General features: G+C 48.0%; 4 protein-coding genes across 8 annotated transcripts in view; 1 reads left to right on the top strand and 3 right to left on the bottom strand.

Annotated features, from left to right (window-relative positions):
* The first annotated feature begins 28,875 nt into the window (after positions 1 to 28,875).
* Positions 28,876 to 55,150, top strand: VPS37B (VPS37B subunit of ESCRT-I). The gene is made up of 4 exons (XM_082852911.1): positions 28,876 to 28,999; positions 49,894 to 50,065; positions 52,159 to 52,241; positions 52,894 to 55,150. The coding sequence occupies exons 1-4, from the start codon at positions 28,889 to 28,891 to the stop codon at positions 53,395 to 53,397; spliced, it is 870 nt and encodes a 289-aa protein (XP_082709037.1). The 5' UTR covers positions 28,876 to 28,888; the 3' UTR covers positions 53,398 to 55,150.
* A 1,771-nt stretch (positions 55,151 to 56,921) lies between these two features.
* HIP1R (huntingtin interacting protein 1 related) lies at positions 56,922 to 84,912 on the bottom strand. 5 transcript variants are annotated; one of them, XM_082853040.1, is made up of 32 exons: positions 84,583 to 84,912; positions 69,934 to 69,997; positions 69,362 to 69,504; positions 69,048 to 69,104; positions 67,891 to 67,971; positions 67,454 to 67,530; positions 67,107 to 67,168; positions 65,134 to 65,274; positions 64,370 to 64,427; positions 64,195 to 64,270; positions 63,871 to 64,011; positions 63,710 to 63,771; positions 63,396 to 63,468; positions 63,133 to 63,316; positions 62,958 to 63,046; positions 62,750 to 62,866; positions 62,558 to 62,659; positions 62,126 to 62,320; positions 61,762 to 61,909; positions 61,540 to 61,626; positions 61,090 to 61,197; positions 60,810 to 60,946; positions 60,430 to 60,540; positions 60,123 to 60,181; positions 59,857 to 59,927; positions 59,714 to 59,776; positions 59,231 to 59,345; positions 59,015 to 59,120; positions 58,779 to 58,902; positions 58,639 to 58,700; positions 58,286 to 58,492; positions 56,922 to 58,002 (listed from the first exon to the last, which is right to left on the bottom strand). In XM_082853040.1, the coding sequence occupies exons 1-32, from the start codon at positions 84,673 to 84,675 to the stop codon at positions 57,955 to 57,957; spliced, it is 3,261 nt and encodes a 1,086-aa protein (XP_082709166.1). In that variant the 5' UTR covers positions 84,676 to 84,912; the 3' UTR covers positions 56,922 to 57,954. The 5 variants fall into 5 exon arrangements, with proteins under 5 accessions (XP_082709166.1, XP_082709162.1, XP_082709163.1 ...); XM_082853036.1 differs by having other exon boundaries at positions 59,245 to 59,345; positions 59,857 to 59,887; XM_082853037.1 differs by having other exon boundaries at positions 58,779 to 58,860; positions 59,245 to 59,345; positions 59,857 to 59,887.
* A 4,811-nt stretch (positions 84,913 to 89,723) lies between these two features.
* On the bottom strand, positions 89,724 to 129,395 carry CCDC62 (coiled-coil domain containing 62; the record flags this gene model as incomplete). Its single annotated transcript, XM_082852822.1, has 13 exons — positions 89,724 to 89,836; positions 90,534 to 90,621; positions 102,721 to 102,890; positions 106,159 to 106,319; positions 108,845 to 109,570; positions 111,787 to 111,902; positions 112,252 to 112,340; positions 117,267 to 117,368; positions 119,340 to 119,511; positions 121,867 to 121,968; positions 124,299 to 124,465; positions 127,254 to 127,446; positions 129,360 to 129,395. The coding sequence occupies 12 exons, from the start codon at positions 129,393 to 129,395 to the stop codon at positions 90,568 to 90,570; spliced, it is 2,088 nt and encodes a 695-aa protein (XP_082708948.1). The 3' UTR covers positions 89,724 to 89,836; positions 90,534 to 90,567.
* Positions 129,396 to 133,173: 3,778 nt separating this feature from the next.
* DENR (density regulated re-initiation and release factor) overlaps positions 133,174 to 141,931 on the bottom strand; it is a 12,541-nt gene continuing 3,783 nt past the window's right edge. Inside the window, exons 3-8 of the mRNA XM_082852490.1 lie at positions 140,858 to 140,877; positions 140,053 to 140,137; positions 137,678 to 137,761; positions 134,941 to 135,057; positions 133,909 to 134,048; positions 133,174 to 133,800 (exon numbers count right to left, since the gene is read on the bottom strand). Coding sequence (XP_082708616.1) covers positions 133,756 to 133,800; positions 133,909 to 134,048; positions 134,941 to 135,057; positions 137,678 to 137,761; positions 140,053 to 140,137; positions 140,858 to 140,877 — 491 coding nt within the window. The 3' untranslated portion in view covers positions 133,174 to 133,755. The remainder of the gene's footprint in view (positions 133,801 to 133,908; positions 134,049 to 134,940; positions 135,058 to 137,677; positions 137,762 to 140,052; positions 140,138 to 140,857; positions 140,878 to 141,931) is intronic.

Here is a 141,931-nt window from a genome sequence, read left to right as displayed (position 1 = left end):
AATTGGGAGCAATGATGGGCAAGTTCTAGAGACTTCGGAGCCGGGAGTGAATGGCCCTTCCTAGGAGCCTGGGGGATGTCAGGGAGAACTAGGCCTCTACCCTCTGCCCCTGGAGAGAAGGGGCTTCCCTGTCCCGGGGCGCGGGGGAGGGAACACGGGGAGGGGACTTCCTGTCTCTCCCTCTTCCCAGCTCTGTGAGTCAGGCCAAGGGTGGGTGGGGAGTGGAGGGCACCTGCCTGCCCTCACCCCTTCCGCCCTCCCAAATCTAAGCCAGTCTCACTGTGAACCACTACGGACCTTAAGTGGGAGAGTGAGGGGCTGGCCAGGCCTGGTGGAGCCTCGGGGTGTCCCTGGCCCAGCGCCCAGCGCTAGCCCCTCCCCCTGCCCCTCCCATGGCTGGCGGCCCCTTCCCCATCCACCCTGCCGCTCTGCTCTTCTGAGGCCCTTTGGACGTTTGGGAGTCGCGTTCTCTTCCCTGTCCAGTGGACGGGACACTGGCAAAGCCCAGGTCTGGCTTTGTAGCGGGGTTGCAAGATGTTGGGAGAACCCGGTTAATAAAGTATACTACCTCTGACCCCTGACTTCTGACCTCTTCCTGGGCCGTCTGCCTCATCACCTGGTTAGGTTTCTCCATGCACTAACTCTCCCCCGGCCCTGCCTGGTGTAGTTGTGGGGAGACTTTGAGTGGTCTAGGGCCTCTGCCCAGTGTCCAGGAGCCCCTTCACGTCCCCAGGACCCCAGCGCAGACATCCATGTCTGTCTGTCTGCCTCCATGGGGCTTGTGCGGGATAACAGAGACCTGACTCCTCTCAATCCCTGGGGCTTCTGTACTTCCCGGGAAAGCCGAGACCCAGCAAACGCCACCTGTTTTTTTCCATCAGGGACAGGGCGCCCCACGCCCACCAGCCCATGGCGCCAAGAAATATTACGCAGCAGAACAGCTCAATCAGAAGAGAGGCTTAGGACGGGACACAGGAAGACCTCCTGGTGGTGCTTCTTACTTGCTGGATTGTGTGGGAGTCTGGGGTCCCGGGAGGGGGGCTGGGCAGTGGCTTTTACCAAGTGGTAGAGAAGTATTTCAATATTTTAACCACTGGTACAGTCACACTGCATATACCAGCTCCACGTCTGCCGTGTACCCGTTTTCCTGCCAGTTAAACCAAGGCCTGAGACCCAGACTGTTGCCAGCTGGGTCCCCTGCTTGCCCTCAGGGGCTTGGGCCTGCCTGGAGCATCTCATTTACCCAGGACCCTCTGGCTCCCCGCCTGAAGAAGCCATCATGAAACTGAGAACTGGGTCCCACAGCAAGAACCTGCTCGGGCCCAGGCTGGGGTTTCAGGTGGAATCGGAGAGACACCAGGTGCTTACCATCCATTCTCATTTAATCCTCACAACAACCAGTTCTCTCCCCCTTTGAAAATTTTTATTTATTTATTTATTTAGGCTGTGTCGTGTGGCATGCAGGACCTTTGTTCCCCGACCGGGCATCGAACCCGTACCCCCTGCAGTGGAAGCACGGAGTCCTAACCACTGGACCACCAGGGAAGTCCCTCTCCCCCATTTTAAAGTTGAGGAATCCGAAGCTCAGAGAGGTTAATTATCCCTGTGCCACACCGCCAAGACCCCATAGCTAAGCCCCCAAGAGTAGGGAACGAAAAAGTTGCGGGGCGTTGTTATCTGGACTCTCTGTGCTTACCATTCCGTAATAAAAATAAATACAAATTTTAAAATGCTGTGAAAAACCCAACAAGATACATAGGTGAGTTCAATTCAGGCAGGAGGAAAGTTGAGACAGCTGTAAGGGGCTTCCCCGTTTATCGTCCCCTCTCTGGGCCTCAGTGTTTTCACCTGGAAAGGGGGATGTGCTTACAAGGATGGAAGGAGAGATTGAACCTCCTGCCTGGGGCGGGGGCTTGGAGGAGGAGTATTGGTTTCCTGCGGCTGCTAGAACAAATGACCACAAACTGGGTGCCTTAAAACAACAGAAACGCATCCTCTCCCAATTCCGGAGGCAGGAAGTCTGACATCGAGGTGTCGGCAGGGCCGCGCTCCCTCCGAAGGCTCTAGGGGAGGTTCCTTCCTGGCCTCTTCCAGCTTCTGGTGGCTCCAGGTATTTCTTGCTTGTGGCCGCATCCCTCCTGTCTCTGCCTCCGTCTTCACATGGGCTTCTTCCCTGTGCGTCTTAAATCTCCCTCTGCCTTTCTCTTATAAGGACACTTGTCATTGGATTTTGAGCCCATGTGGCTAATCCAGAATGATCTCATCTTGAGATTCTGAATCGTATCTGCAAAGACCCTTTTTCCAAGTAAGGTCACACTCACAGGTTCCAGGGATCTGACGTGGATCTCTCTTGCGGGGGGACCCTGCAGCCTTTCATCCGAGTGGCTTTGCATCCCTTGCTCTGCCACTACCCGGGGGCCACTGACCTGGCCCAGGGCCGCCTCAATACTTCCTGTTTGCTTTGGGGGTGGGGAGATTCGATGCTCGGAGGGCAAGGACAGCCAGGCTTGGGTCAGGCTGGTTGCGATGGGGATCGTGGAACTGGAAGTAGAGGCTCCGGGCTGGACCGGCCTGCGGCTGCCAGGTTCACTCGGCCCTTCGTCGTCAGATTCTGGCCTCTGGCTGCTGAGAACCCTCCCCCGGTGTCCCGTGGCTGCAAGGCCTCTGCCTGCCTTTCAGCCTTAAATTTGACCCTCAGTTGCTCTGCTCCAGCCACACTGCCCTTCTTCCTTCTGGTCCTTGAGCAGGCCAAGCTCATTCTTGCCTCTGAAACTTTACACCGACTGTTCCTTCTGCCTGACACACTGTTCCTTCCCCTCGGTTTCCAGCTGGTTCCTTCTCATTCCTCTTTTAGCTCACATGTCCCCTCCTCTGCAACAAGTACTGAATGTGGGGTTTCCCCTAGTCACCCTGATCTGTTAATCACAGCACTTGTCACCCCCTGAAATTTTCTCTGACTCTTTTGTTCTGTTCCAGGCACAGGTCTACACGCTTTGCATGGGCTACATCACCTAATCCTCATAAAACCCCTGAAAGGTAGGTACAATGTCATGCCCACTTTACAGCTGGAGAAACTGAGGCACAGAGCAGTTAAGTGACTTGGCCAAGACCACCCAGCTAGTAAGGGGTAGAACCAGGATTCACACCCAAGAATTAGTGTGTGTGTTTGACCCCAACCACAGAACACCCGTGAGAGTGAAGATTTAAGGGCATGGGTTGGGGAAGGTATGTTGACGTGGCAGCAAAGGCTGCAGGTCAAACATTAGACTTGAGTTCTCGAACATAAGTGCCTCTAGGGTGATCACCTAGAGGGGTGGGATAGGGAGGGTGGGAGGGAGGGAGACGCAGAGGGAAGAGAGATGGGAACATATGTATGTGTATAACTGATTCACTTTGTTATAAAGCAGAAACTAACACACCATGGTAAAGCAATTATACTCCAATAAAGATGTAAAACGAAAAAAAGTGCCTCTAGGAACCAGGTAGATATCATAGGCAAGTGAAGCCAACCAGGTATAAGAAAAGTCAGACAATATCTTGGTTTCTCTTTTCCACTTTTGACGTGGTGCAGAGAAAATCTGTTCCGTTAGAAGTAGAAGATGGTGCAAACTTGAGGATAAATGGTAACCGAGGCTCGGCGTCAGTAGCTGGTGACAACAGGGGCTGGTGGGGACCGTGGCAAATGGGAGAGCTCACGCCCGCTTCAAGGGGTCGCCTGGGACTCGGCTCCAGCCCTTTGGGGTCATGCAGGAAGGTGGCCTTGAGTTAGCAGATCTTCAGATGTTTCCAGAGAGGTTGGAAATTTCCGATTTTAATGTGAGATTGACTGCTTTTTATAGATGGGCTCAATTATTTTCACAAAAGTAAGGGTAAATGTAACACATCTCTAGTCTTCCGCCTGTGGAACATCCATCTGCAGCCTCTGTGTTGGACGTTCCTGTTCTCCAAAGTCCTTGGAGTTTCCCCAGCAAAGCGGTTCCACTCGCCATGGGGGAACCCCCAGCCCAACCCCATTCCAGCCCAGGTGCCTCCCTCACCCCTCCCACCTGCCCTTCTCTTTGCCTCATCCCTCCCCTCCCAGCTGGGAGCTCCAGACTCTTCTCCCTCTCCCATGCCCAAGAGTCAGCTCCAGCTCCCTAAATTGCAAAGTGGGCCCTAGGCAGACACAGTGGGCCCTAGGCAGACAAAAGAACCTTCTGGAGACCAAGCAAGACCCTTTTTAGAAGGCATATATGATTTTTGAAAATACATGTTTCATTTTGGAATCATTTTACATTTACAGAAAAGTTGCGATGATGGTAGAGGGCGTTGCTATATACCCTCACCCAGCTTCTCTTATGTTAGCATCTCACGTGTTCGTGATACATTTGTCACGACTAAGAAACCTACACTGGCACAGCACTGGCAATGAAATGCCAAGCTTTTTTTGGATTTCACCAGTTTTCCCACTATGTCCTTTTTCTGTTCCAAGATCCAATTCAGGGTACCACATTGCATTTAAAGCCAGGGTTTTTAAAATTGTTTTTACTGTGATAAAATATACGTAACATTTACCACTAACGACATTTAGTACATTCACAGTGTGGTACAACTGTCACCATTATCTCGTTCCAGGACATTTTATCACCCCCTCCCAAAACCCTGTCCCCATTAACAGTCACCCTCCACTCCCCCCTCCCCCAGCCCCTGGCAACCACCAGTCTACTTTCTGTCTCTATAAATTTGCCTGTTGTGGACATTTCATATAAATGGAATCATAGACTATGTGGCCTTTTGAGTCTGGCTTCTTTCATTCAGCATCATGTTTTCAGGGTTCATCCACATTGTAGCCTGTGTCAGTGCTTCATTCCCTTTTATGTCTGGGTACTAGTCCATTGTATGGATGGACCCCATTCTGTTCATTCATTCACCCATTGATGGACACTTGGGTTGTTGACAGATTTTGGCTATTGCGGATAATGCTGCTATGAATATTCATGCTTTTGTGTGGACATGTTTTCGATTCTCTGGGGTTTATACCTAGGAGCAGAATTGCTGGGTCATATGATCACTCTGTATTTAACACTTTGAGGAACTATCAAACTATCTTCCACAGCAACTGCACCATCTTACGTTCCCACCAGCAAAGTATGAGGGTTCTTATTTCTCCACATCCTCACCCACACTTGTTATTTTCTGTTTTTATTTATTTTTGATTATAGCCATCCTAGTGGGTATAAAATGGAGAGCCATCATTGTTGAAGTGGACTTTTTCTCTGTTACAATTAATTTAGCAAATATAGCTGCCTTCCTCTGTCCCAGGCGCTGTGCTAGGCAATCGGGGGGAAAGCATGGCAGTTGGGCCCTTGGGAAAAGCATATTCTGGGGGGTGGAAAACAGGCAAGGAAACAAGCAAGAATGAGACACAGCAGAGACAGCATGGGCGCCGCGGGGATCCCAAACAGGCTTAATCCTGGCATGAGGATCTGGGGGCGGTGAGAGGGTTAGAGGCGGTGCTGGCTTCACGGCGGTGCAACCCAGACAGTCCCACGGGGGCTCCAGGCACAGTAGGGCACAGTAGGGTCCCGTGCTTGGTTTAAAGCTCTGTGGCCGCCGTCTGGAAATTCTTAATTTTTGAACAAGGGGTCCCGCATTTTCACTTTGCTCCGGACCCTGCAAATTATGGAGCTGATCCTAAGTAGTTGTCGTGCTGGAGGCAGGGTCTAGGGAAACTTCTCTCCACAGCTGCATCTTCGGCATCTGGGGGAAGGGGCTTTTTTTTTTTTTTTTTTTAATATTTTTTAAAAACACGGAGAATTCTATAACCAGCACCCGCCACCGCAGATCTTCACCCTGGGCATTTCTCACCACCAGAGCCACCTGCTGCAGGTCACCCCCTCCCCTCCCACTGCTCCCTCCCTCTTCCAAGCTGGCCCCTGAAGCAGAATCGAGTGCGTTAGGCAGCAGATGGGTTCTTCCAAGCGGCTGGTCTCCGCAGACTCTGACCCAGAGCCTGTGTGTGTTGGGAGGAGGCTGTTAATCTGATTTGGGGTCACGGTCAGAGCTGACGGCTCCAAGGACAGAAACGCAGGGACTCGAGAGGTTGCTCATTGGAGGCAGAGCTGGAGAGGATGCTGAAGGCGGGCTCTCTGAGGCCAAGAATCCTCAAGTGGACGCTGGAATGATGGCCCCTCCACGGCCTGTTCCCCTATCCCCTGCATGGTGGCTGTCCCAGGGCTCTGACCCCACCTTCCCTTCAAGCTCCCAAGTTTGCTTTTCTCCCCATGTCTGGCTGAGACCTCGCCTATCTCAGGAAACATCCACAGGTGATGGGCTTGGAAATCGTCTCTCCTCCTTCTCTTCATCAGGGCTGTCCTGGTACAGTTTTGCAGGTTGTGGCCTGCACAAGCTGTGAGGGTGAGCCCCCAGATGGAGCTCAAAGCTTTACACCAGGCTGCGTGCATTCAAAGGAGTACATGGGCCAGAGGGGAAACATAATCAGTAAATGGGACCAGCTGTAAGACTTTGGGGAGCGGCGGGGACTGTGGTGAAATGAAGACCTCATTCCTCTTTTAAGGAGGGCACGTGGGGCTCACCTCTGCCGCTGTCACCACAAGGAAATGTGTATGAAATGGGGCCAGGCCTTCCAATGTTGCAAAGGAAGCGGGCAAACCACATTTTGTGGTCTGCCCACTTTAACTGTAGGTATCTAATGCAAACTTGAAAAAATACAAACAAGCCAAACAAAACAAGTCCTTGGGCCTCTAGACTGTGACCTGTGGTTTATACCCACAATTCAACTCTGAGTTATTCTCTCTCTTACTCTTCTCTTGGGCATGAGGTGTTGGTGTGGATGTGAAGAGACAGAAGCGCTCATTCACTGTGGTAAGGGTGCAAATTGCGGCAACGGCTTTGGAGAGCAGTTTGCCACGTCTAGTAAAAAAGTTGGAAAGAGCAAACTCTACGTCCCACAGTTCTGCTCTTAGCATGCCTTGCAGGAGTGGCTTTCCTTTTTTAAAAACATTGAAGTAAAATTCACATAACAAAAAATTCATCATTTAAACCATTTTAAAGCATAGGATTCGGTGGCTTTTAGTAAATTTGCAATGTTGTGAAACTATCATCACTATCTGATCCCAGACCATTTTCATCACCCCGAAAGGAAATCCGTACCTATTGAGCCGTCACTCTGCATTCCAACCCCCAGCCCTTGGCAACCACTAATCTGCCTCCATCTCTGTGGATTTGTCTCTTCTGGACATTTCATATTAATGGAATCAGACAGTATGTGGCCTTTTGTGTCTGGCCTCTTTCATTTAGCATCATGTTTTCAAGCTTCATCTATGTTGGAACATGTGTCAGTACTTTATTCTTGATTATGGTGGAATAATATTCTATTTTATGGCTAGATCCCATTTTGTTTTTCCATTCATCTGTTGATGGACATTTGGGTTGTTTCCACCTTTCGGCCGTTGTGAATAGAGCTTCTGTGAACATCTGTGTGCAGGTTTTTGTGTGGCTATACATTGCATTTCTCTTGGGTAGGATCGCTGGGAGAGGAATGTTTTTTAAACTTTGCTTTCACTGCAATCCTTAGTACGAAAAGCACTTTTACCTCCCTACCAAGTGCACGTGCACACAAAACACAAGCTTCACCAAGGAATAGTATTCATTACAAATTATTCTATCCTCTATTATTTAAGAAAAATTTGATTTCATGACCTAGTCATGCCTCAGGCAATTTGAAAAACACTGTTCTGGAGCAATTAGCCCAAGGAAGTTTGTAGCCACCTGGTTCGCATTTGCAAACACTGGAAACAACTGATACGTCTTTAATTTGGTTGTAAAAATTATGGTACAGGACATATGGTGGAATATTATGTGGGAGGAAAAGGCATAAATTGAATCCATACATGTTAACTTGGAAAGATCTCAAAAAGATAAAAACAAGCAAAAAAAAAAGCACGCTGCAGAAAGATATCAATAGATATTATGATTGAGTTGTTTCTGCTAATTAATACACACAAAACAGTATGAAATCTATTTCTTGGATCTATAAATATGTGTGCAAAGTTTATTAGTAGACTGGGAGGCTACAGGCTCCATTCATGCTGGAGTTTGTCTCTGGTGATTGGAGACAGAGGGACACAAACATGCAATGCTTTACTCTTTTGTTAAACATAAAAGCAGATTCAAAGCACATAGAAGAAAAGGTTAATGATGGTCTGTTCTGAGCGGTGGGCACACGTGTGTTTGTTTTATGATTGCGTGTACGTTTTCCCCGGGGGTGGGGGGATGTAACACTCAGAACAAACTAACCCGACCCTCCAGTGACAAGCGCCAAAGGGGCCCCGGAAGACTTCCTGGGACAAGATGGAAAGCAGCTGTTCTGACTTCTATTTACTGAAAACAGAAGTTGAAAAGCCCGACAGCCAGCCGGTGCGTCCAGCCGAGAAGCTCTCCCAGACCTGAGCGTCTACTGACGGCAGCTCCATCCACTCTGTAATCCTGCCCTCCTCCAGGGCCTGAAATTCTAGAAAATTCCACAGATCAGGGACTCTGGAATGCAGCACCCAAACAGCCATTTCTGCTGAGGTTGTTATTTCTGGCCCCAGGTAGGAGAACTATTATAATTTCAAATAATAATACGGAGAAATTCCTTACCTTTTTTTTTTTTTGGCAGGTGGCTCAGAAAGAGGTTGTTTACATTTACTTTTTTAAATTGTGGTACAATACACATAACATAAAATTGGTCATTTTAACTATTTAAAATTTTACTGCCCAGAGGCATTAAGTATACTCATAATTTTCCTTTAACATTTTTTTTTTTTTTTTTTTTTTGCCACGCTGTGTGTTATGCAGGATCTTAGTTCCCCAATCAGGGATTGAACCCATGCCCCCTGCCCTGGAAGCGCTGAGTCCTAACCACTGGACTCCCAGGGAAGTCCCCCTTTAACTTTTTTTTTTAAGAGGATAAGAATAGGTTTATTTTATTTTATTAATATTTATTTATTTATTTGGTTGCACCGGGTCTTAGTTGTGGCAGGCAGCCTCCTTAGTTGCGGCATGCAAACTCTTAGTTGCGGCATGTGGGATCTAGTTCCCTGACCAGGGATCGAACCCGGGCCCCCTGCATTGGGAGCGTGGAGTCTTAGCCACTGTGCCAGCAGGGAAGTCCCCCCCTTTAACTTTTTAAAAGCCCATTTATTATCTCCTTTCATCTGAATGCCCAGCTGCAGATATCAGTACTGAGTTGGATGATAGTGATGATGACTATTCTGGTATAAAGCATTTTCAACACAACAAGCGCTTTCTAAGCACTTTATATAATATTAACTCTTTTAATCCTTACAACAAGCCTATGAGGCAGCTACTACTATTAACCCTATTTTTCAAATAAAGAAAAGTGAGATTAAATAACCTGCAGAAATTTACAAAGCTGGGATTTGAACCCTGGCAGCCTGAACCCCCAGCTGGAGCCCTTAACCATTTCACCAGGCTGACTACAAGCTTATAGATATGACCAATTTCCCACCCATATTCTTTTCCACCTTTGTCTTTTTTTTCCCTTTGCAATTAGTCACCGAGGGTTACTTATTCCAGCCCAAGGGGCTGCGGCTTGCTGAAGACACGTCTGTGTCGAGTCCCCAACAAGGAGGGATGGAGAAACAGAACATCAGCAGTGGCTTCCTTCCACTGCTTTTAGGTTTCCCTCAGGGCAGGAGGAAGTAGTCCACTAAAAGAGCTGAGTCACCCTGGGTGGTTCCCACAGACTTAAAATGACAATGACATGCCTCACCTCGTTGCAGCTCCTCACCTTGGACAGCCTGAGATCAGTCATTCAGCAATGACTGATTATTATTTTTGTTTTAGAAAACATGCCTTTTAAATCTATACACGGTGACTGATTATACACAGATCAAAGAATAGAGCCATGAGGTCTATCACCTCAATAGAGTGTCAAACCTCCATGGATCGGTATTCATTATGTAGCAGAGGATTTCCCTAACTTTACCTTTACCTGACCTACATTCTCTGTCTTGTCCACCTTACAAGACTGTTGGTCAAATGCCTTGTTGAGCAACAACTGATTATTATTTATTGAGTGCCGGGCACTGTGTGGGGGCTGCGGGTCACCACGGAAAATAAGAGGTACGGGATCGCCTACATTCTAATGGATCATGAACCCCCAATGGTGAAAAGAGAAGAGTGATTTGGGAGAGGGGCACTATTTGAGCTGGGGTGATCTGAGGAGGTCACGTCTGAGCTGAGGGCTGAGTGAGGAGGAAGGGCCAGCCCCGGATGTCTGGGGCAAAGAATGAGTCTGGTGGTTCCTCAGAAAGTTGACCATGGGGTTACCATGTGACCCAGCAATCCCACTCCTAGGTACAGACCCCAAAGAAATGAAAATGGGTGTCCACACAGAAACTTGTCCATGAATGTTTATAACAGCTCTATTTACAATCGCCAAAATGTGGAAACAACCCAAGCGTCCATCTACTAACAGAAGAATGAACCACCTGTGGTGTATGCAGACAGTGGACTATTATTCAGCCATAAAAAGGAATGAAACACTGACACAGGCCACAATGTGGATGAATGTTGAAAACATTACCCTAATGAAAGGAGACAGTCCCAGAAGTATAAAAGTATGATTACTTTTATAAGATACACTCAGAATAAGCAAATCGCTAGAGAGAAAGCAGGTTAGAAGTTACCAGAGCACAGGAGCGGGAAGAATGGGCAGTGACTGCGTCACTGGGTGAGAGGGGATTTTATGGGATGATGAGAAAGTTTTGAAACTCCCGAGACCGAGACCGGGTGATGATTACATTGTGAATACGGTAATACCAATGAATGTGCATGCTTTATAATGGTTAATTGTGGGGAATTCCGTGGTGGTCCAGTGGTTAGGACTCCTCGCTTCCACTGCAGAGGGCACGAGTTCAATCCCTGGCTGGGGAACTAAGATCCTGCATGCCTTAGTGTGGACCCGCGCCCCGCCCCCCCAGAAAAAGGTTAATTGCATGTTATGTGAATTTCACCTCTTTAAAAGACAAAAAAAATAGCGGGTGGAAAAGACTGACCCAGGCAAAGGAGTAGCGGGTATCAAGACCACGAAGCAGGCAGAAGCCTGGACGTTGGCCAAGCAGGAAATGGGCAGTGGGATAGAACGCGGAGAAGGTGAAGGAGAAGGAGGACAGGGACGGATTGTGTGGCTTCTCGGGAGGTGTGTGACTGACTCTGCAAAGGGTGGAGAGCACGGGAGGGTTTTGATGGGGGCGTGACATGACTGACCCTCTGGCTCCGTGTGGACCGGGCCAAGGGAGGCGGCAGGTGCCCCCCAACTTCCCGAGGCAGCCAGGCCTGGGCTCACCCAACTCTGTAGCCTTGGACAGGGGGTGCAGCAATTGTTTCATCTTTGGGCCTTCCTGTAGGCCTTGTTCAGCATGTCCTGCTGGTATTCATAACTGAAGGGGTTGTGGGCCTTCAAGAAACTCTTCAAGGAGTTTTCTGCTCTGCCGGGTCAGCAAGGGCCCTGGGGGAGACAGCAGTAGAGGCCCTTCACCTTTCCTGGCCCGGATCCATCAATCCAGCACAAGCCCAGAGGCAATTAGAGACTCCACGACTTCAAGGACTGACTCAGGGCAGTTACATGAGCCCTGAGGCCTGGTCACCTGCCAGGTGTGAGCTCCCTCACCTCTGACCCTCAATTATCCAGCTTCTTTGGATATTAGCCTAGGGAAAGAGTAGACTATTTCCAAATGGGAGCCTGGCTGGAAGTCTGGACTGATGTGGATGGGCTCTGGTCAAGATCAGGCTTTTCCAGAACCAGAATACGGCTGCTTCGGGGGCATCCTTTGTGCCCCCTGCTGCCTCCAGGCAGTCTTCCAGGATTTCTTAATACTACTCATCCTCATTTATTTGACTTGTCAAGCTTCCCTGGCAGGTTGCTTGTTCTTCGAACATCCTAGAAACTTCTTAAAGGCAGGACCTCTGCCTTCTCGTACCTGGGTCCCCACAGAGTAGGTGCGCTCCTTGCTCACAGTAGGTGCTCTAACCCTAACCACCAGAGGAATTGGTACATCTCCCGGCCTACTCGATACTTCCTTTCTGATGTCCCAGAGCCACCTCAGACTCATCATGGTGGAAATGCAGCCTCTGGAGATTTTCCTCCCAGACCTGTTTTTGTTTTTTTTTTCACATATACTCCACCTTAGTTAACAACACCGTCTGCCAGTCACTCGAGTCCAAATATCTGTGTGTCATAACTGACTCCTCCCTTTCTTTTTTTTTTTTTTTTTTTTTTGCGGTATGCGGGCCTCTCACTGTCTTGGCCTCTCCCGTTGCGGAGCACAGGCTCTGGACGCGCAGGCCCAGCGGCCATGGCTCACGGGCCCAGCCACTCCGCAGCAAGTGGGATCTTCCCAGACCGGGGCACGAACCCGTGTCCCCTGCATCGGCAGGCGGACTCTCAACCACTGCGCCACCAGGGAAGCCCAACTCCTCCCTTTGTTTATCCCTACCTGTCAGGCTCTCAGTTCGACCTGCCCAGTCGGATTCTATTTCTCCATCTGCTTTGCCCCACGGAGACCCAAGCCACATCTTACCTGCAGGGCTGTGATAATAATCTCTCAGCTCCCAGGCTTCCCTGGTGGTGCAGTGGTTAAGAATCCGCCTGCCAATGCAGGGGACACGGGTTCGAGCCCTGGTCCGGGAAGATCCCACATGCCGCGGAGCAACTAGGCCCGTGCACCACAACTACTGAGCCTGCGCTCTAGAGCCCATGTGCCGCAACTACTGAGCCCACGTGCCACAACTACTGAGCCTGCGCTCTAGAGCCAAACCACAACTACTGAAGCCCACGTGCCTAGAGCCTGTGCTCTGCAACAAGAGAAGCCATTGCAATGAGAAGCCCGCGCACCGCAACGAAGAGTAGCCCCCGCTTGCCACAACTAGAGAAAGCCTGTGCACAGCAATGAAGACCCAACGCAGCCAAAAATAAAATAAATTAATTTAAAAAAACCATAAAAAGTAATCTCTCAGCTCCCATCTTGCCCTGCCCTTATGATCCATTCTCCATGCAATAGACAGTAAGATCTTCCTTTTTTTTTTTAACTAGACTTTATTTTTCACAAGTTGTTTTTTTTTTTTTGGCTGCATCACACGTCTTGCAGGATCTTAGTTTCCTGACCAGGGATTGAACCCGGGCCCACAGCAGTGAAAGCAGAGTCCTAACCACTGGACCGCCAGGGAATTCCCAGAACAGTTTTAGATTTACAGAAAAATTGGAACCATAGTACAGAAATTGGGAATGTAATACAGATAGCCAGTCTCCCCTATTACTAACATCTGACATTAGTGTGGCATGTTACAGTGAATGAACTAATATTGATACAGCATTAACTCAAGTTTATGCTTTATTTCGATTTCCTCCGTTTTCCCCTAATATCCTGTTTCTGCTCCAGGACTCCCTCCAGGAGACCACGTTACACGTAGCCGTCATATCTCTTTAGGCTCCTCTTGGCTGTGACAGTTTCTGACTTTCCTTGTTTTTCATGATCTTGACAGTTTTGAGAACTGGGCAGGTATTTTGTAGAATGTTCCTTAGGATTTGTCTGCTGTTTTTCTCACGATCAGACTGTGGTTGGGGGGAACCACAGAGACCAAGTGCCACTGTCGTCACCTCATGTCAAAGGTACGTACTATCAACGTGACATCACCACGATGTTGACCTTGGTCACCTGCTGAGGGGGTCATGTTCATTCAGGCGTCTCCACTGTGAAGTTACTCTTTACCCCCCCCTTCCACACTGTTCTCTCTGGAAGGAAGCCTCTATACACAGCCCACTCCTAAGGAGTCATGGAGGTCAGTGGTTAAGACTCCGCGCTTCCACTGCAGGGGACATGGGTTTGATCCCTGGTCGGGGAGCTAAGATCCCACAAGCCGCGTGGTGCGACCAAAGAAAAAACAAGAAAAAAAAACCCCTCTAAATCAGATCCTCTCACTCCTCTGGTTCAAACCCTGCCGTGACCTCTCCTGCCCTTGGAATAAAGCTGGTCACCCTGGTCTGGGTGGCCTGGCCCTCCCCCCTCCCCCAGCTCACCACGCCAGCCACACTGGCCTCTGGCTTTCCCTCAAGCATGCCAATTTTGTCTCCACCTCTGGGCCCATGCAAGGCTCTTACCTCTGCCTGCACCCCTTCCCCTCACCCGTCCTCTCCTGGCCGCCCCCTTCTCATTCAGGACTGTCTCAGCTCAAATTCACTTCCTCTGGGGGAAACCCTGAACCCACAGAAGTTCACCAAAGCCTTTTTCATCCCAAGGGCATTTGGTGTCCCGCGCACGCAGCCTGCAGTGCAGTGGCCTTGCGGAGAACAGCTAAGAACAAAGCGTGATGAGCTGGAGCTGACCGTTCAGACTTGTGAGGGTCGGGGCTCACTGTGTCTTCCAAATGCCACTCCCGTGACTTCATGCTGGCAACTTGGAACCAACCACGCTGAGGGTATTTAGACCACAGAGAGCAGCAGGTGCCACAAATCAGGGCTATTTTCCTCCCTGATAGCTGACTGCTCACCATGGACCTGGACAGCCCTGGGGGACATGACCGACCCCAACCCCAGGGAATGGTCTGTCTTGATGATGAGCAAGCCGGAAAAAGAAAAAGGAGCAGAGAGAGAAAATAATTCCTCCGAAGTCGCTGCTCCAGGCCCACCTGCCCATGGATACACATCAGGGCCCAGGGAGTTTGGTCTGCTGTGGCTCCAGCTGCTGGTGCCTTGGGAGCCCAGCAGAAGCAGCGCAAATCTTCTTCAGAGGACAGCTCATCACTCTAGGCAGCAGAGAATCCCCACAAGTAATTTTCCGAGGGCAATGACCAACATGCAGTCGAAGAAAACCTAGCTCACAAGGGAACAGAGCAGTGTAGCAAGAACCAGCAGAAACAAGAGGCAGCAGAAACAGACCCACAGAGACCTCAGAGAGTGAAGTTATCCAGACTCTAAAACACTTACTTATCCTGGTTAAAGCAATCAGCCCAAGCTTGACAATGTTTACAAGGAATAGAAAAGCTCTAAAAAGCAACATAGCAGATCTGATGAAGAGCTAAACAGAACTGATCAAAAAAATATATAATAATAATAAACTCAGTTGTGTTGGACAGAAGATTGGACACAGCAGAAAGATTAGTGAGATATCAGAAGAAATGATCCAGAACTGCAACAGAGAGAGACAAAAATATAGAAAACACCAAAGAGAGAAAAATGAGAATGTGAGGATTCCGGGGGTCTTGTTATACATTTGTTTGGAGTTTCAGACAGAGAGGCAGTGACCTCTGTCTGGGCGCTGACTTGTCAAGGAGGCAACAGCTGCCCCATGCAGGTAGGAAACCATTTTAGGAGAGAATGGCTGGAAATTATCCAGAACTGATCAAAAGATGTCAACAGACTTGAGGAGGCCAAATATTTGTTGAATGAGTGAACAAGTGAATGAAAGGTTCCTTGATAAGTGTGCCCTGCCCCCTCCCTCCCCTCACATATGAGCTGCGTGGCTGGGAGGGGAAGGGAGGGAGGGATGAGGGGGTTCCCCCTGCACCTCCCAGGCCCCCCCCACGCTCCTCTCCCAGGTTCACACACACGCAGCAGGAGCCGGGCCACGTCACTGAAAGCCCGTCAGCCTGCTGCCAGCTCCTGGTGGCAGATGTCCTTCACCCACTGTTCAGCCTTTGTCGTCTTGCCTCGCCTCCCTGGTTATCTGTGTGGTTTAAAATAGACAGGCTGGGGGAGGAATGCTGCCCAGCTACTGAGCTGTGACAGGTCCAGCTTGCAACCCCAGAGATTCTCCAAAACTGTCCCCTCAGGGAAGAGGAATAGCTCAAGCTGCTTAGCCGTCTTTCTCTCCTGGAACAAAGACAAATATCTCAAGCCCAGGAAAACCATCCAAGTGCCCCTCCCGCTGAGAGGGAAAGAGGAAAGAAGGTTAGAAAGGGTTTGTGTAGTTTTTATTCCCTCAGTCGAGCCCCTGCCGGGCATTAGAGGAACCGCGGGCCACCCAGACCAGACTGCCGGGGGCGCTGACTTGTCAAGGAGGCAAAAACTGCCCCATGCAGGCTTTTCTATAGAGATGATGCCCTATTTTGCAGCGAAGGAGCTGAGACAGGAATTAGCCCCATTTTCCAGATGGGAAAAGTGAGGTCTAAGAAGCGAAGTCATTTGTTCCTCCTTGCAATTGCCAGAACCCAGGTGCCTCGGTTACCCAGACCGGGCGGTTCTCATTCAAACAGTACATCATCGCCCAAGTCCCTGTTGTGGACATTGTGCCAGCAGATTCTGGAGGGGACGGTCATCTGGTTTTTCTGATCCTAGTTTACAGTTCATTGGCAGGGACAGATCAAACCCAGGTGGAGAAGGTTGCAGACGGCTTGCAAAAGAGAATGCAAACAGGTGCAGGTTGATTGAGAGCAAACTGAAGGCGTGGAATGCCAGATGAAGTGCTGATAATGTGCTAGGACGTGAAGGAAGCTTGAAAAAAATCCTGCAAAGTGAAACAAAGTCAGACACAAGAGCACCAATACTGTGTGCATGCCTCTTCTATGAAGTATCTGGAAGAGGCAAATTCACAGAGATAGAAAGTAGAAGGCAGGTCGCCAGGGTGGAGGGATGGGGAAACGGGGAGTTGTTTAAAGGGGGACAGAGTTTCAGTTTGTGATGATGAAAATCGTCTAGAGTTGCATGGGGGTGATGTTTGCACAACAAAGTGAATGTACTTAATGCGACTGAACTGCAGATTTAAAAGTGGTAAACTTTATGCAGATTTAAAATGGTAAACTTTATGTATATTTTACTACGATATGCAAATAGTTTGAAATGGTGGCAGCTGAACTAGCTCTATATATATATATATATATTTTTTTTTTTTTTTTTTTGCGGTACGCGGGCCTCTCACCGCTGTGGCCTCTCCCATCGTGGAGCACAGGCTCCGGACGCGCAGGCTCAGCGGCCATGGCTCGCGGGCCCAGCCGCTCCACGGCATGTGGGATCTTCCCAGACCGGGGCACGAACCCGCGTCCCCTGCATCGGCAGGCGGACTCTCAACCACTGCACCACCAGGGAAGCCCAGCTCTATATATATTAATAGAGCTGGGTCTTAAAACAGAGAAACAAGCTTGTTGAATAATATGATGCCACTTGGGTTTTTTTAATTAAAAAAAATCCACCAACAACAATACTAAATAAATACGCTATGTGAATATATGGACATACGTTAAAGAATAAAAATGGTCTTGAAAAAGACACCCCAAGTAGAATTAATAGTGGTCTCTCCTGGGTGGTCCAGAGAGTTAGGTGGTCAAAGGAGCCTTTAGGTTCTGATTTATTTATGTTTAAAGGAGGATGGTGTGGCGTGCTGAATAATAATTCCCCAAGTAAACCCACATCCTAATGCTCAGCACCTGTCGTGTTGCCTTATGAGGCCAAAGGGGCTTGGCAGGTGTGTTTGGTTCAGGCCCTTGAGATGGGGAGCCTCCTGGGTCATCCAGGTGAGGCCAATGTCATCACAGGGTCCTTATGAGAGGGAGGCAGGAGGGTCAGAGTCAGGGAGGAGACGTGATAGCAGGATCAGAGCTCTGAGTGATCCGCTTTGAAAAGGAAGGTGCCCCCCCCAGCCAAGGAAAGCGGGCGGCTTCTAGAAGCTGCAAGAAAGGCAAGGAGGCGGATTCTCCCCTCCCAGCCTGCAGAAGGGGGCAGTTCTGCCAACACCTTCACCTTAGGACTTCCTGACTTCAGACTCTTGACGTCCAGAACGGTAAGAGAGTGGATTTGTGTTAAAGTTGGTGGTGGTTCGTTAAAGTGGCCAAAGGAAACGAATACAGAAGGACTCACACATGACTCGTGCAGTTCAACATTCCGAAAATTGTATATGTAAAAGGAGAGAGACTTGGGAGGAGAGGGCAGACTTGGGGTGCATCAGCTAAGGCAGACCCTCTTGAAAGAAGAGAGGGAACCTAGGTGGGCTTCTGGAAATACCAAAGCTAGGTCGGGAAGTGGGAGGCATCTGAAGTGTGGGAGGATGTAAGGCGATTAACTTGCGCAGAGCCGCCTTGGGAGCTGTATGGGGTAAGGAATAAGCTCTCATCCTCACACATTTTCTGCCAAAAATGAGACGTGCAAAACTTCACAGGATTAGAATGTGCCGGATTTAGTGCCTGAGTTAACACCTTCTGCCGGAGAAGAATCTTTTTTAAACATGCATGGAATTAAAAGAAAAAAAGAGCCACTCAAACCATTTTCAGTGCTGATAGAGGGAATGGAAACGGAGGCAGTGTCAGCTGAGGGAGCTTCAAGTGCTTCTGGAAGGATCCGCGGATCAGATAATGTTATTAAAGAGTCATGTTGATTTATCTTCTTTAGCGATGTGATTTCAAAATGACAGATTCCGTGTAAGTCGAATATGAGCCCCCTTTTTAAAAAAAGGGAGGGGGGAGTGGATGGGAGGGTGGACATGAAAATAAGTTGCTTGAATATGCCTTGAAAAAATTCCAGGAAGGAAACACAAGGCTGTTAACAATGGTTTTTTGTTTTGCCTCCTTGTCAACTGTTTAAATTTGATTTTTATACCATTTTATGACTTTAAAAATTAAAAAGGGGAGCATAATATCTTAGGTGTGGGCTGTGGCTGGTGACTTTCTTCCAAAGAGGACAGTGTGGAAAGGAGGCAAGTAGAGTAACTCCACAGGGGAGCCACTTGACAACCACTGGCTACACAGGTGATCAAGGTTAGCATCAACAGTGATAAATCATGTCTGGTCATCTATACTCTTGATGTGATGTGATGAGAGTGGCTTTCTTCCCCAAAACCTAGAACCCCAGTCTAATCATAAGAAAAACACTAGACAAATTCTAACAGAAGATAACCTAAAATATCTGTACTCCTCAAATCCATCAAGGTCATCAAAACCAAAGAAAGTCTGAGAAATTGCCACAGTCAAGAGGGGCCTAAGGAGATATGATGATTAAATCTAGCATGGTTTCCTGGATGGGATCCTGGGACAGAAAAAGGACATTAGATAAAAACAAAGGACATCTAAATAATGACCTTTAGTTACAAACAAGGTATCAATATTGGTTCATTAATTGTGGCAAATGTACCATACTAATATAAGTTGTTAATAACAGGGAAAACTGGATGAGGGAAAATATGGGAACTTTTTGAACTATCGTCTCATTTTTTCTGTAAATCTAAAACCGTTCTTTAAAAATCTATTAAAAAATTAAAAAGTGGTTCCATTTCAATTTAGAGGAAATTCTCCTCCATATACACTCACAGAAGTATGCTAAGATGTGTATATGAGAGAGTTCATTGCATCATACTGTGTGGACAGCTAGAAACCTAGAGTCCCACAACAGGCCCTCTGGATACTATATAGCCATTAAAAAGAATGTGGTGTAGCTAAAAGTACTAAACTTCCAGTTGCAGAGTATGTAGTAAGCTCTTGTTCGTGCTCAATGAAATGTTACGTGTGTGTGTTTATCTAGATTTAGAGAAATTCTAGAAAGCAAAACACAAAACTGCTCATTGTGGTTACCTCTGGGATGTGAGATTGACGGGATTTCTTTTTTTCTTAATTTATTTTATTTTTATTTATTATTTTTGTCTGTATTGGGTCTTCACTGCTGTGTGTGGGCTTTCTCTAGTTGCGGCGAGCGGGGTCTCCTATTCGTTGCGGTGCGCCGGCTTCTCAATGTGGTGGCTTCTCTTGTTGCAGAGCCAGGCTCTAGGTGCGTGGGCTTCAGTAGATGCAGCGCATGGGCTCAGTAGTTGTGGCTCACGGGCTCTAGAGCGTAGGCTCAGTAGTTGTGGTGCACTGGCTTAGTTGCTCCACGGCATGTGGGATCTTCCCGGACCAGGGCTTGAACCTGTGTCCCCTGCATCGGCAGGCGGATTCTCAACTACTGCGCCACCGGGGAAGCCCCATGGGATTTCTTTTTAACATTACAGTTTACATCTATTTAGAAAGTTTTCACAGTACACAAATAGTATTTTTAAGTATCTGAATGTTAATTTGTGTATATTGTTATGAAGAACTTCGAATTTGCCAAAAGAGAGAATAATATAATAAACCCATCACCCAGTTAAGAAATGAAAGATGCAAAATTACTTTTTTTTTTTTTTGCGGTCCGTGGGCCTGTCACTGCTGTGGCCTCTCTCGTTGCGGAGCACAGGCTCCGAACGCGCAGGCTCAGCGGCCATGGCTCACGGGCCCAGCCGCTCCGCGGCATGTGGGATCTTCGCGGACCGGGGCACGAACCCGCGTCCCCTGCATCGGCAGGCGGACTCTCAACCACTGCGCCACTAGGGAAGCCCCGCAAATTACTTTTATAACTTTAAAAAAAAAAAACCAAACCCAAACCTGAAAAGGTTCTTTTGAAAATACCACCTTGAGAAAGTTTCAGTTTCTTCCTAGAGAATTTGCAAGCACATTGCCTGGAAATCATGTCTAAGTTTACCTACATGTAAATCAACTTAAATGTCATAACCACTGCTCATATGCTAGGTTTTTCAAACCTTGTCAGGGCTGGAAGTGAAATTTAGAGCTGAATTAATTTCATGAACTTAATGTTTTTGAAGTTGTCAAGCTTATTGCAGTATATACATGCACAGAACAGACTGTTCATTGCCTCTGTGGTTTAGCTTCAGTGTCAAGGAAAAAACAGGGCAAAACATCGACCACTTTCTGAAGGCCATTTTTTTTTAAAAGATTGTGTTTTTATTTATTTATTCATTTACTTATTTTGGGCTGCATTGGGTCTTCGTTGCTGCACACGGGCTTTCTCTAGTTGCGGTGAGCGGGGGCTACTCTTCGTTGCAGTGTGCAGGTTTCTCATTGCAGTGGCTTCTCTTGTTGCGGAGCACGGGCTCTAGGCACATGGGCTTCAGTAGTTGTGGTGCATGGGCTAAGTTGCTGTGCGGCATGTGGGATCTTCCTGGACCAGGGCTCGAACCCATGTCCCCTGGTGGATTCTTAAGCACTGTGCCACCAGGGGAGTCCCTCTGAAGGCCATTTTGGTGAGGAAAACAAAGTTCTGGAATTTGAAAACATTTAGAGTCCTCTCCAAGGACAATCTGTGAAATTGTTCTTGAGGGAAGCAAAAGTTAAGTAATCTTACTAGGCGATCCTCCCTGTGAAATAGATTGATCAGAAAGGGAAGGTTGAACAGAAGAGTAAATAGCTTTGGGGCTTCCCGGGGGCTTCCCGGGGGCTTCCCCGGGGCTTCCCCGGTGGCGCAGTGATTAGGAATCCGCCTGCCAATGCAGGGGATTCGGGTTCGATCCTTGGTCAGGCAGGATCCCACATGCCACGGAACAGCTGGGCCCGTGCGTGCGCCACAACTGCTGAGCCTGCACTCTAGAGCCCGCGCTCCGCAACAAGAGAAGCCGCTGCAATGAGAGGCCCACGCACCGCAACAGGAGTGGTCACCGCCCGCCGCAACTAGAGAGAGCCTGCCCGTAGCAACGGAGACCCAATGCAGCCAAAAATAAATAAAATGGATGAACTTATTAAAAAAAAAAAAAAGTAAATAGCTTTATTACTTCCTGTTTTAATTTGAAATAATGGTGCAGAACAGTTTTTGGTGAGAGGTACAAAAAGCAAAGACAACGTTTAAAAAAAAACCTCTTAAATAATTAGTGAGAAGAGTAATATTTCAGCAACGCTAAAGTAGAGAGTTTAAAGGAAATCAGACTAAAAACTGGTTTATGAGCCAACACACTTTTACTTCTTGTGGGTTTGCTCAGCATAATAAGTCTGGGGTTTGAGGAATTTATTAGGTTTTTGGTGATTATTTTGGTCTTTGTACCGTTGTTCAATAAAACTTTGAGGTCGTCGGTAGCTGCTAAAATGAACCTACATCAGTTTTCTCCCTTTTATTTATTTTTAAAATAAATTTATTTTATTTTTGGCTGTGTTGGGTCTTCGTTGCTGTACGCGGGCTTTTCTCTAGTTGTGGTGAGTGGGGGCTACTCTTTGTTGCAGTGCGCGGGCTTCTCACTGTGGTGGCTTCTCTTGTTGCAGAGCACGGGCTCTAGGCGCGTGGGCTTCAGTAGTTGTGGCTCACGGGCTCTAGAGTGCAGGCTCAGTAGTTGTGGCGCACGGGCTTAGCTGCTCCGCGGCATGTGGGATCCTCCCAGACCAGGGCTCAAACCCCTGTCCCCTGCATTGGCAGGAGGATTCTTAACCACCGCGCCACCAGGGAAGCCCACTCCCTTTTATTTTAGTTAAGGTGACAACTTGCTAGTAGTTTTTTGTTTAACATAACTCTCATCAACTAAAAGGACCTTGCTCCAAAGAAAATTCCTAGAGCCTGCCCATGTTTCAGCCTTTGTCAGACATGCAGGAAACAGTGTGAGATTTGGGGCCAGGCAGACCTGGGTGTGCATGCCAGCTTCTTAAAAAATAAAACGAGGAGGCTCACACTTCTCCCTTCAGCAGGGTGTTGCTGTAGGTTTGGGATAAGCAGCCTTTCCAGAGTCAAGGAAGTCTCTTCCATTCCTGGTTTCCTATGAAATTTATTATACTGATGATTATTGTTATAAATGTGTGTTGAACGTCATCTTTTTTATTGGTATTATCCTTGTAAAAAAAGGTACTAAACTTTATCAAATGCAAAAAAAAACCCCAACTCTCATATAAGAAAATATTTTAATCTACTGTCCTGTCCACCAACAATTTTAAAAAAAGATTTTCTAGTCTTTGTTTATATACAAACATGACTTGTTCATAGTTATAATCACAGTATGTGATTATATGTTGTCTTTGTAGCTTAATATTAACTCCTATTGGTTTTTCTGTGTTGCTTCATAGTCTTTCTGCTTCTTATTTGAATGGCTGTTAAATATACCATTGGTCAGATTTACCACCCAGACTTATCCATTCTCTTAGTGTTGGTCATTTAAGTTATCATAATAATGGTCCCTTATTCATCCTCTCTTATGACCACTCTGTGTGTGCTGCATTAGTTATCTCTTGCTGCAGAACAAATTACACCCAAACGTAGCAGCTTAACAACAAACATTTGTTTTTTTAAATTAATTAATTTTGTGCTGAGTCAGGTCTTTGCTGCACGCAGGCTTTCTCTAGTTGCGGCGAGCGGGGGCTACTCTTTGTTGCGGTGCGCAGGCTTCTCACTGCGGCGGCTTCTCTTGTTGTGGAGCACGGGCTCTAGGCGCGCGGGTTCAGTAGTTGTGGCACGTGGGCTCAGTAGTTGTGGCGCGCAGGCTCAGTAGTCGTGGCACACGGACTTAGTTGCTCCGTGGCATGTGGGATCTTTCCAGACCAGGGCTCGAGCCCGTGTCCCCTGCATTGGCAGGTGGATTCTTAACCACTGCGCCACCAGGGAAGCCCCCACCAACAAACATTTGTTATCTCACAAATAGTTTCTGAGGGTCAGGAACCTGCGAGCAGCTTAGCTGGGTGATTCTGGCTCAGGGTCTCTCATGAGGCTGCTGTCCTCTGAGGCTCGACTGGGGATGGTTGCTGGTAGCGCTCAGTTTATCATGTGTACTTCTTGCATGTCCTCCTGATATGACAGCTGGCTTTCCCTAGAGTTTGTCAGGTGAGAGAGGAAGAGTATGAAATAGAAACCTAATCTTGGAAGTGATGTGCATCACTGCCATATTCTACTGATGACACAGCCCAACGCCGGTACAAGACCACAGAGGGCTACTCGAGGGCGTGAATATCAGGATGCTGGCTACCCCAGGTGCCTTTCTGGTCTCTAACAGCCATCTGTTTCCCACTTCTTTCATTGTCTCTGTATGTAAAGGATGTGGCTAATTTTACGACCGAGAATTTGAAAACATTCATTTCTCTACTCATCCAGAACCTCTTTACATCTTACCTCCTGGCTTGTAGGGATAAAGAAAAGTGATCTTTATAGACAATAATTGGTTTCTGGAACTTTTCAGACATCCTACATCTGACCTGCACTGAATGAAAGATGATGTGATGCACGTAAGCTCACTTTTTTGGCACAAAATTTTTTTTTTTTTTTTTTTTTTTTTTGCGGTACGTGGGCCTCTCACTGTTGTGGCCTCTCTCGTTGCGGAGCACAGGCTCCGGAGGCGCAGGCTCAGCGGCCATGGCTCACGGGCCCAGTCGCTCTGCGGCATGTGGGATCCTCCCGGACCGGGGCACGAACCCGTGTCCCCTGTATCGGCAGGCGGACTCTCAACCACTGCGCCACCAGGGGAGCCCTGTTATATATATATTTTTAAACTCCAGAAAACAATTTTGATGTGGATGAGGAGAAACTGGAACCCTTGTGCGTGGCTGGTGGGAATGTAAGATGGTGCAATCATTATGTAAAACATTATGGTGGTTCCTCAAAAAGTTAAATACCATATAATCCTGTAATTCTACTTCTGGGTATATACACAAAAGGACTGAAATCAGGGACTTGAACAGATAATTGTATACCAATGTTCATAGCGGCATTATTCACACACAGAAAAGGTGGAAACAGCCCAAATGTTCATTGACAGATGAACAGATGAACAAATGTGGTCTATACATACCTGGGAATATTATTCATCCTTTAAAAGGAATGAAATGCTGACACATGCTACAACATGGATGAACCTTGAAGTCATTATGTGAAATAAGTTAGTCACCAAAGGACAAGTATTGTGTGACTCCACTTATGTGATGTCCCTAGAGTCGTCAAACTCATAGAGACAGAAAAGAGAATGATGGTTACGAGAGGCTGGAGGAAGGCGGAAACAGGAATTACTGCTGAATGGGTACAGAGTTTCAGTTCTGGACATGGATGGTGGTGATGGCTGCACAGCAACGTGAATATATTTAATGCCACTGAACTGTACACTTAGAATATTTAAAATGGCAAATGTTATGTATATTTGGTCACAATAAAACAAACACTACTGGCACAACCATTTTGGAAAGCAATTTGGCAACATCCGGTAAACCTGAAGATGTGAATACCCTATGACCCTCAACAACAGAAGAAAGAAGTTCAAAAATTGTCATACATGTATACAGTGGCACACTATACAGTTGTGAAAAAAGAATGTTTCAAACTATATGAATCAGCAGGGATACATTTCAGAAACTCATTGTTGGGAATTCCCTGGCCCAGTGGTTAGGACTCAGTGCTTTCACTTCCGTGGGCTCGGGTTCAATCCCTCATTGGGGAACTAAGATGCCGCAAGCCGTGAGGTGTGGCTGAAAAAAAACAACAACCCCAAAACAAACTCATTGTTGATCCAAAAAAGCACAGAGTCTTAACCACTGGATCACCAGGGAAGTCCCGTGGGCCCTTTTTTGAACTCGATAAAAACTTTTATATACAGATAGTATGAAAAGCTTCCTCTAATTTTGCTCATTTTCTACAAATGTGTGTGTATATATATGTGCATGTGTGTAAATATATACACATATATTATGTGTATATTGTAAAATTAAGGTTATGGCTATATAGATGTAAGGTAAAATAATAAGATAGTAGCTACCCTCTGGAAAGGGAGAAAGGATACTAGGGGCTTCAATTTTGCCTGTGATGTTTAGTCTTTAATCAGGTGAGTCACATGAGTGTTTGTTATATTTTTCTCTCTCCTTCTTTTTTTTTTTTTTGTGACTGAAATAGTTGATTAAATAAACCCCATATGGGAGCAAAAAATAAGAGAAAAATCCAAAAACAAAAAGAAGGCAAACTTCAAATTAAAATAACCAAACTTCCTGCATCCTCCACCTTTACAACACACCAAAATAACATCAACTTTAAATATCATTTAAAAGGTACTGCTCTAGGGCTTCCCTGGTAGGACAGTGGTTAAGAATCTGCCTGCTAAGGCAGGGGACAGGGGTTCGAGCCCTGATCTGGGAGGATCCCACATGCCACGTAGCAACTAAGCCCGTGCGCCACAACTACTGAGCCCTCGTGCCACAACTACTGAAGCCCGCATGCCTAGAGCCCATGCTCCGCAAAAAGAAAAGCCACTGCAAGGAGAAGCCCTCGCTCACTGCAACTAGAGAAAGCCCGTGCACAGTATTGAAGACCCAATGCAGCCAAAAATAAAAATAAAATAAATTTTAAAAAAAGGTACTGCTCTATATTTTTATATCTTCCCTCACTGTCCAAAGTAGGGACTCTGTCTAAAATGATTTTTTTTCTTCTTGATGAGTAGTGCTTAGGTCATGTTGGTCATTTAGGTGTCAGTAGATGACAGTGACAATGGTGGTGTCATCAGGCTGTGTGTCCTAAGAGGGGCACGGCTGTGCCACCTGCGTCCTCAGGAAATCATTCCTCTCCTGCCCACACAGAGCTGCATAGCATATGCTATGGATACGTTGTCATCAGGTCAGCATATTTTCTCCCAGCTCCTCAAACTGGAAAACATTTATGAATGATTCTACTAACTTCCATCAGAGAGAGAAAATTCTAATCTCAAGGCTAGAAGATCTTAAGTTTCAACTGTGTGAAGTCTATGTATTTTTTTTTGGAGTATGCTTTCCAAACAATTTCCCCATGTTGTACAACAGGAGACTTGTTGCTAGGTGGTAACAATGCTCCCGTTGAGACAGAAGCCTTGGCACATACATACATTGCCCTTGATTTGCCAGTGCAAAATCTTAGTTAACCCACAAATACTACAGGCAGACATAGGTTTGCAGAGAAATCCCACCATCAGTTAACAAAAGAAAAAAGGGGGGAGGGTGATGTACAAGCTCACCATGCATTTAAATCAATGGGTTTGACAGCAATGCAATGATTTTCTTATGTTTCTTCTCTCAACCACTTTTAAGTGCCACGAGAAATTTTTTAGAGTGGGAGAAAACAAGATTTTTCTGTGGTTTGCTCTATTTGACAAAGGAAGTGGTGTGTGACTCGAATAGGTCGGTGGCAGAAAGCAGGTTTGAGAAGGTTTATAAAAGGACCGGGCAAGGCTGAGCTGTGAACCTGGTCTGGACTGAGCGTTCTAGGGGCCCTTGTATACAGGTGTACCATCCAGAGCCGGGCTTATTCTTGGTGTGTGTCCTTGGATGAGTTACTTCATCCCTCTATGTTCTGGAGTGCTCTGCCCTCCAACCTTATTCTTACCTTCTGTGGGGAATTTGAGAAATTTCTGGACAAGGTCTTAAGCCTCATGGATGAGAATTTCCTGGAAATATAGCTACTATTCATAGTTTGGCAGGTTTATACTTTTCCTGAAGCGAAAAGAAAAAACCGAAACAAAACTGAGTGACTACCCTGGCCACAAACTTGAGTTTCTACATTCCCTTCCTCTTTATTGTGGTCTTTCTTCCTCAAAGCCACCTTTTTGGACCACGTGTCAGGAGCTCAAAGGAAGAAAACAACTGAGTGCAGTTTATTATTTTTTTTTTTTGGCCATGCGACACAGCATGCGGGATCTTAGTTCCCCGACCAGGGGTAGAACCCATGCCCCCTGCATTGAAAGTGCAGAGCCTTAACCACTGGACCGCCAGGGAAGTCCCGTGTGCCCTTTTTTGAACTCGATAAAAAAACTTTTGTTTACGGACAGTATGAAATGCTTCCTCTAATTTTGCTCATTTTCTACAAATGTGTGCCCTCAGTCACAGGGGCTAGGACAGAAAGAACAGGTCAGTGCAGCCCCGTCTAATGTATGGGCAGGAAACTCAGACCTTATGCTCTCTGGATGGCGGAGCAGAAATATCTTCATACACAAAGCTCATTAGTCAGCCAACAAGCGTTTACTGAATGCCGGGACTGTGCTCAGTGCTGAGTTATGTGTCAAGGTCAGTGTCGTAAGTTGCCAGCGTGGCTGGATGCCAGTCTGGGAGCCAGGAGAGCTGCCAATTACTCGATTCTGGAAAAAAACAAAAACTTCCTCCTCCCAGGGCCTCAGTTTCCTTATGTGTAAAATTAGGAGGCTGTCATGGTTAACCTCAGATTTTGCTTTCTTCCAACTAGAACTGTGGCAGATTCCAAAGCAGGTTAACAGTTCCCAGAACTCCTGGATCTCGAGAGGCTTCTAGATAGATGGGGAGATTGAGCAATGGCACCCGAAATCATGTTGTTTCTGAAAGAGCACAGCTTGGCCCACCTGGACGTCTAGGCACCTTCCTCTGAGTTGATGCAAAGGGGCCACTCACGTGGGTCCTTGCTCACCATGCTTCAGCCATACTGGTTTTCTGCCCTTCCTTGAATGTACCAAGCTAGTCCTGACTCAGGGCCTTTGCACATGCTGGTCTTGCTGCCTTGGGCTTCATACAGGAATGGTGGCTTGTTCTGCCCTTCTCATCCTTCAGGTCTCCTCAGATATCTTCTCTGAGAGGGCCATCTTCTACTATTCTCTCTAAAGTTATTCCTATTATTCTCTTATTTCAGCATTCGTTTCCTTCTTTGTACACTCCTAATTTGTAACCATTTTACTTTTTTGTTTGCTTCCCCGTCTGTTAGCTCCATGTAAGCAGGGGTCCTTTTTATTTTATTCAGAACTGTATACCCAATTCCTAGTCCACACAGTAGGTCTCAACAAATATTTGTCAAATGAATCTAGGCATTTCTTTTCCTTGAGGAAAAGGCTCTTATGATATCATGGCGCGCACTCCTGTGCCGCAGTGATATCATTACCGCTGCTCACTGGGTCACAAGCCCGTCCCCAGGTTCCTTTCCCTTCCCTTAGAAGCCCCCTACCTTTCCTCAGACAACCCCCGCCCCTAACACGCTTCCCGCCAGGTGCCCAGACTGCTACGTCACGTCTGCCCGCCCGCGCGGTGATGACGTCACGGCCCAAGGGCTGGCGTCACGTGCCCCCCCGCTGGGGGCGGGCCTTCAGGTCGGTGCTTCCGGTCCGCGGAGCCTGGCGGCCAGAGCGGCGGCGGCGGCGGCGGCGGCGGCAGCCGAAACGCGGGGATGGCGGGTGCCGGGAGCGAAGCTCGGTTCGCCGGGTTGTCGCTGGTGCAGCTCAACGAGCTGCTGGAGGACGAGGGGCAGCTGACAGAGATGGTGCAGAAGATGGAGGAGGTGAGCCGAGCGGGGGCTCACGACGGCGGCGGCAGCGGCAGCGGCGGCAGCGGGGCCTCGAGGGGGACGCGCGGAGCCGGGGGCTGGCGGCGGGCTGGCGGCGGGCTGGAGGTGGCCCAAGGCGGAGGCGGTCGCGGTGCCTCAAGTTGGGTTGAGGGGACTGGGAGGAGAAATGGGGGGGTGCTCTTGAGACGGGGTCGGGGGTGAGGGGACCGAGGCTGGGGCGGAGCTGGGAAAAACGTCCTGGGACGGGGCTTGCGGGGGCTAATGGGGTCCTGAGGCGGGGAGTGGAGCAGGGATTAGAGAGCCTAGAATGGGCATTTGGAGACGTGGATGACTGTGGCTGAGTCCGGTGGGGCGAGGAGGGAATTGGGGGTTCGAGACTGGGTTGGAGAGGGTAGAGGGGACGGTAGTTGAGAATTACGGGTGCCTGAGACTGGACTGAGGGGGGCGGGGGGTGGGGGCTTGAGAGGTACAGGGGGACTGAGGCAGTTATTGGCATCTGAGAATAGGTTTTGAGGTGCTGAGTGGACTAGCTAGATAGAATCTTAGGAAAGGATTGGGGGTTCCAAGATGAGTTTGGGGGCCGAGGGTCTGTACCTAAGTCTGAGAGGTAGTTCTGAGATGGGGTTTTAGGGTTGGGCAGAGGTCTCCAGGGTTGGGAGACACGAGGCCACGGACTTAACCCAGTTAAGATTTGAGGTGTCCATGTATCTGAGGGATCCTGAGTGTCAGAGGGACCCTCCAGGGTCTGACTTCATTTGGAAGTGGCCTTAACAGCGTTATCCCAGGGGGCTCTTCTCCAGGGTTTTGTGGGAGGGGTCTGAGGGTGGCAGCAGGATGCCCTTTCTGGTAAGAGTTGCCCCGTCCGTGGAAGAAGGGAATGTGGTAATTCTAGTAGGGTAGCTTTGCCCCACAGTGTCTTTCCTTGCTGGGGCCAAGGAGGATTCAATCAGAGCTGTTCTGGGGGAGGAGATAAACTGAAGGTCGGGGGCTGACAGCCAAGCCCCACCTCTTTGATAGTGGAAGGGCTGCCCAGTCTCTGGAAGGCATGCCACCGCTGTTTCTGGGTATCTCACTGCATCCCTTGCGGCGTGGTTTGTCCTCAGGGGTAACTGACTTCACTCTTGCGTTTGCAATGTGCGCTTTCTTTTCTCCTTTTCTCCCAGCCCTTTTGAACCCTTTCCCTGAAAGTCCAGTCCTGTGAGTCTGGGTCCTCTCCAGGCAGGTGGACCCAGGCCGATCCAGCTCTCCCCAGCCCATCTACCATTCCTACTCCTTTGTCTCTGAAGTCTGAGCCTTCCCACGCCTACAGGGCTGAGCTTCTCACCCAGAAGCCTGTGGGGGGGCTTTTGGCTTTCTTTCCGAAGAGGGAGTGATTGTTCAGCACTGAGCCAGCCCCTTTAAAAGGGGGCTTGTATGGAGGTTGCACATTCAAAATCACTGGAAAACCCTCAACAGATCATTGTCCTGAGCTACAGAGAGGCCACTGTAGTAAGATGGTATCAGTCTTTCCATTAATCCACCACTTGTATTCCCGGGCTTTGTAACAACTTGGCACATATAACTTGCTCTGAGATGCAGTTTACCCTATTTATGGTCTCCATGTGGCGCTTTCCTTTTTAGAGAAGAATAAGTGACAAAATCCATCTTTCTTGACTGAGAGTTTCATGTCTCCAAAGAAAGAAAATCTTTGCTTAGTTTCTCTGCTTTTCAGTTGCCAGGAGACCTTTTTGTTGATTGTCAGCAGGCATCTTTCTAGTTTAATAATATAAATAATAGGTATGTTTCTCTACTGGGTAACACTGCCTACAAGTTATTTTATTATATGTGACTATGCAGTTTCAGAACAGAGTACTGTAGTTACATTAGTAGAACATTAATAGAAGTAAACTGCTTTTTAGTGGAGGGAAGATTGTGGAGTCAGGTCATTCTGCTGACTCCGGCTTCACCTGTTTCCACTACAGGAGAAACTGGAGGTTACTATTTAAAGGGAAAGGCAAATTAATCTAGCAGGATTTTTTTTGGGGGGGGGTTAAAGGTGACCTTCATACCAGAGTATCCTATAGAAATACTGAGGACCAACTCCTCTAGATTAGACCACACCGTTAAGTTCAGTTACTCAGCAGAAGTTTGTTCTTCAGGGTGTACTGCTTTTAGAACAAGGAAGCTGAACGTGAAGACCGAAATACCTTAGCCAGGCAGCTCACCTAGCCACGGTCACCCTTTGCAAGTCCTGTTACCCTGATCGTGTGTGGTGCGTTTCTGAAGGAACTGGTGTGATGTGAACAAACAAAATTCTGACCATGGTAGTTTCACTCAGCTACTAATCTTGTGTGTTGGTTTATTTGGGGATGGCTGTGAGACACAGTAGAAGAAAATACTTTGTGAAGTGTCCACTCTTGACCAAATGGCACATTTATGATCTGGTGTTAAAGAACATTCGGGCTCTGGAACCATACACTCCAGGCCAGACCTGGCCACTGCCCGGCTGTGTGCCTGCAGGCAGGTCACCTCACCTCTGTGAGCCTCTGCTGGGGAAGGATATATGAAAATATTTATTTCTTGGAGTTGATGGGGGGATTATGTGAAAGAGTGCACGTCAAGTCCTTAACACGGCATATAGTTAGTGTTCAATAAAGAGTAATTGCAATTAGTAATTTGTAGTTCTCTTTCTAGAACGATTACTGACAGTCATGCGTACAGCTCATCCTGACCAGTTATAGGGTCTTATCTCAAGAATCTATAAAGTAAATTTTTATTTGGTGTTAGCCTAAGAAACATTTACCTTTCTGTGGTCAAAAGGATTATGTGTCTCAGTAGGACTAGAATGAGACAGTAAATGGAGCAGCGCTTGCACAGCGAAGAATCTCTTAACCCTGAACCAAAGGCTTTTTTTTTTTTTTTTGGCCGAAGGAAGTGTTTTAAATTGTAGAGTAAGGCTTCTTCAAGCCTGAGGGGCTATTTTGTGGCGGCTGGGAAGTGTGGCTGGGTTTTGAAGGCGTTCACTGTTAGGTTTAAGTACAGCTGTGCATTATGCTTCACTTACATTGTTTTAATTGTGGCATCTGAGCTTTAGTCCAGCTCGAGACTAAATTCAAATCATGCCGGAGCTGCAGACATTCTCATTTTCCCTGCCCGTGGGTTTCTCTTTTCCTGTTCCTCCTGTCTGTACGCAGTTCTCTAAATGTAGTACATCCCTAGTGGTTGTAGGTTCTTCCCTTGTGCTCTGGGCTGATGTTTGTTATGTACACGTTTTTATTTTTATTTAAAGTTATTTTTACATGGCAGTGGAATGTGCCTTTCTCTCTCTGTCCACATTAACCCCATTGGACTTGCAGGGCACTCCCTTAAAAGGAACGGTCGCTTAGGGGATTAGGCAGCTAAACCGGACCTCCTGGGTCATTGCTCCCCGTGTGCTTTCTGAGGAAATGCTGATTGGTTGGTGTTAACTAATGATTCACTAAGGATTCAAATTCAGGATCTTTGTTCCTGGGGCAAGTGAAACTGCCCACAGGCAAAAACTCTGAGGGTCTGAAAAATAGATTGTTTTGTGGAAAGTAAAGAGTCTGGTCTGGAAGAAGCTGTTTCCCTAAGGCGTGTTCTGGTGTGATTTGTGTGGGGCTGCGAAGCTACTGCGGAATCACAATGGCTTATTGAAATGTACCGACCAGGGACTGCTTCCTCAAACAAGCTCTGAACACTGGTGGGACTGGTTTTTAGAAGCTAAGATTTAAAACCCTTGAGTGTCTGCTACTGGAGTTTGTTTCTGTTCCTGTTGTACAATCATTATTGTATATATAAAGGCTTCAACTTTTATGTTTAAAACTTCTCTTCCGTGGACCTATGACTTTAACGCTTGTGTAAAAAATTACTAATGCCCCAGAATATTTTCTGAAATCCAGTATTATCTGACTTTTTAAAGAACCTGAGAGTTTTGTGACTTATTTTAAACTCTGCTTCCACTGTAAAGTGAGGATGGTAACCATGCCTGCCTTGTAAGGTTCTTGTGAGGCGAAGTGGAAGAGCAGGTGAAGTCAGTAGAGGCCAGCGCCCTTTCTTTAAAGAGATTTTCTGAATTGTTAGACAGTCTTAGGTGAAATCCGATCCCTTATTTCATGTAGTTGTTGTCTCCTTCTTTTGTATTGATCAGAAGTGCAGTGGGGGGGTGGTACAGTACAGAACTGGCTTTTGATACCAGCAATGTGACCTTTGGCAAGTATTCAGTCTTTCCAATTGCAGTTTCCTCATTGAAAATAAAGGGGATAATAGCAGTAGGCTACTCTGTAGGGTTGAGGGTTGTTGGGTGGACTAAGTGAGATAAGCCTTTAACATGCTTATCATAGGAACTTCCCTGGTGGCGCAGTGGATAAGACTCCCCCTGCTCCCAATGCTGGGGGCCTGGGTTCCATCCCTGGTCAGGGAACTAGATCCCACATGCATGCCGCAACTAAGGAGCCCACGTGCCGCAACTAAGACCCAGTGCAACCAACCAGTGAAACAAATAAATAAATAAATCTTTTTTTTAAAAAAAGATGTTTATCATGGTACCTGGCACAGAGTGAACACTCATTAAATTGTTATTATTCGGTAGTATTGCCAAAAATAGAAGGCATAGTGTCCTTTCTGCCATTTCAAGAGATTCCATTTCGTTTAAATGCTGTGGAGCACTACTGTGTGCGAGGCATTATAAAGGATAGACGCATGAATAGCGTATAATCCCTATATTATAATTTAGGAAAGAAACCAAGTACACAGACATCAATACAAGAGAGAATAAGAGGTAGGGAGCTTCCGTTTGGGGAGACGAAAAAGATTATGGTGGCGATGATAGCGCAGCAATATGAGTGTATGTAACGCTGCAGGAAACGTGCACTTAAAAATGGCTAAAGGGGTCAATTTCATGTTTTGTATATTTTACCACAGTTTTTTTGGTTTTGTTTTTTTAGAGAGAGAGAGAATAAGGAAAAGGCCACATGTGAATTGTAAATGACATTGAAGGTCAGATGAGAGGCTTCCTGGCTAGATTAGGTTCCTACTGCAAGAGATGGACTTTGATAGGCAAGTAAGATTTAAGAAAATAAATGATCAAATACAGTAATTCCTATACGAGGGTGTAGAATGATACAAGAAACATCTGTGCACCTGCAAGCGGCTTTGGAAGAAAACACGACCAAGCCAGAGAAGAGCCCTCTGTGCTCCATCCGGAACATGATTCCCCACCCGCCAGGGAGCCACTGTCTTGAATTAGGTATTTATTTCTCTGAGTAGTATTTTGACAAAAGTGGGGGCCCACGAAGGAGTGACAGCCTGAGCACGGCACTGAGCAGGAAAGCACGGGACAGGTTTTAGGACTCGTTGAGTTACCAGATCAGATTTGCTAGTGCGAAGGGAAGTGATAGGAAATAAGGCTGGCGAGGCGGAGAGCCAGGTGAGAGCTCAATGGCGGTTCCTGTGGCAGCACTGAGTTTCTGTGACTCTTTGGAGCAGAGCAGCAGTGCGATCAGAAGAGCACTTTAGGAAGAATATTTTGGCAGCAGGGGCTGGATTGGCATGGCGAGGTTCAGGAAGACCAGGTCAGAGGTGGAAACGGAAGGGCAGGTGAGAAGAGGTTAGGATTTGAGCTAGAGTTCTGGGAGGGGAGATGCAGACCAGCTGGTTGGACCCCTTCACACCATGGTGCCCTTGTGGAGCTGTCTCTCCCCATCCCCTGCCCACCCAGGGACCCCATCAGCTTTGCCTTCCAAATGTTCTCCCCCCCTCAGTCCCAGACACACGGTCCCTTAGCCTCTTGGTATGCCTCCTCGGTGGAATTTGAGACACATTTTGTAAGTCCCTTGCTTCCCTGTGTCCCCGACTGGCCTGGGGGTTCCATTTTATCACGTTTATCTTTGTGTCTTTGGCACCTAGCACATGCCTGGCGCACAGGATGTGCCCAGTTAGTGCTCCTGAGTGAGTGGAGGTAGCTGGGCTTTGAGTGGAAGTGAGAGGGTGGGCCAGAGCGAGGCTGGAGGAGGGAAGGGGGGGGGTCCTTGAGACCGTGGTAGCCTGGGTGTGAGGGACAAGCAGGGCAGTTATGTGACATCGTCCGACAGGCAGCTGAGTGCAGTTCTGGAGCTCAGGGGGATGCTTTGCTTAGACATACAAATTCGGGGGCTGACTTCGTCCAAGCACTTGTTGGAAGTCAAGGAGAATATAGAAGTTTGAAAGGCCATGAGGAGTAATTGGGTTGGGAGAAGGAAAGAGGTGCCATGGAAGGACACGGGTCCGATGACTCGACTTTACAGGCAAGTTGACATCCTGTTGCAGTGCCTGTACCGTACAGATTAGTCAGGAGGAACCCAGAGACAGGCTGCACTGGTTGAGCCTCATTGTCATGTGCAGAATTGAGGTGCTCTTGAGCTAAGCCAGCCTCATTGTAGATTTGGCTTTTATCACAGTATTTGTAGCGGAATGTTGCTGTGGGGATCATGCCAGGTAGCAGTGCAGGGGTGTCTCTAACGACCTGTGCGTCAGCCGCGGCTCACAGATGTGATCGCTGAGGCTCAGAACATGCCGGGGCAAGAGTTCTAGCTGGTTTATTTCCTTCCTCAGCTGTGTGGGGTTTTCACATCCCATCATTATTCAGGAAAACCATCTTACCCAGTGGTACAAAGACAGAGGAAAGTTCTTTGTAGAGTTGCTTCATAGGGAAGAGTGAAAATAGAGCAGTAGATGTGGTTTTGTTGTCAGTAGGTTGCCTTGCAGTATGTCAGGGGAAAGCTTTTCAACGCATTTCTCATGGAGTTGTGAGCAACGTTGTTCATTGTACCAAAGAGTGCATGTGAAGAGCAGACGTTTGAATAGTTCTTCTATTACAAGCAGTGTCATAGTTAATAAAAGACTTGATTTGAAAGAAACATTATCTCCAAGGTTAGCTAATGGCACCTTGAGGTTATATTCATACCCATAGCCCAGGGCTGAGGTTGGCAGAGGGACAGTAAGTGCTAATTGGTGTTTGCCATCAGACAGCGGCTTTCATTAATGTGAGCACAGCTGAGGTAGGGTAAGTTTATTCATTTACTCAGCCTTGATGGAACACCTTGCGTGTGGGGCGCGGGGTGTGGGGCGCGGGGTGTGAAACCGCTCAGCCACAGAGTTTTCATCTTTTAGGATCTCGCAGGCATGCAAAAGCCAGTTTCAGTGTATGCGTGAGGACACGCCCTAGCGGGAGGGAGACGTGGTGAACCTTTGCAGGGCTCAGGGAGATCCTTGGGAATGTTTCCTGGAGGAGATGACTCATGAGCTATGATTGGAAGGGTGAGTTAACCAGGTAATGAGGGAGAAGGGCTTCCAGGCATGGGGCTGGGCTGCATGAACAGAGGCACAGAGGAAAGAAGCAGAGATTGTGTGCACAGGAGTACTGCAGGCCTTGCTGGAGGGGCAGGGCAGGGTGTGGGGGGAACGAGGCCGGAGAGGTGGGCAGAAACCAGACAGCCCCATGTTTCCTGAGAAAGCCTGGGCTTCACTCTCCAGTCAGAGGGAGCCACGGGGGGATTTTAAACCAGGGAGTGGTGTAGTCATACTTGGCGATTTATGTAGATGATTCAGGCAGCCAGGAGAGGATGGATTTGAGGGGGTAAGACCAGAAAGCGGGGAGATCAGTTAGAAGCTGAAAGAGGATTGAGAAAAAAGATTTTCAGGCAGCCAGACCCTTTGACTCGGAGGCTTACACCGGACTCATTGCACAGCCTGCTGAGTCTTGCTTTGCACGCAATTCAGATAACAACATGCTTGGTCCAATGGCTAATCTGTCAGTGGCAGATTTTTTAAAGGGTGTAGGGAAAAACTAATAGAGCCAATTACACCATCCAGAAATAAATGAAGCTGCACAAAAAATGTTAAGCATAGGATTTGGGTTGTTAGAAGACTTTGGACACGGATTAACCTTTCTAAATATTAGTTTCCTCATCTTTAAAAGGGGAGAATTAAAATACCGTCCTTATGAGACTTTGGAGGATTAAATAAGATAATGTTTGTAAACTGTGGAACACAGTGCGTGACCATGATAAATGCCAGTAAGTGACGCTGTGGCGGCTGTGAATGAAGTGGCTGAGGCTGGTTTAGGGTAGTGCTTCCCTAATTCTGGGATTGTTAATGGCGATTACAGAAAGAGGGCTCTGTGGGCAAGAAATCTGGGGAATCTGCCGAAATAAGAGGGGTTTTGTTTTGCTTTGCTTTGTTTGGTTTGGTTCTTACAGCTCGTGTGTGTTGTAGTATTTCCCACACTTACTCCATCGCAGAACTCAGTCTGGTGGGGCTAGGTTCCCTGGGGCACACTTGGGCAAATGCTTATTTAAGGACATAAATGTATCCATCTGCTTCCATGGCCCAGCGATATTGGTTTATCATAGACCCACTGTAGTTGCTTGATATTGATGATTCTGTCTCATCAGAGGCTGTCCTTTGTGCTTTCATGTACTCTGTTTAAGAAGACAAGGAAGGAGACTTCCCTGGTGATGGGGTGGTTAAGAATCCGCCTGCCAATGCAGGGGACGCGGGTTTGAGCCCTGGTCTGGGAAGATCCCACATGCCTGCACACCTAGAGCCTATGCTCCGCAACAAGAGAAGCCACAGCAATTAGAAGCCCAGGCACCGCAACTAGAGAAAGCCTGTGCACAGCAATGAACACTCAGTGCAGCCAAAAATAAATAAATTAATTAGTTTAAAAAAAAGCAAGGAAGTATATTTAAGATTTCTTAAAAAAAAAAAAGATTTAAGATTTCTGATCCCAATTGATCAAACCTTTAAAAAATGACATTTTTAACATGTTTATTATAGAAAATTTTAAAAATACAACTGTAAAGAAGAAAAATATAATCACATGTAATACCACCGCTCAGATAAACACTGTTGAACATTTTATACATTTTCTTTACGTGTTTTCTACCACTAGGATCATTCTGCATGTAGAGTTTTTGACTTGTTTTTAATCTGAATTTATGCTCTGGGCATTTTCTTATTTTTTGTCAGAAGATCCTTACATGACATGATTTTTAGTGGCTTATGGTATTTTATCATGTGGGTATGCCACAATTTATGTGACTAGTCCTTTATTACTGGATATTTAGGTACTGGGTTTTTTGGCTTTCATAAATTATATTGCGGTTAACATCTTTGAGCATAAATCTGTTAAAATATCAACACTTAATTTTTTTGAAAATGAGTCAGTCTTAAGTATCTAGGCAATTATTTTAGTTAGAACATCTTATTCCCTACATCACTTATAATTGCAGTTTTTTTGTTGTGAAATTTAAGTAGAATAATTTAGAGTAACTCATTCTCCTTTGACTAATCCCTTTCTCTACCCACAGACTAAAAAAAAAAATCTCGTTATTAGAATAGCATTTTCTCATACTGAATAGAAGATGAATAATTTCAGTCATGTGAGAGTAAACTTTTATCAAACTGAATTCTTGAGTCAGGTGTTGGAAAGTTCATGTCGTGATGTATTTTAAATGTAAAAGCAAAATTGTCAAAAGATGTTGTCTTGATATACGTCTGGGATCTACCTGGATAGGCACTTTCTTATCTGCACCTGTGTAAAGACTCTCCCAGAAAATTCTCATACATGCTTTTCTTGTAGTTTGTGGTGAAGAGGGGAAAACCCCAAAGCTCTCACTAAACAAGTGAACGCTTTGGTTGGTTGTCTTGGCAAGAAACTACTAATAAGAAAAGCAAAGTTTAGAAATTCTGTCTTCTGTAGGCTGCTTTCTTTTGGGGAGGGGGGAGGGATCTGGATTTTTAAATTATGGTGGAAGCTATTAATTGACCTCCCTCTACTTAACTAAAGTGTTCCAGTAATTGGCATTCTCCATGCCCTTCATCAAATATAACGATTGATGCTCCCCCCCACCGCCCGCCAATCATGATTAGATGCCCAGGCATTTCTGCTCCCACGCCACAGTTGCGTGATTACCGAGAGTCAAGTGTGTTTTCTCTCAGACCTGTTCATTCTGATATATATTTTTTTAATTTTTGAAATTTAATTTATTTATGGCTGCGTTGGGTCTTCGTTGCTGCGTGCAAGCTTTCTCTAGTTGCAGTGGGTGCGGGCTACTCTTCGTCGTGGTGTGCAGGCTTCTCGTTGCGATGGCTTCTCTTGTGTGGAGCACCGGCTCTAGGCGTGCGGGCTTTAGTAGTTGTGGCGCACGGGCTCAGTAGTTGTGGCTGACGGGCTCTAGAGCACAGGCTCAGTAGTTGTGGCGAACAGGCTAAGGTGCTCTGCGGCATGTGGGATCTTCCCAGACCGGGGCTCAAACCCATGTCCCCTGCATTGGCAGGCAGATTCTTAACCACTGCGCCACCAGGGAAGTCCCTCATTCTGATTTTGTTACAGTAATTACATGATTTCATTAAGTACTATGGCAACCGAGGAACCGTGTGTGAAAAGAGAGAGTGAAAACTGTAAGCTGAGTGCTTTGGAAAGAGTTACTATAAGGTGATTCACTAGAAAAAAAAAGCTTGCTAGTATTCCAGAAGGATTCTGCTCTCATCTTGCTTGTCCAGTGTCTTCAGGTTCCCCACATGAGAGGGTGTGGTCTAGGCAAAGAACTTCTGGAAATCGAGCTAGTGGACCCTTTCTCTAAGAAAGGACCTTTGCTTTAAATGAAAAAAATGGATAGGTCTTTAAAATTCTATGTGTTTAGTGAGTTACTGCTTTAACCAAACTGCTCAGTTAACCAGCAGCTGACTGGTTCTGATTATATGAAGTGAGGGCTTCTCTGTGTCCTGGCTCACCTGCTGTGAGATTCTGATTCTGTAGGACTAGGCTGGGGCCAGGTGTGACAAGCCCCTTGCTTTTAGGAGATGAGGGACAGAGGCAGGTGACATCGTGTTCAGTTTGGGCCCCATCCTGCCTTCTGCTCCTCATCCCTTCTTCCACGCAGAGTCCCCAGGAGTTACAAGGCCAGTGATACTAGGAAGGTAACATTTATTATCCACACCACTATCCACACAAGTCCAGGAAGTGGGACAGATCTTGTTTTTTTCTACCCCCCCACCGCCCCCGTCCCCGCACTGAATATTAGGAAATACGTCTTCTAGGAAAAAAAAAAAAAATACAACGGAACACCCTGGTATGTTGTGCCTGCCAGAAGTAGAAAACAATCAAATCCTGTGTAGCTGAGACCACTTCTTCCCTGGGGCGAGTCCGTTTATTTTCAAGCCTAGCTTTTTGCATTTCCTGTGGTCAGTTGCACTTACCGTGAATAACGTACTAATTTTTAAGATGGAGTCAGCTCCATATGGAAGGGATTGGTCGAGTGTCTGCTACTTTCTGAGGACAGCAAGTTTCTCTCAACGAGAAGGATTTTGATATCTGCGATTAGAAGTAGCAGTCTTTATTAATCTAATATGTTCTGTTGAGTGGTTGTTTCAGTGGAACGTTTGATAAGCAGCTGGCAAATTTACTTTCCCGAGTAGGCTGTAGCCTTGGAGATGGTTTCGCACAGCCCACGAGATTGTCGTATTTTAGAACAGTTTCATAATGTTCTACAGTTCTTTCACTGGATTTTTTGTATTTTCCTATCCTTAATTTTTTTAACATGTTAAACAGTCCAACTCAGCAACTGTTAAGTTTTCTCATAGAAACTCAGGGAACATTTGGATTGAATCAAGCCACACTGGGTTGTGTTTACAGGTCACCTCTGGGATATTATAGGCTTGGATTACAGGCTCCACCTGGAAGCCCGCCTTCAAATGGAAGACTCTGGTGAAATGAGTGCATCACTGGGAAGGTCTTTTCACTGAATGGAAGATGAATTTGGGTTTTCTGATAACCTAACCTTTAGTATTAAAGCCCAAACTCAAATTGCATGTGACTTTGGTGAAATCTACTGTAAAATTAATTGGTGAACTAGATCAGGTGTAGCACAACAAAAGGAAACGAGGTTAACCTGGCTGAATGCGTGCCAACCTTTTTATCACCTAATCCATAAGCCTGCTATGTTTAAAGTCTGAATGCAACCTGAACTTTTCTAGTGGAAAGTAAAAGGCTAAGATTTCTTTCATTCTGTATCTTTGTATTATATATAACTTTCTATTTAATTTTATTTGGAGAGGAAAGTATCAAAATCAAAATGAATTTCCCACCAAAAGGAACCAGTGTTTCTTTGAGAAGGACCCACCTGAGTTAGGGGCAGCAAATGTACAGATTGGTCTGGGACATCTTGTTTTACCAGAGAGCAGGGCAGCTGTCAAACCTCTGGGGTATGTCAGCCTAAGAGCCAGCTCAAAGTGTCTCCCACTGGCCACGGACAATTTGAGCATTAGGAAGATTAATGACTACAGCTGATTAAAAATCTGTTACTTAATAATGACACCTCCAGAAAAAGCTTATTGGTCGTTTTTGGAGGTTGCTTGAGCACTAACTCAATCTTCTAAAAGTTGGCTTTAGAAGTGGAGGGGTGGCGAAATCAAACATTCATCCTGCTTTTCCTGTGTAAATTATTTCCGATACTCAAACAGGTGAGGCAGAATGCTCAGAGGAATTCAAGCCAATACATACAAAGGATGAAATTAAAGAATTTTTAGTAAGTGTAGTTACAGCATTGTAGTTAAAGTTATGAAGTTCTTGCCCATTAAAGATACATATTAAAGTTTTTACGGGTGAAATGATAATATGCCGAGATTTGCTTTAAAATACTTCCCCCCCAAAAGTGGGGCGTACAGAAGAAACAAGACTGGCAAATGTCGCTAATGGCTGAACCTGGGAGAAGGGCGCACGGGGGTTCATTATACTTACCTCTGCTTTTGCTTTGTGTTTGAAATATCCTAATAAAAGGGTAAATGAGAGGCATAAATAGAAATGAAATTTAGGTGATTACTGGAACTTGAAAATAGAGAAGTGGTGGTAGACTGGGTAGGTTCTGTGGCATAATTCGTGGTGTAATCCTGTAGAAAACACACCTGGAGACAGAATGCCCTAACTCTTAATGTCATACCTCTGGAGTTACCTCCTGGCACTTGTGACTTTGGTGATCTCTTAAACCTCCCTAAGATTGCATTTCCTTTTTCCTGAGTAAAATGGGGACAAATCTGTCTCACCCTCGCTGAGAGGATTAAGGAGATATAATGCGTGAAGGGACGGTGGCACAGTGCCAAGCACGCGGTGAGAACTCAAGAAATGTTCACAGATATTGTTGAACTGTGTCAGGTGCTGGCGAGAGTGAAGTTGTCACATCACCACCAGTAAGTTGTCTTACTTAAATCTTTAAGTTCGTGTCTGTTTGATTTTTTTTTTCCCCTGAACCTTTCTTTTTAAACTTTTTATTTTATATTGGGTATAGCTGATTAACAATGTTGATAATTTCAGGTGTACAGCAGAGGGACTCAGCCGTACATATACATGTGTCCTCCTCCCCTGAGCCTTTTCTTGGAATAGCAGATGCAGTCAGGGCTACAGGCTGCAGTACAGGGTGAATGGCGCCCTCTGGAGTTAGGCCCTGTGAGCTGAACACCGCCCGTCTCCGTGGCGGTCTTGACGCGGAGACTTACGCTCAGGGGGACAGACTGTGTTCTGGTTGTTGTTCCCCCAGAGCCTGGCACGTAATGGTGCTTCTGAAGTATTTCTTGAATGAATGAATGAAATGCGCAAGCCGCTGTGTTGGAGCACGTTGCGGTGGCTGTTATGAGCCATACATAGTCTAGGTGCTGGAGTTCATGAGTGACTTAAAAAAAAAAGATGTGTAAAGTATTGTGGCTTCCAGGCTATCACAATCGTAAACATTACTCCCACATTCTACCCGCCTCTAATAAGTCTGCACATGTGTGTTGCACGTCTGATGTCTACGCAGTAATGGGTACTTTCGCTTTAGAGCAGCCACTGTCATAATCTTAATTTTTTCCCTTTATGCTTTTTTTCCAAACTGTGATCACTCCTGTGGTAAAGTAGGGGTGCAGACAGTTTCACCTGGTTGGTTGTAATAACGAGCATTCATCTGTGATGTTACTGTTTAAAAATTTATTATAAACATTCAAAGAAGCTAATCTTCAGAGGAGCTTAGCAAGGTTTTAACAACTGGCAGGTGTGGCCTGAGGCCCAACAATCAGGAGTCCTCTGGATTGAGGTGGACACAGACTTAGCAGCATGGGTACTGTGCTGGGTTCTGGGTATCGGGGAGTGAACAGGGCTCAGTTTTCCTCTTAAGGGGCCTGATGTTCTCATCAGAAGGGTGAGCGTGAACTCAGACGTCGTTGTATTTCCTGGGAAAAGCCATTCCAGTTCTGTCAGTCAGGCCTTTGGCGAGAAAGGGCACTCAGACCCCCCCAGGGCTGGTGCAGAACGGGCCACAGGTGTGCACTTCTCAGCCTCAGGCCTGAGGGATGGAGCTGGGTGTGGAGAACGAGCGAGGGGGCTGCTTTTGATTGGGGTGGGGGGTTTGGTCACCTACAGCGACCCCAGAGGAAGGGGACCCAGAGAACCCCCTCCTCATTTCACTCTCGTCCCACCCTCAGTCCCCATCGCTGAATCCAGCTAGAACCAGAAGGCAAGGGGCCTAAGTGGTGGATGTGGTTCAGCCAGTTGGCCCCTGGGGCACAGAGCAGGATGGAGAGTGGATCTCAAGGAGAGGTGGAAGATTCCAGCCCTGGATCAAGTCCTCTGGATGTCATAACACATTACACAACTTGGTGGCTTAAAACAAGACAGATTTATTCTCTCACAATCCGGGAGACCAGAAGTCCTAAATCAGGGGTGTCCATGCTCCCTCCAGAGACTCTAGGAGAGAATCCGTTGCTTGCCTCTTCCAGCTTCTGGTGCTGCTGGCCTCCTTGGCTTGTGACCGTATCACTCCATTCCCTGCCTCTGTCTTCACATGACTTTCTCCTCTATGTGTTCTCCTCTGTGTGTCTTGTATAAACCCACTTGCCATTGGATTTAGGACGACCCAGGTGATCTAGGATGACCTTTGTCTTCTTTAACTTAATTACATCTGCAAAGAGTCTTTCCCCAGATGAGGTCACATTCCCAGGTTCCAGGGATTAGAATGTGGACATTTCTTTTGGGGAGCCACTATTCAGCCCACTACAAGCACCCGTCACTCTCGCAGGAGAGTTAAAACGCCATTGTGATACAGTGATAGCTGTTGGTGTGACTTTGTTTAGTTTGTCTTCAGTCGAGGGGCACTCCGCGAGGGCAGGGTCCGGCCTGCCTCGTTCGCCCCTGTGTCCATCGCCAGCCCTGCCCAGGGTCAGCGCGTAACAGTGCCTCAGAAAATCCTTTTTTGGATGAATGAATAAACTGATGAACGGACAAGCACCGTGAACTACAATACGGAGTAAAACCAGGGGTGTGCTCTGTGAGGCCACAAAAAAGAGCTCAGATGTCACTGTGTGCTGAAGGAAAGCCAGTTCAGTTATATCAGTTGGGTCTCTGGCGCAACAGGGGGCGCTCAGCTTGGGGGAGTCGAGGGGCGTTTAGTAAAGGTGTTCTTTACAAGGAGATGGTGGGTGTTGACCCCTCAGGGCTGGTGCAGTTCAGCTTCGAGCCGAACACTTACAGGGATGGATGGAGCAGTGAATTGTGCCTCAGAGAGCACCCGGCGATCAGGGAGTGAGAGCGTGTGTAGCTTTTCGTGCGGCTCGGAGTCGAAAAAGGCCCAGAGCCACAGCCAGGGCAGGGCCTTGAGGAGGGGCTTTCTACGCAGGGGCTCGAGCAAAGTTGTTGGTGAGGAGTGTTTTATCTACCAGACGGAATGTTTACTTGTTAAATAAAATGGGATCCTTTACTTTGTACAAATACTAGGCCTCTTAGCATCGCAGTAGGTGAGAGCGCAAACCTGTGTTTTTTGGTTTGTTTTGTTTTTGGGCTGCACCTCGTGGCATGCGGGGATCTAGTTCCCTGAGCTGGGATCGAACCTGTGCCCCCTGCAATGGAAGCGCAGAGTCTTAACCACTGGACTGCCAGGGACACCCTCCAAACCTGTGTTTTTACCTTAGCTCCCGTGTCCTTACTGGGTTTTGAGCATTTAAAGAACTTTAGTACGATCAAGAATTTCCATCTATTTTGTTGAAGTTTGCTCACATAATCCAATAATGTCATTTACTTTGTTATGATAAGGATTATATCATAGTGTAAAGGGGGAGTAAGGGACTACTCTGAGTATTTTTCCATAAAAGATTTAGCTTGGAAACATAGGCAGATTTGCCCATTGTAGTGTTTATAGGAAGGCACAGTTATAATTATAGCTGAAGGGGCAGACAGGCCAGCTTAAATCAGAACTTCACATTGTGGAAGCATCTAGTTTGGAAAACATCCACTGCAGACCCAAACCTTGACCCAGCTCTGGACAGTGGGGAGCAGGCAGGCCCCCGTCCTGGCCCCGAGTGCCTCTCAGTTGTAACCACTGCGTGTGTCATGCAGAGGGGAGTTTATGTCTGTTTTCCTCCTCACCAACTTTATTTTCTTCCACACTCCCCCAACCCAAATAAATAATGACCTGTGCATCTGAGGTAGAATGTACCCACTCTGCCTGGACAAGTATATGTAAAAGACCTCGGGTTTTTGTTTGTTGTAAACGAAGGCAGCTTATCCCCCTCGAGCCTCTGCCCTTCTGGTTCTACTAAGACCTAACAGGTTTTTTTCTAATTAAAACATAATTACTTTCTATAAATTTATACATCCTTATTATAAATGATTCAAACACTATACACAAGTAGAAAGAGGAAAGGAAAAAAAAAAAGTCGCACCACTGAGAGGTTGCTGTTAGCTTTGGGTGACCATCCATTGAGACAGCCCTGCTCACGGATGGACAGATGGGCAGAAGTCACTGTATAAATGGATCTTACTGTAAATGCTATCACACATCTCAGTTTTCTTTGATTTTGAACAGAAAAGGAAACTGAAGTGAAACTGAGTACATTTATAAAAATGTTTCATTACCACAGTTTATTTCCTGAAAAGATTTCTCTGTGGTTAAGAAAAAGAATCATGAGAAACCATCAAGAGGCTGGGACCCAGTTTTCAATTTCAGGGTGCATGGCTCCGCACGCGGCCTCCTCTCGCACGGGTCCTCGGATCAGGAGGACAGGGGCTGGAGAGTCAGACTGCACGTCATCCAGGGTGGCTGCCACTTCGGCCTTGCTGAGTGTGGTGTGCAGGGTCCCCCCGAGTCCTTTGCAAACGATAGAACAAGTCTGGCTGCTTCCTCCCAGTTTTCCTCAACTGGGATGATGAAAAGGAATGTTGGGGAGGAAGGTCTTTCTGTAATGCAGCATCAAAGGCGTGTTTGGGCACCGATGCTTGTGCTGGAAGAGCTTTATCAGAGGCTTTTCCCCACTTCAGCCTACGCCCTGGCCACCGCTCCCGCCACCACTGTCTCCACTGTCCACCTGGAGAGGGTGCAGGTGTGCCCTGGGTGGCCACTGAGAATTTCCTGATAGTCTTGTAAAAACATCTGAGCACCCGGGGATAGAAAGAGCACAGCCAGCGTGACGGTCGTCTGCATTGGTTGGAATTTTATTTTGCCTCTGCATTCGGTGCATGACATGTTGTAGGAGAAGTGATTCTGACCTGACCTGGACCCCAGGAGAATAAACTTTATTCGTAGATATATTTTAGGGTGGAACTGTGAGGCAAGGATCACCTGGGGGCTTTGAAGACACTCTCTAGGCCTGGGTCCCCTCCTAGAGAATTGGGCTCATCTGGGGCTGGTCTGGGCCTGGAGAACTTGTCAGCGCCCCCTTGCCTTCAGGTAGTTCAGCTGATGCTGAGAACCCCCGCGGTAGGCTGGCACTTGGCGGTGCTAGGATGGTGTACTTCCCTCACGCGATGCCTTTCCAGTGGCCCCTCGGGACCCCTGTGCTTGTGGTCTGCCTGCGCTGAAGACTTGGGGAAACTCCTGGTCGGATGGCCCTTAGATCCAGGATGAGTGAGACCCTCCACCACAGTCCCTCAGGGTTCCTCTATTACGGGAGCTCGTCTGTTGCATAAAGGATTTGGGGCATTTGTTGCTTGGCAAGCACAGCTCATGGTTTTTTTCTTTTTGACTCTGCGTTTTGTTACCCACCTAGCTTGCCAGATCCAGCCTCAAGTGACTGGCTTCTTAGGGGATGGGGGGGCCTCTCTGATTGATTCCGCAGATCCTTGCTGAGTGGCTGCTGTGTGCTGGCTGTTTGGCACACCACAGATGACAGGATACCCAAAGGGGGTAACAGTGAGCGGGCGCACAAACGTAGTGCTCACTGGTTGCCATTGGTGGCAGGAAGGAAACAGGTGCTGTGACAGAGGGCGGCTGCTGGCTTAGCGAGGACGGCCAGGGAGGCCTCTGCGGACAGGGCGCTCAGCTGGGACCGGGCAGTGAGGCGGAGCCGGGGGCCTGCTCAGGGAGAGCTTGGCTGGTTCTCAACTGCCGGGACGGGGCGAGTGAGGATCAGGTCACCCCAGGGCTCAGAGGTCAGGGCCTGACGAGTTCGGCTCCATTTTCGCTGATTCTCAGATTGAGAATAGGAGGGTGCCTGTTCCTCTCAGTTCTCTGGGCCTCACTCAGGGCCTGACAAATCACAGTTGCTCGGTAAGTGTTTATTGAACACAGAACTGATTGAGTCAGAATGATGGCATGCACGGGGCAGTGGGTCCTGACGGTGGCCTTGAATACCTGCCCCTTCCCGTCCATCAGATGAGACCAGTCGGAGCAAAAGATCTCATCAATAGTCTGTTTTATTTATTTATAATTAAAGTTTAAATTTTGAGATAATTGTAGATTCACATGCAGCTGTAAGAAATAACACAGAGATCCTGTGTAGCCTTCACCCGGGTTCCCCCACTGACAACATCTTGCAAAATTCTAGTCCACTCCCAAGCCAGAATTTTGACACAGATATGGTCAGAGCAGGGCGCCGTGGCCACGAGGAGCCTTCCTGTCGCCTCTTACAGTCACTTCCCTACCCCCAACCACGAATCCATCTCCATTTCTGTAGTTTTGTCCTTTCAAGAATGTTGTATACACAGAATCTTGGAGGCTGTGACCCTCTGGGCGGGTTTGTTTCTTTCGCGTAGCCTGTCCCCTGGATCTCCGTCCAAGTTGCACGTGTCTCAGTAGCCCATTCTTTCTTAGGTCTGTGCTCTGCTCACGGTGTGGCTGTAGTACTGCATTTAGCCGTTCACCTGCTGAAGGACACCTGGGTGGCTTCAAGCTTTTGATTACACAGAAGGCCGTTCTGAACATTCATGTGCAGGCTTTTGTGTGAACATAAACTTTCATTTCTCTGGAATAAGTGCCCAGGTGTACAACTTCTGGATGGTAAGGTAGTTACCTGTTTTGTTTTAAAAGAAATTGCCGCGCTGTTTTCCAGGGTGGCTGTGCACTGGTTGGCTTGCATGTTCCCTTAAATGGCTTCATCAAAGGAAAGGCTCTTCTGCAGGACCTCTGGATGCAGTGTACCTGGAGGCCGAGCTGCTGTGGGTAGGGCTTGGGGCGGTGCTGGGAGCCCCCCAGGACCCCTCCACAGTCTGCAGGACCAGGAACCCAGTTAAACCAGGTCCTTCCAGCCCTCACAGCCCTTGCTGGCTGAAAGCAGCAGTGAGAGAGGGGAGAGTGTTTCCGCCGTGCTAGGTTTACAGTATTGAGCTAGAGGCTTCATTTTCTATTTGAACTTAAATTTTGCTTTACCCTGAGCCTAATCTTGAGGGCCCTGCCCTGTGGGCCGTGCGAGAGATGCAGACTGTGTGTCTGCTGAGGAGAGGAGCCCCCCACTCGGTGGTCAGGGCCTCCTGCTAGAGACCTGCATCCAAGGCTCTTTCTTTGTTCTCACACGTGTGTGTGTGTGTGTGTGCGCGCGTGTGCGTGCACGCGTGCTGGGAATTGTGCGCTAGCGCCAAAGGGTATGGCTGGAGGGGGAGGGGTTGAAGCGGAGGCAGCAAGGCCAGGAACCTACAGTCAGACGAGCAAGAGGAAGGAAGTAGCAGCGAAAATAGCCTGGGTGGGGCGGGGTGTAGAAAATATCAAGGGGAGGGCAGGATGGCTGGTGTGGGGCTGACGGAGACCTTTGGAGAGAAACGGGGGCAAATAAGACTTCAAGTCCAGAAAGCGAGGTGGCTGCAGGCCGTGGAGGAGCCCCTCAGCAGCAAGTGGAAAGGGGGCTGAACTAGAAGTAAGACACGTTGGTATTTTTGCTTTTTTATTCAATGTACTTCTGGTTACGTTTCATTAGGACTTCCTCACCTTTTCTCAGACCTCCCATTAACCCCTCTCACCCCTGAGGTCCAGGCGGGCTTCTCCACCCACACGTGACCTGTCACCCCCGGAAGCACAGGACCCCTGTCGGGCAGATAAGTCCCCGCCCCCAGCTTTGGATCAGCGGTGCTGATGGACCAGCGGTCAGGAGCTGGGGAGGCTCAGGCCTCTGCTCAGACGTGAAGAGCTGGCGTTGGGCGTAGGGACAGAGTAGAACAGGGCCCCTGAGTGGATTCCTTCCCAGGGTCTCGGGCTTTCGCGTTTGATCTCAAAGCCTGATGACTAAGCCTGAATTGACACCATGCCAATTGGCCCTCCTCTGATAAAAAGTGATTCTTTCACTTCTCTGGAACAGCAGCAACTCGTTTTGGAAAACTCTAGCTCTAAATCTTTAGAGCCGTTCGCTCCTAAGAGCACAATGGCAGTGGTAAGGAATTCCGGTCACAGCACAGCTCCTGGGGTAAAAGCTTCAGCAGGTCCTGGGACAAAGCCCGTCCTGCAGGCCTGAAGGAGAGGAAGTGGTCTCGCTCTTTAAGAACGGGAGCAGCGTCCAAACTAGAAATCGGGGCTGGCGTTGGGATGGGGGCAGCTGCCCAGCCAAACAGAAGCTGCTGCGGTGGCCCCGGGGGTGGGGCTTGGGGCTCACACGCTGGTTCTCATCACCCTGTATGGTCTTCGCAGACGCAGAATGTGCAGCTTAACAAAGAAATGACGCTGGCCAGCAACCGGAGCCTGGCAGAAGGAAACCTTCTCTACCAGCCCCAGCTGGACTCTCTGAAAGCACGTTTGACCCAAAAATACCAGGAACTCCAGGTGCTCTTTGAAGCCTATCAGATAAAAAAGACCAAATTAGGTAACTCTTTTAGGGTGATCTTTCAAGAATAAAGAGCTGAGGGAAGGTTGCATTTCCAAGCTGTTGCACTAACCAGGAAAGAAGTGTTACTGTGGGACAATTCCAGACTAAGAGTCATTACTGCTGTGAAAAAATAGTTTATATATAGGATTGTGTCAGTAATTTAGAAGAAGAGACTTGACTACTTTCTTTTTTTTTTTTTTTTTTTTTTTTGCGGTACGCGGGCCTCTCACTCTTGTGGCCTCTCCTGTTGCGGAGCACAGGCTCCGGACGCGCAGGCTCAGCCAGCCATGGCTCACGGGCCCAGCCGCTCCGCGGCACGTGGGATCTTCCCAGACTGGGGCACGAACCCGTGTCCCCTGCATCGGCAGGCAGACGCTCAACCACTGCGCCACCAGGGAAGCCCTTGACTACTTTTTAAACAAGACTCTACCTTTACCAAACAGTATAGAAAAAAGGCAATTTTCTGAATGATGATATACAACTAATGCTTTATCCTTGAAGTTAGGCCCTCACAGTTAATGTTGAAAAATATTCATCACTGGAATACTTTATTTTAATGTCACACTTTACTTTGCAGCCATTATGAAGTGACGCAGGCATTGACTATTGTTGAAGCCTGAGTGCATTGGGGGTAGCTTTCAAGGAAACTGAGATTAAGAGAAGGTTAAAAGGGGAGTTCCCTGGTGGTCCAGTGGTTAGGACTCAGTGCTTTCACTGCCATGGCCCTGGGTTCAATCCCTGATCAGAGAACTAAGATCTCACAAGCCGAGGGGCACAGCCCAAAAAAAAAAAAAGGAGAGAGAAGGTTAAAAAATCACCCCCTTCAGTGAAGTGTACAGTGACGTCCGATACCATGATTCCTGTATCTGTGTAACTGCAGTAAAAATGCACTGTAACACACCCGACCAGAATGAGTAAAGGTGAAAAGACTGGCGACACCAGTGCTGGTGGGGATGCGCGGTTCTTCCATTGCTGGGAGGAGTGAGAATTGGAGAAGCTGTTTGTTAGCACCTGCTACAGTGAAAAGTAGGCATGCTCTATGATTCAGCAGTTCCACTGCTGGGTGTCTCCCCAACAGAAGCGAACGTTCACTCATGGCTATCAAAAGATGCACACAACGGGCTTCCCTGGTGGCGCAGTGGTTGAAAGTCCGCCTGCCGATGCTGCCGATGCAGGGGACACGGGTTCGTGCCCCGGTCCGGGAGGATCCCACATGCCGCGGAGCGGCTGGGCCCGTGAGCCATGGCCGCTGAGCCTGCATGTCACACACACACACACACACACACACACACACACACACACACACACACACACACGATGCACACAAGAATGTTCGTTATAGCTTGCCTTGTGAGAGCCAGATTTGGAAACAGTCTAAGTGTCCATGTACAGAATGGTGGGTAGGTTGTGACACTTACACAACTTTCAGTGCCACAAAGCGCGGAAAGAAATGAACTGCCGGTTCATGCAGCAACACGGATGGTCTCGGAGACGTGGTATTGAGCGGAAGAGGCCAGCACAGAGCACGTACTGTGTGGTTCCACTTGTGTGAAGTTCAGAAGCAGGCAGGACTCTTGGGTAGTGGAGGGCACTCTGGGAGTGGCCTGGGGAGCCTTTGCAAACACTCTGTATCCCAGGCTGGGTCATGGAGGTTGGGTTTGTCTATGTATATGTAAATACATATATACATATGTACATATGTATATGTAAAAATTCAGGTGGTGCACCTAAGATGTGTATACTTTATGTATTTATGTAAATTATCACTCAGAACTCCAAAGGAAATAAATTATAGGGTGAATTGCAGGGTTAGGTTGCAAGGTTGGGTCACACGTTCAGTAATCGCCCCTGTATTGTGAGGCGGGAGGGTGACGCCGGCTGCCGTTAAGGCCTTTCCTCTCAGCTTCCCGGAAAGTCAGCTCAGTAGGTGTGACCCTCCTGTCGCCTGTCCAGCGAAAGTACACTCTTTCTTCGAAAGGGAAGTGGGGAGGAGACTGGGGGAGCGTGTCGTCCTGAGGGGCCGGGGGTCATGGTGGTTTCTGAGGGTGTGCCCGTGCCCCTCACGCTCTCGTGCCTCCTGCTTCTTCCAGATAAACAGTCCAGCAGCGCTTCCTTGGAGACCCTGTTAGCACTTCTGCAGGCGGAAGGGGCCAAGATCGAGGAGGACACCGAGGTAAATCCAGCCAGCCCAGCGGGACGCCCCAGGGCAGTTACCTGGGCCTGGGCCCAGTTCCCCCAGGGCCAGGCGTGCCGGGAGTGGGCAGCCCAGCCAGTGGGTTGGGGAGAGCGCCAGCCTGGGGGCCAGGGAGGCAGCGGGGGCGGTCTGGTCCTCAGGTGAGGGGTGCACGCTACACTGTGAATCGGCGCCCGTCCCGTCTGCGTCAGCTGGCCGGGCAGAGCCTGTGGGCACGACCAGCTGAGCACCCAAGGCTTAAGCCTCGCTGAGCCGTAAGGAAATGAGTCAGGGTCCAAAGTTGTGTGGTTGTAGCCTCGCCGGACTAGGCCGAGTGCTCTGAGGAACCGTCGGGCGGGGTGGCCCTCATTGGTGCGAACGAGTTTCTGTCCTGCTGACCGTGTGGGGCTGGCAGGGCGCAGCCAGTGGAGGGAGGGAAACGCTGGTCTCGGCCGGGGGCTTAGCAGCTCGGGCCCCTCACCTTAAGTCGGGCTCTCCCCAGGGCCCGCTGCCTGTCCGGCAGGTGGGACCAGCACCTCTCTTCCCGCTCGCTCGGCCCGGGTGGGGCACCAGGAGCGGCCGGGGACAGGGAAGGGATGGGTGTCCTCACGGCTGACCTGCCCCGTGAACCGGGTTTCTCCTGCTCCTCCAGAACATGGCAGAGAAGTTTCTCGATGGAGAGCTTCCCCTGGACTCCTTCATCGATGTCTATCAGAGCAAGCGGAAACTGGCCCACATGCGAAGGGTTAAAATCGAGAAGCTCCAGGAGATGGTGCTGAAGGGGCAGAGACTTCCACAGGGCCTGCCGCCGGCCCCGCTGCCCCCCAGGGTGCCCGAGCCAGCGCCCACTGCCCCCCTGCCCTACCCCTCCCCGGAGGCCAGCGGGCCCCCCTCCGCGGTGCCTCGGCGCATCCCTCCCCCACCGCCCCTGGTGCCTGCGGGACGCTTAGCCACGCCGTTCGCCGCCGCCCTGAGCTCAGGACAGGGCCCCCCGCACCCAGTGGCGCAGTGCCCACCGCTGCCCCCGCGCGGGGGCCTCCCCGCACAGCAGGGCTTCTCCCTGCAGCAGTTTGTGTTGCCACCGTACCCGCCGGCGCTGCCCCAGAGACCCCCGCCCCGGCTGCCTCCGCACCAGCCAGGCTTCATCCTCCAGTGAGCGGCCCTCATCCTCCCCGTGAGACTCCCTCGCCGGCGCCTGCTGGCCGGGTCCGCGCACGCAGATGGAGGCCGTGAGCACCGGCTGCTCTGCCAGGGGCTCTGGTGCTCGGGCCAGGGCGTCCATCTGGTTGTAGAGCCGTAGGTCAGTGGTAAGCACACGTAGAACCCTGGTTGTGGACACCTAGGCGGTTGTGCGCTGGGCCTCAGCCGGGCATCCCGTGGTCGCGCTGGTTTGTGTTCTCGGTATGATTCCTCAGTCTGGCGTTGAATTTGTGAGTTTGGGGAAAGTCGTCGTCTCCCCCCCTCCCCCCACCGCCTCCGTTCTCACGTAGGATCGTGGTCCTCCCGTTGCAGCTTTATTTAATAAGCATGGTTCATCATTTCTGCTTTATTTTCAAGACAGTTCTGTGGGTCCCAGCCCACTGCCCACCGCGGCCTCTGGTGGGGGCCGGTCGGATGGGCCAGCCCGGAAGGTGCTTCCTGAACCCGTGTGGGGTGGGCAGTCCTCAGAGTCCCTCCCTCCCCCGAGCCTGGATGCTTCAAAGCCACCCTCGGAGTTTGCACTCGGCCCCCTGCCACGTCCAGGGGCCGGGCGAGCTGCGGCGGGTGAGGAGGTGGCCGGGAGCTGAACTTGGCACAGCAGATGACGGCCCCAGCTCCTCCTCTGCCTCCGCCTCGAGCCAGCCTGAGGCTCCCTATGAAGTACTCCTCCAACATTTTTACTATGTGTGTGATTTTCCTGTTTTATATTGGGAAAGAAAACTTTTTTGACACTCATAAGACCATTCAGGGAAACTTTATGAAAAATGCACATACTGTTCTGAGCAGGTTGAGAGTGCAGATGAAGTGAACGCAGTTTCCTTTCTTGCAAGCAGTGCACGGTCGCCCCCGCGGGGCCCGTGCTGTGCCTTAGCTTACCTGGTGCCAGGAGTGGCCGGACAGGCGCTGGGGCGGCGTCACCGGCCGCTGCTGCCCCGGCGGCTCTGCGTTCCGGGAGGGGCTTGTCTGCGTTCCTTGTTGTGTTGCAGGTGGAAGAAAAGCCCACCCACCTTGAACCAGAATGCCCTTAGCCAATATTCTCTGCCTCTGGCTGGGCCTTGGGGCAGGGGTGTGACAGAGGGATGCCAGCAGCATCTCAGCTCAGTCTGGAGAAAGCCTGCCCCTCAGTGTTAGGGAGGTACCAACAATCTCCGATGCTCTGGCAACACCCCGGGCTGTGCCTGCCCCCTGGGTTCTCATCCGCACGTGCCACGTGTGCCGGATTCCCAGGGCCCCAGGCGGGGCTGGGGGTAGCGTTGCCGCCCACCTGTTGACCAAAAAAGGCCCGTGTGCTCAGTTGTGGAACTCCTGACTCTGGCCTGTGACTCCCCAACTGGCTGCTGCCCAGGTGACAGAATCCAGGCAGAGCTCAAATGGGGTCTGTCCCGGCAGGCCCTGGGCGAGGCCGCCAACCTTTGTCCTCAGTTACTGTACATTTCTACTCCTGGACTTGAACTCCTGCTGTATTGTAATTGTTTTTAATGAGAACAGCTGTATAGGACGATTTACTGCCCTGCCAATCAGGTGGGCCTGTTAACGCCTGTGTCTCTCGAGAGTGGTGCCACCCAGCCCTTACCTCTGCCGCCTGCAAGGGGCGCAGCCAAACGTGTGCACTCGGTGTTGATGTGGGGGAGGGGCCGCCAGGCTGGCCTTGCCTCTCCAGGGCCACATCTGAACTGTGCTTGTAAAGCTGTTAAGACCCCTTTTAATAAATAGAGAATTGTTAATAACGGCCCTGTCCTTTATTTGCCTGGGGACCCTCATGACGTGTTTGGTTCTAGAGTATCAGCAGTCAGCGTTCCAGCAGCGAGGCTGACTGGTGTGGCTCTGAAGTTACAAAAACTAAAGGCCACTGAGGTGGTTGGTCTTGATCCGAGAATCTCAAATGTGCACCAAAAGAGGCAGAAGGAAGCGCGCTCCTCCTGTGTCGGGGTGTCTTTGGGGTCTTAGCCGCCCTGCCAGGGCCTCAGCAGGGGACTCAGGGTGCCCCCTGGGCTCAGTCCCCCCCCCCCCCCGGCTTCTGTCCACAGGCCAGCTGCACAGCTGATGGAAACTCTACTTAGAACATTCTCTGCTGATTTCAAGTAAATGATACAATCCTGTGGCCGGCATTCTGCTCTGAGACTCGCCCACAGGTGTTTAAAGGGGACCCGTGGCCGAGTCATGCGCTGCTGGCGGCTGGGAGGAGGGACCTCACTGCCCGCTGGGGCCTTTGTGGAACACGAGCACGAAGCAGCCCCGTGAAAGCTTCCCTATCGCTGTGTCCTCTAAACAGATGCCATTGCCTTCGTGTCACAGTGCCGGGAGGGTGTCTAGGAGACACTGCTATGGCTTTCCTGTAAGAGGGAAGCGTTTCCTGAGAAATCGCCTTGCTTTTGTTCATGAGAATGTGACTGACAGTTTTGTCTTTTCCCAGTGGCTGCTGGGAAGCTTACAGCCAAATCTGCAGTCCACCCCCCCCTGGGGGCGCTGGGCTGGACAGAGCCACGTGTGATTCTCTCCTCCCTCGTCGGGGCTGCTTTGCTCACGGGACATCCAGGGAGGACCAGTGCCTGACCTCAGCCGGACTGGTAGGTGCTGCGCGCACTGCGGGGCTCCACCGCAACGTGTGCTCACTGAGGACCTAGGTGCAGTCAGCTCACACCAGCCTTCACTGGTTTGGATTTGGTGAGAGAACCATCTGCTTTAGTCTGTTTGCCTTGCAAGTAAGGACCAGACACCGCTCCCTCTCACTGCCCTTCCAGTTCACGGAGGCTAGTTTTCAAAGCCCTTTCTCACCTGACCACACCCGCCCCCTCACAGCCCCACTTCATCCTCCGGGAAACCGAGGCGGGGGGAGTGGCGTGCTTGCCACACGGCAGGAGCCACACGAGGTGCCCTTTTCCTCCCCGACCCGCGCCGTCCTTTGGATCCACAAATGCTGGTGACCTTGGGGGAGGGGTGCGGTTGCTGAGGGCAGCCGGCCACGGGGTGCTTCCAGGGAACGGAACGTGGGTGTGGGCACAGCCAGCTGCGCCCTCAGGAACCTAGACGCCTGGTAAGTTCTCCAGTGTAAAGGCTGGTTTGGCCACTGCAGTCAAGTCCAGCCAGGGGTCAGGGTCACCACCAAGCTCAGGCGTGAAATTCAGGTGAAATCCTTCAGGTAAGATTTGTAACTGAGGAATCGGCCTCACCCCTCCCTCCCTGAAAGAGGCGGAGCTTCCAACAGCGCTGGGGGAGGGGGATCAAGACCCGAGGGGGCCTCTGGCTGGGAACAGAGGCCTCTCAGAGAAAAGCCCTTAGACTCCCCAAACAAGCGTCCCAGAGTCACAAACCTCCCGGGAAACGAGCCGGACACTTCTTGGCAGGACCGGAAGCGGGAAGGTTTTCTGTGGCTCCCATGTTCCACTGTTTCCTGCAGAAACTAAGGGGGTCCCTCCCCTCCCCAGCGTACTGGCCCTGGAGAAATGAAGAAGCAGGCGCAGCCCCTCACTGTGGGGTGACAACAGTCAAAGTGCGGTTTATTGCTGATCTGACTGACAGACACTTCAACACGAGGAAATACGACACGCAAAGCGAATCGAGCTGCCGCCTTGTGCTCCTCTCCAGGCCGAGATTCTTCCTTCCAGCCAGGCCTCCCTCTTCCCAGGAGGAGGCGGGGGGCTCGGGGAGAGCGTGTTCAGCCCTCCCGGAGGGCAGCCCCCTGCCCCGGGAGCACCAGGTGCCTTTGATCTGATCCGAAGAGGGCGCAGGCAGCTCCTAGTTTCTGGGCTTTTTCTGGCTAAGTTGGAGAGGCCTGCGGGAGGGCTGGAAACCTCCCAGGGATGGGGAGGCAAAGGGAGGAATGAGGTGGCTGGGCATGGGGAGGGGCAGCCAGACCAGGGGAAAGAAAAACAGGAAGCAGGAGGGTCACCGCAGGTTCCAGCAGGAACAGACTCTAGGAGGATGGCAGCACCCGGCCTGCCCCCCTTCCCAGGCAAGGGTCTCGTCCTCAGCGCTCACCGTCACTGACGCCCTAGAGCGAGGCCCAAGGAGAAAGGGGCACTACCCCCAGCCCACCTAAGAGCATCCTGCTTTGCCTGAGGCCACACCAGGTCCCAAGAAGGCCACGAACAGGTGATGTCTTCCCCATGTCCCCAACAGCCAGCACAGACTGTGTTCTAGTCACCTCTAACCTCAGACCGCGAGTCCCAGGGGCAGGGGAGGCCCGGCCCAAACAAACACCCCCTCCAGTGGCCCTGCTTTCTGGTGTGTTGCACACAAACTCACAAAAGATCTAACTCAGAATATTAGAAATGCTCCGTGTATTTCCTGAAGAGCTGTGGCTCAGGCCTGCTGGGTCCTGGCTGCTCTGAGAAGTTCCTGTTGCAGGTAACTAGGCTCTCGTCCGGGAAGAACTGCTCCGGTCAGCCCCGGTCAGCCCTGAGCCCTTGCGCTCAGCGAGGGCTGGGCCTTCTCAGAGGCTCCTCAGCCACGAGGCCCAGGCCTGGCCGTCAGCCTCCCCGCTGGACCCCTCGGGTGGCGGGGGTGGGGGTGGCTAGTAGTTGACGAGTGGAGCCGCGTAGCTGCCATCCTTTTTGTCAAGCTGCAGGAGTCAAAGGTGAGGGGGCTCGGTGGCCATGGCCAGGAGTGCCCGACATACCTTGCGCCGGGCCCCAGGCACCCCGCTGCTCCTTGGCCCCTGGCACGAGCCCTTGGCACCTGCCGTGCTCCCTGCGTTGCTGGGACCGCGTGTCTGTCCCCACTGGTCAGTGGCTTCTGACCGTCCCCAAGGCCCGCTGCCCCACAGGCCAGTGAGCAGAGGCCGGGACAGCACTCCTGGGGCCCCTCTGCTGTCACCCCCCAACACCCGCACTGACTCCCCGCACCTGCTGGTCCTGCCTGGGGGCCACGCTGGGCTTCTGGGCCAGGGGTGGCTTCTTGGAGGTCCCACCGCGGGGGGCAGCGCTGGGCCGGCCGGGCTCATCCGCACCGGGCGTCCCCACAGCCCCAGCCAGCATGTAGTGCTGCTTCCGCAGCTCGCCCAGCCGCACGCGCTCCACCTCCAGCGTCTTCTCCAGCTCCAGGACCCGCACCTGCAGCCCGGTGCGTGGCCGCTCAGCAGGCCCACGGCCTTGCCCCAGGGGCCCTCCCGCCTTGCCGGAGCTCAGCCCCGGGAGAGGGACCAGAGAGGGACGGGGGTAGGAGGGGGGACTGGAGAGGGACAGCCGAGGGCGCCCACCTGGGTCTCCATCTCCTGCTTCTTCAGCTTGATGAGGGAGAGGCCGGAGAAGTCCATGGTGTCTGCGGCCAGAGGGGAGTGGGTAAGCATCTGGGCACCCGCCCCCAGCCCGGCCGCTGCACCGGGGCCCCAGCACTCACCTCTGTCCTCGATCTGCTCCTGGCCCGACCTGGTGGAGGCCACCACGCTGGCGGCCATCTCATTGACGGTGCGTGAGCATTCCTGCAGGCGACTCAGGTGTGGGCTGTGCTTGTCGGCCTTCACCTGGGGGGGCAGGACGGCCTGCTGGCTGCACCACCCCCACGCCCATGGTCTCCCCACCACACGTGGTGCCGCCGCCACGGTCGGGAGCCCAGGAGCCCGAGGGGAGGCTCACCTTGGAGGCCGCCACCAGCTGGGCTGTGCTGGCCGCGATCTCGTGGGAGCAGACGATGAGCTCCTCGTACTTGCCCGTGTGAAGCACCACCCTGTCAGCTGACTCCCTGGGGGCAGAGCCGGGCAGGGCCTGGGTCTCCGACCCCCTGGATGGCAGGCCGCCTCAACACCCCTCCCCAGACCCTGAGCACCACACACCCTGCTGCCCCCCCCCGACCTGAGGCGACATACACCAGCTGCGTGGCTCCCCAGCCCACGGCCTTGGAGGCGGAGATGAGGCCTTCCGTCCACCTCGAATTCTTGGCGTAAAATTCCTGCTGCGTGGCTGCCCCCTAGTGGCGACAGGAGGGCGGGGTGGACCAGTCAAGGACGTCCCGGGTGGCAACAGATCCCCACGGGTGGGCCCTCCTCCCCTCACCCCGGCCACTAGGGCGCATCCCTGGGCCGTGGAGGATTGGTCTGGGATTCCCAGGTGCGCTGCGTGCACTGGGAGGGCCCGTCAGCACTCTGCACACTCGGGCGTCTTACGCCCAACAGGAGTCCCGTGGTCGGCTTAAGCCACAGGGCGGGTGATCCGCGACGGAGAGGGCTCTGGAGTCAGGCCCCTTTCAGGAACCTGTCCCTCGCTGGCCTAGCTGTGCGGCCTGCCCGCTAGGGAGGGGGTCCCACCTGGCCCCGTGAGACCAGCGGCCCAGCTCACCCTGCCGCTCTCCACGATCTCCTTCTGCAGGCTCGTGGATGTTGTCACCAGGAGCCGGATGGCCTGCCAAGACCAAGACGTGTGTCATTCTTGGGGGCCCGGCCAGGCACAGGGCCCGCCCTGGGTCCCAGCCAGCCACTCACCTTCATCAGGTCTGTGCAGGAGTTGAGGATCCTGAGAGGAGCAGAAGGGTGAGGAAAAGAGAGAAAAGGAGCTGCAGTGCGGCCCCAGAAGCCACGGGGGCGTCAGGGTGCTCGGCAGGTGGGCCCACAGGGTCGGGCGTGCTCTGCGGTTCCCAGGCCGCCTTTCTGGAGAGCTAAGCAGTCAGGAGGGCAGAAGCCCCTCCCCCCCATCTGGAAAAACTGGGGAACCCGCCCTGGGGCGACTAGCGGGCAGAAGTAGGTCTCACCTCTCATTCACCTCCAGCTTCACCCCAGAGCTGGCATGGCGGGCCTGGTTCATCACGTCCTACACCCGATGGCAGAGCTTTGAGTGGGTGGGGAAGAGGACAGCGTGCGAGGAAAGGGGACACCCGCAGTGGACCAGCCCCGGAGCCAGGGAGGTGAGGCCCAGGGCCCGAACACCAGGGCCCCCGCCCACCCTCCCACCTCTGACCTGCAGAGGCCGTCTGGCCGCCGCACGGAGGCTGAGTGCGGAGGGGGGTGCAGCCTGCACTCAGCCCAGCGCCCCCGGGGCTCCTGCACCCTGGTCCTCACCTCGATTCTCCGCACCGCATCTTCGATGGCCGCAGACGTGGCCGCCATCTCCTTGTCCACCACAGCCCCGAGTTCCTCCTGACGCACGTCCAGGATCTTGGGCTTCAGCTCCTGGGGGATGCGGGAATCCAGGAGTCAGAGGAGGTGGATTCCACCTCCCGCCACCCCACAGAGCCTGGGAGCGAGACTGGGGCCGCCGGGCCCTAGAGAGTAGTGCTCTGTACCCACCCACCCCGTGTCCTACAGCTACAGGTTCTGCACGTGAGCACCTATTCAGCCCAAACTGGAAGGAGGTGCAGAGAAGCTAGGGACCCCAGCCCAGCACCACCGCCCCCCTCCAGACCCTGACCCACACTCGGCATCCCGGCTGCACACCTCACCTGGCCCAGCTGAAGGATGCCCTGCAGGGGGGTCTGCACCAGGCTGGGCTGGGCCTGCAGCAGAGCCTGCTGATCCTGCAGCTGCCTCACGAGCTCCAGAGCCCGCACTCCACACTCCCTGCAGGTGTCGATCAGGCCTGGGGGGAGAGGGCTGAGGGGAGCTGGCGCCGAGAACCCCGGGAGACCCTAGCCGGGTCTGACGCCAGGACCTATCAGCAGCCGCCCCCCTTTCCCGGGTCCACGGGGAGGAGCTCGTGTGACAAGCCCAGGGCGCACTTACGGTCAGCAGGGTCAGTGGGGGCCAGGTGGGAGGTGGCACTGCCGTGGACGATGGTGTCTGCGGCCAGGTGGGAGAACCGGGTCAGGGCTGCCACAAGGGCAGAGGCATCTGCGCGGGAAGAACAACAACCCTCAACGCTGCTGCTCTGGAACAGGCCCCAGTGGTGCCTCTCCTGCCTGGCAAGCCCACACAGGCTCCAGTACCCCAGCTCTCGGTGGGAAGGGACCGGGCCAAGGTCACGCAGCTGGAAAGCAGCATCGCAGGAACCACCCCCGGGTCTCTGTGACCCCTGGCCCGAAGGGCTGATCTCTGGAACCAGGCTGGGGCTTCCTGGAGAGGCGCCTGTGGTGGGAAACCGCCCCGAAAGCAGGAGGCGGCAATGGCCCGTGGGCCCGGGTCACCACCGCTGGCGGCCTCTGCCCTGCCCAGGCCGGCCCCAGCTGCACTCACCTGCCCTGGAGATCAGGTATTGGGCGTGGCCCTTCTCCAGGGCGCTCACGGCATCCAGGGCAGCCTGGGCCCTGCTCACCAGGTAGTCTGCCAGCACAGGGAGAACCGGTGAGGGGCAGAGCCTGGCCTGAGGCCCCAGCACCCTCCTGCCCGCCTCCCTCAGGGTGGGTGGGTGAGAAGGAGGGAAGAGCAACGCCCGAGCGCCTGCCACCGCGGCCCTACCCGGAGAGCTGGTGCAGCGCAGGTGCAGGGGGTCGTCTAGCTTGCCCACGGCGTCCTGCAGGATGCGCTCGGCCTCGGCAGCGGTGCCCCGCAGCATGGCGAACTGCTCATCCAGCAGCCTGCGCTGCAGCCCCTGCTCCTGAGACTCCTGGTGGGAGAAGGTGAGGCGGCGGTGAGCCAGCCAGGCCCCAGCGGAGACCCTCGCTGGGGAGGGGGCTTTAGCGAGAGGCCCTGCTGCACCCCCTGTGCCTGGGCTGCTCCCTCAGGAGCGGGGCGCGCAGCTCATGATAAAAGGGAATTCTGCCCCGATTCAGCTGTTACGCAGGGTGAGAGTGCGCGGCAGGGTGGCGGGGCGGGCCCGCACCTTGTCTGCCAGCCGCCCCTGCAGCTCGCCCCTCTCCCTGGAGCTGCGCTGCTGCTCCTGGTCCAGCGCCGCCTCCTTCTCCCGCACCAGGCTCTGGGCCGCCACCAGCTCAGCCTGCCGCTGCCGCACTTCGCTGCTCAGTGTGTCCTTCTCCGCACTCAGCGTATCCAGCCTCGAGCTCAGCTCCAACCCGCTCTGTGAACACCTGGCCGGTGAGCAGGGCTTCCAGAGGCCCCACCCGCCCCCATCCCCACCCAAATCTACAGACCCTCCCTAGGGCCCCAGGAGACTGAAGGCTGGCTGAGGCCCCAGGAACGGGTCCTGTGCCCTGTGTACCCCCTGGGGCTGGGTCAGAGCCACACCCCAAGACCAGGGCAAGCCGCTCTGAACCACGCCCCGCTCCGTGGCAGCCCGGCCTGGGAGGGCCCACACCTGCTCCGCGTGGCTCAGGGCCGCCTGCGCCCGCACCAGCTCTCCCGCCTTGGCCTCCAGCTCCCTCTTGAGCTTCTCCAGCTGGTCACTCTGCTCCTCCAGCTACGACGGGAGGGGACAGGACGTCACGGGGGCAATGGAGCTGGGGGTCACGGGGGTCTACGGGGCAGGGCCTGTGATCATGGGACGCACCTTCATCTCTGACTCCCGTTTCACCTGCTCCACCTGAAAGGCCAGCTGCTCCTTCACCCGCGCCACCTCCTCCTGGCTCTGCTGTGTCACCGTCAGCTGCTTGGCCGTGTCTGCGTTCTGCACCGGCGGGGACCAGGGACAGGCTCGGCTGGGCTGCGCTCCGGGCCCCCTCTTCCCACCGGCCCCCGTCTGCGCCCCCCGGGCCTACCTTCCGGAGCAGCTCGGCGTGTGTGGCGATGAGCTCACTGTGCTTTTCCTTCAGCTTGTTGTAGCGCGCCTCGGTGGCGCTGGCCTTCTCTGCGGGGGAGGCGGAGGCTACGGCCGTGACCCCCAGCCCGGCGGCGGCGTACCCCCCGCCCCACCCTGCCGCCCCGCCCACGCACTCTCCGCCTCTTCTCGCAGCCCCTGGTGGCGCTCGCCCTCCAGGTGGGCGGCGCGCAGCCGGGCCACCTCGTGGCGCAGCTGCTCGTTGTCCACCAGGGCCTTCTGCTTCTGCTTGCGCTGCTCCTCCAGCTCGGCCTCCAGCGCGTTCACCTGGCCCTTCAGCTGCGCCATGTACCGCTGCGCCTGGGCGGCGGGAGGGTGGGGTGTAGGTCCCCCGCGCGGGGCAGCCGCCCGCCCCTGCGCCGCCGCCCGTGCCCCTCACCTCCAGCTGGATCTTGTCCAGCTCCGTGCGGAGCGTCTCCACCTCCCTCTTCAAGGTCTCTATCTGGAGGTCCCTAGGGACAGAGGTCAGGCGGAGTCTTCCCCAGCCCGCGTGGTCTTCCCCAGCCCGCGTGGTCCCGGCGTTCCAGTTCATTCAACCGGGACGATCAGGGGACCCGGGCACGGCCACTGGTCCTCTCATCAGCACCCGCTCGGGGTTTGAGCATCTCAGGTCTGTGTCCCCAGCCAAGATCTTTCGGGATCACAGCTCCCGGAAGGCTGTTTCCCACGATGGTGGGCTCCCCCGGCCCTCACCTGTCGTCCTTCATGGAGCCATTCGGGGGTCCAAATGTCTGCTCAAAGAGGTCAGCCACCACCTGCCACGGCAAAGCACAGTGACCCCCGCCCCCACTCCCCCAGGCCAGGAGGGAGTCCCAGCCACCCCCAGTGCCCCCAGCGAGGAGGGGGCGGCTCACCGCTGGTTCCGCGGCGGGGGGCCCCGAGCCGATCTCGATGAGGTTCTCGGGCTCCTCGTCCTCGGGGGCCTCCTCGGGAATCACCACCACCGGCTTGATGTGCTCGGCCAGCGCCGAGGCCCGCAGGAAGTTGGGGGGTCCCTGAGGGGGCAGCGGGTGAAAGCGACCCAGCGCTCCCCCCAGCAGAAGGCCCTCCCTCTGCCGCTCCCACAGCCCACACGAGGCCCCACATGGCGCCCAGCCAGGCGGCCACGGTCCTCAAGCCCAGAGCCCAGGGCAGAACAGGGCTGCAGGCTGGCGGCGGCCTCTGGAGGGCGCAGGTACCTCGGGCAGCCGGGGGATCTGGATGAGCCGCTTGAAGTAGAGCATGTCAGAGGCTCTGCGGAAGAAGTTTCTGAGGCTGCGGGGACAGGGAAGGAGGCGGGAGGTCAGCGGAGCCAGGCCCCAGCCCGGTAGCCCCAGCACACGCCGCCACCCTCCACCCGGCCCAGGCTGGTACCTGTGAAACTGCTCATGGAACCGGTCCCGGTGGCCTTGCAGGGTGTCTGCCGGGAGGCCTGGGGGCAGGGAGGTGTAAGGGGACTCCCTCCTCGCTCACTGCTCTGTGCCCGAGACTTCAGATCCGCTCCCTCCCTTCCCCCTCCCTGCTCCTCCACGTTCTAGAAACCATCACAGATTAGACAGACTACCTGCCACCTGGCTGCGTCCCACCCACCATCAGGAGGGCCCAAAGAACCCCCTATGAGGAGTTCAGCTCTTGACTGAGGGAAGGAACCGGTGAGTGGGACGGGCAGAACCCTGACCACAGTGCACCGCACGTGGGCTCTGTTGGTCCGTCAGGTCGCCCTCCCTCGAGTTTGCCCAAGGTTGACACTGGAGCAGCTCACAGACCCCAGCCAGCAGCCCAGACCCTTTCTGAGCACTAAGGAGCCACCACGTGCCTCCCCCAGTCCTCCCCGCCAGCCCAGTGCGCACCCCGCTGCCGCCTCCGCCTCCGAGGCCAGGCGGTTAAGAGAACTGCAAACACGTAAAACTACGTGGCTCTTCCCACTAAATCTTTGTTTTGGAAAATAGTGATTTTTTTTATAACAAGTATGTTATTTATGTTAGTGGGTAATGAGTTTATTCCTGTTATGTTTAATTAATAAATATCTTAAAGACTGCATGACTCCCATCCCTGATACAGTCTATCAGCACAGCCCTCTGGGGCTTCGGCTGACCCTCGGGGCCGAGGCCGGCAGGGCTGGGGGCAGCGGGACTCACAGGAGTGCAGCTTGAACATGAGCTTGACCGTGTAGTGGTAGAGGGGGCTGCAGTCCTGGATGACCTGGATGAGGGGGGCCAGGCGGCACTGGCCCGAGGACATCTGGGACACGGCAATGGCTGTGTTGAGCTGCCGGAAAACTAAAAAAATAAAAATAAAAAAGGGGGGGGCGGGAGGAGCCTGAGCACGCGGAGCCGGGAGACGCAGGCGCAGACCCCACTCTGCTTACAGGCATAGTGACGACCATAGTGAGGACAGCGGCTGAGCGCTGGCCCTGACCGTCATCTCACGGCACTGTCACAGCAACCTAGACAGCTGGGTTTGAAGACGGGGCAATGGCCTGGGTAACTGGCTTTACCAGTCCCAGCCAGGCGGTGGGACCCTACCCCAGGCCCTCGGACACCAACATGCTCCTCGAGGCGAGGAAGGACCCTGTGCACTGAAGCGCTGAGGACCAAGGCCCAGCGCTCCCACAAACTGGGGTGACAGCAAGGTGGGGGGCAAAGGAAATGCAGCTCAGCTCGGCCAGCGTCTCTGGACAGCTTCCAGGCAGTGGGCCCAGGACGCAGAGCTGGAGAGACAGGGTGACTTCAACAGCCCTGTACCCATGGGCTTCCAGCTCACTCTGAATCCTAGGGAAGGACGGAGGCCTAAGGCTGTGCAGCCCCAAGGCCTCGTTCTGCAGATGTGGACACAGGCCCGGGCTTGGTCGGTCTCACAGCAGCGGGCTCAGGACGCGGTTCTGCAAACCCCAAGGGACCCCAAAACCTCACTTGCATTCGGGGTCAATCTCCCCTGACCTTGAGAATCAGCCTTTCATCCGACGGACCAAGTAGGAGGGAAAGAGACAGACACACTGCCACCCCCAACGGGCTTGCTCTCTGGGGCAAGGAGAGAAATGAGCACGTGACACCCAGGGCGGCCCACGTGGGACACGGTTCCAGATGGGTGGCCCCCAACCCGGGCCTACTCTCACCTTGCCTGGGGTGGGGCGATCTGCAAACCTCCACAGTGACACAAGGACGCCTGGGAGGGAAGGGACGAGGAGGAAGGCGCCAAGTGCTGTCCCTCACCTGCTTAAAACTTAATTACATGTCACGTCAAGTACATTTTCCTTGTAAACAATTAAAATACACGCAGAATACTATTTTGCATTTGAAAACACAATGCAGCCATTTCTCAGCTGAAGGGCATTCAGGACATTTCCCATTTGCGGCTGTTACAAACCTGGGGCAGGCAGCGCCCACTCCCCTCACACTCTCAGGGAGCCGCTGGCACCGGGGTGTGGGCACGGCTGTGGGCTCTCTCCGCCTCCCATCGTGGCGACTGGGGAGAGGCCCATCTCTGCAGCACAGCTGCCCCCAGACTCGCCCAGCCTCAGGGTCCAGCCCCGGCGCCAGGAGGATGCCCAGGCACCTCTTCCTCATTCCTGGTTTTCCATTAAAAAGGCCTTTGCCTCTCACTCTCCCATGGAGAGCATCAAGTCACCCACAAGTTGTTCTGAAGCTGCCACTGAAAACAATCACCCCCGCAACCCCAAGAGGGTGAGCCCCCTGAGATTTCCTGTTCAACAGCTACCGCGCTCCTGGGCTGGGAACTCTGACCTGACTCAGAAAGAGGCCTTTGACAGCAGAGAACGGGCCAGAAGGTCGAAACCAACTGCCTCGGGGCAGGCTCAGCGGGGAGGTGGATCGGGAACCTGAAGAGGTGGCTCCTGGCACCCCCCCGGCAACCCCCCACCCCGCGCCTTGGTGCCAGAGTGGGTTTCCTTCGGCCGGGACTGTTCCCTGGACGTACCGCCTGCCTGGCGTCCTGCAGGGGCAGTCAAGGCCTCTCCCTCCCATGCTCTGGGGGCACCTGGAGGCCCCGTGACCTGCTCCTGGTGGGAGTGTGGTCCCAGGGGGCAGGTGTGTTCAAGAATGGCTGGCCCCCAGAGGCAGCAGGCCCCGGGTCAGCCCCTCGGCTGGCTCACCTGATTCAGAGAGCTTCAGCGCACAGTCCATGTAATCAAACATCTCCACGGTGAGCTGGAAGCTACGGGGGAAGGAGGAGGGAGAGATGAGCGGGAGGGGTGCGGGGCATGGCCCTGCGAGAACCCCCAGGCGGGAGGGGGAGCACAGTCCACACACACGCCCTTGCACGGATGCACAGACGGCAGTCCTTCAGCCAAAATGCCCAGCTCCAAGTAAGCCCCATCCCTTTAGCTTTAGCCACAGCTCCTGGGCACGTGACGACCTCCAGCCCCACACAGAGCACGGCCCCCGGTGGGAACCTGGGTGAGGAACGCCGCAGGAACAGACGGGAAACTGGGGGACTCACACGTTGTTGACGTCGGTCCCAGCAGCCTTCTCCAACACCTCGTCTGTCACCTCCAGGCCCGCAGGGAACTCGGGGTGCTGCGGAGAAGACACCCCCACTCAACCGCAGCCCCTCTCAGCTCTGGCCCAGCACCGCTTCTAGCTTTTGAGGGAGGGAAAGGGGCTGGAAAAGCCCCCTAGCCTGTAGAGCCACCATCTGCCCCGGGCAGTGACCACAGAGACCAAGACACAGAGGATGGGACGTCCACCTGGAGCCGAGGGCAGGGCTAAGACCACCTCCCGCGCTGGGAAACGCCTCCGGGCCTTCTGACTTCCCTGCAGTCTGTCCCAAGCTCCCCCTTGGGTCAGGTGGGGACAGGACAGATCCCACCTTCTGAGACATTTTGGAGGGAAGAGCCCAGGGTCCCACCAGCCCCACGATTCCCCTGAGGAAACTACCTTGAGGTGGAAGGAGATCTTGGTCAGCAAGAGTTTGGTGTAAATATTCACCAGCTGCCCATATCGGTCATGCAAATGGCCCTGTGGAGAAAGGGCCCTGGGTAAGGACACACTGCCCATGAGCTTGCCCAGGAACCCCACATGGCAAACAAGGAAGGCGAGGTTGGAAGATGCAAGATGATGAGCAGGGTGTCAATCCTTCAGCCTCCCATGCTGTCACTTATTCATTCAACAACCATTGCTCAACCCACCAGAGGTGGCCAACCTCCTTTCCCAAGGGCCTCTGCCAGCCCCCTCTCTGCCTATCGCTCTCTTCTTCTCACTCTTGCCAGAGAGACTCTCGGGACAAGAGAGCTCCTCGTCCAGGGCAAGAGGCCAATTCTGAGGTGGGATGCTCTACTGAAATGCTGGTGGGGGCTGGGGAGGTACGTTCCGACGGGCGCGTGAACACATCCTCCCCGCAGCCGCCTCCAGACACCACGTCCCCTGCGGCCACGCCTGCTGGGCCCACATCTGCAGATGGCACCAGGGACGCCACCTTCCTTACTTCAAGGGGCGTCCCCTCTGCAAGCCGGTCAGTTCCCAGAGGCCACCTGGCCCCCGCCCCGGCTGCTGGGGCCCCAGCAGTGCTCCCAGAGGGCAGATAAGGCCAGAAGCCCTCTCTCCACTCAGGGGACGCCCCTAATTCCTGAGGGTCGTGGAGTGGATCTAGAATACAAGCTCCTGGGGCTCTGAGACTTCACTGTGGATGAGACACTTCTGGAGAGCCTGCTGAAAATGCAGACTTCCAAGATTCAGAAGCTGCCGGTCCTGGGGGCTCAGAGTCTGCACCACTTACCCAGACTCAGGGTGGGGTAGTGAACTCACAGGGACTGAAGGGCTGCTGATTTCTGGAGCCGGAGGGCCCGTTAGGGATGTGTTTGGGACTTCTGCGCCAGGCCTTAAAAGCAAGGCTCAATTTCATTTACTGATGCTCATCGCCCGCTCATCCCCCAATGAACACGGCTCTAACTGTGCTGGGAGGAGGAGGCGGGGGGCACCACTGCAGGTGCTCTGTTCCCCCCTCGGGCCTGTGTGCCAAGCAGGATGGCGGTGGACTTTCCGGGTGGTGTTGCTGGCAAGGCGCTAAGGCCACCATGCCCGCTCCCTGCACCTACCCACAAGTCTCCGATCTCCCGGATGTTGCTCCGGTACCGCTGGCAGTCGTGCAGCACCTGCCCAGAGGGGGAGACGAGGAGGGAGGATAAAGGAGCCAGAGCCTTCGTCGGCGGGGCGGGGGGGGGGGGGGGCCGGTCCCGACACTTGCTCCCATGTACGGGGTGCAGGCAGCAGGCAGGGTGGGCCAGCCCGGAGCTGAGGGACACAGACGCCGGGACAGCCCTCATTTCAAAGGATGTGGCTCTGGGCCTCCCTGGGGTGTTCAAGAGGCGGCAGACGGAGGGCCCGGGCCCCCGGAACAGTGGCTACTCACGTTGGGGTGCCCATCTCGAAGGACCTTGTGGAGGACGTGGCAGAACTTCCAGCTGAGGATGGAGCTGCTGGGAAGCGGCAGCCCGATGGCATAGGACCAGAAGGTGAAGGCCCCCTTCTCGTGGTGAGTGCCCAGGATGATGCCTACCAGGGTCAAGGCCAAGTGCAGGCAGCAGGGACTCAAGCGTGGGGGAGGTCGGGTGCTCAGCAGGTGCAGCTGAACTGAGCGCAGAGAGGCGGGTGGAAGGCCGCCCTCCCCCTCCCCACACCCCTCCCTGCGTCGGCCACAGCTCACCAAGAGCTACAGCTCTCAGCCAAGCAAGAGAAAGGGCGAGGTCACGCCCCACGGATTCAGCTGGGCCCAGGGCCTAAGACAATAGGGGCCTTCCTGAGATGGGACTCAGAGTCTGGAAGGAGCTGAGCGAGGCTGGCCCAAGGCCACGGGGGACGCCCGTCATCAGGCCATCTGGCGCGCCCACTGCTCCCCTAATTCACTTCCCCCACGTCCTCTTCACCCTCCCCGCCTCCCCTGGGGCCCAGAGGGACGGAGGCCGCTGGCAGCAGGGAGGATACGCCGGGCATGCTTCTCCTTCACAGGGGCCTCCTGGGTGTTGATGGCTTTGCTGATGCTGATGGCCTGGGAGGGAACAGAGGAGGCAGAGGTCAGAAGCCCACCCGGCAGGCTTCCTGGGAGAGACCACCCAAAGGGGGAAGGGGCGACACACAGACAGGACCGATCCTTCCAGCCGGTTAAAGGCGAGAGTAGAGATAAGGGAAAAATAGAAATTCTCTATCCTAAGCAAACCAGACCACTCAAGGCCCTTCTTCACGTGACATGTGCAGCTCAAACTACAGCTAAGACCCGATGCCACAGCACACAGAGCTTCCAGAGGCCTGGGAGGTAAGGACGAAAGCCGGCTTGTGCTGCAGGAGAGCAACTCTGATCTGAAAGCTGCGTGTGATTCCTTTTCCCCAGAAGGCGTAGCCCCTGGGGCCCAGGGGAGCCGCCAGTCCCCGCAGGACATCCTCCATCAGGTCTCTCCTCTGGGAGAGGCTGCTGTGGCCTGAGCCCTCTTGCACTCCACCAAAACATGCACGTCACCCCTACTTTACCACGGGGCACGGCCTGGAGACATGAGGCCTCACAGCCACTTTGTGGAAAACCAGGATAAACCAGGTCCCATCGCCTGTCCACATGCATCCTGGACGAATCCTGACTCAGCTCCCACCCCCACCGACACAAACAGCGACAGCAGCCCCGCCAGGGGTGGCAGGAAGGGGGACCCGCTTAGCACACATGCTGCTACCACTCAGGCCCTGAGCAAGCGGCAAACTCATCCTCGATGCACGCCCCCTCCCACCTCCAGCTGCTGGAGCCTTGTCTCGTCCCCCTTAGTTCAACACCACCTCTTCCGAGAAGTCTTCCTGGATGTGACTGCTCCCTCACACAGGCTCAGGGCACTTACTGTCACCCCCATCCCACTCACCCAGGAACCACCGCCGGCCCTGGGTTTATTTATGGATATGTTTTAATTCTGTACCTGGCGGCAGGTCTTGTAAGCCTCTGTCCACCCACCCAGCCCCGAGCTGGGGGCATCTGTGCTTGTGGACCGAATGAGAAGAGCTGCCGGTGCCACTGGTGGGAGGGACAGGATGAGGTCCCTGACCAGTGCAGACTCCTCTCCAGGTCAGCCGATTCTCCCACGTCTCCCACAGGTCCTCCACCAGGGCCCACACTGCCCCAGGCCGTCCAGGGGACTCGCTGAGCAGGGCAAGCTGTGCGCTCACCCTGCAGCCCGGCCCTGCGTGGACTTGTCCACAGCAGGCCCAGCAGTGGCGGGAGCGGGAAAGGGCAGAGAGGGAGCCCCGAGGGGCAGAAGAGCTTGCTTTCTTTTTAAACCAGAGGCCACTGTGCTCTCCACCTCTGGCCTGGGCACAATATTAACTGCCCCTGCTGGGCAAGGAGGCGACTTCTCTCATCTACAGTCTGCTGTGACCCTACTGTGGTCCTGCTTTGCAAAGCAGTGAGATTTCCTCTGTAAGAAAAGCAACCCCCTGAGAGCCATGGCCGCGCTTTCTGCTCAGACTCACGGACCTAGGAGATGCTGGGGGCTGGGCTAGCCCCTCGCACCCACCCCAGCAAGGCTGGCTGACCTCCTTTCACACACAGTGCCCATTGTGGCCATTCCCCGGGGCTCGGGGAGAGCGGGTCTGCAGCACGCAGCATACTAGGCCCCTGGGACACAGACGACTCCCCAAGCATCAAGGCTGGGCTGGGGGAGTGGCTCTGGCCTCGCAGTACCGGGGTCCTGAGAGGAACGCAGACAGGCTCTGGCACCTCTTACACTCCAAGCCTCAGCGAGCCAGACACGAGGGCTCCCTCACCATCTGTTCTGTGTTTGCCGACCCTCTGCCAACTCGGCCTCCCCGAGGCCCCAGCGCCTGCCTTCCCTCCCCAGGCATCACCGTGAGAGAGGCCGGACCCCGAGTGTACCGGTCCTGGCCCCGTGAACATCACGCCCCGCCAGGCAGAACTCTGCCCACAGCAGCAGCGATGAGGACAACAATCGACAACCAGCAATTCCCGGGCACTTGCTCCCCTGCGCCAGGCACAGGCAACACGCTCCCAGCAGCAACCCTAGCGAATGGGCGTGGCCCCACTTTCCTGATGAGGAAACTGAGGCTCAGGGAGTTGGGGTATCTCGTCCGTACAGCTAATAAGGGCAAAGGCAGGTCTGGCTGTGTCCTGAACGATTCTGCTATCCAGCTCCCAGGTACCTCCCTCCAGTACAGGTACAGAGCTGGGAAGAGACACCAGCCCACAAGCCGGGAGTGCCTGTCTCGGGGAGGGTGTGTAACCCCATCCCCCAGCTGCCCTGACACTTGAGCTGGCTCTGATGACTGCCACCTGTTCAGAAGATCCCAGGCAAGAACAGAGCAGAGCCAAAGTCACACAGGCAGAGCAAGCTACCCAGGAGGCCGGGGATGCAAAGATGCCACCTGCAGTCCCAGCAAGTGCTCTGTCCTCCGCAGACACCCACGAGGGGCGTGCTGACCCCCTCCCCCCCCAGGGCCTGCAGCTGGAGAGGAGAAGCAGAGACGCCCTGAAGGGATGGGCTGGTGGGGCCGGCGGCCCAGGGTAAGCATTCCCACCGCGCAGCCTTCCCCAGAGGCCGCTGGGCACAGGCTTTTACTTCACCGTCGGTCCAAATGTATACGGAGCGCCCTCATGGCTGGGCCCCGGACCCCCGGAAAGAGTGCCTGCCCCTCCCCTCTGGGGAATCTGCTCGCCTGTCCCCTCCCTGCCGCCACTCTACTTAAATCTGCCGATTTATGCTTCTCCGTGTGGTCCGCACCCAACAGTGTCTTCCTTATTTGTCTCTTGTCCTCCCCCCACTCCCAGCCCATGTCTACACCACGAGGGGGGGGGGGGAGTGGTTCCGCCTCTCTGGGGCTGCTGTGGCCCCAGCCCCTAAACGGTGCCTGGCACATGGAAGGTCTTCAGAGGCAGTGAGGGAGGCTCCCGGGCCCCACAGAGAAGTGGTGACTCAGGCACCCGGGAGTCTGTCTGGCCCCCTCCGCCCAAGCGGTGCCGCCCGCTCCCCGCGCCGGCTGTAGGAACAGGGTCCCTCCCGGCGGGAACACGGCCCTGCTGTGTGCAGGCGGCAGATGTGTGGACCGGGAGGCCTCACAAGGAGGCACAGTGCTCACACAGAGGCGGGTCTGTGGACACTGCACAAGCCTGCTTTTCCGCCAGGCGCGGCAGCCAAGCCCCGTCCCAGGAGGGGGCGGCAGGCCCCCGGGATGCCCGTCCCTCCCCTGCCCGTCCTGAGCGGGCCGCAGAGGCGGGGAGAGCACTGGGGCTCCTCCTCAGCCCTGGAATCTGTGCTGGGCGACTCTGACGTGGCTTAGCTCCTGGGTTTACAGTCCAGGTGCAGCTCGGACTGCAACATCTGGTTCCGTCTACACAAGCATGGCATCCTCACACCAGCCCAACGAGCGACTGTAGGAAGCCTGAAGGAGGAGGGGCGGTCAGAGGGGCACCGGGGACCATCGTGTGGGCTCTCTCTAGCTTGCCAGCCTGCAGAAGGCTTCCTTCCGCCCCGGTACAGGGGCAGTTCTGACAACAGCAAGTATAATCCCTCACGACAGGCGGGATCAATTGCCATGGAGAGAGCCTTCTGGGAGACAGAAACTTCGAGTGGAATGGATTGATTAGGGGCCTGGGTGCCGAGATGGACGAGCCAGAGCCGGAGAGAGAGGGTCCTGGGGGGGGCGGAAGGGGCAGGTGGCGACCGTCTTGGGGATCTGTTTATCTGACTTCCCACTCGACTTCTGAGTGGCCATGGATGGGGGGCAGGGAGCAGCCAAGCAGGACAAGAGCGGTAACGGTGGGTCTCTGACACCCCCAGATATGCCCAGGGGGGCTCTGGGGGAGGGAGCTGGAGGGCGGGCAGAGGCGCGCTTCTCAGAGCCCTGAGGGTGGGTGACTAAACAGTGTCACGGCCATTCAGACCACCGCTGCTACTTCTGTGCTGGAAAAATCCCGAGCCCAGGCCCAGGGAGCCACCTCCCAGCGAGGGGCCTGACCCTCCGGAGGGCGGCGGGGGACAAGGCCGAGGGGTGGAAAGGCTCTAGCAGGCTCTGGAGACACAGCCAGAATTGCCGGCACCAGGAAGCTGGCAGGAGGCATATCTCATGCCAGAGGCCAGCAAACTGGCCTCAGTAAATGAATAATAAAATGATTTTTATCGAGTTCAGCCATGTGCCAGGCACCGTGCAGAGCACCTCACCATTATCGTCTCGTCCTAAGTAACCCTTGAAGCATGTGGATGAGGAAATCAAAGCTCAAGGTCACAATGACGAACACAGGCACTATTCTAGGCACTGTCCCCACATAGACAACCCTCCCCCGTTAAGCGGGGTCGAGCAGGCTGCTGGCTCTGTAGACTGTCGCCTCAGCCACCACCGGGTCCCCTCAGCCTCTCTCACTGGGGGACGGGCCGGGCTAAGGGAGCCGTGCGCCAGCGCGCGCGTCCTCTGGTCCCCCTTTGTCCCCCTGCAGGGACCCGGCTCCCGAGGGCCTGGTGTCACTCAGGGAGGACCTGGCCCAACTCCAAGTCAAAACACAGGTTCTGGATCCAGGATTCGTTCAAACCGCAGGTAAGAACAGCAACTGTGTGGCACTGAGCAGCTCAGGGGGCTCCCCCACGGCTCCCCCATTCCCGCAGGTGAGGCCTTCGGACCCTGGGGCCCCCTCTGGGCCTTCAGCTCGGCTCCCTCCCGGGGCGGCTTCTGTCCTGCAGCCAGGGCGGGGACGTCTGGGAAGGCCTCTTACAAGGGCCCCACTGGGTCCATGGGAGCCAGAGCCTCAGGACACACCTGCCCCTGCTTCCAGGAACAATCTCGTTCTTGTTCGTCACATAAAAGCCCCATCTGCTGCCAGCAGAGGCCCTGGGAGTCAAGCCTGAGGAGGCAATCCCCAGACCAGGCCAGACAGAGCCACCAGTGGCACTTGTCCCTGGACAGGTGACTCCCAGGGACACACGAGAAAGCATCTAGCTGCTGGTTCAGGAGAGAGGCGACCCAGCTGAGGCAGTGGGGCCGGGGCAGGAGCCCCAGCAGGTGATATTCCCAAGAGCCTCGGCCCCTGCTGTGGACTCGAGACAGAAGCCTTGGGGTGTGGACGCCGTCAGCGAAGCCGGGCAACCAAGCTGGGACGCTCTGGTCAGCAACTGCACACAGCAAGCCCTTCCCTGCCCCGTCGCCTGTGGGGCTGCATGCCAGACAAAGGGGCCCCAGGAAGAGCCACGGGGAGAGGATGGTCACTGAGGATAGAGCAGGAGAGCGGCGCATGAGGCCACAGCCCGGTGTGCACCAACACTGGCCACACCATTCTAGAAACCCACAGCCCCTGCAGGGGGTCAGAACCAAGTGACCGCAGAGGCTGCAGCCCTGGACGTTCTCTGCGAGATCCGACGTCCTCCAGGCCGTGGGGAGCTCTGCACAGCAGAGGAACGTGGACTCAGGGAGACCCCTTCCCCAGGAGCCCACGTGAACGGGGCCAAATACAGGTCTGCTCACCCAGTTCCACCATTGCCAGCCATGGCACCCCAGCGCACAGACCCCGGTCCCATCCACTCTGACCCACAGGGGCGCCTTCACTTTAGAAGCTTCCCCTTTCCCGTCTGGGAAGCAGGAGCAAAAAACCCTTGAACTCTTTGAGAATGCAAACACACACAAAGTATGTCTGGAACATCTAGCTTTGCTCTAGCCACACCGTCTTCCTTCTGTTCCTCAAACAGGACAAGCCCGGTCCCACCCCCAAGCCCGGCTGTGCTTCTGGGGTCACCCTGCTCTGAGTTAAAACGCCCCTCCTGGGGGGGTCTCCCCCAACCATCCTAGCTAAAGCAGACCTCCCTCCACACAGATAGCTTCCTCCTGGTTACTTTCACCCAGGACATTTATTCCCTGAAACTATCTTTTTTTTTTTTTTTTTTTTGCGGTACGCTGGCCTCTCACTGCTGTGGCCTCTCCTGTTGCGGAGCACAGGCTCCAGACGCGCAGGCTCAGCGGCCATGGCTCACGGGCCCAGCCGCTCCGCGGCATGTGGGATCTTCCCGGACCGGGGCACGAACCCGTGTCCCCCGCATCGGCAGGCGGACTCTCAACCACTGCATCACCAGGGAAGCCCCCCTGAAGCTATCTTGTTTACCATGTATTCTGTTTCTACCTCTGACCCCTGAACAGACGTACTTGGTACAACAAATCCTGTTGGTCTTGCTACCTGCTGTACCTCCAGTCCCAAAACCCGTGCCTGGAGGTCAATAAATCTTTACTGGATGAATGAAAGAGTGAATACTTGAATGAACGAAAGCTCTTTCAAATATAAGTACTGGTTAAATTCAAGGCAGTGTGTGTGTCTCTTTCTCTAGCTAAAAATTTATCCACTAGAGTTATACAGTAAAGGCAACTATAAAACATTTTCTATTTTTAAAATCAACCCTGAAATGAATCAGACTCAATCCTCCTTGTACTGTTATCATGACGCGCTTCACGGTGGCACTTGGCAGGGACAAAAAAACATCCTTCAAAGAGCCGGGTCACAGGGACTGGCAGAGAGGTGGGTTATCCTGCTTTAGTGTTTCCAAAGAGTTGTTTGAAGGACAGAAAGATCTCATTCAAATGCTTTGCCACCTCAAAGGCCATTGATGAAACCAAACACAGGATTTCTGTAGCCGAGGAGGCGGCTGAATGCGGTCGCAGGCAAAGCGGTGGGGAGCTCTGGGCCAGAGGTCTGCAGCTCAGTCATTTCAGCAGAGGGAAGTCAGGGCAGCAACACCATCCTGCGATTCAACCGTCTCTTCCCTTTATTCACGTCCCCCAGTGCCTGCTCTGTCCAGGCCTCTCAATCATTCGACCATTTATGAAACTGCAGGGAGGCTCGCGCTGCGGCCGCTGCTCCTCTGCAGGAGCCCCCGGCAGGATCCTGCCATCCACCAGCATGAGGCTCACTAGGGGACGCTGCCACCTCTCCCCCGGGCTCTGCCGGTGACACATGAGGAGGAAGAGATAGGAGAGGAGGACATGGCCCGAGTCCCGCCTCCAGGATGGACAGGGAGCCAGCCTGGGCAGCTCCTTGCCTGGGCCCTGGTGACACCACTCCATAGACCTGTCTGTCCCACAAGCCAGGGGGCTGAGCCACTCCCTGGCGGGAGAACCTAATGCATTTGAAGGTTGTGTTTATTTCAGCAAGAGGAAAAACAACTCCACCTCTACTCAACTTTTCTCCAAGAACTCAGTCTTTCCCTGCAGTGGGAGCCATGGCTTTTCAGGCCTCACTGAGTGGCAGCATCAAAAAAGGGAGACCCACGGGCCCCCGTGGCACCATTATTCAGCGCACGCACGCCGAGCGGGTCCCCCGAGCCGGGCAGTCCTGGGTGCTAGCACACAAGGAGCCAACACTGTCCGTGCCTGAGGATCTTGGGGCTCAGAGGGTAGTGCTTAGGGGCTCGGAGGGGGAGGCAATGCAATCCCTTCTCCGTGACCCTGGATCTAAACACACGCCTGACCTCACGGCCGTCCACTCCTGCCAGTTCAGCTGCAGGGTTTGGGGAGACGGGAATAGTGGGAATAATATCATGAGAACTAGGGCAGCCTAGTAAGGCTCGGGCAGGAGGAAAGCGGTTGACGGCTTCGCAAACAAGGTGATATTTGAGTCCACCCTGGAGTCAGGTGGAGCTGGGGGGAGCGGGCTGGGGGGAAGGGTATCGCTGACAGCGCGGCCGGCTGGCAAAGGCTCTTCAGGCCCCAGCTCAGGTTAGCCGGCTGCGTTTCCCTGTCCCCCCGCCAAGCAGGCCTAGACTCGACTCCAGAGTTTCCACTTCGCACTGTTGGACTCAGTGCCCAGGCAGGTTTTATTCACAAATGGGACGCTGGCCTGGGGGCAAGGTCAGGAGGGCCGGCTTCCCCCGACCTCCCTGGGGCTCCTCCCTGGGGCACCTCCCCAGGGCTCCTCCCTGGGGCTCCCCACCTAAGTATCTTCCAGAGGACGGTGTCACCTGGGAGCAGGCCCTGCCGTCCTGGAGAACGGGGCGCCGCAGGATCGCTCTTCCAGGAACGGGCTGCTCCCCACCTTCCCAAGTCCACCCAACCCCCGTGGCGGATCTACTGCCCTCCCCCACAGCCCCAGCTCCCCATTCACAGACGCTCAACTAGAAGCTCAGGGACGGAACCAAGGGGGCATCATTTCCATTTCTTCAGTCCAGCCCACCTTCCCATACACAACGTAACAGCCAACAGCCGTTCAGGGCAGCATTCACTCTGCCCCAGGAGCTGTGTCATCCTGCAAATCCTCCATGACTCGGGCACTACGATTATATCCACATTGCAGACGAGGAGACTGAGGCACAGAGTCTCGCTCTTAACAGCTCTGCCACAGCACACCTGTTCATCTCCCACCTCCTTCGTCAAGACGAAAACCCTTGGAGGGGATGAGAATGATCCTCATCTTCCCGTAGCACATCCCAGAGCACCAGAAGCAAGCCCACACGTACACAGTAAGTGGCCCCTCATGAACGTGTCGTGGGACAAACGTACAAAGACGGGGAGGGGGAGGGGAAGGACGAGCAGCCACAACCCCACCCCAGCCTGAACCAACAGGTCACCGGATACCCGGGGAGCCCAGGGGGCCTGCGGCAGGAAACCCCAGGAACCAGGAAGTCAGCAGCTGCCCTGAGCATCACCAAGCTGGCTGATGCGGCAGAAGCAGGTGGAGGGTGTCCGAGGGGCGCGCGACAGCAGCGCAGCTGGAAGGAAGGGCACGGCTCACTGCCCGCCGCAGCTGGCCCACCTCCAGGGGCCGGGGAGGAAGGCAAGTGCCGCTGGGGCAGCTCACTCAAGGCTCTGCAGGCAGCATCCTGGGGGTCGTGAGCCTGGTTCTTTCTCTCTTCCTTTTCAGAAAGCCTTGCTCACCTCTGTTCTTTGGCCATTCGACCAGCCTGCAGTGGGTGCCAGGCCCCTTGCCCCTGCCCTCAGGGAGCTGACCGACGTGGGCGGAGCTGGGGGGGGGGGTTCTGGCTTTCACCATGTGGTTTAGATTTCCTCCCAAGGTTGGGGGTGGGGGAACTTTTTTAAAATAAACATTTAAATGAGGCCCAGAAAGGGGTTGGTAGCTAACAGTGTGGTAATGCCACACGAAGACAGAAAGGGAGCGTGTGTAACTATTCGCAATAGCCAAGACACGGAAACAGCCTAAATGTCCATCGACAGATAGATGGATAAGGTATGTATATATACATATATATATATATCCACACACACAATGGAATATTATAAAGCCATTAAAAAGAATGAAATAATGCCATTTGTAGCAAAATGGATGAACCTAGAGATTATCATACTAAGTGAAGCGAGTCAGAAAGAGAAAGATAAATACCGTATGATATCACTTACATGTGGAATCTAAAATACGACACAAATGAACCCAAAACAAAAACAGACTTACAGACTAGAGAACAGACTTGTGGTTGCCAAAGGGGAGGGGGTGGGGGAGGGAAGGACGGAGTTTGGGGTCAGCAGATGTAAACCATTACATATGGGATGGATAAACAACAAGGTCCTACTGTAGAGCACAGGGAACTATAGTCAATATCCTGTGATGAACCACAATAGAAAAGAATATATACGTATAACGGAGTCACTGTGCTGTACGACAGAAATTAAACACAACACTGTAAATCAAATATACTTCAATAAAATTTTGTTTAAAAAAGGGAGTGTGCATAAGTCTGCCTGCCTGGCAGAGGGGGTGTTGGCATATGTGGGAAGGGAAGTCAGAGCAGAGGAAACAGTGTGCAAAGGATGGGAGTCCAAAAGACTATTGCCAATTTGGGAACAGCCTTCAAACCAGAAACTCAAGTTCCCAAACACCTGTCTGTGTCCTGTGGCTTGCCTTCAGTAATGAGATTCTAAAGAATTCCTGGTTAGGGAACTTTAAGAAAACAGACCGGGCTTCCCTGGTGGCGCAGTGGTTGAGAGTCCTCCTGCCGATGCAGGGGACACGGGTTCGTGCCCCAGTCCGGGAAGATCCTTACATGCCGTGGAGCGGCTGGGCCCATGAGCCATGGCCGCTGAGCCTGCGCATCTGGAGCCTGTGCTCCGCAACGGGAGAGGCCACAACTGTGAGAGGCCCACGTACCGCAAAAAAAAAAAAAAAAGAAAATAGACCTATGAGCCCAGGACTCCAATCCAAGCCAAATCACTCCAAATCTCCAGCATTTAGACACAGAAGAGTTTAAAAGCGCCCCAGGTGATTCTAACACCCTGACGTCCAATCCAGTAGCTGCTGGCCACGTGTGGCTAATGAAGGCCTGACATGTGAGCCCAAATTGAGATGTGCTATAACAAACACAAAACGGAGTTTGAAGACTTGGTAGGAGGAAAAGAATGTATAATTCATAATTTTTATAGTGATTACGTGTTGGAGTGGCTATATTTTGGATACACTGAGCTAAATAAAATATATGATTAAAGTGAATTTCACCTGTTTCTGTTTGCGTCTTAGTGTGGTGAAGTAATCTAAAAACGATACACGTGGCTCCTATTCTGTTTCTACTGGACAGCGTTTTTCTAACGTGAGCTGGCCTGAGAAGCCCTGAGTGTCAATAAATGTTAATTTTTACAAGACTGCAGTTCCACAGAGGCTGCAGAAGGGACACGTCACTGACCTGGAAAATTGGACCTACGAACAGTTTTCCACCTGCTGCTCCCCCTCCACAGCTCCCACCCCACCAGAAAACCCCTAACACCTGCGGAGCTTTACCCCGAATGCCTGTATCTAATGCCCTTCTTCCCCGCCGGGCCTGGTGTACTGAGCCGCGTGGCCCCTCTCTCATCCTAACCTTACAGGAAGCTTTTGGGCTCTGTTTCCATTTCCTGCAGGGGAAACCGAGGCCCAGATGGCAAAGGCGCACTTAGACAAGGAAGAAGGTTGGAGTTTAGCATTTCCAGGACTCCAATCTGCTGAGTCCTCACCCATGCTATACCTCAAAGACGGATCTCCTCCCTCATGGAAGGTATGAAACAGTTCTCAAATGAAGCTTTTTTTTTTTTTTTTTTAAGCGGTACGCGGGCCTCTCACTGTTGTGGCCTCTCCCGTTGCGGAGCACAGGCTCCGGACGCGCAGGCTCAGCGGCCATGGCTCATGGGCCCAGCTGCTCCGCGACATGTGGGATCTTCCCGGACCGGGGCACGAACCCCTGTCCCCTGCATCGGCAGGCGGACACTCAACCACTGTGCCACCAGGGAAGCCCTCAAATAAAGCTTTTTGGGGGTGGGGAAGGGAGAAAGATGGCTAGCTGACCATTTGCAGAGCACTGTACTACGTGTTTTGCACCCTGTAGGTATTCGTGGCCTACTGCTGCTACAACAAACGGCCACTATTGGCTCAGTGGTTTAAAACGACACAAATTTATCATCTTACAGTTCTGGAGGTCAGAAGTCCAAAACGGGTCTTCCGGGGCTAAAATCAAGGTGCCAGCAGGGCTGCGTTTCTTCCTAGAGACTCCGTGGAAGAGTCCACTGCTTTGCCTCTTCCAGCTTCTAGAGGACACCTACGTTCCTCCAGCTTCAAAGCCAGTGATGTCTGGTGGCGTTGTCCTCACCTCACACCAGCCTGACCTCCTCCCTGGCCTCCCTCTTCCACATTTAAATGCCCCGTGATTACACTGGGCCCACCTGGATAACCCAGGCTACGCCCCCTATTTTTAAGGTCAGCTGATTAGCATTTTCTCACCCAGGGCTGTAACATATTTACAGGTTCCAGGAATTAGGACGTGGACATCTTTGAGGGGTCCCTCTTTAGCCCACCCCACCATTTCTATCCCTTAAAACAGCCCTAGGAAGTAGACGGAATCATCTCTATTTTTATAGACCAGGAAACAGGAGTTAAGCACCAGGAACACAGGCTAGCACTCGGGTGTTAGTTACCGCTTTCCATGGTACCACACCATCTTTTTAACGAGACAATCAATTTTCAGGTTCAGGACATACAGGTATACTGTATGCCACACTATTCTGCATTCAGAATACTACAACAACAAAAAGCCAATACAATTTTGTCACTTCCATTTTGAAAAGGGGTTTTATCACCAAAGGGACTAAAGTCTTGGGGAAGAATAGACCAGCTTTCTGGACAGTGCCCCTGGGATTACACACACGCACTCGCATACCCACATCGTACAGCAAACACAAGTACCTGCCACACGAAGGATGCATGACTGCCCCCTTCTTTCACACTCCCAACTGGGGCGGGGAAGGAACCTTTTTGCAAAACAGGGTGTGGCCAGTCAAGAAAGCAAATATGGAAGCATTTTTCCTCCTCTTGACCCAGAAACCCAGGAGGAAAAGCGAGGCTGGTGGGATGGTAGGGGACTTAAGTTCTAAGGAAACCAAAGTGCTCCTCTGCTACACAGGACGCTGTGGTCAACGTGAAGCCACAGGCAGTGCAGATCAAAGGGAAGGTGTGTCGGTGGGTCGGATATACTATTTTCTGTCCAGAAGGAGACGTGTAAGCAGCAACCTCAGCTCTCCTCGTCCTTTCCACCAATGAGGTCTGGCTGGCAGCTCACTAGATATTTCCGGGAGCGATCTAATTAAATATTAACCATGCACAAAACCTGATTCCTACATCCCTCAATAAGTCACTCTGAAGATAATCAAATCTAGACACTGAACCTGAATTCCATGTTTCCAGAAAATAGCCCTGGAATGGGTAAATCCTATGAGATTCACCTATTAGAAAGAATTATTCATGAGAAAAACCCAACCAGCAAAAACAAAACACCCTCTTGTTTACCAAACCAACCACCAGAATAAGTTGTCCTGTATCAGAGATGCTTTCTCTTTGACATTCAGAAAGCTTGCCCTTGATTTAAAACAATTTAAGAGTAAGATCAATGAACTTGGCCCTTTAAATTCCATCTCCTCTATGTAGCAATCTGACCTCTTTATAGCTCTTCAAAACCACAGAAAAAACAAAAAAGTCAGTGAATGAATAAATCTTCTGACAACATCCAGATTCTCTCTGCCAATTAAAATTTTCTCCCCTTCCTTCCGCAAGTTCCTGGCACAATTAATTATGTATTAATGATTTTAAATTAAATGCCACATGTGTTTTTATGACGGGCTATCCGGGCTGAAAATACACCAGGGGCCAGATGATGATGATGACAGCAAAGGCTAAATTAATAATTTGCGGCTCGGCTGGTTCAGCACTAGTCTTTTATAGAGCCAAGGTTTTATCATTTTCCTTGTTAATCTCAAGCACAAAGGTTAGATGTTTCCCCTGCATTTTTTCTTACTTCAAAACAAAAGTTATTGTAGGCTGCATGTGCTAACTTGAATTGAAAGACACCGCACAAGTCACTGCTCCTGGCAGGGAGAGGTGGGAAGGACCTTGCTAACGGCAGACACAAATGTCATCATCCTACTTTAGACAGGAGCGAGTGGGTTCCTTCTGGCTTTTGGTTTTTGTTTTCTGGGTTTTTTTTTTTGGCCGCGTCGTGCGGGATCTTAGTTCCCGGACCAGGGATTGAACCCGTGTCCCCTGCACTGGGGGCGTGGGGTCTTAACCACTGGACCGCCAGGGAAGTCCATGGTTTATTTCTAAAGTAAAAATTTTCTGCCGTTTCAGTCCTGGTTGACTTACTTTGGCAAAAAACCCAGTATGCTCCCCCCTCCCCCAGGCATAAGAATACCTCAGTGTTTGTCAAATAAAAAGGAACAGAAAACCAGAAACAGCAACGCCCTCATCAGTGTGGTCTCAGCAGGAACACATGGACAAATACACACCCCCGTCATTGTTTCATTTTTAAAATAACCCTCCCAGGATAGGCCACCCTCTGGAAGAGATGCGGGCGCGTGGGAAGTGCAGGAAGGGAGCCCTAGGAAGTTTCTGTCTGTCAGGCGCCGTCATTTAATAAGGGGGTGTGAACCTGTTTATACGTGGGCCAGCGCTCGGGCAAACAAGTCTGGCTACAGACGTGAAACTTTTCGCCCAGCAGATAATAAGATATTGTGCGGCCCTGAAAAACAGCTCAGGAGAAAAGGAAGCAGGGAGTTTCCTTTAAGGAAATGCATTGCTTCTCCGAGGAGGGGGCATTCTTTTAAGCCGTGGGAAAAGTAGACGGAGCCCGGGAGAGGCGGCGCGGCCAGGGCGGAGAAATCCAGTCGGGCCGCCCCGGCCGGGCGCACCCAGGCCGGGACGCACCTTGACCCCACCTGGCCCCCAGCCGCGTCTCGGCTCCCTCCACCTGGCCCCTCCCGCCCCTCGGCTCCTAGCCACCTCGGTTCCCGGCCGCCTCTCAGTCCCTGGACACCTCGGTCGCCTGGCCACCTGGTCCCCTGGTCGCATCTCAGTCCCCGGCTGCATCCCAGTCCCCTGCCAACCCGGTCCCCCGCCACCTCGGGCCCGGGCGCCGGCTCGCGCTTCCGGTTCACCTGCGCGCGGGTCGGCTCGGGCGGCGAAGGCCGGGGAGCTGGGTGGCCGCGGCCGAGATGCGGCCGGGGCCCCCCAGATGGTCGGGGAGCAAGGGGTCCGGGGAGCGGCCCGAGCTCCCGGCGCTCTGGAGGCGGGCGCAGGCCGGGCCCCGAGGGACGCGTGTGAGGGGAAGGGGGGACAGCGCCGCCCGCCCGCCGCCCGCCCGCCGCCCCGCCGCTCGCCTGGGTCTTGTCGAACTGCTCGCGCTCGGCCTCCAGGCTGTGGCCAGGCCTTCGACTCAGCACCCGCGCCGGCACGTTCTTGATGCTGTTCATCCTGCCGCCGCCGGCGTTCCTGGGCCCGGCTCCGCGCGACTGAGCGATCCAGGCCGGCCGCCCGCGCCTAGGCACCGCGAGGCCGCCCGCCGTAAGGCACCGCCCGCCCGCCGGGGGAGGAGCCGCCGTCGCCCCGCCCACGCGCCCCGCCCCGCCCGGCCGCGCCCCTGGCCAGGGTAGGGACACAGCCCGGGGCCCCCAGGCCCTCGACGCCTCTCGTGTGCGAGCGGAAACACCAGTCCCTCCTCCGTCCTCGCACACACCGTCCGCCCGGACTCACCAAGTCCTGTCCACACCAGGCCAGGATCTGGTTAATTGGAGAAAACTTGGCCTCGATGAAATCTGACCAATGGAATCACAACTGGACATTTTTTTCTTTCCTTTATAAAAGTCCTATATTACTTTATGTGTCAAAGGCATACCATTGAGCTGTCCACTCTGTGTGCATCTCTAATGCAACTGCAGCTGTTATCAACGCGGGACTGTGCGATGACTTTTCAGAGACTGCGGGCTCTGCACGAGGACACCTTGCAAGAGTTGAGAAACGGTAAGGGGACCAGGAGAGGCAGGGCTGGGACAGCCTGCAGACAGCTCTGGACCAAACGCAGAGCTGGGCCATCAAAGTGCATGGAACAGTTGCTACAGGAGGTGGTGTGAGATTTTTAAAAACACTGTTATTACTCGTTTGCTTTTAAAATTACCGGTCACAGAACTGAAGTTTTTCTTTTCTTTTTTTTTTTAATCTCTCAAATGGTTATTTTGTTTCTGCTATCCTCAGCTTTCCTCTCAGAATATAGGTGTGAAATCACCCAATACAGGTACTAGGGAAGGTACACCCCCTTTGAAGAGAGAAGGTGATGCCTACGTAACCCTGAACATTGTCTCCCTGACCCTTTCTGTAACCTCACTGGTTCCTCACTGCCTGTCCCAGAGCTGACACTGGGAACTTGAAAGATGTATTTAACAAGGCTTTCCTCTCACTCCCCTAAAGATAGAAAATAACCACGCCTTATCTAATTCCAATCACCGAAAAGCTTCTTTACCAGAATAACAATAGCTAATATTTACTGAATGTTTATTACTTGCTAGGCACTGGACAAAACCCTTTACTTGTATTATTTCTTTTTTTTTTTTTTTTTTTTTTTTTTTTTGCGATACGCGGGCCTCTCACTGTTGTGGCCTCTCCCGTTGCGGAGCACAGGCTCCGGACGCGCAGGCTCAGCAGCTATGGCTCACGGGCCCAGCCGCTCCGCGGCATGTGGGATCTTCCCGGACCCGGGCACGAACCCGTGTCCCCTGCATCGGCAGGCGGACTCTCAACCACTGCGCCACCAGGGAAGCCCTGTATTATTTCATTTTTAACTCTCAGCACTCTAGTCAATGGCTGTGGTGGAATAAGGCCTGCAGTAAAGGGATTTGCAGGCTCCAGACCAGCTGTTTCTCGGACTCCTTTTTCCACATCCAACGAAAGCGCTTCTCCTGTGATCTTCACACTTAACACAGCGTCTTCTTTTAAAGCAGGCAACACCCCTCTGGGTTTAGAATGTCTGCCACAGGGACTTCATCAGCAACCAACTACCACTCTTTCAATAATAAAGAGTTGATTACTGTGCCAGGTGCCGGGCTCAATACTGTTGGGATCCCAGAGTACTTTGCTAAAACATCTCTATTGAATGTAATTTATCTGTTTGTAAGAAATATTTTTGAGCAGCTGGAGGGCAAGGACCACCCTGTCTTACTCAGTTTTGTTTGTTTTGCCCGCACTGCACAGCTTGTGGGATTTTAGTTCCCCAACCAGGGATTGAACCCAGGCCCTTGTGGAGTCCTAACCACTGGACCACCAGGGAATTCCCTGTCTTACTCAGTTTTATACCTTCAGTGCCTAGCAGGGTGTCTGGTGCATTAGCAACGTCCAGTAAAAAATGTGTGTGAAAAGGAGTTGAAAAAGTGAGTGAACAGCCCCCCATAATTTGGCACTTCAACATACGGCTTAGTTTTATGAAAGAGCATTCCTGGGGACAAAAGGACACAAGCTTCCCCACTCTCAATTTGTCAGGTTCACCTCTCGGAACACCTTCAGGCAGGAGACCTGGTTCTAGAACTGACTCTGTCACTGTTTGGCTGAGATTCTCCTTGTTGTGAGGTCTCTCCAGGGCTGTTTAATGCTTCCCCTGGGCCATTACAAAGGCAAAGCATTTAGGTTACAAATTAGACCTGATTTCAAGGAAAATCCAAGAAGACAAACAATAGAGTTTACATCACTGGGCTTACTAAATGATGGTGCTACAGTCCCCACACTGCCTGCCTCATTGACACGTGTGTCTGATCTGGTCCCAGCGTCTTTCCAGCTTGCCCCATCCTAGTCCATCAGGTCCGAAAATGTGTCACGCTCCTTTCCACCTCAGGGCCTTTGCACATGCTGTTACCATTGTCTGGAATGCTCTTTCTCTTCCTGTTTGCCAGTTAGCATCTACTCATATTTCAGCTTAGTTCAGATGTCACTTCCTCAGGGAAGCCTTCCCTGAGCCCTCCGCCCTTGACCTATGCCCCTGTTATATGCTGACACAGCTCAAAGCTTTATTTCATAGCACTTACCAGTTTTTCATGACCTATTTGTCATTATTTGATTAAGATCTGTCTCTTCCACTAGACTGTAAACAAAGATTGAGTCTGCTCCGCTCATTGTTGTGTCTCCAGTGGCCAGCAAAGCAATACTTGATGTGCGCTCAAATTATTTTGTCTTCTTTTGTTAGCTCTCTTAAGCATGCATTTGGCTGAGAACCCAGAAATCATCATTTACAGGACTGATGAATGTGCCCTCGTTTGATGAAGTTCTCGCAAAGGCCATTCTGGTTTTTAACTTACCGTGTCAGCTGTCGTTCTGATTAATGTGTCTGGTTTCTTAATCTGATCTTATTCACTATTCTCTATCACGTATGAAGTGGTTGCCAAGATGATTGTTTAAGGTGCAGAATCATGAACCTTTCTGAAATGAACCCCAACCAAATTGTCATCACATGGCTCAAGAGGAACAAAGGTGCATGCCTTTGAAACAGTCACCTAGCTACAGGCATCTAACCAGAGAAGGAAAGTCTCAGGTCAAGGCCACCAAGAAAACCTGCAGGATCAATTAGCCATGGTATGCACAAGGTTCCAAAACTCAGCCACGTTCCTGAAATGAACCAACCTTACCCCTTAAAGGCTCTCAAGCTCCTGCATCCTGTTAGCACTTTTTAGTTAAAACTGTTGTTAAGTGTTTATGTATTATCTTGATTTCTTTCTTTGGGGGTATTTCTATTTCTGTTTAATAGAGCTGTTCACAAACTCTAAAAATATACTCACATCAGTCTCTTTTGATGGCTGAGATAATTTCTGGCAGGCAAATTACAGTACAATTTAGTTGCCTCCTCTTTTTTTTTTTTTCTATTTTTGGTCCTGGGGCCTGCGGGATCCTAGTTCCCTGACTAGGGATCGAACCCGTGCCCTCAGCAGTGAAAGTATAGAGTCCTAACCACTGGACCATCAGGGAATTCCCGCCTCCTCTTTAGATGAAAGAATGTTGATGACAAAATATTAAGGCTAAAATCTAGTTTCATCTTACAACTATTTCAACATACTGAGGCTGCCTCTCTTTAACAGAAACTGCTCACATATTTAAATAACTTAGGTTGAGAGAGATAAATTGATAATTTAAGGTTTCCATTTTTGAACTGCATGTGCTGTAATTCACAAGAATGTGGAAGGGTAAGAATAGGTGTTGTAGATACTATAATCCTATGAGCTAAAATACATTTAGTTACAAAATAACTTTTGACTTCTTTCAAATCCTTTAGTTCCCTGAAATTGTTCTTTTTAGCACCTAACCAGTGTTCCCTTTTCACTAGGCAAGTTGACATGCAGCCATAAAACTATCACAAAGAGAAGGAGAAAATTTAATATTTTGTTTCTCAGAAAGTCAGCCTCTCCAGGGACATTTCAGGTTTCTACCTTGGAGGCGATAGTTCAGAATCGACTACACACTACCTTTCTCAGTCTTGCTCTGTACAAACCAGCCTATCCTGGGCAGAAAGCAAGCATTTATAAAGAACATAGCCAAACCTCACCCAATTTCTCTTTTCAGCACCCTAATTAAAAAGGCTAAATGGGGTGGCTCCTCCACTCTCATGAAAATCACCTCTGAAGTAGCACTGAAACCTTTTAACAAAGGGGCATTTATACAGCACAATAGAACTTTGATATCTGCAATGCTTAAAAAAAATACATTCCCGTTCCTGAGGAAATTAACTTGCCAGGTTTGGTTTCAAGAGACTAACTTTCCTTATTTCACCCCTGTGTCATAAAAAGAAATCCCAGAAAATTATTTTTATTAGTAAAAATATTTTTTATTGACTGAAGCGGATCAGTATATTCTTTAAAAAATTACAAGTTAAAACAGAAATGTTTTAGTCTTTAATGATAAAAAAAAAAATGCATATAAAACTTGATCTTCCAGCAAGCTTTTGTTTGTATAAGTTGATAGGACTACGACTGACCTAGACAAGAGGGGGCTCTGCTCAGCTTGTGGAACAGAAGGACCTCGACTGTCAGTAACCCAGGAGATAGTTTCTGGTTTAAAATATTTTATATCATATGATTTTATGTCTTTACACAGCAAAGTTCAGGGCTGAAAACCACAAGAGAACATATTTCTCATAGATTTGGAGCTGACTCTGATAAGCTACTGGTTATAATTTAAATGTATGCGCAGGTTTTAAAAAAATCAGATAGTTAAAACAGCATTTTATATGTATGGATCCTCTATTTGATGTTCACACTTTGAAAGAGCTTCTCGAGTATTTAACTGTAGCGTGCATCTTTACAGAGAAGGCTTTTTCTCTCTTAGCATAATTCCAAGTTTGTATATTATATATAATATACAATTAGGTCGAATTTCTTACACATGAAAGATATTTCTTACACATGAAAAATATTTCTTACACATGAAAATGGTTAACCTGAAGACAAACAAAATATAGATGTTTAAAAATTAACTTTCAGTCTCTGCTCCCCTTTGGTATTAAATGTTGCTTACGAAGGATTACAATCCTCTTTTTGTTTTCAAGGTTAAGTATTAGGTATTGATGTCTGCTTCCTGCCTTCCACATGGATGAGAAATCGGCTTCTGCGCGAAGGAAATGGAGTTAAATAAAAATCAATGAGCACTGGATGGTGTGCTGTAAACTCCCAGTCTCTAAAAAGTTAACTATATGTCTTGATTCTCATCAACATAAGGTCACGCAAAATATTATAAATATGAAAACTTCTCAGCAAAGAGAAAGAAGACAGGGAGACAGGGAGAGGGCTACTTACTGCTTTCAGGGTCTTAAAAATGCTCTTATGCTTAAGTGGAAAACAACGGAAACGATTTTGCCTTTTAACTGATCAAAATGGATTCTAAAGAAACTTTGCCTATGAAATGAAGGTTTGATAGAAGGAAACACAAATCAAGAAAGTGCTTACTGGGTCAATAAGCCTTTTTATAAGACTTGAAACCCCGCAGAAAGATTTCTTTCCAGATAGACATTCAGATGAAATGCTGACATGTGAGTTTACATTCTGATTTTGAAAGCTATATGAATTCACTTCCTTAGGTTTAAAATTCTGGGTACTGAGAACAAGAACTTTCTGATCTGCATTTCTCTTATAAGTAACTGACATTTTACTCTGATTAAATTTAGAAGGTGTGTATAAATCGGTCAAACAAAACAGAAAGGATTACAGTCACACAGACGCACTGCTGTAACTCCACATTATCAGTGCTCCCAAGTTACTTAGTAAATATAGATAGATATAAGGTGAGATAAGGAAAGGTGACTTACCCATGATCACCATGAATACATGAATTTGTTTTCTTCAATTACTGAGAAGCGTATTTTTTTCAGCTGACTCTTCTGAGACTTCCACATTCTACAAAACAACTCCCAAATTAATACCCAGGATAGAACAACTAGAAAATACTTCAGAGGACAATACACAAATATAGCGGAAATGCCTTTAAAAGACCTTAGGGAATTAATGAAATACAATGAAGTAATTTCATATAACCAACGTCATCCACCCAAAAGAGGTATTGATTTCCCGCTCATGTGTGGGGTCCCTGTCTCTAAACCGTAGCTGGAATGTTCTGTTTGCTTTACCATACGTGTATGGCTAAACCATGGCAATTGGCTGATGCCCAGATATAACTGGCTCTTTGTCAGCCTTTATATAGACTCTGCGGTGAGCCTGTAGTGAAGACAGTGGTCATCAAGAAGAATCAACAAGTCATAGCGACACTTTAATTCATTACAGTGCCTACTGAGGGTGTAGCATTGTTAGGTCTGGGGGAAATATTAAAAAAGAAAAAGAAGAAAAAGAAGGAAAGAAGAGGAGAAGGAAGCTTGGAAAGACACCGGTAGACTCCAGTGGAGAACCTGGCCTTGCTCAGCCTCTGCCTCCTCCCACGGGGCCTACGTTTGAACCATGCTGGGATTATTCTCGGTGCTTCCAGACCTCTGTGCTCTTAATCATGCTGCTTCCTCCCTACTGGAAGAGGCTTCCTAGGTATTTTACACCCTGATGTATTTTATTTTATTTAAAAACATCATTCTAGGGACTTCCTGGTGGCTCAGTGGTTGAGAATCCGCCTGCCAATGTAGGGGACATGGATTCGAGCCCTGGTCCGGGAAGATCCCACATGCCGTGGAGCAACTAAGCCTGTGCGCCACAACTACTGAGCCTGCGCCCTACGGCCCGCGAGCCACAACTACTGAGCCCGTGTGCCACAACTACTGAAGCCCGCACGCCTAGAGCCCAAGCTCCGCAACAAGAGAAGCCACTGCAATGAGAAGCCCGTGCACCGCAACGAAGAGCAGCCCCCGCTCGCCGCAACTAGAGAAAGCCTGCGCACAGCAATGAAGACCCAACGTGGCCAAAATTAAATAAATTTATTAAAAAAAAAAAAAAGAAAAGGTCAAGAACCCTGACAGGTCATCCCGACAGTTGCAAACTAGTGATGAGGATGTCCCATGTTCTGGTCAAAAGTCCAAATTCGGTTTCAGGCTGTGTCCCCCTGACCCCAACACCACAGGAAGCCTGCCATGGGTGAATGAGACGTGGCAGCTGTGCTGTTTTACTCTTTCCTTTTTTCTCTATTTTTAACTTATTGGGGGGTTTTTAAATAGTTAATACCTGAGCATGGTTTCAAAAATATATATATTCTTAAATATATATATATATAAAATAAATAAATATATATATATATCCTTATTCCCATCCCATATGTAGAATACCACATGAATCTTTCAGCGTCCTGCTTCTTTTCACTTAATAGTATATCCTGGAAATATTTCTGCATCCAAAACCTTCCTATTCTGTCTCATGGTAATAGTCCATGTGCCACGGCTATTCACTCAGTTCCTTCTTGCTAGACACTTGGATCGTTTCCTAACTCTTTTGCTGTTATAAAGCAATGCTGCCATGAAAAACTTGTACATATACCATTTTTTACACATGCGGCTGTACCTGAACAAGAGATTCCCAAAGTGACACTGCCACTGCAAAGGGTCGGCTCTTCTGCAGTTTTTAGAAAACACTGACAGATTCCTTGCCAGAAGGACTGAATCGCTTTGTGCTCCCCCAGCAATGTGTGAGAGTGCCTATTGCAGAGAAAGGCTTTGAATTAAGACCCTTGTCTTTAGCGACAGATGGCAAAACCCTGGTGAAGCAGACAGGCTGCTCAGAACTTACCCTGCTTCCTTACTGCAAAAATTAAGAATTTTTTACAACAGTATTTACTTTTTCTGTAACCAGTTATACTCTGTTCAAAGGACCAGAGGGGAGGAGTTTGCACAGTGCATTGCCAAGTAGACTTCTGTTAGTTAAAATTCTGTTTTCCCAGCATCTTTAGAATCAGTTAACAATCCATGGGAAAATATATTACATCTGAAGACAGTATTTTTTCCCAACTAAATGATTATCTGATTAGAATCATGTGGGATGTTAAGCAAGAGATTTAATCACCTGCCCTCCCCTGTAAAATGAATGGTTGAGATTGGATCTCTCTTTGGGATCTTTCTAGCTCAAATATTCTCTTAAACCAACTTTTCACCAACCTCAAATACCTTTAGCATTTTTTCAGTCTATACCTGAGGGTCACTGTTCTGCCTTTTTCCTGAACTCTTCCTATCAGTTCCATTCAAGGAGCATCCTCTGTAGCAGGTATGGCATGTGCTACACTGGGGAAGCCAGGATGAGTGAGAGGGGCTCCTTAACGCATGCACGGAGGAGCAGAGACCCATGGATGTAATCAGCTGTCATGTACTGTGACACGCACTGTGATGGAGATGTTACACAAACACACTCCCAGCTGTGCCACGAGGACAAAAGTGAGGGAGCTCCTGATTACATCTTAGGTAGGAATTTAACATAAAACCCTAAAGGAGAGGTTATTCTGAAATACAGTTGGTTCTGCTATGACACTTGTTTTGAAAACATACATTTGTTCCAACGCATCGGATATATTAGGGAACAACCTGAGCATGATGTGAAGTTTGTGTTTGTTAATGTGCGACTTTGTCCACGAGAAACACTAGGTGAACTGGGCCGGGCCGTGTAGGAATACACGCCCCACGCCCCTCCACCACCACCCGCGGCGTGTCACGAGCCACATCCATCCACATCTGCTGCTACAACTTTCCATCCACTAACCCTCCTTCTACCACTTTCCAGTAAGTCACAAGCTGCGACCTCCTCTCCGACGCCCAGTTCTACCTGCAGACTTCAGGTCTTTTTCAAGGTAAAGTGCCACATTTATGGCAATATTTGTGTATTTCTTAACTACTTAACATGTATAAAACTGTACTACCGTTTAAATTACATTCCTGTCCTTTTAAAAAATGGGTCACTGATAAAGTTTTTGAGTGTTATGCTCAAAACCCCATTTTCCCCATAAACTGTGTGGTTTTTATTGTGCAGGTTTGCACTGTGTGGTGATTTTTAGAAACCCGTATGTTGCATTACGGCAGATATAACTGTGGTTATCAAAATATTAAACAGGACTGTGATATAATAATACATATCCTTTTTATTAGTGCATTAAATAGTAAGATCTAGCAGCAGGCCTAATGGTCTGTAATGCTGAGGTAGTACTAAGTGTAAATGATATGTCAAGATAGCCGTAATAACAGTAATATGGTAGGAAACTCTGTGATCTCTACTAATGACAGAGTCACAGGTAGTAGGTACTATGATGGCTTGTTTCCTATATTCATAATTGAAGGAAGTGCTACATTTTAATTAGAGGTTAATAAAAATAACCTCAGTGTAATTTTTATCCCCGTCAAAGTTTATGGATCCCCTGAATTCTATTCAAAAAACTCTGATGAAAAATCTCTGCCCAATAAATCCATAAAGACAGGAAGTGGATGAGTGTCAGCCCGAGGCTGGGGGAGGCGGAGTGGGGAGAAACTGCCAGTGGGTACAAGGTTCTTCTGGAATGATGAAAATGTTCTACAGTCGGACTATGGTGATGGTTGCACAACTTTGTAAATATACTAAAACCACTGAATTGTACACTTTTACATGGGAGAACTTTATGGTATGCACGTTATCCTTTAACAAAGCTGTTAAAAAATTTAAAAACCATCACCAATACTTAAAAATATGTTCTGCCCCAGTGTAAATAAACTACTTCACTAATGCTTCAAAGATTTTGTCAAGAAAAAAATCTCCCTAGAAAACACCACAAGTCCATCATGGTTTCTACTCTGAAAAGCTTATACGGCACACATGGCACAAATACTTTTAAAAATCACGATTCAGGGAGCCCATTATTCTTTAAGGTAATCTTTGCAATGACCTGTTGAAGCTAGTGGCAGTGAGCATGTTGATTCTAAAATGGTTAATGTCCTAGTTTCAGATCATCTGTCACACAGAAACTGCCCCATAGAACTCTGAGTCTAAAAAAATTCCAATGTGAAGAAGAGCTAAGCAAGAAATGCCACCAGAGTATTTCATGGAACAAGGCGAGGATGTTCGCTCTCACTATTTCTATTCAGTATCGATCTGGAAGTCTTAGCCAGAGCAATAAGGTAAAGAAAAAGAAATAAGGCATAAAAATTAGAAAAAGAAATTCCTTATTCACAAATGACATGACTGTGTATGTAGAAAATCCTGAGAAGCTACAGAAAATCTACTAGAATAGGTGGATTTAGCAAAGATGCATTTTTTTTTCTTATTAGTCATCAATTTTATACACATCAGTGTATACATGTCAATCCCAATCTCCCAATTCAGCACACCACCATCCCCACCAGCCTGCGGCTTTCCCCCCTTGGTGTCCATACGTTTCTTCTCTACATCTGTGTCTCAACTTCTGCCCTGCAAACTGGATCATCTGTACCATTTTTCTAGGTTCCATATACATGCGTTAATATATGATATTTGTTTCTCTCTTTCTGATTTACGTTACCCTGTATGACAGTCTCTAGATCCATCCACGTCTCAACAAACGACCCAGTTTCGTTCCTTTTTATGGCTGAGTATTACTCCACTGTATATATGTACCACAACTTCTTTATCCATTCATCTGTCAATGGGCATTTAGGTTGCTTCCATGTCCTGGCTATTGTAAATAGTGCTGCAATGAACATTGGTGTGCATGTTTCTTTTTGAATTATGGTTTTCTCTGGGTATATGCCCAGTAGTGGGATTGCTGGATCATATGGTAATTCTATTTTTAGTTTTTTAAGGAACCTCCATACTGTTCTCCACAGTGGCTGTATCAATTTACATTCCCACAAACAGTGCAAGAGGGTTCCCTTTTCTCCACACCCTCTCCAGCATTTGTTGTTTGTAGATTTTCTGATGATGCCCATTCTAACTGGTGTGAGGCGATACCTCATTGTAGTTTTGATTTGCATTTCTCTAATAATTAGTGATGTTGAGCAGCTTTTCATGTGCTTCTTGCCCATCTGTATGTCTTCTTTGGAGAAATGTCTATTTAGGTCTTCTGCCCATTTTTGGATTGGGTTGTTTGTTTTTTTAATATTGAGCTGCATGAGCTGTTTATATATTTTGGAGATTAATCCTTTGTCCTAATCCTTTGTCCATTGATTTGTTTGCAAATATTTTCTCCCATTCTGAGGGCTGTCTTTTTGTCTCTATGGTTTCCTTTGCTGTGCAAAAGCTTTTACGTTTCATTAGGTCCCATTTGTTTATTTTTGTTTTTATTTCCATTACTCTAGGAGGTGGATCAAAAAAGATCTTGCTGTGATTTATGTCAAAGAGTGTTCTTCCTATGTTTTCCCCTAAGAGTTTTATAGTGTCCGGTCTTACATTTAGGTCTCGAATCCATTTTGAGTTTATTTTTGTGTATGGTGTTAGGGAGTGTTCTAATTTCATTCTTTTACATGTAGCTGTCCAGTTTTCCCAGCACCACTTATTGAAGAGACTGTCTTTTCTCCATTGTATATCCTTGCCTCCTTTGTCATAGATTAGTTGACCATAAGTGTGTGGGGTTATCTCTGGACTTTCTATCTTATTCCATTGATCTATGTTTCTGTTTTTGTGCCAGTATCATATTGTCTTGATTATTGTAGCTTTTTAGTATAGTCCGAAGTCAGGGAGCCTGATTCCTCCAGCTCCGTTTTTTTCCCTCAAGACTGCTTTGGCTATTCGGGGTCCTTTGTGTCTCCATACAAATTTTAAGACTTTTTGTTCTAGTTCCGTAAAAAATGCCATTGGTAATTTGATAGGGATTGCATTGAATCTGTAGGTTGCTTTGGGTAATATAGTCATTTTCACAGTATTGATTCTTCCAATCCAAGAACATGGTATATCTCTCCATCTGTTGGTATCATCTTTAATTTCTTTCATCAGTGTCTTATCGTTTTCTGCATACAGGTCTTTTGTCTCCCTAGGTAGGTTTATTCCTAGGTATTTTATTCTTTTTGTTGAAATGGTAAATGGGAATGTTTCCTTAATTTCTCTTTCAGATTTTTCATCATTAGTGTATAGGAATGCAAGAGATTAATGTGCATTAATTTTGTATCCTGCAGCTTTGCCAAATTCATTGACTAGCTCTAGTAGTTTTCTGGTGGCGTTTTTAGAATTCTCTATGTATAGTGTCATGTCATCTGCAAACAGTGACACTTTTACTTCTTCTTTTCCAATTTGAATTCCTTTTATTTCTTTTTCTTCTCTGACTGCCGTGGCTAGGACTTCCAAAACTATGTTGAATAATAGTGGTGAGAGTGGACATCATTGTCTTGTTCCTGATCTTAGAGGAAATGCTTTCAGTTTTTCAACACTGAGAATGATGTTTGCTGTGGGTTTGTCGTATCTGGCCTTTATTATGTTGAGGTAGGTTCCCTCTATGCCCACTTTCTGGAGAGTTTTTATCATAAATGGATGTTGAATTTTGTCAAAAGTTTTTCTGCATCTACTGAGATAATCATATGGTTTTTATTCTTCAATTTGTTAATATGGTATATCACATCGATTGATTTGCGTATATTGAAGAATCCTTGCATCCCTGGGATAAATCCCACTTGATCATGGTGTATGATCCTTTTAATGTGTTGTTGGATTCTGTTTGCTAGTATTTTGTTGAGGATTTTTGCATCTATATTCATCAGTGATATTGGTCTGTGATTTTCTTTTTTTGTAGTATCTTTGTCTCGTTTTGGTACCAGGGTGATGGTGGCCTCATAGAATGAGTTTGGGAGTGTTCCTTCCTCTGCAATTTTTTGGAAGAGTTTGAGAAGGATGGGTGTTAGCTCTTCTCTAAATGTCTGATAGAATTCACCTGTGAAGCGATCTGGTCCTGGACTTTTGTTTGTTGGAAGACATTTAATCACAGTTTCAATTTCATTACTTGTGATTGGTCTGTTCATATTTTCTGTTTCTTCCTGGTTCAGTCTTGGAAGGTTATCTCTTTCTAAGAATTTGTCCATTTTATTGGCATAGAGTTGCTTGTAGTAGTCTCTTAGGATGCTTTGTATTTCTGCAGTGTCTGTTGTAACTTCTCCTTTTTCATTTCTAATTTTATCGATTTGAGTCCTCTCCCTCGTTTTCTTGATGAGTTTGGCTAATGGTTTATCAATTTTATTTATCTTCTCAAAGAACCAGCTTTTAGTTTTATTGATCTTTGGTATTGTTTTCTTTGTTTCCATTTCATTTATTTCTGCTCTGATCTTTATGATTTCTTTCCTTCTGCTAACTTTGGGTTTTGTTTGTTCGTCTTTCTCTAGTTCCTTTAGGTGTAAGGTTAGATTGTTTATTTGAGATTTTTCTTGTTTCTTGAGGTAGGCTTGTATACCTATAAACTTGCCTCTTAGAACTGCTTTTGCTGCATCCCATAGGTTTTAGATGGTCGTGTTTTCATTGTCATTTGTCTCTAGGTATTTGTTGATTTCCTCTTTGATTTCTTCAGTGATCTCTTGGTTATTTAGTAACGTATTGTTTAGCCTCCATGTGTTTGTGTTTTTTTATGTTTTTTTCCCTGTAATTGATTTCTAATCTCATAGCATTGCAGTCAGAAAAGATGCTTGATATGATTTCAATTTTCTTAAATTTACTGAGGCTTGATTTGTGACCCAAGATGTGATCTATCCTGGAGAGTGTTCCATGCGCACTTGAGAAGAAAGTGTAATCTGCTGTTTTTGGATGGAATGTCCTATAAATATCAGTTAAATCTATCTGGTCTATTGTGTCATTTAAAGCTTCTGTTTCCTTATTTATTTTCATTTTGGATGATCTGTCCATTGGTGTAAGTGAGGTGTTAAAGTCCCCCACTACTATTGTGTTACTGTCAATTTCCTCTTTTATAGCTGTTAGCAGTTGCCTTATGTATTGAGGTGCTCCTGTGTTGTGTGCATATATATTTATAATTGTTATATCTTCTTCTTGGATTGATCCCTTGATCATTATGTAGTGTCCTTCCTTGTCTCTTGTAACATTCTTTATTTTAAAGTCTATTTTGTCTGATATGAGTATTGCTACTCCAGCTTTCTTTTGATTTCCATTTGCATGGAATATCTTTTTCCATCCCCTCACTTTCAGTCTGTATGTGTCCCTAGGTCTGAAGTGGGTCTCTTGTAGACAGCATATATATGGGTCTTGTTTTTGTATCCATTCAGCAAGCCTGTGTCTTTTGGTTGGAGCATTTAATCCATTCATGTTTAAGGTAATTATCGATATGTATGTTCCTATGACCATTTTCTTAATTGTTTTGGGTTTGTTTTTGTAGGTCCTTTTCTTCTCTTGTGTTTCCTAGAGGAGTCCCTTTAGCATTTGTTGTAGGGCTGGTTTGGTGGTGCTGAATACTCTTAGCTTTTGCTTGTCTGTAAAGCTTTTGAGTTCTCCATCGAATCTGAATGAGATCCTTGCTGGGCAGAGTAATCTTGGTTGTAGGTTCTTCCCTTTCATCACTTTAAGTATATCATGCCACTCCCTTCTGGCTTGTAGAGTTTCTGCTGAGAAATCAGCTGTTAACCTTATGGGAGTTCCCTTGTATGTTATCTGTCGTTTTTCCCTTGCTGCTTTCAATACTTTTTCTTTGTCTTTAATTTTTGCCAATTTGATTACTATGTGTGTCAGCCTGTTTCTCCTTGGGTTTATCCTGTATGGGACTCGCTGTACTTCCTGGACTTGGGTGGCTATTTCCTTTCCCATGTTAGGGAAGTTTTCAACTATAATTTCTTCAAATATTTTCTCTGGTCCTTTCTCTCTCTCTTCTCCTTCTGGGACCCCTATAATGTGAATGTTTTTGTGTTTAGTGTTGTCCCAGAGGTCTCTTAGGCTGTCTTCATTTCTTTTCATTCTTTTTTCTTTATTCTGTTCCACAGCAGTGAATTCCACCATTCTGTCTTCCAGGTCACTTATCCGTTCTTCTGCCTCAGTTATTCTGCTATTGATTCCTTCTAGTGTAGTTTTCATTTCAGTTATTGTATTGTTCGTTCATCTCTGTTTGTTTGCTCTTTAATTCTTCTAGGTCTTTGTTAAACATTTCTTGCATCTTCTCGATCTTTGCCTCCATTCTTTTTCTGAGGTCCTGGATCATCTTCACTATCATTATTCTGAATTCTTTTTCTGGAAGTTTGCTTATCTCCACTTCATTTAGTTGTTTTTCTGGGGTTTTATCTTGTTCCTTCATCTGGTACATAGCCCTCTGCCTTTTCATCTGGTCTATCTTTCTGTGAATGTGGTTTTTGTTCCACAGGCTGCAGGACTGTAGTTCTTCTTGCTTCTGCTGTCTGCCCTCTGGTGGATGAGGCTATCTAAGAGGCTTGTGCAAGTTTCCTGCTAGTGTTGGAGGGTCTCCTGCAGAGGTGGGCGGTGGCTGTGGCTCACCGTGGGGACCAGGACACTGGCAGCAGAAGTTCTGGGAAGTACTCCTTGGCATGAGCCCTCCCACAGTCTGCCATCAGCCCCACCAAAGAGCCCAGGTAGCAAAGATGCAATTTATAAAAGGCAATTATCGTTCTTTATATCATCAACAAACAATTTAAGAATGAAATTTAAAATACCACATATGATGGCATCAATAAACAAAATGTTAGGAATAAATTTTTAAAAAGATGTGTAATGGGGCTTCCCTGGTGGCACAGTGGTTAAGAATCTGCCTGCCAATGCAGGAGACACGGGTTAGACCCCTGGTCCGGGAAGATCCCACATGCTGCGAAGCAACTAAGCCCGTGCGCCACAACTACTGAGCCTGTGCTCTAGAGCCCACAAGCCACAACTACTGAGCCCGCATGCCACAGCTACTGAGCCTGTGCACCTAGAGCCCGTGCTCTGCAACAAGAGAAGCCACTGCAATGAGAAGCCCGTCGACACAACTAGAGAAAGCCCATGCACAGCAACGAAGACCCAACACAGCCAAAAATTAATACATTAATAAAATAAATTAAAAAGAAATGTGTAAGACCCCTACAATGAAAACTACAAAATATGGTTTAAGAGAAAAGAAGGAAGACCTAAGCAACTGGAGATATACTCTGTTCACAGATGTCAATCCTTCCCAAAGTGATCCGTAAATTCAATGAAATCACAATACCAGAAGGCACTTTTAAAAAACTGACACGTTGACTCTAAAATTGCTATGGACCTGGCAAAGGGCCTAGAATAGGCAAAACAATTCTGCAAACAAAGTCAAGGATGTATACTGATTTCAAGATTTCCTATAGAGTTATGTAATCAATTTGGTGTGGTATTGGTGTAAGGAGAACAACCATATCAATGGAACGGATTGGAGATTCCAGAAATAAACCCTTGAATATACAGTCAACGGATTTTCAATAAAGATGCTGAAAGTAATTCAATGGAGAAAGGACAGTCTTTTCAACAAACGATGACAATGATGGAGCTAAAATCTGTATGGAGAAAAATGAACCTTGATCTTTACTTCACACCATCCACAAAATTTAAATAAGAGATAAACCATAGACCTAAACAGAACCAAAAAACTTCTAGGAGGAGAAAATATTCATAACCTTCAGGTAGACTTCTTGGAACAAAAAACACACCATTAAAAAAAAAAAAGGATAAATTGGACTTCATCAAAATTTCAAATTTCTGCTCTTTTATTCTTAAGAGAATGAAAAGGCAAGCCACAAACTAGGAGAAAATATTAATAATATATTTGACAGAAGATAAAGAACTTGTGTCTAGACTATATGAAAAACTCTTACAACTCAATTAATATAAAAGGAAACAATCAAATTAAAAATGGGCAAAGGACTTAAAGACACTGCACAGAAGAAGACATATGAACGGCCAAAGAGCACATGAAGATGCACATCATTAGGTTATCAGGAAAATGCAAATTATTCAATGGCAACGAGATGCCATTTCAGATCTACTAGAATGGCTAAAATAAAGTGGACCGACAAAATCAAGGTTGGGGGCTTCCCTGGTGGCGCAGTGGTTGAGAGTCCGCCTGCCGATGCAGGGCACATGGGTTCGTGCCCCGGTGCGGGAGGATCCCACATGCCGCGGAGCGGCTAGGCCAGTGAGCCATGGCCGCTGAGCCTGCGCGTCCGGAGCCTGTGCTCCGCAACGGGAGAGGCCACAACAGTGGGAGGCCGGGTGCCGCAAAAAAAAAAAAAAAAAAAAAAACAATAAAAGAAGAAGAAGAAAGAGGAGGGAGAAGGAAGGAAGAGGAAGGAAGGAAAGAGGGAGGAAGGGAAGGAGAAGGAACTGTTAGTGATTAAGAGAGACCTTAAGGGACTTATCCAAGTGCAAAGTATGGACCTCGGTTGAGTATTGATTTGAATAACGAGTAAAAAGACATTTTTGAGATAAATGGGGAAACCTTAACGTGGTCTAGTCATTAGACGAAATTAAAGAGTTCCTGTTAATTTGGCTGGGTGTGAAAAAAGTCCTTATCTGTTAGAGCTACAGAATGAAGTACATATGAGTGAAATGATATGATGTCTAGGATTTGCTTTAAAATGTTTCAGGAGATGGGCTTCCCTGGTGGCGCAGTGGTTGAGAGTCCGCCTCTCAACCAGGGGGGACTCCGGTTCGTGCCCCGGTCCGGAAAGATCCCACGTGCCGCGGAGCGGCTGGGCCCGTGAGCCATGACTGCTGAGCCTGCGCGTCCGGAGCCTGTGCTCCGCAACGGGAGAGGCCACAGCAGTGAGAGGCCCGTGGACCGCAAAAAAAAAAAAAAAAAAAAATGTTTCAGGAGAAAACAGGTACGGATGGGGGAAGATGAAACAAAACAGCAGAAAGCCGATGGTTACTGAAGCTCTGTGACTGGAAGTATTCTTTCTACATCTGTATTTGAAATTTTCTACAATAAAATATTTTTTAAAAATCCCCCAGAATGTACGTGCATGTGCCCAGGTAACTGGAAAGAGGAAGTCTGGGTGTGGCGACATCTGAGTGTGACTTTCTCTTTCTCCTTAAACCCAGCCCGCTACCTCCTCCCCTTTCATTCTAACAGAAAGGGACGTTTGCGCACAACGACTGGAGGGTTTGCATACTACAGATGGGGTCAAAAGAAAAGGAACCACGTACATTTTTGGCGCTGCTGCTGAGATTCTCAGAGCTGATGGGGAGCAGAGTGCTCAGCTCCAGATCTGTAACCATCTGACGGGATTCTGCCAGCAAACGCTGAAGCTTGCTTGTGGGAGAAAAATCATCCTGGGAAAGCAACACAATTCCAGCATTCATGAAATCAAGAAGCACTTTTCATTGTTTATGTTTACAAGTACAATGTAACAAACACAAATGTTAACTGTTCATTAATGTTTGACTTTATTTTTCGTTTTGTTTTGGTTTTTCTTTTTGCGGTACACGGGCCTCTCACTGTTGTGGCCTCTCCCGTTGCGGAGCACAGGCTCCGGATGCGCAGGCTCAGCGGCCATGGCTCATGGGCCCAGCCGCTCCACGGCATGTGGGATCCTCCCGGACCGGGGCACGAACCTGTGTCCCCTGCATCGGCAGGCGGACTCTCAACCAGTGCACCACCAAGGAAGCCCAATGTTTGACTTTAGGTATTACATATCAAAGCAGGGCATTAAACACTAGAAGAACCAAATTCCATTTATTTCTTAGAACCTACTTTGCTAAATAATTTGACTTAAACAGAACTTACTACAACTAATTAAGTAACATCCATGTGATAAGAGAATCCTAGGCATTGTTTACCTCTCTTAAATCAACTTGCCAAGGCTGTAATTACCAGGTCAAAATACTTAAAAAATGCAACTTTAACACTAAAGTCTTGTTAGCTTTTAAAAATAAGTGGAAATATGCCTTAGTTTGTTTATTCTTATTTAATTTTCAACTTTGTGTAAAAAGCTTTCCACAGTGTACAATCTGTGAGTTTTCCACAGTGGACATAACAATTAACTGTACAGTTAAGTGTACAGGGGCTTCCCTGGTGGCGCAGTGGTTAAGAATCTGCCCGCCAATGCAGGAGACACGGGTTTGATCCCTGGTCTGGGAAGATCCCACATGCCACGGAGCAGCTAAGCCCATGCGCCACAACTACTGAGCCTGCGCTCTATAGCCCGCGAGCCACAACGACTGAGCCCACATGCCACAACTACTGAAGCCCGCGCGCCTAGAGCCTGTGCTCCGCAACAAGAGAAGCCACCGCAATGAGAAGCCCACGCACCGCAACGAAGAGTAGCCCCTGCTCGACACAACTAGAGAAAGCCCACGCGCAGCAACGAAGACCCGACGCACCCAAAAATAAGTAATTAAGTGTACAATCTGATGACTTCCTACATACATGTGTACATGAGTACACACCCATGAAGCCATCCCCACAATGAATACGGGTCGCGTTTATCACGCCTCTGGCCCTCTGGAATTCCTGCCTCTGTGAGTGCCTCCTCGCCATTCCCAGACAACTACTGATCTGCTTTCAGTCACCAGAGATTAGTTTGCATCTTCTAGAGTTTTATATAGATGCATTACATACTTTTGTCTGTCTGGCTCCCTTCACTCAGCATAATTATCTTGAGATTTACCTATGCTGTATGTGTATAGATAGTTCATTCCTTTTTATTGCTGAGAAGTACTCCATTGTATGGATATACCACAGTTTTATCTATTCACCTACTGCAGTATATTTGGGTTGTTTCCAGTTTTTTTAGCGCGTGCAAATAAAGCTGCTTTAATATTTCTGTGGACGTATGTTTCCATTTCTCTAGGAGTAGAACGGCTGGGTCATATGGTAGGTGTATATTTAATTTTTTTTTTAAGTAGTTTTTTAACAGAAAGTACCCAGTGTTTTCCAGAGTGGCTCTACCATTTACAGTCTCACCATCAGTGAACAAAAGTCCCAGGTGCTCCGGATCCTAGTCAACACTTTGGTGCAGTCAATTTTGAACAAAGAGAACTAACAGTCATCAAATACCCATTAGGGGCCAGGCCCTCCAATATCCCCTTAAAACCAAGCAACTGTGATGTTATAGCTGCACATTTGCAGGCGAAGAAACTGAGGCTCAAAGAAATTAAATAACTGTACTAACGTCACTGAGCTAAGACAAAGCAAAACCGGGATTTGAACCCAACTCATCTTCCCGGATATCTTCCCAAAATAACACCAAAAATAACTAAGTTTACTTGAACTTATTTTCTTTACGAACCACCTGCAAGGGGGACCCCATTCATGTTGGAAACACTGGCTCATCCACAATAATGACACTGTAGACACAACCTCACTGCCTGTCTGTAGGGCCGTGGACAGACTACGGTTTATTCAATCACTGGACCCTGCACATCAAGCAACAATCAAAATGAAGAGGCTATAGGTCCACGGTGTCAGCACAGATGAAGGTCACAAAACACTGACAAAGCTGGAAAATCACATCAGAAAGGATACAGACGGCAGTTTACCATTCATGTACATCTTAAACAAAACAATAGTATGTAATTTTTTTTAAAATTGTGGTATAGTTGCTTTACAACGTTGTGTCAGTTTCTGCTGTACAACGAAGTGAATCAGCTACGTGTATACATATATCCCCTCCCTCTTGGACTTCCCTCCCTCCCTCCCCCCACCCCTCCCCCACCCCCCACCCCCGCATCTAGGTCACCACAGAGCACTGAGCTGAGCTTCCCTGTGCTCTACGGCAGGTGCCCACTAGCTATCTGTTGTACACGTGGTAGTGTATATATGTCAATCCCAATCTCCCAATTCATCCCCCTCTTCCCCCGCGCTGTGTACCCACGTCTGTTCTCTACGTCTGCGTCTCTATTCCTGCCCTTAAGTATACACTTTTATGTAAAACATAAAAGCATAAAGCAAGCATGGGTGCAACTTCAGGGTAGTGGTTAACTGGTGGGGGTGGAGGGTAGGCACAGGCAGAATGGCACATGAACTTACCCTCTATCTGTAACATTTTATTTATTTCACAAGTTGAAAAATAAAGCAAATATGGCAAAATGTCAACGTGTTAAATCCGAATGTAAGTACATAGTTACTTGCATTTTTCATTTTCTGTGTGTTTAAAACATTTATTAAAAATAGATAGATCAGTCACCTGGAGGGCCTGAGGGACATCCTACCTGAAGTTATCTATAGGATATTTAAAGAAAAGAGAAGGTAAATAATTATGACTTCAGTTAAGTAATAGAAATTAAAGTCCTATAATTAAAAAAAAAAAACCTGAAGAATAGCCAAAATTAAGCACACTAACAGTAGTGCTCTAGGGGAATTAAAAGTATGCTGGGAGGGCTTCCCTGGTGGCGCAGTGGTTGGGAGTCCGCCTGCCGATGCAGGGGACACGGGTTCGTGCCCCGGTCCGGGAAGATCCCACGTGCCACGGAGCGGCTGGGCCCGGGAGCCATGGCCGGCTGAGCCTGCGCGTCCGGAGCCTGTGCTCCGCAACGGGAGAGGCCACAGCAGTGAGAGGCCCGTGTACCGCTAAAAAAAAAAAAAAAAAAGTATGCTGGGGAGAAGTCTTGCTTGAATAAGCTGGGTATTTCTAAGCGAAATACAAACCTTTTCACTGGGCAATGCTGCATCTTTGTCGACTAACAAAATCTTAGATGAGTTCTTTTTATCAGAAGAGGACTCCGTCTCTATCAAATTCTCATCCTCTCTTAAGGCAGATTTTGAAGAACCCAAACAGTGGGACTGCTGGCTGGCAATCAGCTCACTGTGAATAATAAAACAAAAACAAAAACAGGCATCTTGAAACAAGAGCAGACACATGTCACCAATACTGTTATACTTGAAAGTATCTCAACAGGACAAAAAAAAAAAAAATGTTTTCCTTTCTGATGATGAAGCTCAAGTTTGAATAGAACATTAGAGACTTGAGCAGAATATTTGTGTAGAATATTAGAAATGAATGCATACCTTTAGCAGTAAGAATTGAAACCAAATTCCTCGTTAAAGGGTAACTACAGAAGAGAGAATTGCCCTCCTCCCCACACCCACAAAAAAAAAGCAAAGAAAAGAAGGTGTGAGAGACGAGATCATCCAAAAGAGGAAAAAAATGAATACAGCGTAAGGTTAAACATTGGAAGAGTCTAGGTTTTTGGTTTCTGAGACTGATTTTTGTTAATGGTCTTCTACGAGTCCTTCTGTGAAAGCAGAATGGCACTGTTGTGGGTCCTTGATTCTTCCATAGGGTCTCAGTAGTTAGAGAACAGACACGTGCAGCTAAGTTTCTGGTGTGTTGTTAACACCGGGCTCAAAGCAGAGCTGAGAGCAAGAGACCCTGGAAACCTCTTCCTCCCACAGGCCCCGTGAGGCAGGCAGAGCAGGCCGCGGCGGCTGCCCCCTCCACACGTAAACCGCTGCACGGCAAATGGAACGGTGGTATAAATGTGACCATTTTAGTCAGGTGATGAAGTAGGTACACAAGCTCGTATAATCTAAGGAAAAACAGGAAAACATCATTATCTTTTCCACTTAATCACGTGTTTGTCATGCGATGCCTTGGCCTCTGCTGGCAGAACGAGAAGTCACTTGAATCATTTCAAGCCACGGAGGTCAAAAGGGCCTTGAAAGAAAACTCTGAAATTGTCTTTGAATTTCTTTCATACACTAAGTTTAATATGTGTCCGCTCTGCTCTTAAAACTACTTAACACAAGCTTTTCCCTTAATATATGCGTGTTCTTGTTCAATAGTGAAAAATAGGAAGTTGTGCCCTCCTGGTACTTGCAATTATCTAAGATGATCTTTAAAAACCAAATATGAATAGATAATATTTAGTGTAAAAACCAGTTTTTGTTGACAGAATAACTGTATGATTTTTAAGCGACTCAGGCTTCTAAAAGGGCCAAACGATAATCCAAACAATGAAAATACCAGAAGGGAAGTTTAATCATAGAGTCCTATGAAAGTCAATGTGATGATTAAAATAAGGCTCTCAAAACAGAGGCTTCATCCTTTCTGTAATTTAAGATCAAAGAGCTAGGTTTGCTTTAACAATAGCAGACATTAGTGTAGCACCCCTCAACTAACTACAAGATTCAGCAATTCGAACAGTAAGATGAGCCTGAAAAATGCAGCATATGCCAGAAACTAATCCATTTTTTTTCTCTTAAAAAAACCAGTTGGATAAGGGTGGTCAAAAGGCACAAGCTTCCAGTTATGAGATACATAAGAACTAGGGATTTCATGTACAGTAGGATTAATGTAATTAACACTGCTGTAGGTTATATATAAAAGTTGTTGAGGGCTTCCCTGGTGGCGCAGTGGTTTAGAGTCCGCCTGCCGATGCAGGGGACACGGGTTTGTGCCCCGGTCCGGGAAGATCCCACATGCCGCGGAGCGGCTGGGCCCGTGAGCCATGGCCGCTGAGCCCGCGCGTCCGGAGCCTGTGCTCCGCCACGAGAGAGGCCGCAGCAGTGAGAGGCCCACGTACCGCAAAAAAAAAAAAAAAAGTTGTTGAGAAAGTAAATCCTAAGAGTTCTCATCACAAGGAAAAAATATATTTTTCTCTTTGTCTTTTATTTTGTGTCTCTATGAGATGATGGATGTTCACTAAACCTACTGTGGTCATCATTTCCTGATGCACTGGAATCATTATGCCGAACACCTTAAACTTATACAGTGCTGTATGCCAGTTATATCTCAATAAAACTGGAAAAAAAGAAACCAGTAACTGTTACCAGCTTATTAAATACAAATATTCTTTCTCCTGCATGATTTTTAAAAGTAACAAAGTTTGGGAAATGTACAGTAAACACAAAGGCCAAAGCAGTTGGATGTGTAAATAAGCCAATAGGGGCAAAAAGAATGTCTTATCTGGGGTCTAGGGAATGTAATCTGGACATGAAAGAAACGGCTTATCGATTCAAAAGGATCCTGGCTGAGGAATGCTCCGCAGCAGCATTCTACCCTGTAAAGTGACCTCCCCGTTCGTTTTAAAATAAAACATGTTTGCTCAGCTCATGACAACTGGCTTTGTTTTTAAGCAAAACTTTTGCCTCAGAAGCTGTCCTAGGCACAAACTTCTCACTGGAATCCAATACAGCCTCTGTACAATCAAAAACTCAACAGCCTACCCTGTGATGAAAAGAGGAAACCGTTTGTCAAACCGCAATTTCTGTTTGTAAACACTGCTTTCCGTTTCACAGTTGGCATGAAGTGGCTACTGCAGCCCTTTTAGAGTTCTCAGAACAGTAAGTAGGTTCCCTGGGTGTTTACAAACATGAAACAAGACTGACCTGGTAGAGGAGTTGTATTTGGTTCCACTGGCACTTTCCGAACAAGTGCACACCGATTTGTGGCGCACGATTCTCTGCACTCTGGAAGGCTTGAAGATGCTCATCCATTCCACGTCAGACAGGTGGCCTGGAGCTTCGATTATGAAGTTACTCGGGTGGCAGCACTTGGATTCCCACATGTCGCTTTCATGCAGACAGGCTTCGCTTTTATGGCAACATGAGGCTCCAGACCTTTCCAGGTGATCTTGACATTTGACATCTAGCTTTTCTGGTTGTTCTGAACCAGAACAGTTGGCCAGGCCCAGGTAAAGGCTGACGTCATGCCACTTTTTATCGGCTACAGATGTTGATGTTTCCGAGAGTTGTTTCTCTTCATTCTGAATCCCAACTCCATTACCTTTGGGTGATTTTGGGTGGATCTTGCAAAACGTACTTTTGTTTTCGGGTTCAGTCTGGATTTTTCCTCCCAGAGACCAAGACTTTTGTTTCTCCACTAAGTCTTTTGCAAGTAGAGATGAGATAGCAATTACACTTTTTCCCCCAAATGAAGTATTAACCTGTAGTTTCTTCTCTTTGCATACATCATAAGAGCTCTCGTCTGACTTATTTTGCTGAACCAACGTGGTCTCAAATTTTTGGTCCTTAACCAGTGACTTCTGATTTTCCTCCCTCTTAAAATCGACTTTTAGGTGGTTATTTTCAAGGTCTGATAAACACATTTCTCTGCTATGGTGGCATTACAAAAAACGGAAGTTATAAGATACACTTGATACTGTCGTTCTAAATATTTCACTCAAACCTCATCAGCTGAGCTAAACCCTAGTAAGACCCATTTGTCTGAGTTGAAAATATGAGGCAGAATTTTTATATTCTTCGGAGCCCAATTTTAGCCCAACCTCCTCCAGGGAGTCTTGCCGACCACCACACCCACTCCCCTCTTCCCATCCTTAATGTCCACTGCACTGACTCTCCATACTGCAAATCATTATCTTACTGTATATATTAATATATATCTAATTAATCAGATAGCAAATTTCCTATTATAACTATATCATTCACTGTTTCATACATATAAAAGTTTTGTCAAAAGATTCTAAAGGGGCTTCCCTGGTGGCGCAGTGGTTGAGAGTCCGCCTCCCAATGCAGGGGACGCGGGTTCGTGCCCCGGTCCGGGAGGATCCCACATGCCGCGGAGCGGCTGGGCCCGTGAGCCATGGCCGCTGTGCCTGCGCGTCCGGAGCCTGTGCTCCGCAACGGGAGAAGCCACAACAGTGAGAGGCCCGCGTACCGCAAAAAACAAAAAAAAAAAGGGGGCTTCCCTGGTGGCGCAGTGGTTGAGAGTCCGCCTACCGATGCAGGGGACGCGGGTTCGTGCCCCGGTCCGGGAAGATCCCACATGCCGCAGAGCGGCTGGGCCCGTGAGCCATGGCCGCTGAGCCTGCGCTCCGCAACGGGAAAGGCCACAGCAGTGAGAAGCCCACGTACCGCAAAAAAAAAAAAAAAAAGATTCTTAAGGTTTTTGTTCACATGTAGAAGCATTTTTAATCCTCCTGGAACCTAAGACGGCCTTTAACATACACTAAGTGTTCTGTAAATGCTCGTTGATTGATCTGTTATTTATCTTCCTAATTCACAGTTAAATAGACATAAAGTCAGGATTGAAAGGCAATGGAGAGTCAAGGTACGATAAATTGGCAAGTGCCAGATGTGTTCACCTACTGCATTCATGACCCTCCCATTCACCTGCTGGATGCCTGTGTATCTATATATGGAAAACTGGTCTAAGGTAAAAGTGACACCACATGTGCATAAAATAAAAATCATTGTGATAAACCTTCTAATAAATTGTCAAAGTTTTTCATGTCACACCTATTCAGGTGTTCTAATCTGTATGATTCTGATCCCTCCTTCTAGAATGGGATAAGCCACTTTATGTTCTTAAAGAATAACCTCAATCATCCAGCCCAGGTACCTTCCAGGGGAAATGCAGTGCAAAAAGGAGAAAGAGCCAATAGGTTAGGGGCTTCTGCCTGCAAGAGGTCGCTGGGTTGGTCTGGTGTTTATGAGTAGCAGCCACAGCTGGGATACAGAGCAATGGTGCAACAACCCCCAGCAAAAGACCTCGAAGAAGAGTACAGCAAATGCAGCAAAGTGTGGGTGAGTCCCCAGTTCTACTGTCTGTAGCAACAGCTGCTCCTTACATCCCTCCCTGCAACTCTGACCACCCCCATCCTGAACTCCACCCTCCGGGGAAAGGAGCTGCGTCATCCAGCCCAGCTTCTGCTCCTGTGTGCGGTGATGGGGAACTCCCTGAATTCCTGTTCCTTTCCATGACTCCCTGTACCATTTCTGCTTGTAAAAGTGGACTCAATTTAACTGTGGGGCAGTTGTATGCTTGTTAAATTAAACCAGACCTCATATATTTATATTTCAATTTTACAGAAACCAATTTAATTCACACACTGCCTTTTATAGGTAGGAGTAGACGTCTCCCCCTATTCACAAGGAAAATGGGAAAATCAGGCTGAGAGCAGAGCTCACCCTCAGCTGAACTTCTACTGCAGTTATTTATACCATTCTTTGGCATTATTTTAAGCAAGTACCATGCCCAATATATCTTCCTTTTCCCTACTCCTAGCCCGTGCCTAAAATACTGAGTGCTGAATGAATGAATAAATGATTCATCTCTGTAATTTCTACTTTAGCTCCAAGCCTTCTACACAACAAACACACAAATAATGTGTTTAATGAATTTAATCAAATGGTTAAATTAAGATCATGCCTAAAATTCTCACTACAACCCAGGATTAGGTCACACACATTTATTCCCTACTACCTACCAAACAGTAGTTAAGTACTGGCCCACAGCAGGTACTTAACAAATATTGACTGAACGATGGAATAACATATAAGATCATATTAATACATCATACTAAGATTACCTGGATTCCAGGGCCTTTGATTCCTCCACCTTTGAGTCATACATCTGTATTAATTCCTGAGAACTTTCCACATTGAAATTAAGAAACTGCAGATCACGCTGTTGTTTTATGTAAATCTGCCACAGATATTGATAAATCAAAATAAAGTGTAACAACAAAGCTAAACTGAGCCAACAACTGGCACTCTGAAATGCCAACACAGATCGGACAGTGACTAAAGAACTAGGCTGAATGTGTTTGCTTTTATTTTTCCTATGTTAGCACTGAGATTTGTTAATGTAACTAGTCTCCTGACCTTTCATTACCATAAGCAAGACCCTATCTGCTAGGTTAATGTGATACACCTTTCATGTCGTCGGGATTCCAAAAGCATCATAAACAAAATCACTGGGCACACACTTTTCCTAGTTTGATGCTTGTTTATAAGCGTTTCCCACCTAACAGAGAAGGTAAGTGGGAGCCTACCTGTCGCAGATTATGCAGCTCTGCGCTCACGCGTTCTTGCTTTGACTTTGCGATATCCAGTAACTCGTCTTTCCTTTTGTCTCTCTCTACTATTTAAGAACAAATATTATTAAAACGTTTTTCACCAGCCCATATCAACACAAACCTCTTCATTTCCAACAATTTTATGCGCGGCTAACTTTTTGCCCCTCCTCCTTCCTGAATTTTAAAATTGCAAAATGGATGGCTGGAAAGAGCTTTCATCAGTGATTCTGACTAGATCCTTCACCAAATTTGAAAACTTTCACAATATAATTAATGTTAAGTCAAAAAAGTCTTCAAAACTGTACCAACTCTCTGCTCAAATTACATGTGTGTGTCTGTATGTAAATAGCATAGAAAAAGGCTGAGAGCAAGCATGCTGAAGTGTCAAGTTATTTTTTAGATGGAAGGATTAACGACAATTATTTTCCTCTTTTTTTTTGAGGGGGTGGGTTCTAAATCTCTAAATTTAATACATATTACTTTACTCTTTACTTACTTATTCACATTACACAGGTAACTTACAAATGCATTTTCCTTGTAAAAACCCAAACAGCATATTACCTTTACCAACAGAAAAAAAACTAACATTACAAGGGGCAAAAAAAAAAAAAAAAAAAAATCACGATTTTCACCAGTATGTACGTCAATCTGATATAATCTCACAATCAGGCCACTTGTATGTATTCTCACTGAGCAAACTGAAGATATTTGGACCAATGAGGTGACCCCATAGGTAGACAAACTTGTCTTTCCATTTTAATGAAAGTCCAGCACTCCTTTACAGACTTTCTTTTTCTTGAAAACTCTTTACCCGATGGGTAATTAAGATTCAGAATGTTCTTTAATATACGTAGTATTACACCCAATTTTCTAGCACAAAAAGACAGAACAGAGGTTTTTGGGTTTTTTTTTAAATCTTCATTCTTTTACAAAGACCATAAACATTCTGCTGAAACACAGACACTTTGCTGTCACTAGGGTTGGGGTATGAGAAATCAGTATTTTGAAAAGTTTCAGAACTTGGCAGATGAGAACCCCCAGAAAGAAAAGATCTAAAGTGCTACACGAAGACTTGTACAGGAAAAAAATACTATTAGGCTTAAGGGGAAATAATTTCATTCACGTGGAAGTGATAGATCAACAATAAATTTCTCACCTAAAAAAACCCACTATCTTTACAAGAAGTTCTTTATAAGAAGCTAAATGCATAAACTGACCCTCTAATTATTAATACATGAATCGGTTTTGAGTAAATCAGGTGCAACCTAAATCAAGATTTACAACTTCTATGGTTTATTAACAAAGCACCTTTTCCACGTCATTTTTCTCGTGGATGAAAAAGAATACAAATATTTATTATTATCGCTTTACATTTGGAGCGTCACAGAAACCATTTAAGGACAAAGGCATGAGCTTTGCTGGAGACAGCAACTCTACCTGGACAGCTTTTCTGCAAAGTGTCTGCTGGCGGTCACTGGGGACCAGGTGGAATAAAGCGTGAGGAGCGATCTATGAAAGCCACCACCTCCTGGCCAAACGCACTTAACGCTCAGCCCTTCTGATACGGGTCTGCAGCATCATCTTTTTTTTTAAAAGATTTTTTTTGATATGGACCATTAACATTTTTTTTTTATTTATTTATTTTGGGCTGCATTGGGTCTTCACTACTGCACGTGCGTTTTTCTCTGGTTGTGGCGAGAGGCGGCTACTCTTCGTTGCGGTGTGCGGGCTTCTCGTTGTGGTGGCTTCTCTTGTTGTGGAGCACGGGCTCTAGGCACGCAGGCTTCAGTAGTTGTGGCACATGGGCTCAGTAGCTGTGGCTCACAGGCCTAGAGTGCAGGCTAAGTAGTTGTGGCGCACGGGCTTAGTTGCTCCGCGGCATGTGGCATCTATCCAGACCAGGGATCAAACCCGTGTCCCTTGCATTGGCTGGGGAATTCTTAGCCACTGTGCCACCAGGGAAGTCTGATGTGGACCATTTTTAACGTCTTTATTGAATTTGCCACAATATTGCTTCTGTTCTATGACTTGGCCTTTTGGCCACGAGGTATGTGGGATCCTAGCTCCCCGACCAAGGATCGAACCCTCACCCCCTGCACCCTCACCCCCTGCATTGGAAGGCAAAGTCCTAACCACTGGACCGCCGGGGAAGTCCCGCATCATCTTACTTTTTTTTTTTTTTTTTTGCGGTACGCGGGCCTCTCACTGTTGTGGCCTCTCCCGTTGCAGAGCACAGGCTCCGGACGTGGAGGCTCAGCGGCCACGGTTCACTGGCCCAGCCGCTCCGCAGCATGTGGGATCTTCCCGGACCGGGGCACGAACCCGTGTCCCCTGCATCGGCAGGCGGACTCTCAACCACTGCGCCACCAGGGAAGCCCTCATTTTACTGTTAAAGGTAATCCTCGTGCACAGAATTGAGAACTGTGCCTCGTGGCACAGTGAAAGCCACGGCGTCGGGTTTAAAACTTACGTCTCTTCAATTCTGAATTTCTTTCTTTGCATTAGGTGAGTCAACACCGTAACAAAAGCCTATAAAAGTAGTGCACTTGCAATGTTTATGTAGAGTCGCATTTAGTTTATGTGAATTCAACTCTATGCACAAAGGAAACAGTAAAACAGTAGCTCTTTCAGGATGGAAGTGACGCCCTCAGGGCATCTGGGATTCCGGGCTGCTCTCAGCTCTACCCACCTCTTCCATTAACAGCATGATCACACGCTGGGTGCATTCCCAGCACTCAGAGATACTTGTTTTGGACACAGCACCGCCCCTAAATAAAAGCCAGCTACTTTATTTGGCATTCAAGGATAATTTTAAATATATTTCAATACTGCCTTAATCTGACTTTAGAATAATCTACTGTTGCACGAAATAGAATTGTTTCCTAAGATCTGATACTTTCCTACGTGGCTGGGTTATCTGGGGTCAAAGTGGAGCGAGTCCGCCTATTTCACAAGTTGGTCACTGAAGACACAGAGGTATGGAACTCTGCTGACACCTGCCTGAGCGGGCAGCCTAAGGAAGACAGCACAAAGGAAAGGGTGCTGACGTCTGGACCTGCCAAATTCTGATCAAGCTTCTGTGCCTTTTACTGCCTGGGAGACCTTCACTCAGTCTCACAGGGCCTTGTTTATGGGACTCGCGGGGCCACAGAAATGTAAACTAGTATCATTGTTTCATTTGCAAACTTCTTATAAGCAACATGTACAAATGAAACATGTCTCTAAGCCTATGTGAAGAACTTCATCTTCAACAAGAGGAAAAAGAAGTTTTGAACTTAAAAGTACATTTTTAAGACATCTTCCAACCTTGAATAAAATGTGTTAATTTTTAGCCATGACACCTGATAGCATATTATCATGTTAAGCCTTTAAAAATTCTTTTCAGGCTTTAATTCACTTTTATAATTTAAACACACAAAAATTGTTCTGAGACAGTGGTACGAATTGAAAAGATATTTAAGAAATCAGCTTAGAAAAGGATAAAAAAATATTTCATAAAATGGATTTATTAGAGTATTATCTAACAAATTACATATACTTTACCTAGTAATACATAATAGAACATATGAGTAAAGACAGATGAACCAAAAAAAAAGGAGATTATTAAAATGTTCTGTAAATGTTTTTCCTTCCTCTGACCTCGCACATTTTATTCACAGCATCTGTAGAGCACTAAACTCTCTTTGGGCCTATGAGCTTCTTAGTCACTAGCAGAGTGCCTGGCACACAGATGCCGACCCAAAGATTGTGGGAATTCCACTATAAGGCTACAAACACATGTATATCTTTGTGTAGATGTACAAATATATGTATATCTTTATGTAAGTATCTGTAACAATGTAAGACATAATTACTTTGAGACACAGGAATCCTAGAAATAATGGAAATAGTGACCTCTAGTGGTAGGAAACTGCATTTCCCCAATCTTTAATCACATGAGATTAAAATTAAAAATTTCATTTTATTTGAAAAAATGTAATATAATACTGTATTCTGCCCTTTAACTTATAGAAATGTAGCCTCTTCCCAGCAGGAAGGACATTGAGAGTAGGTATGAGTAGACCCAAACATGTTCACTTAGTTAATTAAATTCTTTTTTCTTTTGACCATACCACATGGCATGCGGGATCTTAGTTCCCGGACCAGGGATCGAACCTGCGCCCCCTGCAGTGGAAGCGCGGAGTCCTAACCACTGGATCTCCAGGGAAGTCCCAGTTCATTTAATTTCTATTTCATTTAAAGTCCCAGTTCTAACTTTACCTCCAAACCTATGATTTTCTTCATACAAACCACCAAAATTAAAGTCTAACAAAATCTTCTTGGCTGTCAGGGCCATATATAGATAAGCTCTAAATATCAGTGATTCTCAGTTGGGAGCAGAGAAAGGAGAGGCTAGAAACTCTGACACACTGGGGTGGGTTGGGGTTAGAGTGTAGGAGAACATGGCGGTGAGGGAGAGTGGGGAGTGCCACTTTTATGTTTATCAGAAGGGGGCCTAAGTTACACCTTACTGACAAACTTGCTTTTAAGTCATGAAAAATTCATCCCCAACATCATTATTTTGCGGTCGTACTGATGTAACAAAACACATGAGTATTTTCCAACTGTAATAACTACAGGTGATCTATTTGCAAAATTGAAAAACTGTTGAATTCCTAATTTTTATCTAGTATTTGCAAATACTTGGCTCATAAGATTCTTTCTTATTGAATTTTTAAGCACAAGTACTATGTTTTTAGTGAGCTAGTATAGTCATGCACTCAAGCTAGAAGGGAGAGCAGCTCCTCATTTTACAGAAGAGGAAACAGAGTGAACTGGGAGGCACGATAACAGCTTTAAAATTCCCTGCCTGGTCCCTCCTCATTTCTCAAAGGGTGTTAAAATAAATTAATTAAATACATAAAGTATTTTGAGAGAGGTACAATTCACTTAGCCCATCATGGTAGTATCGTAGAACGTTCAGGTTACTTAAACTAATTATCTATTTTTACCAGCAAAAACCAATTCATCATGCAGGCAACTTTTCTCTTGCTTGAGGCGAATGATCTCTTCTCGTTGTCCATTATTTTCTGTTGTCTTTTCGTTTAGATCCTCTTCACAAATAGAAGGGAAAAAAAAGTCCTCAAATAAATACTAGTTCCTAGAAGAATACACACTGTGAATACCTCTCATGTCCTCAGCACCTGCTTCCAAATAATATGAAGTCCTGTTGGATCTACAGCCAAAATATGTCCCTCATCTAACATCTCACTGCACCCCCAGCAGTGACCCTGGCCAAGGCTTCCACCGTCTCCCTGCTCGAACCCTGCCTCTCCCTTTGCAGCCTACTGTCCACGGAGCAATCAGGGCCATCTGCTGGCGTCACTTCTCTGTTAAAAGCCCTTGTGCTACACTTAGGAGGAAATCCAAACTCATTACCTTAAGGCCTGCACAGCCTGGCCCTGCCCTTTCAATCTGTTCCTTACACTGGCCCCAACCTCAAAACCCACACCAGGGCTTTTGCATTTGCTCTTTCTTCTGCCTGGAAGGTCCTGGCCCAGATCTTTGCACAACTGGTTCTTCCCATCATCCAAGTTTCAGCTCTAATGTTCTCTTCAAAGACGCCTTCCCAGTGCACCCAAACCAAATGAGTCTTTTTCCCTCACTCTCTAGTCCATTATCCATGATGCTGCGTTTATTTTTGTAATAAATATTGAATTTATAAAATAAGAGTATAAAAGTTGATAAAAACAGACTTCTTTTTACTTTAAATCTTACCTAGGTAAACACAGCATTCAATAAATACTTATCGAATGCCTACAATGTACCCCAGCAGCTGTACTATTAACTGCGGATCCAAGAAAAGAGAAGACAGAGTCCGTCCCTGCTGTCAAGGGGCTTATAGTATGATTACGATTTTAGCTGAAGCTACAAATGGAGACAAAATTACGATTGACCACAAGTCAGGGCATCATAAGAACAAGATTTTAGGAGGTGGAGTTTTTAAATGAAACCTGCCCCAGTAGCCTTTCACAATTTGAACAGCAACTCCCTGCCTCATGAGGGATTCCACCAGGGACAGAGGTGGAGCAATTGCACGGCTCTGTCATTCTAGGTTTGCTCGTTCCACGGCAGGAGTCAGTCTTCGTGTCTAACGTGACGACCACTTATAAATGGGACAGTCTGGATAGACCTGGATAGCGCCTCCATCCAACAGCTTCCCCCGCCCACAGTGGGGAAAGGCCACATCCTCTGCAGACGAATATAAATTTTTACTCCATCGCCTAGACCCATATTCCAGTACATAGCACTAACCTATCTGGCACACCCAGCCTTCGTTTCATTAGAAAACTTCAAATAGTAGAAAAATAAACTGTGGGGTTACTGTGAGAATGCAAATAGAACAGGAGGACACAAAAGGAATTCCCCCCAAAATAAAACACGCACCGAAAAGCCACTGTGGGAGTTTGTGTTGTTCGTGGTAACTCCTCACCCCTCCCTGCGTTCCTCCCTCGATTTCTTGTAAATCCTCCCACAGGGGACTGCCTGACTCGGGGTTCAGCCACGTGACTCGCTTTGGCCACAGAATGAGGGGGAAGTGATGGTATATATGGGTCCTCCCATCTTTCTGCTTCTCTTAAGCTTCTGCCTTCACTGTGGGAAGAAATGCCCAGGCTAGCCGACCGGGGAGGAGAAGATGCCCCAGGGGAGCCGCACAGCTGGGCCCAACGGAGATCAGCCAATTCCCGTGTGGCTTCCAGATACATGAGCTTCTCAGATGCTCGTGGTTGCGTGCCACTGAGATACTGTCATTGGTTGCTACAAAGCTTATAGTAGCAATAGATAACCGGTACAGCAAAGGCAGGATTATTTTTAAAATAGAACGCATGAGGCAGTTTCCCCCAACTCTGTTATTTATCTTGTAACACAAAAAATTGCAGCATAATTCTATACAAATGAAATGAACATCTCAGGGTAGGACCTAAAGCTAACAACAGACCTACTCTCAGCTATGAGATTAAGTGAACCCAAATGAAGAAATATATTCCCAAGATAAAATGCTTAAATTTATGCCTCTTCCTTACCTTTTAGCTTATTGACTTCAATCTTAAGTGCCTTCAATTTCTGCTTATAATCTTGCTTTTCTTTCACAATACAGGTCTCCACCATCTTAGCATCGCGTAAGGCATGCTCTAACAATTTAAATTTACCCGAACAGTCAGCAATGTGATTGACTGCCTCGATAATATCTTTGTCCTACAAACCAAATTTGAAAACTGTTACATAAGATTTTAAAATTCCAACTAAACAATAAGAAAACACTACACTTATTAGGTCTCATTGTGGGAGAAGGATAAATTGGGACATTGGGATTGACATATACAAACTACTATATATAAAATAGAGAATGAGTAAGAGCCTGCTATAGCACAAGGAACTCTACTCAATACTCTGTAATGACCTATATGGGAAAAGAATCGAAAAACAAAGAGTGGATATATGTATATGTATAACTGATTCACTTTCCTGCGCACCTGAAACTAACACAACATTGTAAGTCAACTATACCCCAAAAAGAATTAAAAAAAAAAAAAAAGATCTCGTGTACCCGGTTTCATTCCAAGCACTTTCCATGTGCTACCCCATTTAATCCTCACAGTAACTCTCTGAGATAGGGACTATTGTTACTCCCCACGTGACAGAGGACTCGACAGTAAAGTGGCCACAGTTATACAACTGGTTAGTGATGGAGTTCCGACTTGAACTTAGCCGGCTGCCCGAAACCATGCACGCGCCACCATAGTTACTGTCTCAGAAAGTTTAGAAGCAAACATTTGATTGCCTATGAAACTGTAATAGCAATAGGAAGGCTGGTGGCCCTTGAGGGGGCTTCTTCTCTGCATTACAGATAAATCCCATAGGCCCTCTCTTCCTCCCCTTCTTTTCAGCTTGTTAAAATGACAGACACCAAGACCTTATCCCAAACCTACTCAATTCAGAACCTCTTATTGTTGAGGTGGTTGTTTTAATTACATAAAAGGTATCTATGTGCTTGTTGAAAAGCACTTCAAATAACACCTGAAAGTATAAAAATAATAAGCAAGAGTACTCCCCCACCACTCATGTGGAATAACTATTATTAGCAGGTTTTACCTTTGCTTAAGGACAAAGGTTTCTGCGATAGCATCCTATATGCGTTCCTAAAATACTTCGCAGTCTGCACATCTCACGTTAGGACTTATGGGAAAAATAGGATTTGGGCAGACCATTCAAAAACCGATGGAACTCTGTGATCAGACCAGTAGCAAAGAAACAGTAGTCCTGGGCTTCCCTGGTGGCACAGCGGTTGGGAGTCCACCTGCCGATGCAGGGGACACGGGTTCATGCCCCAGTCTGGGAATATCCCACGTGCCGCAGAGTGGCTGGGCCCGTGAGCCATGGCTGCTGAGCCTGCGCGTCTGGAGCCTGTGCTCCGCAACGGAAGAGGCCACAACAGTGAGAGGCCCACGTACCGCAAAAAAAAAGAAACAGTAGTCCTATTAAGTACAAGAACACAGTTTAGCAAACGCCACGGCAGACACATCAGTCAGGCAATCCTTTTCAGCTTCACCAGGAGTTTGCTATGATGGACACTGTAGGGGTTGCTGAAGCCAGGAACCTGGTCACTACTTGATTAAAGACAATTCTATAGATTTTAATATTTTCTTTTTAACTTTATGAAGGCTTGTCCCTGATCACTCAAAAACATTTATGTGCTGGGAAAAATCACATATGAATTAGCATGAGTGTCCCATTATACCAGAATCACTCCTCTAGTCACCTGCTGTCCAACACATGTGTTACCACATAGAAGAGACTTTATCAACCACTGTTTATGGCATGTTAGTGACTACAACAACTACTTGACTGCTAAGTTTTCTCCTCAATTAAAAACATATTAACGGGCTTCCCTGGTGGCGCAGTGGTTAAGAATCCACCTGCCAATGCAGGGGACAGAGGTTCGAGTCCTGGTCCGGGAAGATCCCACATGCTGCAGAGCAACTAAGCCTGTGCACCACAACTACTGAGCCCGCACTCTAGAGCCTGCGAGCCACAACTATTGAGCCCGCATGCTGCAACTACTGAAGCCTGCGCACCTAGAGCCCGTGCTCTGCAACAAGAGAAGCCACTGCAATGAGAAGCCTGTGCACCACAATGAAGAGTAGCCTCCGCTCACCGCAACTAGAGAAAGCCCGTGCGCAGCAACGAAGACCCAATGTAGCCAAAAATAAATTTAAAAAAAATATTAACAAGCAATTTGATAGCTAATGACTTTATGAGACCCAGTAATGGATACCTCGGAAGAAACCAGCTGAGTGCAGGCATGCTGGACCATGGAATGGGCCTTGGAGACAGAGACCCACAGCGCAGTCCTGCCTCCTCTCAGGGCCTTGGGGGCATCATTTTAAACTTGTTTCCCTCATTTCTAAAACCAGAATTTAAAAAAAGAGAGCAACATTGATAGCTCAACCTATCTGAGTCGCGGTGGGACTTCAGGAACTTCATGTACATTGCTGTACCCTATCAGCTACAAAGTGCCTGGCAAGTGGAAGTATCGTGATTCTGCATTACCTTCAGCTTTATCATGGTGGTGAGAGCCTGTTCTCGAGCTTGCAATTGTCCCACTTGAGCAGAAAGTTCCACTAATGTGTTGCTGAGATTTTCGTTTCTGACCTATCAGGGACAACACAAAATACTAATTGAGTCATTTAAAAGCTTTCATTACTCTCACCAGCCACAATCTGTGCTCATTCTTCTGTTTCGTTTTTTTCTCTGTTTAGCTTTTTTAGTAACAAAGTGGGCTAAGTAAGCAGTCATCAAAAAGGAACACAAATATCTATTTCCCCATTATCCCCAGCATCTTCTCAGTACTTGAGTTTTGCCCTACTGAATTCTATCAGTTACGTTTATAAACATGTCTACTTCCTAATGCTCTTTAATGAATACTTCCAGGTTGGCAAGAATGAAAACTGGATCAGCAAGAGACTTCCTTTGCTGAAACAAAGTAGCATTAATGAACTTTGGTGCATCTTTACTCTATGTTGAAATAACTTCATATTGGGGTATTCCCACTTTTCAGGGTTTTTTTTTTTTTTTTTACCCAGAGATCTAGATTTGATATAATTATTGTGTACATAATGTGTTTATTGGTTGGGAAAAAAAAGGAATAATCAGGCTTTTTAAAAGAGAGCTTCATGGAGGAAACTTAAATGCATGTTACTAAGTGAAAGAAGTCAATCTGAAAAGGCTACATATTGTATGATTCCAACTCTATGACATTCTGGAAAAGGCAAAACTCTGGAGACAGTAAAGAGATCAATGGTTGCCAGGGGTTGTGGCAGAGAAGAAGGGAGCAGAGCAGAGAGGGTTTTTAGGGCAGTGAAACTACTTCTGTATGACATTACAATGGTGGATGCAGGTCATTATTTGTCAAAACCCACAGAACACACAACACCAAGAGTGAACCCTAATGTAAACTATGGACTTTGGGCGGCAATGATGTGTCAGTGTAGATTCACTGATTGCAACAAATGTACTACTGTGATGTAGAATGTCCACAGTGGAGGAGGCTGGCTGGGGGAGAGGGCAGGGTCTATGAGAAATCTCTGTACATTCCACCCAATTTTGCTATGCACCTAAAACTGCTCTAAAAATTAAAGTTTATTAATTAAAAAAAAAATCTTCCTGCTATGGACTGAATTGCATCCCCCCCCCCGCCCAAATGCACATGTTGAAGCCCTATGAAGCCCTAACCTCTAATGTGATGGTGTTTGGGGGTGGAGCCTTTGAGAAGTAATTAGGTTTAGATGAGGTCATGAGAGTGGGGCCCTCATGATGGCATCCGTGTCCTCATAAGAAGAGACACCAGAGAGCTTGCTCATGTACTGTCTCTCTCCCTGCCACATGAGGACACAGTAAGAAGGTGACCATTTACAAGCCAAGAAGAGAGCCCGCACCAGAAACTGACCAGGCCGGCACCTTGATCTTGGACTTCTAACCTACAGAACTGTGAGGAAAGAAATTTCTGCGCAGTCTATGGTACTTTGTGATGGCAGCCCAAGCTGACCAACACGCTTCCATTTTTTAATTCAACATATCAAGAGATTCCAGAATAGTTTTCACTTATTTTATAGCTAGAAACTGTCTAGAAGAGTAATCTGGAAAAAATTTTAGACATAAAATCTATACAATTATTATGAGTTATTAAGACTCACTATATTACCAAGATCTATACTGATATCATTATGAAACAAGAATATGAAGGCTATAAGAACAACAAAAAAGGCTTTCTCACTGCGTCTCTCAAAAAGCATGAGCTCAAAAGATATCTGATGACTCACCAGCTAGAAATGAAAACTGAAAAATCACTCTTACACATTTTATTCCCAATATGCCACTAACGTGATATAGATACTTGTTTCATCAGATTACACACAGTTATTCAGAAAGCATAATGCGAAGCTACTTGATGATATGGATCTCAGAATCTGAGAAAGGCTTTCTAAAATAACCCACTGTTGATAAAATGATAGATGCTACCAAACAGAGGGCTTAACAGTCAGAAAAGGGCTGTAATGAAGCTTCATCTCCAAGACAAGATAGCACTGGCAGCTACCCAAAGCCCTACAAGGAACACAAAACCATGATGATGGATGGATGGATATACTTTCATACACACACACATGCATTTTTAATGGAAATATTTAAACCTAATTTTTCAATAACTGAAACACAAACAGAATTTGGGCTAGGGAAGCTTATCTTAAAACCAACCTCAAGGGCTTCCCTGGTGGCACAGTGGTTGAGAGTCCGCCTGCCGATGCGGGGGACACGGGTTCGTGTCCCGGGCCACGAGGATCCCACATGCCGCGGAGCGGCTGGGCCCGTGAGCCATGGCCGCTGAGCCTGCGCGTCCGGATCCTGTGCTCCGCAACGGGAGAGGCCACAACAGTGAGAGGCCCGCATACCGCAAAAAAAAAAAAAGAAAAAAAGAAAAAACCAACCTCAAGGTCTTCAGAGAGGAGAGTGGAATGGGTTGCCTTTTGGGCCATTTCTTGAAGCTGTAGTTGAGTCTTTTGAAGAGTACTCTGGTATTCAATTTGATTCGATTCAAGGGTTTTTACTTTCTTTGTGAGTGACCTGATTATTTCAGTTCTTTTATGTAGTTCACCTGAGGGAGATTTCATCAATAACTTACTTGTGGTCAGATCTGAAGCTGAAAATGCATTATTTTCAAAACACATGGTTAAAGGTTCATACTTCTTTTAAAAGTTTTTATTATGAAATGCACGATATTGTACCTTAGTCAAGAAACAGAACACCAGCAGCAACCCAGAAGGCCCTGTACGTCACTTCCTGAGCACAATCTCTCCAATTTCCCACCTTCCTAACCACCGTCCTGATCTTACTCATTTCCTTGTTTTTCATTATAGTTTTACTATCTATGACCACATCCCTAAGAACAGTTTAATTTGAACCATATGTAAATGGAATTATACTCTATGAATTCTTCTGTTTGCTTTTTTTGCTCAAGATTATGATCCTGGGAATTCCCTGGTGGCCCAGTGGTTAGGACTCCACGATTTCACTGCCAAGGGCCTGGGTTCGATCCCTGGGTGGGGAACTAAGATCCCACAAGCTGCCTGGCACAGACGAAAAAAAAAAAGATTATGATCCTGAGATGTATCCATGTGGCTGCAGGTAACTCCTGTTTGTGCACTGTCATTGCTGTATAATATCATTATATGATCATGCCACAATGTATTTATACATTCTACTACTGGTGGTCATTTGGACTGTTTCCACTTAGCAGCTATGATGTACAATGCTGCTCTAAATATTCTCCTACAAGCATCTTGGTGCTTTTGCAGGAGTTCCTCTAGAGCCTCGCTACCCAAAATGTGGCCCTTGGACCAGCAACAGGGACATCACGGGGACCTTGTTAGATACACAGACCTATCGTATCACAATCTACATATTAACAAGATCCTTAGGTAATTCCTGTGCATATTGAAGGGTGAGTAGATTTCCTAGAAGTGGAAATGCTGGGCCATAGCTATGTATATCTTCAACTTTACCAGAACTGTCAAATGATTTTCCAAAGTAGCTGTACCAGCTGACACGCCCACCAGCAGTGAATGAGCCTTCCCTTGCTCCCCACTTTTACCAATACCTGATATGTTTTGCCAGTCTGGTAAGTATAAAAAGGTCTCATTATGGTCTTAATTTGCATTTCCCTAATTACTAATGAGAATGAGAACTTTTTGTACATTTATTGGCCATTCAGTGTTCCGCGAAATGCCTATTCAGCTGTCTTCCTCATTTTAAAACCAGATATTGGGTTTCCCTGGTGGCGCAGTGGTTGAGAGTCTGCCTGCCAATGCAGGGGACACGGGTTCGTGCCCCGGGCCGCAAAGATCCCACATGCCGCAGAGCGGCTGGGCCCGTGAGCCATGGCCGCTGAGCCTGTGCGTCCGGAGCCTGTGCTCCGCAACGGGAGAGGCCACAACAGTGAGAGGCCCGCGTATCGCAAAATAAATAAATAAATAAATAAAAAATAACTTCTTGCTAAGAAATGCTAACCATCATCTGAGCCTTCAGAGAGTCGTAGTAGTAACATCAAAGATTACTGATCACACATGACCATAACAAATATAATTATAATGAAAAAGTTTGAAATATTACGAGAATTACCAAAATATGACACAGGGACACAAAGTGAGCAAACAGTGTTGGAAAAATGGTGCTGACAGACTTGCTCAGTACAGGGTTGCCACAAACCTTCCATTTCTAAAAATCATAATATCTGCAAAGTGCAATAAAACGAGGTATGCTTGTATATAATGTTATCTCTTGCTTTAATATGTTTATATAAAAGATATTAATTATATAAGACATATCGCATCTAACGTACAATCATATTAAATACTGCATTTATGTGTATCTACATGTGGGTGGGTGTGGTCAGAATAAAATCAGATGGTCATCAACGAAATGGAAAAATTACTCATATTTAGATTGTCGCATTTACAGAATCCTTTGTGTAATATAAGTAAAGAAGAAGGTGATACATTGTCTTTCTATTAAACAGATCGAGTATTTTCCCCTCTAGCACATTCTAGTATTAATGCAGTGTCAATAGAACATTCAGACTTTAGGGCAGCACGAAAGGGACGATAGTTAAAATATGGTACAAAAGGAAATTTTTGTAAGCCATTTTTGAGATTGCTCTAATTTTAAAAGATGACTATTTTAGGTATTTGAGATCAAGTTCAATACCAAGTTTAAAATCTTTGAGTCAGTTCAAGAGAAATGGCCAGTTCTGTGGCATCTTCATTCATACTTTAGCTCAAAACTAATTTCCTTCAGGTTCACTCTTGACACTCAATGTTGACTGAAGCTGCCCAGCCCTCTTTCTACAGCTAAGTACTTCGCTTGCCCTACTTTAATTCACATTGTGTTTGTTCTGTTGTGAGTGTTCATGATGTCGTCCTATCTTCAATTAAAATAAACTCCAGGGACTTCCCTCGTGGCGCAGTGGTTAAGAATCCGCCTGCCAATGCAGGGGACACGGGTTCGAGCCCTGGTCCTGGAAGATCCAACATGCCGAGGATCAACTAAGCCCATGCGCCACAACTACTGAGCCTGCGCTCTAGAGCCCATGAGCCACAACTCCTGAAGCCCACGCGCCTAGGGCCCATGCTCCGCAACAAGAGAAGCCACCGCAATGAGAAGACGGCACACGGCAACCAAGAGTAGCCCCCGCTCGCCGCAACTAGAGAAAGCCTGCACGCAGCAACAAAGACCCAACTCAGCCAAAAATAAATAAATAAAAATAAAATAAAATAAACTCCAGTGCAGCAGGGATTGTGTTGAGATGTTCCTATCTTACCCTTGAGCCCTTTTAACGTGCTGGCATGTACAAGTGCATGACAGATGCTGCTGCATATATGTCTGACCTTCTAATTTGCTGCAACGTTCTTCCAAAGTCAACACTTTCTGCCGATCCTCTTCCCATGAAAGAAGTTGTCTTTGATGTACTGCAACCATATCATTGAGCTCTCTATCTCGATCTTTTAATTCTCCAATGAGCAGCTGTAGCTCTCTCCGTTGTTTCTCGATAGTGGAAATCTCAACTTCTGACCCAATGTTCTAAACATAGAAAGTGGCTTCACGTCAGGATAAAACTAATCAACATAAATCGGCCAAAGCATATTTTCCAAACAATTATATCTTCTTTTGCTGCCAATGCAAGGTAGTTAAATTACGTTTTATTCACTGATTATAACATGACGTCAAAATTATGTATATTTAAAGCAAGTTCACACCTACTGTACTCTGCCTCTATCACTTTCTGTCGTACCATTTACACCACTCTTAAAGAGTGGGACCATTTGTAAAACCTCCATTGGTTAATCACAAATAAACCCATTTCTGCATTTTTTTTCTTTGCTGTCAACCCTCTCCTTGTATCAATCAACAATATTATCCCTCAGCTTGCCCCAGAAATTCTACGGCAGTCAAATAAAGGGGAACAGGAAGTAATTACTGTTTAAATGTAACTGATCCAAACTCAACATACCTACTTAAAAACAAATTTTGTAAAGGCAAAATTTCAAATATACACAGAAGACAAGAGAATAGTACAGTAGACTCCCATTTGCTCAGTACCTAGGCCTTTCTTACCACTATCAAGATTTTGCCACATCTGTTTCAATTTTCCTTTTTCTTTTTGATAAAAAATACTTTTTACTCTTAGATACTTTAGTATGCATCTCTAAAAATGAACGTTTTTATATAACCATGATGCCATTTTCATGCCTAACAAAATTATCTACGATAACACCTTTTAAGCATACATCATTTTAAAGTCTAGTGCAGTGAAGCTGGTCTGACCTAAATTGGAATCCAGAATTAGCCACTTAGTGGCTCTAAGACCTTGGGTAAGTTACTTAATGTCCTTAAGCCTTAATTTCCTTGTCTGTAAAATGGTAATAGCAGCATTTTAACTTCTAAGAGTTGTGTGGATTAAGCAAGATAATCTCTGTAAAGCACTTCACAGTACTTGGCACCATTGTAAGTGTCATTAAAAATTAATCACTAGTCAAGCTAAGAAGGAAGTGGAAAACTTTATTTGAGCCAAGTTGAAGATTATAACCTGGGAGACAGTCTTTCAGAAAGCTCTGAGAACTGTTCTGCCTGTAAGAGGTCAAAACACAGTTACAAACACTTTCAAGACAAAGGGCTATACATCAAAATAATATATTGACCTTTACACAATGCAGATCTGCGCATACAAGGCAAGTAGTGGGTCACAGTGACCCCTTACAGGATTGAGAAAGGAATGTTATCTCCTAAGGAGTTCCTTGCTGGCACTGGGAGAAAATAGCTTTTTTTTTTTTTTTTTTTTTGGCAAGCAGGCATTCCTACGTCTTCTAAAAGGATCTAGTTAATGTGTAATGCAGATGCACAATACACACCAAAGGGGAGGAAGCAGTGGCTCAGACGACAGAGAAAACTTTGTTAACTTTTTCTGGTCCTGCCTTAAAATAATTTTGTTCTATCATAAACGACCGACAAACATTAGCTAGTATTATCAATATTTTATTATTAAGATTGTAAGTCACATTCCAAAGTATGGTACTGTCCCCATCTATGAAATAAAGAACTAAAAAACAAAACCCAAAAACCAAATCACTATGCTGTATACCCGTAACTAACGCAATATTGTAATCCAACTATACTTCAATTAAAGAAAAAAAGCAAAACTAAAAATGTTACTTTAAGAATTCTACCTTAAAGACAGTAGTTTAAAGTTCACCAGAGGCCCATGTACACCCAGCACTCGCGACTCGACACTGCGCCTGGGCTGAACGACCCATTTTCATTAAGGTAAGGAAACTGATGTGACGCTCCGTTTTCCTTCTGCGTCCTGGGTATTGTTTTAAATTTTAAGCAAAAACGATTCCTGAATAACCCCAACGCACGTCGTCCCCGCGGTCTGCTCTCCTCTCTCCCCGGGACGCGACGGCGGAAACGGGAAACGCAGAGCATCAGCCGCTCACCTGGCGCCCGGCCAGGAAGGAGGCCGAAGGGTTCATAGGTGTTTCCTCTGCCCCCGGAGAGAGTCGGTGTGCGCAGCGTCACCCTAGAAACGCCATCGGCGCGCCTACCCGGAGCGGCGGGGGCGAGCCCCGAGCCCCGGAGCCCCGCACCCTCGCTGGCCCAAGCCACCTCGCCCAAACCGCCGGCCCCGCGGAACGCGCCCGGCCCACTCGGCTTACTGCGTAGCCGAGCGGCAGCCCCGGCTCTCGCGACACCTCGGCGGCCGCAAGACCCCGCAAGAGGCCGGTTCCCACTCGGCCTCGTCGGGCGCGGCCCCCGACCCCCTCCTGGCGTTTTGTTCTTCCATATCCGGGCCTGGGGACACTCGAATGATTTACCTGGAGCTGTAAAAGCCATTATCCCGGCCCACAAAGAACCGTTCTTCACCATGACCCTGGGAATGATGGAGCAAATGAAGAGCTGTTTCTGCGCTGTCGCCCTGGCGTGTGACCATGTGCTCGCTTACTTATTTCCCTCTTTCCCTCCTAAACTGTGAGCGCGGTTGCTCTGACTGCTGTGTACTCCGGGCAAGGAGAACACTTCCTGACTTCCTGGCATTCAAACAACAAACAGATGGAGGCAGACACCACCCCTAGTAGTTAATAGTCAGTTGCTGGCCATCCCAGCAGACAGCTCTCTAAACTGAGAATCACAGTTGAAAAGAGAGAGAAAAAAATTAAAAAAGGGTTTTTTTGACTCTTGATGTAGCTCTTTTGTTAAATGATGATGATGTACCCCTTGGGGTGGACGTGCACCCATTGGGGTATATCAAATGACGATGATGTACCTTTTGGGGTGGACTGCACCCCTTGGGTGGACGTGCCCCACTTAAGATGGACGTGCACCACCTGGCGTACAGCCGGGGTGGGTGCTGTCCCCCTTGGGGGTGTGCCCGAGCTGATTTAATCAGCCCCTTGGCTCGCGTGATTCCTATTGTTAAATCAGCCCCATACATCAGGTGACTCCCATTGAGTCAATCAGCACCATTTATCACGTGACTCCCACTAATTAAATCAGTCTCCACGAGTCACGTGGTTCTCGTTGATTAAACCGGCTCCCTTAAATATCGTGACCCCCACTAAATCAATCGTCCTTCTTAAATCTCTTGGCGTTCATTAAACCAATCAAACGCCTTAGATTTCCTGGCCCCCATTAAATCAATCTGCCTTCTTACGTCTCAGGGCATCCATTAAGAAGGATGATTGATTTAATTAGGGTCACCATATTTACGAAGGCAGATTGACTCAATGGGAGTGCTGTCCCACGTGGAGGGGGTGCTCAGGCGCCCCTTGGGGGACCGTGCACCCCCCGGTGTACATCAAATGATGATGACGTACCCCTTGGAACGCAATGCACCCCCTGGTGTACAGCCAAGGAGGGTGCTGTCCCCTTGGGGGGTGGACATGCACCCTGTGGGGCAAGAACCTTGACACTTTATCGTGACAATATTTACCACATTGAGTTGAAGCTAAGCTTTTTTCTCGTGCTGTTTCATAGTCACTCCTTCTTCCCCCTTTTACTCTTCGTTATAGAGGGACTATGAAAAAAATAATGCTTATCGTATTTAACCCCTGGTCACTCACCCACTACTGCTTAACCCATAAGATGGCATTTCTGGCAAGACAAATTACTAAAGTCTTAGTAGTATTTCAACTTTCCTTCTTGGTTGACTGTGAATTAGCAAAACGTGCCCTTGTGTTCATAAAAGACAATCTGAACATGGAAAAACAAATTTAAAATTTCTTACCTTGAAGCTTTACTGATTTGGGTGACACCTCCTTAGGATAGGCTCATGTTCAGGAGAACCAACAAGACAATACCTTAGAATTTAAAAATCAAAAAAGCAGGAACTTCCTTGGTGGCGCAGTGGTTAATAATCCACCTGCCAGTGCAGAGGACATGGGTTCGAGCCCTGGTCTGGGATGATCCCACGTGCCGTGGAGCAACTAAGCCCGTGTGCCACAACTGAGTCTGCGCTCTAGAGCCCACGAGCCACAACCACTGAAGCCCGTGTGCCTAGAGCCTGTGCTCTGCAACAAGAGAAGCCACCGCAATGAGAAGCCGCAGCGAAGAGTAGCCCATGCTTGCCTCAAGTAGAGAAAGCCGGGGCACAGCGACGAAGACGAAGACCCAACGCAGCCAAAAATAAAAAATTTTAAAAAACGCCAAAAAACTAAAAGGTAGAATTCATTTTTTAAAAATTGTAACTTATCAACCTTTAAGAGCGAGAAAGCTACCATGGATTACACCTTAAGTGACAGCTGATTTACTGGGGCTTCTATTTAATAACTAAAAAGGAATTTAAAATCACATGTTGCCAGCATCTATTTTTTTTAATGAATAAAATACTACATATCAAAACGTTGTCATGTTGAAATAATAATATTTGGGGTATACTGTGTTAAATAAAATCTATTGTTAAAATTAAAAAACTTTATTTGTATTTGAAGTTGCCAGCTTAATCTTTGCAAATCTCTTACATATTATAAGGCTGTTTAAAGGTTAGTATTCTTTTGCTAAAAACACAAGATTATAAAAGCATTTACATAATACATACACAGAATGTATGAATTAAACTCAATCCTTGAATATATATATATGTATATATATAATATATTTTTTGGCCACGTCATGCAGCTTGTGGGATCTTAGTTCCCTGACAAAGGATTGAACCCGGGCCACAGCAATGAAAGCGCCAAGCCCTAACCACTGGACCACCAGGGAACACCCCCTGAACTACACATTTTAATCAGAGATTAAAACTCTTGCATTTTAAATTTCAGGTCAAAGAAAAAGATTCACACATATTATACACAAGGACGATTTTAATCCTGCATTTTCCTGCAGTACCATCCACTGCTGGCTATATATGGACTGAAACTGCATTTGCCAAGAACTGTGAACATTAAGAATCTTTACATGAAGTCACACGTGTTGATACAAGCACAAAGACATCTTCCAGCACCAAGAGAATACACACATAACCACATACCAAATGGTTTTGATGGATAAATTTGCTTCATCAGGTAATTTTATTTAGCTAAATTCACAGTTAATGCAGAATTTCATTTTCTTAATTTACATCTTTATTATACAGTCTAAGATTTCAATTATTTAAAAACCCACTAATTCATTTGATTGCAATTTGCATGGCAATAAACAATGGGTTCTAACTTTCTTAAAGGTGTCTATAGCAATTTAAAATACCATGAGTCTTTAGTTTGTAGCACCTGACATAAGACCTTTATAAAAACAGATTTTAAATTCATTTAATGTACTCATTAAGATTCACTGTCACTGTTTCTCTTGTAAGAAAAACACATTTTAACTGCTATTTTCCAGACTATATTGAGCAATGGTGTATATTATTTTCAAATGGTTAGGAGAATTTTACATAAATTTATAGCCAGAAAAAGAACTCAGCCTCTCTGGATGCCTATCCACTCAAAACAATGATGAAAATAATGTATAAAATGGATTTGGGGGTCTGACCTCCTACTTAACATTATCAAACACCTTGCCAAGTATTCTTAGAAAATATCTTAAAATATCTGCAAATATTCTACCATATGACAAACCATCATTTCTTTAACCATTTCCCAATTGTTCATCTTTATCATTTGCAATTTTTTTATATTATGAGTAGCACTGTGATGAACACCTTCATCCACAGTTTTAAGCAAGACATTGTATCTTTAGCATAATGTCAAGAAGTGGGTCAAACAGTGCAGATGGTTTTAAGGCTTTTAATATACTTTACCAAATAATCTCCACAACAGCTTGATCAACTATTACCAACAATACGTTAACAGGCCCACAAAGTGAACTTGGTTGGTGACAATGAAGCAAATTCAACCACAGATCCATGAGATGCTCAAGCATCTCAAAACTATCACACCAAAGAAGCAAGGAGAGTTATTACTGGTAATGAAGCCAAATTCAAATTCTTCAAAGTATCACTCAGCTTAACAACCAAAAAAAAAAAATCATGATTTGATAAAATCATGATTATTTTAAAATAATCAACAGAAAAGCTTTCCACAGAAAGTCTAATTTTTCCAAAAATAAAAACTTAAAAAGAAAGAGAAAAGTCAGTACCAAATGACCAAAATTTTTTATTTGACTAAATTCTATTTCATGCATAAGCATGACAGTCTCTCCTGTTTATCAGACTTTGGCAACAAAAAAAAAAACAAGCAGCCCTGTACAGAACAGTGAAAATGCCAAGGGTGAGGGTAGGCTACAGTTTTACTGTAGGATAAATATATATATTTATATATATATTTTAAAAGGCCTCTCTCCCTTTGGCCATATCAACAATCACTTCAGATCTTTAAATACAGACAATTTTCAAAATCACTTCTTCACTTCTCCAAGATCTTCAATGCTATCATCATCCACCTGTAAAATAAAAATAATTACATTTCATGAGTTGTGGTTATCAACTAACACGGAAGGAACTTGCTTTAATAACTTATTTCTATAGATGCACATGTTCCAAATACTCACTTCTGGCCATTTTTCCTGAATGACATCAATTATGTCATCTGTAAAGTCTCCCTGAATGATGATTTCATCCTCCCCTGTTACTGAGGCACCACAGGAGAATTTCTGAGCAAAAAACCTTTGTGCTTCTTTAAGATCGATTTCTGTTATTTTAAAAAAAGAAATAGCAAGACTATAATTGGAATCATATGTCAAAGATATTTTTCCATCTTGAAATTTAATCTGCATTTTAAATTCATAAAACAGATTTTGTTAATGGATTTCATGTTCCTTTCAGAACAATAATTACAAACTACCCATAAGCAGTCATCTTAACAATTCAACTTATATTTTTAAGGTCAAATAAAGCCTCAGTACATAAAAATAAGATCATCCACACTATTCCTAACTCATATAGTAAGACCAAAATAAATCCAGGAACACATTAATTCCAACATTACATCTACACTTCCAAGTATATGAAGTTCTTTTGGTTATCCCTTTTTATAGAAGAAAAATTTACAGCAGAGAAACAAGCCTAATATTTATGATGTGGTCTAGTGACTGCTTTTCATTCCATGTTGTCAAATGAAGGAACCTAATCACCGTGGTTTCACTATTCATTCAAGTCTTCCAGGAACTGAAGGGGCTCTGAAGCAGGACATCCTGTCACTAACCACCTTCCCTCACCCTCTACTGTCATCCCAGAAGGGATAGGTCATTTTGCAACCATTTGGCTACCGAGACTGCAGGGAACAAGGAGCAGTGCTGGTAGACTTCACAGGGAAACCTATCCAGCCCTCCTCATTCTACATAAAACGTGCCCAAACAGAAATTCTGGAAAGGAAAAAGTTAAACCAGTCCCCTGTGCAAAAGATTTTTAAGTTGCTTCAAAATTTGATTTTGAACCTATAGTTAGAAATGCAAAATCTCATTTTGTATCTTCTTGGCAAAAAACAGAACTGTAAAATTTTCATGATACTAGATTAAAAAGAGAGAGAATGAAATGAAGGAATGTAGTTCACACATTTTAAACATACTTAAGCTTGGACTCACCGAAAGTCGCAAGGCCACACACTCTTGTTACGTATTTCTTCTTTGCTCTGGGAATTTTGGCTATCGTAACCTTCTGTGGTACAGTCTTCTTTTTTTGTTTTATTTGACCCCTTCCACCTTTATTTATTAAGAAAGAGCTCAGAATTAGTTGTTCTGTTCTTATCATAAATAAAGAATACTGTCTCTCAATTTATTAATTTTCAAAAGGTATGAAATACTAATTTCTAAAGTTTCTTTTTCTAATACAAAATTAATAAACACATGCATGAGTATTCATTCAATCCATAGTTATTAAGTAGTAATGTGCCATGCACTGCACTAAGGGCTGAGGACACAAAGATGAACAGAAGAAGAACATAGTCGCTGCCCTCCAGGGACTCTCAGTCTAGTGCAGGGAAACAAAAAGTTAAATAAGTACAGCAACCTGATATATACTGTAATAGGATCCACGAATATGGCACTACCATAAGCTTTGCAGAGAGTGGCTAACTCTGCTTCCAGAGAACAGGCCAATTTCCTAGAGGAAGAGGCATCTAAGTGCTTGCAGAATAATGGTCCATTTGAAGGGAGAAGGGCTGGGGAGATATAAAAAGGATATTCCAGGGAAGGGAAACAAGTACAGAGACAAGAAAGGGCATTATATTTGAGAACTACACTTGTCTGTGTGTGTGTATGTGACAGGAAAGTAGGATTTACTGGTTGGCGTAAGGAGGGGACAATGGCGCTCGGGAACGCAGGGCCCGCCATCTGTCCAGGGGCCACGATTAGGGATCTATTTGACCCCACAGCCATCCGGGATGGGCCGGTTTTCTGCCACCATGTTTTCAAATTCACCCACATTAAACTTAGTAAATCCCCAATTCTTGGAGACGTGGATCTTCTGGCAGCCAGTGAACTTGAACTTGGCCCTGCATAAGGCCTCAATCATGGACATCACTTGGCCAATGTGGCCAAAGTGGACCCTGGCCACTGTGCCCTGGGGCTTTCCAAAGGCACCACGCGTATCTACCTGGAGCCTAGATTGGGGACACCATGCCAGATGTGAATGTCCACTGGAAAGGGCTGTCTCCAAGATCCCTTAGGGCAACCCATACAGCCAACAGGCTGCATACACTACCAAGGAGGCTACTGGTTGCAACCACTGCATACCTGGCCCCAACGGGGAAAAGAGCACAGTCAGCTTAATTGGCTGCAAATACACTTGTGTTGATGAAGGAAGCGTATGGATATGTAAGAAAGGAAGCCAGAAAAGCAAAGATTATATACCAGTAATTTAAGGAACAGCACAAGCTCTGTCATTTTATATTGCAAAGAGAAGCCAGTGAACAACTGACTATGCAGGAGTGAAATTACTGATTTATGTTTTGTCAAGATCACCATGCAATGTGGAGGGTGGGTCTGTGAAGAGCAATGGTAGAGGCCACTGATGAGGCTCCTACATTAGTTCAGGCAGAACTTAATCAACATCTCAACAAAGCAGTGGCAACAGCAATGGCCACTAGGCACAGGATAAACAGAGGAAGGAGAAGAAATGACAGAATTTAGAACTGATTAAGAGGGTCAAAAAGAATGAATCTAAGATGGGTCTCAAGTTTCTGGCTCAGATGACTGGATAAACTGTACTGTTAATAACCAAAATGAAGAAAACAAAAGACGCAGATTTGGGACTTAGTAAGTTTACTTTGGAAGTGCTGTGTTTGAAGTACCTGTGAGACCATATGCGCATTTCTAGTCTAGAGACATGGACCAGGACTAGAGATATAAATTTGGGTACTGTAAGCGTAGAGTGGTAGCAGAAGGATGTGGAGGAATCATCCAGGGAGGACATGCAGAATGAGAAGGTAAGTGGGCCCAGGACAGAATCCTGGGAAACACCAATTTTTAAGGGACACAAGGGAGAAGAGAAGTCTACACCGAAGGCTGAGGAGCAGTGAAAGGAGAATGAGGGAGGAAGCACGACACTTCAAGGGAGGGCTCAGATGAGATGCTCTTACCACTTAGCAATCACCTAGCCGTTCGTGACCCTTGTTAGAGGAGTTTCAGTGGCATGAAAGTCAGGTTAGGATGGACTGAGGAGCAAAGACTCAATGACCAAACTGAAAGGGGGATAGTAAGTCTAGTCTTATTAAGGACGTCTGGCTAAGAAGGGAAGGGGGAAGAGAATAGGGCAAAGAAAGATATGAGCTCTTGGGGGAATTTTTTTTTTTTAATGCAAAGTCCTAAAATATATGTATAAGCTAATTTTAGTCACAAGGGAGAATTAATTCAGGAAGAAGAAACAGGTGGGGACACGATCCAGGGCACAAGGAATTCATTTTAGAAGGAGGAGAGGTAAACAGGTATGCCTAACAGCTGTAAAAAGAAAAATTCAACTGAGCTGACAGAAGTAATGAGAGAACAAAATTTTTTTAAGTGTCCTCACTCTAATTAAATAGAATACACAGGTATTTTAATAAGGTAACAAAGTTTTTAAGTCATAAACAAGCTGGCTGGATGCTTTTTATGTATATATATGGCAAATGAAGCATATTTTCTTAGATCCAATTTACTGATAAAGCCCGATTCATACGAAATCCAGTCATCCTGAGAACATGATCCTGTATCCCTCTGTATGGTATTCACACAGAATTACAGTAACAGGTAGATGTTGTTCACTTTGGGAATGCTTTCACTTCTTATTTCTTCAAGCAGAGGGAGGGTATGTTTGTGTAAATCAAATCATGGATTCAGGTCTCACCTCTCTTTTGTTTTTTCTTCTCTTCCTCTTCCCCTGCTGTTCCTTGACCCTCATTAATTCCAGCTTCTTGTTTGGGTGAATTTTCTAGATGTAAAAACAAAATCCAAAAGCATTAACATCACTTCATTACGTTAAAAAATTACCCTCGAGGAACCTCAAACACATATAAGGTATTTTACTAACAAATGAGTGTAACATTTATAAAGCAAGCGATTATACTGCTAGATGCCTATCAAGCCTAATTCTGAAGTCATTACGATAAGTATATGGTGACAGAAGACAAAACAAAGTCTTTGATATGTGAAGATCACAATTTTTTAAGCCACATTAAAAGGAGCACAGAACACTCAAGACTCCACAGGAATATTTAGCATCTAAGCGTACTAGTTCTGTTAACAGGAAGTCTGGTCCTGAATATGAAGATACGTCCTAGGCAAGTCATGTTCAGGGCCCACCATGTAGACTGTTACATCAGATTTGAGGGTTCTTATCCAATCACGGACAGCGACTAGGTTGTCTCAGGGGCTGTGTCTCATGGAAACTATCTGAAAATCAAAGCAGCAAGTAGTGGGATAACACTGGGTATACGTGACAGGACTTTCCAGCCCAGGATTTCCCTTCTCCCTGCTACTGCCTTCATTTTTAACAATCTTGTAAGAGGGCGTCCATCTTAGCTAACTGAGGAAATCGGTTCCTCTGCAGTTTCCTTACTTCTGGCAACAGCAACTCCATTCTTCTAGTTGCTTCGGTCAAAAATTTAGCTGCCCCTTTTTCTCACATCCCACATTCAACACATCAGGAGACCCTGTCAGCTCTACCTTCAAAACGTATCTAGAATCTGACCACTTTTCACCTCTCCACTGCTGCCATTCTAGTCGTCATCATCCTGACCAGATTAGTGCAGGAGCCACCTATTTGGTCTCCCTGCTTTGCTGCCTAAGCCTCTCTTCAGTCTATTCTTAACATAGCAGCCAGAGACACTGCTGAAACAGAAGTCAGACCATATCACCCTTCTGCTCAAACTGCTCCAATAGCTCATCTCACTCAGAGTGAAAGCTGAGACCTGGTGTTTAAGCCATGGTCCTTCACTACTTCTCCAACTTCATCTCCCACCCTTCTCCCCTTCCAGAAACAAAGACCTCCTTCCTGTTTTTTAAATATGCTGTAAGCGGTAAGTGTTTGCCTCAGGGCCTTTGCACTGGCTGCACCATCTGCTTGGAATGTTTTTCTCCCAGATATCCAAAGGACTCTCTCCCTCACTTATTTTAGGTCTTTGTTCAAATGCCATCTTTTCAGCAAAACCTTTCAGGGCTACTACCTAAAATTTCAAATTCCCTCCCCAACAATTCTTATCTCTCCATTCCCTGCTTATCCTAATTTAATGTACTTATTTCATTTGTCTTGTTTTACTTATTTTGTCTGTCCCTCTAGAATATAATTTCCAAAGAGTAGGTCTTTTGTTTACTGCTTTATTCTCAGCATCCAATAAGAGTGTACAGCATATAGTATGCTTACAAGAAGTGATTTGTTGGACTTCCCTGGTGGCAGTGGTTAAGAATCCGCCTGCTAACGCAGGGGACACGGCTTCGAGCCCTGGTCCAGGAAGATCCCACATGCTGCGGAGCAGCTAAGCCTGTGTGCCACAACTACTGAGCCTGCGCTCTAGAGCCTGCGAGCCACAACTACTGAGCCCGTGTGCCACAACTACTGAAGCCCGCGCGCCTAGAGCCCGTGCTCCACAATGAGAAGCCACGGCAATGAGAAGCCCATGAGCCACAACGAAGAGTAGCCCTGCTCACTACAACTAGGGAAAGCCTGTGTGCAGCAACAAAGACCCAACGCAGCCAAAAATAAAAAATAAAAAAGAATTTGTTAAATGAATGAAAGAAAATATATGCCCCTAAATCATTTACTCTTCTTTATATAAGAAAGTTAATACTTTGACCTATCCTGTCTCAGAGATAAGACACAAGCAGTCTGTGATTTTTTTTTAATTTTATTTATTTATTTTTGGTTGTGCTGTGTCTTAGTGGGGGCCGGTGGGCTCCTTAGTTGTGGTCAACAGGCTCCTTGGTTGTGGCATGCGAACTCTTAGTCGCAGCATGCATGTAAGATCTAGTTCCCTGACCAGGGATCAAACCTGAGTCTCCTGCACTGGGAGGTGAATTCTTACCACTGCACCACCAGAGAAGTCCCACAGTCCGTGATTTTATGTAAGGAATTTTAACCCAAGAACTTAAAACAGTTTTAAAGTTAATAGAATAGAGAGATATAATTCTGTAATATCCTACTAAACGAATGCATGTTGCATTTGCACGTTGCAAAGCCAAAGGTATATAGGCTTTGATGAAAGAGGGGAAAAAAAATGTTCATACCTACAGTAAGTTTTGCAAACTCATTTGGAAAATTCTTCTCTAACCATTGTCTACATTTAGTGACATCAGGCATATATTCACAGTACTGGAGAGGGAAAAAGAAGAAACTGAGTCACAACAGTACATTTTTAATCATTTTAATTAAAAATCATTCCCTGTGCTTGCTATATATAGAATCATAAAACCAACTACTCCTACCTGACATCTTATCCACAGGAAATCTGTATTCAACCAGGAAATGTCCCATAAGAAATTAAAAATTAAAAGACACCTCCTCACTGTAGCAATTTATTTCCTCTCCAACAAACAGAAAGGCCATTAGAAAAAGGAGGAAACAGACAAAAACGAGCAGGTGTTTTTCTTGCTTTGGACACATAGGTGTCTCATTTTCATGACCTGCCTGCAGAACCTGACTTAGAAGCTTATCAACAGAAAGTCTTACACATAATTTATGCTTTCGCTTCTCTGTTTGGATGTTAAATTTTGGCTTTAAGGTTACTCTTGTTTTATTAGCTGACTATTCATGAGTTCCATGCAAAAATCCAAACTATGTATAGCCAAGTGCAAAAGACGCACACATATAACTCAAAGTCTAAAGAAAAATTTGTAGGCCCATAAAAGTATTCTAAACCAAAGTTCTCTATAAAAGGTTGAAACTCAAAAAAAAAAAAAAAAAAAAAAAAGCTGAAACTCTGCCATCAAATAATAGAAAATGAAAAGTAAGAAGTTCCCAAGCTAGCTCTAAAATCAGTGACCTCAAATGCAGAAGTTAAAAAAGAAAAAAAAGAATTTTAGAAGAACTTACCTCTGTTGGTAATGAACAGACTGGGGATGGAGAGAAAAAAAGATTTGAAAATGTTAATAAATAAATAAATACACACACGGCTCATAACAACTTTTATTTTTAATCTGACAAAATGCTTCATTTGTTTTTTCCTATAACTTTCCTGTACCACTTTTCAAATACTACCCCGTCATGCACTTTTTTTTATTTTTTAGGTAAGTGGCACATGATTAATAGAAATATTATCTTAATTTTTTTTTTTTGGATGTAAAGAACAATGTCTCCTTCAGTTGGTAGAACATCAAACTATACTATCTGGCATGTCTTAAGGTTTTACCACAACAACCTCAATGGGTCTGAAACTAAGCTAGGATGGGAACAATTCCCCATACAACAAAGGCTGAATGGAGCTGGTTATTTCTTTTGATAACTTCACCAAAACAGCCGCTACTTTTTATTCATACTAACACATTTACAGACTTCAGTAGCACTTTTGCTACCATTTCTTTGCAATATACTTTTCCTTTTCTTTTTTCGTATTATGCTACATAAGACCATGACACTGTGAATTTCCTTCCTTAGAAGGAAAGTTGGTTCAATCCTGTCACTGTATAGCCTGCAAAGGCTAAAGGACTAGAAAAACTCAAAGGGTTTCCCAATTTTAACTAAAACTCTATTACTGGGTCAACTGCTTATTTTATTTTTATTTTTAAGGTGAGGAATGGAATAGTTCAGTGTGACAACACCTTGAGATTTGTGAGGGAGAGGAGGGGTGGTACACCGTTAATAATAACAGCACTTACCATATATTGGGCACATGCTAGGCACTTTGCTATGCTTTATATTATTATGTTCAATCGTCACAACCTTATAAGGTAAGAACTACCATATGTGTATTATGAATGAGAAAAATGAGACTTAGAACAAGTAACTCATTTGTATCTGGTTAGAACAGGATTGGAACCCTCATGTTTCTGAAGGTCATGCTCTTAACCACTAAATTAGACCACACAACATATAAAAGCAGTGCAGCTGTGTGCCAGCCCATCATCACTCTTTTACAGATGAAGCCGAAAAAGGTTAAATAGCTTATCC

The sequence above is a fragment of the Leucopleurus acutus genome, assembly GCF_964270905.1.
Source record: "Leucopleurus acutus genome assembly, chromosome: 13".
NCBI classification, from domain to species: Eukaryota; Metazoa; Chordata; class Mammalia; order Artiodactyla; family Delphinidae; genus Leucopleurus; species Leucopleurus acutus.
The sequence above is the reverse complement of the archived record's forward strand: the minus strand, read 5'-3'. Positions and strand labels throughout refer to the sequence as shown.

Bases quoted from the DNA above. Each gene is read 5' to 3' on its own strand.
- VPS37B (XM_082852911.1), top strand. From the start codon at position 28,889: ATGGCGGGTGCCGGGAGCGAAGCTCGGTTCGCCGGGTTGTCGCTGGTG. The intron at 29,000-49,893 runs GTGAGCCGAGCG...TGGTCTTCGCAG, and splicing joins TGGTGCAGAAGATGGAGGAG to ACGCAGAATGTGCAGCTTAA. The intron at 50,066-52,158 runs GTAACTCTTTTA...TGCTTCTTCCAG, and splicing joins GATAAAAAAGACCAAATTAG to ATAAACAGTCCAGCAGCGCT.
- HIP1R (XM_082853040.1), bottom strand. From the start codon at position 84,675: ATGAACAGCATCAAGAACGTGCCGGCGCGGGTGCTGAGTCGAAGGCCT. The intron at 67,169-67,453 runs GTGAGTCCCCCA...CTTCCCCCGTAG, and splicing joins GGGACCGACGTCAACAACGT to CTTCCAGCTCACCGTGGAGA. The intron at 59,121-59,230 runs GTCGGGGGGGGG...CTCTGCCCCCAG, and splicing joins GCTGGTGTATGTCGCCTCAG to GGAGTCAGCTGACAGGGTGG.